Source organism: Neopelma chrysocephalum, unplaced genomic scaffold (genome assembly GCF_003984885.1).
Source record: "Neopelma chrysocephalum unplaced genomic scaffold, ASM398488v2 Primary Assembly neopelma1_119, whole genome shotgun sequence".
Lineage (NCBI taxonomy): Eukaryota > Metazoa > Chordata > Aves > Passeriformes > Pipridae > Neopelma > Neopelma chrysocephalum.
The window spans coordinates 1,814,303-1,955,476 of NW_020897781.1; the positions used below are offsets into that span (position 1 = coordinate 1,814,303).

General features: G+C 48.3%; 4 protein-coding genes across 12 annotated transcripts in view; 3 read left to right on the forward strand and 1 right to left on the reverse strand.

The window, feature by feature from the left end:
* The window catches only part of LOC113974381 (tyrosine-protein kinase Srms-like), an 8,815-nt gene extending 5,753 nt beyond the window's left edge, over positions 1–3,062 (forward strand). Inside the window, exons 6-8 of the mRNA XM_027697466.1 lie at positions 767–948; positions 1,101–1,257; positions 1,530–3,062. Coding sequence (XP_027553267.1) covers positions 767–948; positions 1,101–1,257; positions 1,530–1,723 — 533 coding nt within the window. The 3' untranslated portion in view covers positions 1,724–3,062. The remainder of the gene's footprint in view (positions 1–766; positions 949–1,100; positions 1,258–1,529) is intronic.
* A 4,342-nt stretch (positions 3,063–7,404) lies between these two features.
* PPDPF (pancreatic progenitor cell differentiation and proliferation factor) lies at positions 7,405–10,097 on the reverse strand. Its single transcript, XM_027697467.1, has 5 exons — positions 9,985–10,097; positions 9,063–9,151; positions 8,204–8,278; positions 7,951–8,047; positions 7,405–7,749 (listed from the first exon to the last, which is right to left on the reverse strand). The coding sequence occupies exons 2-5, from the start codon at positions 9,115–9,117 to the stop codon at positions 7,638–7,640; spliced, it is 339 nt and encodes a 112-aa protein (XP_027553268.1). The 5' UTR covers positions 9,118–9,151; positions 9,985–10,097; the 3' UTR covers positions 7,405–7,637.
* Positions 10,098–19,177: 9,080 nt separating this feature from the next.
* Positions 19,178–34,048, forward strand: EEF1A2 (eukaryotic translation elongation factor 1 alpha 2). The gene is made up of 8 exons (XM_027697245.1): positions 19,178–19,348; positions 20,927–21,149; positions 25,229–25,408; positions 26,476–26,772; positions 31,025–31,175; positions 32,405–32,661; positions 32,749–32,983; positions 33,699–34,048. Exons 2-8 carry the CDS (start codon positions 21,006–21,008, stop codon positions 33,824–33,826), a joined length of 1,392 nt encoding a protein of 463 aa, XP_027553046.1. The 5' UTR covers positions 19,178–19,348; positions 20,927–21,005; the 3' UTR covers positions 33,827–34,048.
* An 11,650-nt stretch (positions 34,049–45,698) lies between these two features.
* KCNQ2 (potassium voltage-gated channel subfamily Q member 2) lies at positions 45,699–121,393 on the forward strand. Of its 9 annotated transcripts, none has more exons than XM_027697152.1 (18): positions 45,699–46,062; positions 69,523–69,613; positions 70,816–70,942; positions 72,090–72,265; positions 73,142–73,267; positions 75,551–75,661; positions 76,544–76,639; positions 77,354–77,448; positions 80,780–80,809; positions 85,287–85,355; positions 87,226–87,255; positions 92,730–92,783; positions 99,908–100,131; positions 100,935–101,043; positions 101,572–101,703; positions 104,574–104,681; positions 109,890–110,013; positions 110,731–121,393. In XM_027697152.1, exons 1-18 carry the CDS (start codon positions 45,767–45,769, stop codon positions 111,427–111,429), a joined length of 2,697 nt encoding a protein of 898 aa, XP_027552953.1. In that variant the 5' UTR covers positions 45,699–45,766; the 3' UTR covers positions 111,430–121,393. The 9 variants fall into 9 exon arrangements, with proteins under 9 accessions (XP_027552953.1, XP_027552954.1, XP_027552957.1 ...); XM_027697153.1 differs by having other exon boundaries at positions 99,944–100,131; XM_027697156.1 differs by lacking the exon at positions 104,574–104,681 and having other exon boundaries at positions 45,700–46,062.
* Positions 121,394–141,174: the final 19,781 nt, after the last annotated feature.

The following is a 141,174-nucleotide window of genomic DNA, read 5'->3' on the forward strand; positions in this document are numbered from 1 at the left end:
ACCGTCTTGGGTGACCCCAAGACCCAAAAACATGGTCTGGTGTGGTTTTGGGTGTCTATGTGGGCTGGGTCCATATCAGTCCCTGGGAGCCCAAGAATGCTGGTAGGGACCTTCATCTCTCCTTTACCCACCCATGGTCTGCCTGCTCCCACCAGTGCACACAAATCCTACTGCTGTGTTTGGGCAACACCACCTTCTTTAGGAATGAAATGGCCAAACCTCCCCAGGGGTTTGTTCATGTGCAGAGCTCATAAGAGGCCATGATCCACTCATCATCCTATATCAGGTTATTTTTCTTGGCCTTTCTTTTCCTGATGCAGTAATCAGTCTTGAAAGGAAACAACTGCTCCCACTGAGACCTGTTTTTCTACTGGGTACACCCCCTCCCACCCACACTGACCTCGTTTTTGGTTGGAGCTCCAGAAGCATTTGGTGCCGGAGGAGCTGGAGCTCACAGGCACAACAGGTTGAGAGGCCTGGTGGGAGATTTGCATGGCAGAAGGTCACCTTGAGCTTTGAACAAGCCATGGATATCTGCATCTTCATTGCAGCACGTGGTGCCTTTCAGAGCTCCATTCCTGAGGAGCACGTAGCTGTGCTGAATTTCCCACACAGTGCCACAGGACAGTTAGCCAGGACCTCCAATTCAAGGTTTTACATGCTCCCCTAGTTCCACATTGCCGGCACAGGGTCTCCCTCCAAACCAGAACACTCAGAACAGATGTTGATAGATTGCCCCCAACTCTTGGATCATCTGGATTAATAGGTCCTGAAGGGAAGTCCCTGGGCACCTCCCACCTGCTCAACATCGCCTGCCAAGTGGCGGATGGGATGAGGTACCTGGAGGAGAAGCACATTGTCCACCGGGATCTGGCAGCCCGAAACATCCTGGTGGGAGAGGAACTCACCTGCAAAATTGCTGATTTTGGACTTGCCCGGCTCCTCAAGGTCAGTCCCATTACCCTGGGCCACCAAGCTGCCCCGTGCTGCAGCCGTTCCCTGCCATCCTCTTTCCCAATCTGCAGCTCCAGCAAAGCCCCAAAAGCAGTCTCTGTGTTGATCATCCCATCCCTCATGGCCCATCTCCCATTGCTTTTCAGGATGACATTTATTCCACCAGCAGCAGCACTAAAATCCCGGTGAAGTGGACGGCCCCAGAGGCAGCCAACTACCGCACCTACTCCCTCAAATCCGATGTCTGGTCCTACGGGATTCTGCTCTATGAAGTCTTCACGTATGGACAGATCCCGTATGAAGGTAGGGCTGCCAGCACACTCCTGTGCCCTCCATCCACGTGCTGAGCAACTTGTCCATGGTCCCCAAGAGCCAGTGTGTCATGAATTATTGTATTGTCCCTTCCACAAGGGATGTGGAAGCAGCTCCTGGAGCATGAGCAAGTTATTGTCCATTCTAGGGATGATTTACAGGGATTTGCCGTGGTTGTAGAGTGGGTGCAGGAGCTGGGGGAAGGAAGGTGATATGGGCTGGAGGATCTCCCACATCCTTCAGAGCAATCTTCTTCTTTGCAGGGATGACAAACCAAGAAACTGTACGGCAAATCACCAGGGGCTACCGCCTTCCCCGGCCCAGCTCCTGCCCTCCTGAGATCTACAGCATCATGCTGGAATGCTGGAGTGGCAACACGGAGGAGCGTCCCACCTTCCTGGCCCTGCGCGAGAAGCTGGGCTTCATCTACAGAAGGCTGCTCAGCTCCCTCTCCTGAGGGACCCCTTCCCACCATCCTTCCTGCACAAGACCCTCCAAGGCCAGCTCTTGCCAAGAAGTTCCTTTCTGCTAGTTTGCCCTTTGACAGGGCTACAAGGAAAGCACATCCCCCAAAAAAACAGTCCATGGTCCCTCACAGTCAGGATGCAGGGAGGTGGCAAAGGGAAAAGGCAATGAGTTGTGGAGAACTCGTTGCCAGCACTTGGCTGTGTAGCAGTCTGGAGAAGCCCCATGGTAGCAGAGGCATCACCCAGAGTTTACATCTTCATTCAGCCAGTAGAGTGGGAGGTCCCTGTCACTCCCCACACCAACATGAAGGTTTGCAGTTCATGTTCAGCTGTGGCTCCGCTTGATTTTTCTTGTAGTGTGTGTCCAGAGTATTTATCAATAAATGTGTGTGCATCCATCCGTGGGAGTCCTCACAGAGCACTGCTGGATGCTCTGTCCATACCACACTGCTCTGCTCCCTCCCAGGAATCATAGATTGATTTGGGATGGAAGGGATCTTCATGGTTCATCTTATTCCAACCCCCCTGCCATGGGCAATGACACTTTCCACTAAACCAGGTTGCTCCAAGCCCCGTCCAAGCTGGATGTGAACACTCTCAGGGATGGGTTCAAGGAACCCATCAAGGATAGGTTCAAGGAAGCAATGGTTTGCAACCAGTCCCACTCTTGGAACCACAGATATAACCATTTTTTTGTCTCTTTGGACTCTGTTCATCCAGGTACACACTAAACCTCAGTGTGCCTCTGCTACCCCTTCCCCAGCCAGCAGCCCTGCTTGCCCTGAGAACCCTGCACAGGCAGCTCCTCTCTGGGCTGCTCCACTCTGGATTCTTGTCTCACTCACCATCGTGTGTTAATTCCAAGAAAAATATATGTTTGGGATAAATTACCTAATGCCTTCTTATCTCAGGTGCAGGCAAGGAAGGTAAAACTGCTTCCTTCACTCAAAAGAGAGTTTTGCTCTTTACCCCACCCTTGGTGCAAAGCCAGGAGATGATCCCACCACCCCCAGCTCCTCACTGATCCCAGGGCACAGCATTACAGGGCGACCTTGAGCCTCTGGTCCCTCCCAAGCCGGGGGAGCATTTGCTCCAGCCGAGTCCCTGTTGCCCATCCTGCCCATGCACACTCCCAGAGGCCAGGCTGTCCCTGGCAGCAGTGGAAGGACTCATGGAAAAGCAGCAGTTTGGAAAAGACTCCAAACTGGTGCAGGCAGCCTCTCTGGGGTGGCCTGAGTGAGGCTGCTCGAGCACTAACACACTCATGGCACTGGTGGCAGGAGCACAAAGTGCTGTGGGTGAAAGGCAGCTGGCACTGAATTCCTCCTGATGAGCCTATTTTGCCTGTTTGCAGGTGGCTGCTGGGACTGAGCCAACAGCTGTGTTGGAGTTTATAAAGTTAATAAAGTTTATGCAACACTCCCCACGCCTGGGCAGTGTCCGTGCTGTGTGGAACGGCAGAAACAAGTCTGGCTGTTAATTGAGCAAGTCTCAGTGCACGAGGGGCCTGGAAAGGGGAGGCAGGAATGTGGTTTAGGGGAGGGATGAATCCTGCTCTGTTCATGCTTCCGAGAGAGGGTGAGGCGGTTGCTGAGCCCACGGAATTGTAGCCATGCCCTGGGAAGATGGCAGCTCCCGGTTTGAGTGTTCCCAGATGGAAAAAGCAGCAGGTTGGGTTTGGACATGGTTGCAAGAGGAAACCCTAATTTGTACAAGGATTTTTCAGCCTGATCAAACACTTGAGCAGAGAGAACACCTATGCACAGTCAGGTCCTGCAAGAAAATAAAGACCGAAGCTGTGTCTGGCAGGTGAGGAGTTCATGGCACACCCAGTAAGGGCAGGGTAACCTGTGGCACAGGCACAGTGGGGCTGCTGCAGCACAGAATCATAGAAAGATTTGGGTTGGAAAGGACCTTCAAGACCACCTTATTCCAACCCTGTTGCCGTGGGCAGGAACACCCTCCACTAGACCAGGTTGCCGAAATAGGAAGACATTCAATCTGCAGGTCTGGTTGCCACCAGATGGAGCTCAAAAATAAGCAGGAGGAGAAGGGTGTGTGTGGGGTGACGAGGTGCTGGGGCTGGCACAGGGCGATAGGGCTGGTGTTGGACACGGTGGTCCATGGTGGGATACCTGGAGAGGCCAGTGGGGCTGGCAGGGCTGCAGCAGCCTCCTGCCTGCACTGGCCCATCAGACACATGGCTCCAAAACAGTTCACTCAGCTGTTGCAGTGACCTGATGGGGATGTGGAGCAGGGAAATGGGGGCATGATGACACGGTGCTGCCCAGAGCAGCTTTTCTTTCCTCCTCCTCCTCCTCTGCTGCATGAAAAGCTGATCCATTGCCCGGGTTTGCCCTTCAGCACGGTCTGCTGGGTTTTGGCATTTCTCCGAGTCATTACTTGCTTTCTAAAATTAGACAGAGTTGGTGGGGGTGGGGGGGAGCCCAAATTTTCCCACCTGGTCCCAGGGTCTCAGCCTGGGCTGGGCACTGCAGATCCCCCCAAAACTGCACCAGGCTTTTCCTTAAATCCATTGCACAAAGGCAGGGATGGTGTGGCCCCAGTCTTTCACGGACCCCTCCGGAGTGGGCACTGCAAATCCTGCTGTTAAAGGCATTCTGCTGCTCTGTTTGCAGCCTGGCATGTGCCCTGTTTGCACATTCAAGGATTGGAGCCTTGACCCAATGGCACTTGGAAACAGTGTCAGGCTAATGCAAGGTCTTTGAGCTGCACAGCTCATTTCTATTTTTAAGATTCCACATCAGCCTTCGAAGGGTGAGGGGGAAGCAAAGCTGTTGGAGGAAAAAGAAAACAACAAAACAACCCCAAGCAGCAAGAGGCAAGGAATGAAAGGAAATATTTCTCACCAGAGGCCGCAGGCTGGTACAAGGGACACTGCAAGGGATGAGAGGGGGCAGAAACCTGCAAGTTTTTGACCAAGTATGTGAGCTAATCAACAGTCAAAACACCTCTAGGGGAGCAGAGGGGGGGACGACAATCCCAGTGGAGTTGGTGCCCTGGGAGATGGGATTGCCCCTCTGACAGCAAGCCCTGTGGAAAGGGGGAGGATGATTAGGGAGGGGTACCGTGTATGGGAAACCCCTTTGCTTGTCTTGTTTCTACTGCTGTGTCTCTCTTGCTGTCCCACCACAGCAGGCAGCACAATGACACAAGACACAGGAAGTCAGCTGGAATCATAGAACTGCTGCTAAGATCATTGAGTCCAACTATTCCCCAGCACTGCCAATCCCACCTCTAACCACATCCCCAAGTGCCACATCTACAGGTCTTTTAAATCCCTCCAGGGATGGTGACTCCACTGCCCTGGGCAGCCTGTTCCCATGCTTGATAATTCTTTCAGTGAGGAAATTTGCCCTGATATCCAATCCAAATCTCCCCAGCACAATTTGAGGCCATTTCACAGAATTGTGGAATGAGAGTTTTCTCTCATCACTTGTTACTTGGGAAAAGAGACTGACACCCACAGCAGTGGAGATGGAAAGAGAACAAAAATAAACTTGCCTGGCTGTCAGATGCTTTTCCTAAATATGTCTGAATGCTGTGGAGGTGCAAGAAAGGCACTAAAAGCCTTTCAAGCCCAAGCAAACAAGGCGATGCCAAAGGCTTTGCTCTCAGCAATACCATGAAGCTGCCTGGAAGCACATCTGGGGGGCTGTTCCTCTTTCTTCAGTCCCACCAGAGAAGGAGCCTGAGTCTGTGACACTTTACAGACATTCAGAAAAACAACCTTTAGTTCAGCAGGGGTTTTCCAGGCAGTTTTGCTCCACTGCACAGGGAGCCACGGGCATAAGGGCAGCCACAGGCAGGTTCTGCAGTCACTGCTGTAAATCCAACCCACCTTGCAGCAATGTGAGGATGAATTTAACCTCCATCCAGGTTGGAGGGGCATCATCAGTGTGTCCAGCCGAAAAGCAAGGGCACAGGGTTATTACCTTTGGTCTTCCACTTCCTCCCCCGGGTGCCTGGGGATAATTGTTGGGCTTGACCCTCACTGATCACGAGGCCAACAAGCAAATACAGCAATATTGACTTTACCTTTGTGTGTCCACACTGTAATCTGCAGGCTTGGAAAAAAAATATTTGCCTCTCCAAAATGTGGGGCTTCTGCTGGGAACCAGCAGTTGAGGAGACTCTGCTGCTGCCCTGAGGCATCCCGGGGGCGAGCAGCACCCAAAAGGGTTTGCTGAGGCAAGGAAGGCCCTGGAGCAGTGCCACAGCCATGCTTTCCAGCTTGCCAGCCAGACAAAAAGCCTTGTCTTGTCTTACTCAGAAAGGATTTATTTTTGCTTGATTTTCCTGTGTTCTGGGAAGTTTAAAGGCTGCCATGTGCCTCCTGTGATACACAGCCCCCTGCACACAGGTGGAGCCACCCCACAAACAGCAGTTTGCTTCCTGGCTGGAAGTTGCATCAGATCTGTTGTGGGGTGATGTGCTGCTGTGGACATGGGGGTCACCCATAGGGTGCTGGCAGCCTCTGGAGTCCAAACTGTGTGCCCAGGGCTGTTGAGACACCCCCCAGCCATTCCCTTTGGATGCACATGCTTACACAGGGAGCACAGAGGTCCCACTGCTGTCCTGGCCCCTTACAGGGACAAGGGACACAGACCCTCTGCCCCGAGGACAAGTAGAAGCAGAGCTCAAGGAAAAGCTTACTCAACACTTTTCCCAACCAGAAACAAGGAACAAAGCAAGAAGTGACCTCAGATGCCCCTGCAGCACAGACAGAAAGCACAGCAGCCCTGCCCCCCCTAATCCCCCCTCCCCAGCTGCTCCCTGCCCTTCCTCCTGTCTGCCTTGGGGCACCAGAGGGGGAAAGTCATGGCTCAGGGGTCCCATGACCTCAGCTGCCATCAGGGCTGCAGCACCTGGTGCACACAGGGACAGCCCCACACCTCATGCTGTGGCTGGAAGCAGAGCAGGAAGATTTGGCATCTTTAAATCAAGCTCTGCCAGGGTTTTTCTGCCTCCAGCAGGAACAAAGGTGCTCCCTTCACCCTGGCACAAGCAGGCTCCTTTATTCCCAACTACCAGGCTAATCACAGAAGGACCAAGCAGCCAAGCTGACTAATTAAAGGCAAAAATCAGCCAAAACAGACTTTAAAGCAGCACAGCATATGGGCCAGCTGGGACCCAGGGCTGCCAAATCCAGTGCACCCTGAGCTGCCACCCACACCACGAGCTCCAGCCTGACATCAAGACCCACAAAATGCACGCCCTGAGCAAGCCTCATCTCTCCCCTCACTATGGAAGGCTCATTTTTCACTCAGTTCCTTCCCCCAGCCCCAGCCAGACTGGCTCGGGTCCTGGCACTCACTCCTACCCCTCGAGGCACGAGGGTAGGGCAGCGATGTGCTGAGGGAGCAAAACAAGTTCAAGCGCCAGCAGCGACAGGCTGTGCAGCCAAGTAAGGAGAAAAGGGTGGGGGGAGGCGTTCGCAGCATCACCACAGCCCAGCCAGATCCTGCTCACGTACAAAACACACAGGACCGGTGAGTCACACTGGCATGTGATATCCGGCATCACCAGTTCCTGCCGTCGGAAGCTGTGCTGTGCTTTGCCCTGGTCCAGCCCCACCGACACCCCCAGCACCCCTCTGCCCTCTCCCCTCCACGCACGAAGAACAACCCAAGGAAAATAACCCACAGAGTTTTAAAAGGCTGCTCAAGTTTATTAGTTGCCATTGTACGGAGCTCAAGGTAATAAAACGTGTTACCAAGTCTGCTTAGTTACACTGGGAAAAGAGTAAAAAGGCTGGTGGTGTGGAATCGTCGGGGTTTGCTGCACTTTTCCATCACGAGGCAGCAGCTTTGCCCTGGAGCAGCCAGCTACTCTACGGGGAGGGGGCTGTGCCCGCCGGACGCGGAGCAGCCGCCGACCCGCTCACGCCGAGGGCCCAGAGCTGGGCTCGCTGACGTGGCGCCTCCGTCCCGCGCCCGGGGCTGGCACCGGGCCACAAGCCATCGGTCCTGTTGTCACCCGCAGAGCTCCCAAGCTGCAGGACAGAGCAGAGAGAGGGTCAGGCCGGTGTTGAAGTGTGGCATTACGGCTCTGCGCTGACTTCTGCAGCAAAGGGATGGGTGCCCTGGGCACGGCCCATCGGGTCAGGATGCACCGTGGGGGATGCAGCAGGGATGTCCCCAACTGCCCTGGGTGCTGCATTGGTGCTCCCCCTGTGTCATCTCAAAACACTCACCCCTGTGGGGACTCCGACACGGTTGTCATGGTCGGGTGAGTCGTCTTCCCAAAGAAGAAGCTGGCCCACCACTGGCCGGGGTCAGACTTGGGCAGGTCTGGGGGACAGTGCATGCCAGGGAAAGTCCAGGTCAGTGCAACCCACGGCCACCCCACTCTCATCCCATGGGAGAGGCTGGGTCACCTGCAGTCAGATTTGCAGAGGAGGGGCTGGGAGCAGAGTCCCCACCTGAGCCAGGACAGGTGGCACTTACCCAGGGAGTGGGGGATGACTTCCCCAGAGTACTCCGAGCTGCAGGAGCTGCTGCTGGATGTGGAGCTCAGGCGCCCTATGGAGAAATCATGGCCATCAGAACCACTGCTGCTCCTTGGTCTTGCCATCAGAAGCAAACCATGGCCTTGGTGTGACTGTCCCTAGGTGACACGGCCCAGTCTTATCACTAGCTCACTCCAGTACTTGCCCGGGTTTAGTGCCAGGTCAATAAAAAACACTAGGAAGGGAATACTGATGAGATTCTAAGAGCAGGGAGCGGAAAAACACCTGAACACCTCTGTAGGAGAACACCTACAACCCCAAGGACATCATTTAGTGGCTTTGGGAGGCCTATGCAGATGACTTGAGGCCAAGAGGATGCAGATTCCTGTGTTCTAGTCCAACTGCTACAAGCCTGTTGCTTGTTTCAGCTCAAGGGGAATCCTTTAACTCTCTCTGGTTTAAGCAATCCATTAAACCAAAAAGTCTCTGCCAGGAGAGGTACCAGTAGCAACCATTGCCCAGACTGGTTTTCCAGCTCATTTCTATAGCAACAGTGCAAGGTGAAGCCATCACCTCCCCTTCCCTATAACCTTAGCAACAAGTGAAGGTTTGAGATCCCTCACCAGCTGGTACAGCTGGGCAGGGGCTGCAGGGCCCAAAGGAGGCTCTGGGCAGCAGGAGGGACACTGATGGCTGTCCCCTTTTCTCAGCAAAGGCTCACACGGGGCTCTAGCTGAAAGCACAGACCTGAGCTCAGCTCCATCTCTGCTGGAGCCACATCCCCCTAGCCCCTGGCAGAGCCCCCAGCCTGCTCCTCCAGCATCCTGAGACCACCCCAGCCCCCAGCCCGCCCTTACTTCTGCGGTAGTTGTGCGTGGCCATGAGCGAGCCGCTGGATGGGATGGATGCCATGGCTCTTGATCCTGGTTGTCGTGCAGATCTAAACCTGCGAGCACAGAGGCAGCTGTCAGCACCCCCCTGACCCACACCTGCACCTCAGAAACCTGCAAGGGTGTAAATGGAAACATCGTGGCTTCTGGAGAGATGGGACGTGCAGCCCCGCGCTGGGAACGGCGGCTGGTGCTCGCAGAGCTGCACAGGGATTAAATCCACAGAGCTCTAAGAGCTACGTGCAGCATAATTCCCTCGTACACAAGCGCCTGCCCAGAGCACAGCCCGGCACATCCGCACAGCCCGGCACATCCGCACAGCCCCTTCCCGACCCCCCGCGGGTGTTTTTCTTGCAGGAATCCAACTCCCCTCCTTGTATCAACAGCTGGAGTTATGAAATCCCTGACGGATGTTGCATAAGGAGCAAAGAAATGTTCAGCTGGGGCACATACCGAGGGTGTTCCAGCACGAGTTTCCAGCCCCAGCCTGCCCTCAGCAGCCTCCCCATCACCCACAGCCGGGACAAGCCTGCCCGCCCTTCACCTTTGTTGTGGTTCATTCCAGTTCTGAACTAGAGAGAACTGAACTTTCTCCTCCTTGCACAAAGCACCTTCCTGCCCAGAGCTGACTCTTCCCACAGTCTGATCCCCCTTTTTCTTCAAGAAAGCTCAAAAAAAGGCTTAGGGGGGCCAAGGGTGCCAGATCCCAACAGCTGGAACTGCGTAGGGGACACCGAGCCCCGCCACCACCCGCGAGAAGCAACCTGGCCACCCTTAGCGGGGGACACTGAGGGACGGAGAAGTTTCACCCCAAAGCGTCTGAGCGCCGATCCCTGTCGAAGAAAAACCCCCAGAGATCGCCACGAGCCGCCCCGTTTCCCCCCCGCACCTGGGTTGGGCTGCGGGCGGCGGGGTCCGCTGGGGTCCGGCGGGGAGGGCGCTGGGGCCGCGGGGCCCGCGGTGCGGGGTGTGCGCTCCGCTCGGTGCGCCCCGCACGGCCTGAGCCGCGGCGCTGCCGCTCCGCCCTCGGACCGAGCTTAAATCCCCTCCGGCCGCGCCCTCCCGCGGGATCCGCCAATCGCCGTGGGGGCGTGGCCGGCCACACCCCTTCCCCGCGGGGGGGAGTGTGGCGAGTGTCCACGGAGCGGTGGCTGAAATCTGGTGTGGCATTAAAAAGCCTTCAAAAATGGAGTAAAAATGAATAAATAAATATGGGTTTGAGGGGTTCTGAGCAGGCTGGGCTGTGTCAGTTTTGGGGGAGAATGTTTTATTTCAGAGGAAAGAGCTTGAAGCAAGGCCAAAGCACAGCCCACACCACAGCCCAGCTCCTCCGTATTTGGGTACCAGTGCAGCATCATGCGCAGATGCTGTTCCATAAATCACTGGTGGTGCAGGGTGAGAGTCCAAGACAGCCAAGGCAATGGATATGTGTATGAGGAAATGTGTCCATGTAAAAGGAACACAGAGACTTCATAGAAAATTGCTTTCTGTATGGAATGGAACTGGGGCTGAGAACAAAACACTCAGAGAGATGCCAGAGCCTTGCAGTGTCTCCACAAAGGCAGTTTGGTACTTGCTGTGTCTGAAGTATTACTCATTTATTTTCTCCCAAAAAGCCACTCCAGACCAGACTGCTGTGGCCCAGCACACTGGGGGTTTGCAATAAAATCTTGCACTTTCAGGTGCAGCCGTGGGAAAAACATTTTTGGAAGGGGATGTTTTAGCTATTTTAAGGACTGGGGACAGGAGAGAGCCTATATCCCAGCCTGGGGTGGTTCTGGCACAAACTCTCCATACAACAAGGTTCATTCCTCTCCCAGCCCCCAATTTTTCTTATTAATCCCGAGTTATTCGTTAAGCACTGGGGCAAGGAGCCAGAACCAGGGGAGGCAGCGCTGCATTGCTCCAGGACATCGATCTCTCTGCCCAGCTCATGGGGCAGCAAAAGGTCCAAGCTGCCCTTGGGACCGTGTTTCTCTGCGGGGTAGGAGCACCCTGGCATGGGGACATTCCAGGTGACCCATGTCCCCAGATGTCCCCGCCTGGCCCAAGAAGAAGGTACCACTGCTGCCACAGCCACTGGGGTGGATGCCATCCCTGTGCACAGCCCATGTGCACACTCCCAGGAAATCAGCTGGGATGGTTTCAGGGAAAGCCTTGGCATCACAAGTCTGTAAAAAAATTGTTTATTTTCAAATTCTGCCTCAGAGGTTTAAGAGCCAACACAGGTGCACACACGGCCCAGCTCGGGACCAAGTTCCTCCAGCTGTGCCTCAGTTTCCCCTGTAAGGATACTGACTCAGCGCTTTCTAGGGAAGGATTTGGCTGAAAGCTGTGGTGGACTTTGAATATACAAACACCAACAGGCACGTGGCTGTTTTCATTCCCAGCATTAGGATTTGCTTTTGTGCCGCATGATCGGGTTTGATTGGCGGTTTGTTTTTGAGGTCCTGGCACTCCCAGGCCATTCGCTCCCAGCCCTGCTGGCAGCACACCATGGAAAGCTCTAGGGCACAGGCTTGGGAGATTTTTCTGGCCCAGAAGGGAAAGACAGGAAGGCTAAAAATTTGATGCTTCAAACCTGAAAAGTCACTTTTGTTTTAGTGAAGCCAGTGTCATTTCCCAGGTTCCTCCTCAATTCCCAAGAGATGTATTCCTGCCATCCTCAGTTCCTCGAATAATGTACAGAGTAATAAGTGTGTATTGATATAAAGATTATATTCTCTAATGGAGTACATTCTCCCCAGTGGGTACAGGATGGCTGTGTACCCCACTAAGCCTAACCGAGCTAATTGCTTTAATTAATGATAGAGCAGAGATGAGCAACCCTGTCCCAGTCCCTTTGTGCAATGACACCACCTAAACCCATGTCTGGGGCTGCTTTTAAAGGATCAGTTCATTAAGCAGGTAGCACTGGGGGTGTGATGTTGCACAATAGCCATGGCAGGTGAATCAGGGCTTTCCTGGTTCAGGGGGACCAGTCTCCAGCAAAACATGCCTTGCTCTGCTTTTCATCCCAAAATCAATTCCATTCTGCCTTAATGAAGCAGTGGGAGAAGCATGACTGGGACAAAGCAGCCAGGGGGATTGATGGAGCAGCCAGTCTGGTTTCCCAGCACAAAGCCTATTCTGGGTGTGTTGAGAAGACAAAGATATATTTTATTTGTATTGATCAGGAATCAGTGGTTTTAAAGCAAGCAGATGACAAGATTTGGATAGATTTTCTCTTTGTTTTTCCTCTAATTAGAGCCTCTGAGCGGACTGCAACTCTCCCCTCAGTTCTCTTTTCAGCAAGTTTTCAGTGTTTTCTTTTTTTTTTTTTTAATCTCGCTTTTGGCTTCTGGCAATTGGCTTTTGTTATCTGCCATTTGTGTGGGCTGTTGGGAAACAACCTTTTGTGTCATTTTGTACTTGGCAGAAATTTCTGGAAGCCAGCAAAGGCTGCGGAACTGAAGGAGCTGCTGCCTCTGGACTCTCTCAGCACTCCTGGGCCATCACCAATGGATGTTTGCTAATGCTGGGGATGATGGGGCACCCCAATTCCCAGCCAAAGAGGCTTCATGCTGCTACCAGATTCCCTCTAGGGATGTGACATCTCAATGGCTTCAGGAATTTGGTCCATAGTTGCTCAGCAGCCCCTTCCCCACTGTCCTGCACTGGACTGTGCAGGATTTCCTTCCTGGGTAAGGAGGCAGCACTCGCTCCCGGCACATCAGTACAATCACAGAATGGTTTGGGTTGGAAGGAACATTAAATCTCGTCTCATTCCCTCCCTCTGCCATGGGCAGGGACATCTTCCATTAGTCCAGGTTGCTTCAAGCCCCATCGAACCTGGCCTTGAACACTTCCAGGTATGGGGCATTCACAGCTTCTCTGGGCAGCCTCTTCAGTAACACAGACTTGAGCTCTCTACAGTCCTACGGAGCCTGATCCTGCACCACCGAGGGTTTTCCCTGGTTCTCCCTCTGTTGTGGACCCCTTGCTGCAGAGGAGGGAGCAGGCAGGAGCTGCGCTCAGACTTTGCCCTCCTTTTCTCCCTCCTCCCCTCTTTCTCCGCCTCCTCCTTCTCCTCCTCCTCCTCCTCCTTCTCCACCGCATTTTCCCGGCTGAGTAACTCAGTGCCAGGTTTGGGATTAGGGCGGCATCCGCCCAGCGCAGGCAGCTGCTGCCACCTATGGATAATAAATACCCAAATTGTTCACCCCAGATGCCACATTAGGGCCACCTCCTCTCACCTCCTCTGACAAGGCTGGAGCCAGAGCATCTGTGAAACCAAGCCCGTGGTCATGTTGTGACCTGACACAAATGCCTGGGCACCTTTCCCTGCCTGTACGGGTTTAAATCAGAAAAGGGAATGTCCTGGAAATGCTTTCCTTAAGCACAATGCTTGAGCAGCATATTTTACCTGTCACTTGAAAATCATGCTCTGCCTTTCTGGGATATGTGCAGCAGTGACCCAAGTGCCACCTTGGCAGGAGAATAAACCAAAGCCAGATCTGGGGATGGCACATCCTGTGCCCGCAGTGATGGGAGCAGCTCTGCTATCTTCACCTGCAGTTCATGCCAAGGGCTCATTTCCCAGAAGGCACAGGGAATTGGCATCAGGACCCCCCAAAATTCTGACTCTGATCTGAAAATGCACACATTGGGGAAAGAATTAGGTAGAGAGTCACAAACTGTCTGATTTGCCTATGCAAAAGGGATGTCTGGAAAGCCAGTGAAGAGAGATGACAGCTGTTCACTGTAATCCAGAGGCTTTTGGTGAACTTGGTCCCTCAAGTTCCTGGCTTTTGGTCCCTCTGTTCCTCTGTAAAATTTGGAAAACCATCTTTCAGAAACCAGCAGCAACACTGAGCAGGATCCATCTCTGCAGAAAACTCTTAGACCAGCATCTCCTTTATGGGATTGGGGGAGATGTCAACTACCAGTCACTACCATCATATGAAAACAAATTATTCCCTAAAATAAATCCTTGGGCTTTGATGGGAGTTGATTCAGCAACAAGTTTTCTCATTAAGTTCCCTGATCCCCATTTCACTCTCTGGATGCATCCAAAGCTTATGCTGCTATCCAGGTATTTCCTTTAACACCTCTACTAAAGCCATCCAAAGATATGGGCAGCCAGGGCTCTTTTCACTCAGTGGCTGTGGCTTTACAGGAAAAGCCATCCCCGGGATTAATCAGGCTTTTCTTAAATGGGAGATGTGCACAGCTGCCAAAACAAACACGTCAATCTGTTGTAGCTTGATACAGCACCAGACAAGCTTTTTATAAACCCAGAGTGGTCCAGGAGCAGCCAGGCATCCTGCAAACAGCCCTAAACCACAGGGCAGAGGTGCCTTATCTCACTTGGGATTGACCTAGATTGGGGTCTGCCCCCTCCTCGGCACACAGGGAGATTTAAGGGATCAGCTTCTCACAGCCCCCACAGATGCTGCATTCAGGCACCAGAAATGTCAGTGTCCATGATGAGATTCATCAAAATGGTGTTTTTCTCATTCTCTGGTGCTAAAAGATATTTCAGAGCGTGGAAATGTTCATCCTGGCTGCTTCCCAGAAGGACAGCAGCTCAGGCTGAGCAGTTTTATCCTCCCCAGCCTCAACCCCGCAACTCAGCCATTTGGTAGAAAAGGGGGTCCTGGAGGAGCATTCCCATGGCACACCTGGAGCCACGTGTTCCCACCCACCCTCAGGACAAATGGGGGCAGTTTTCAAGGCCTTTAGGCATTGCCCCTTCAGCATTGCTGCCTCAGATCACTTTGGACACCTGATGGCTGTGGCTACACCAAAACCTCACTGGGCAGGTCCCAGCAGTGTGAGCACGATGGTGGGTCCTTGGGTGCAGCCTGCCCTGCACGAGATGCGCTGCTGATCCATCAGGGATGACACCAGATTCCGTTCCCAGCTGGCCGAGTGGCTGAAGGACTTGAACATCTTGTTATCACTTCCAGAGTTTATTTTTAAACCTGTGGCTCCAATTTAAAGGTATCAGAAGCATGCACTGAGTGCAGGACCTCAAAATACTCCCCTGTTCCTCCTTCCCCTGTCTTTCTATCCCATCACTCCTGTCTTCATTTCCCCTCTCCAGACCTACAACATGAACATGAGCTGAAAAACCTGCTCACATTAAAAGTTCCATTAAATCTACTCGATTCCTGGAAGTGTTCAAGGCCAGGTTGGATGAGACTTTGAGCAACCTGGCCTAGTGGAAGGTGTCCCTGCCCACGGCATGAGGATTGGAATGAGATGAGCTTTAAGGTCTCTTCCAACCCAAACCATTCTTGGATTCTCTGATTCTATCATCTTTTCCTATTTGTGCCTCGGGCCAGGAGTGCTGCCAGGCAAACACACAGGGAGAGTCATGACACATCAATATGGGGACCTGGAAAGGTTGACCTCAAAGCCAACCCCAGGTAAACATGCCCTAGAAACCCCTGGGACGCTCAGAGGGAAATCCCATCCTGTCTTAACACCAGCTAATCTGGGGTTTAACTGAAATGGGAATGCCTGTTTTATGTGCACCGGCAGTCGGGATTCCCATGGGATGCATGTTGTACACACGGGGAGAGGATGGCCAGTGTCTTGGTGTTTTGAGCTTCCACTTCCAGCAGATGGTAAATGCTGAAAGAACTGAGTGCAAAGCATCTGCAAAGCCTCCAAAGCTGGTGTGGAAGGAGCTGGAAGCCTTACCATCAGAAGAAGAAAACTTAACAGCGTCCACTGTATCCACAAATTGCCCTTTAGAGGACAACCTCTGCCCTACCCACCTTTGATCCGCTTTTCCGATGGCTGTTTCATGAGCCCAGAATGAGACCCTGCATTTCTTCCTTTCAAGGACTGCATCTCTATTGCTTTGCACAGGAAGAAGGAAGAAAATAGCAATTTACAGCTATTCCTGTGTCCAGCCTGAACTTTTCCCCAGTGAGAGCAGAGCTTCTGGAGTGACATCAGGGCTGGCATTCCTCATGGCTGCCATCTGCCCTGCCCAAAGCCTCACCTTCAGAGGAGACCTGATGCATTTTATAGCAACAAACCCACAAGTACTTAGGGAGCTGAACACGTTATTCCTGGGCAGAAACACCCCCAGTGCAAGGCAAATCCAGGCAGGCAGCCTGGGGTGTTCTCATCCCAGATCCATACAAATTAATGGCACTGCGGATTATTCACTCTCCCAGTCACACCGTGGGGGGCCTCTTTGGGAAAAAAAATAAATCCCAATTATTTTTTCTGGGCAAATGGAAATTTTAGCCTAGTTTAAAGCACCAAATCCCAGCCTGGGGGCTGTAGGCTGGGTGGGGTCGAGGTGATGATGAAAGGGATAAGAGGTACCTGCCATGTATGTGTGCAGCCTGCCCATCCCTTCTGGGGGATGGGGCGCATTTCTATTTTCCTGAGTCACCCTAAATCATTTGGTCGTGGTTTTTGGGGTGGGGGAATCAAGCCTAAATATGATGCACAGGAATTGTTTCAGCTGGGACCTGAATCTGGAGCCAGATGGATGGAGACAAGGCGCTAAACTTCAGCCGCCCTCAGATTCTGCTGGCTCAGGTCTCTGTTATTTTACACGGCTGAACAATTAAGGACAAATTGCCACTGTTTTTCAGGAGGGAAAATGATCACACTCGGGCGTGACAGTGGAGCTTGGTGGTCCCCAGGGACCACATGTGTTTGGTGGAACCCTTTTCCCCAGGCGCCGGCCAGACCTGGGCTCACAGCTGTGGCTTTAAGCTTCTCGGAGGCTGGGGGCAAAGTGGCTTAATAGAGCTGGGATTAGCCAGGTCTGACAGCCCTCTCTCCTACTCAGGTCCTGGACTATTTATAGCCTGATGGGCTGTCAGGCTCTATTTCAGTGCAGAAGGACAGTGCACTGCCCGGTTCTCTTTTTCCTGCCCGGGAAAAGGGGTGAAAATTACAATTCTCTTTACTGGAGAAGGAAAGGAGACTGGAGAGTTCCATCCCATGCTCACCTGGCCCAGCATCAAAGGGACTGGGATTTCTGTCATCCCCATCTTCACTGACAAATGCAGCTGTGGCCCTGCTGAGGGCAGTTCCCAGGTTGTCTGCAGCCCTTGTGTAAAAAAGGAGGAGATTATTTATTGGAAAAGTAATAACATATGGGTAGAAAGAATAAGGGTTTTATATAACTCTCCCTCCCACACATTATCACACTTGCTGTCCATCTCCAGCACATCCAGACCTGTGATAACACTACTACCCCTGTCCCAAATCAAGGCTGGGGCAATCCCTTTAAACACTTTTAGACCCTTCTCCTTGGAAGTTTCTTTTTATTTTTTCTGGCATTCAGTGCATATTATGTTGTGCAAGGAATGCTAAATAGAAGTAAAAGATAGCTTTACTATCATATTTCTAAGATAATACCAATAAGCTATATTACTTTTTAAAGCCTCCCTTTAAGCACTAATGAGAGGTTAGGAACATTTTAATTTACATGATGTGTAAGTTTTTAACCCTCAGTCTAGGAAGGTAAGAGTACCTTCCTAAGGGTACCTGATTTAGCTGTTAAATTCACTGGAAGGGTGGTTTGGGCCATAAAATTGGTCTGGATCATTGCATAGCTTTATTCTAAATTAGTTTCCTTTTGAATATTTGGCTATATTTGGCTTTGGGACACAGAAAATTTTGCATTAGCCTTGGAATTGCACAGATGACACAGGTATAAATATTCTGAGTCCACATATTATTTTTTTAATGCAAAGAAAAAGTCATCATACTGCTGAAGGAGATTACTTATGGTTTCCTTGTCCTCCTAGGACTTGAACCCCATCTCCCATTAAATGAGATGATACTCATAAATAACAAATTCTTGAGCAGCCAACATATGTGTTGCAGGCGCAGAAATCTCTATTTGCTCTATTTTGCTCTCTGTTTTGCTCTATTTGTCCCTTGCTTTACTGTTTGCTCCTGGGCTAATGCCCAGAGATGTGGGGCAGTGCCTGCAGGGCTTGCCCAGGGACATGTTTTCCCTGTGTGCTGTGCAGGGACCCCTCTCCTCCCAGCACCTGTGGGAGCACAGCCTTTCTGCACCACTGGGACCACCAGGGGCAGAGCAAGGGATGTGGTGTTTGGTGGTCTTGGGCCCCACTCCAATCCTGGCCCTTCATCCCAAGCTGCCATAAGGGGGCCAAACCTCACTAGACCAGCACTTCCATCATTTCCCCTGTTTTCCAAAAAGCTCTTCTTTTTATCTCCCTCCACCCCCTGTCTTCCTCCCATCCCTCTATCTCTCCATCTCTCCATCTCTTCATCTCCCTCTCATTTCTCTATCTTCTTTCTCTCCTATCTCTCCATCTTTTATCGTCCCACCTTACTCCCATCCCTCTATATTCCATCCTGCTGTTTCCCTCAGATTTCAGTCTTCCATCCCTCCATCTTCCTCTATCTTCCACCCCTCCATCTCTCTCCCACCTCTCCATTTCTCCCATTCCTCCATTTTCCCATCCTTCCACCTTCCTCTCATCCCTCTGTCTTCTATTCTGCTGTTTCCCTCCACATACCCTCCAGCTGCTATTTTCCATCCTTGTCCTTTCATCTTCCATCCTTCCATTTCTCCCCACCTCTCCATTTCTCCCATCCCTCAATCTTCCTCCCATCCCTCTATCTCAAATCTCTCCATCTCCCTTTCATGCCCTCATCTTTCATCTTTCCTATTTCTCTATCTTTATCCTTCCACCTTCCTCCCATCCCTCTATCTTCCATCTTGCTGTCTCCCTGACTTCAGTTTTCCATCCCTGCATCTTCCCACCCCTTCATCCTCCTCTCACCCCTCTGTCTTCCATCCTGCTGTCTCTCTTCAACCTTTGCTTCCATCCTGCTGTCTCTCTCTGACTCCAGTCTTCCGTCCTTACATCTTCCCATCCCTCCACCTTCCACCCCTCCATCTCTCCCCCACCTCTCCCATCCCTCCATTTTTTCCCATCCCTGCATCTTCCTCTCATCCCTTTATCTCCCATCCTTCCACCTCCTCCCCATCCTTTCACCTTCCCTCCCCAGCCAAGTCCCCCGTCTCTCCCGCCTCTCCCGCCTCTCCCTCCTCCTCCTCCTCGTCCATCTCCTCCTCCCCGCGTCCCCCCCGCGCCTCCTCCTCCTCCTCCTCCCCCGCCCGGTACCGCATTGCCGTAGTGCGGGGGGGCCGCTGCATTGCGCTGCCGCCGTCGATAGGTGGGCCCCTCCCGCGGAGATAAAGCCGGCGGAGCCCAAGCCGGCAGCCTCTGGCCGCCCCGACCGCCGCCCCGGTAAGAGCTGCGGGACCGCGGCGGGATGGGGGGGACAACCGGGCTATGGGGAGGGACGGGGGGATGTCCTGCCTCAGGGGCTGCGGGGGATCAATGCCCCCCCCCCCTCGGGTGTGTAGGTGCTGCCGGCCCCTGGAGTGGGGGGTACACTCGGGGAGGGAGAGGATGGGGCTGGACCGCTCCTTCATCCCGCAGGTGCTTCTTCCCGCAGGTGGGAAATAACCCGCAGCCCACGGTGCTCCAGGGCATGAAATTCCTTCTAAATGTTGTGCATGAGGAGGAAAACCTGATAATCCCCTCTTCCCCCTCCCTGCCCCCCCCCCAATCCTCATTCCCCTCCTGCCCCCCCCCCTCCCCTTCGCCTTCAAGATCATAAAACCCTGGAATTATCTGGGTTGGAAGCGACCTTAAAGATCATGTCGTTCCAACCCCCTGCCATGGGCAGGGATGCCTTTAGCAACGTGGGGGGGGGGGGGAAGGGGAAGACATAAAATCCCCAATTCCCAAAGCGACCCCGCATCTCCCCCCCTCCTCCTGGGTGCCGGGGATGTGCAGCGGGGAGAGGGTCCCGCACCCAGGGCTGGGCGCTCCGGGACTGGGCATCGCAGAGGACACGCAAAATGGCCAGATCCGGGCTGGCTGGGTTCAAGGGCAGGAGGGACGGGGCAGCCGGGGCTCCTGCTGCCCAGGGAGGCTTCTCGCCGGGAACATCATCACCCGCATGACTGAATCGCTATTAGAGCAGCAAACTCCTCCTGACCTCCTTTACTTCTATGGGCAGATTCGTGAAATTGGATTTTATTAGACGTCAGATTAAAGCTCCTAATTGTGCCGGGTTTGTGTGCAGCTGCAGAGCCATGGCAACGCCGGGAGATGCCAAGACAGCTCCCCGGATATATCCATTTGAGTTTTTAGCCTCCTCCCTCCGTTTCATCCAGTTTCATGGCAGCAAAATATATTAAACCCCCCCACTGCAGGCTCAGATGAGCCCTTGGCAGCCCGGCTATTCGCAGCCCTGCTTGGGGGAGCAGCCGAGGGCTATTTTTGTCCACCCCCATTTTGCAGCCACCATGTTGTCACCCGAACTGTGCCCAGCTCGGGAGAGGCGAGGGCAGCCCGGGAGGATGGGCACCCTCGGCTCCTCCCAGGGCACCCACAACATGGAGGAGATGCCCTCGGGTTTGGAAAGAGCGAGAAAGGCAGCAAGGAGAGCAGCCCTGAGCCGGGGGAAGGTTTTCCAGGGAGGAAGGGCACCTTCGAAGCGCCGATGACGTAGCCCTGGGAACTGGGGGTCTCCACGAGGAGGGCAAGATGCCGAAGAACACGGCATCTTGCTGAGACTTGGAGGCTGTGCATGGCAGCCAGAAATAGCCCGGCTGGCCTCCTCCGGGGGCGGGCTGGCTCCCACCCAGCATGGGCAGAGCTGCCAGACGAGGCCGGGCACCCCCGGCCAGGCTGGGGCGCGTGGTCCAGCGGGAAGGTGGGGCGAGGGGAGGAGAGCCATCCCCGATGGGCTGGGAGAGGGGGCTGTCACGGGGGCTCCTTTGACGCGCCTGCCTGTCCCCCCCTCCCCTGCAGCCTCCCCAAAAAGGCAGCTGCGTTCCCACATCCCTCCCCAGCGCCGCCCGCCCCGGCCAGCCCCGCGTAACCCACCAGCATGGGGAAGGAGAAGACGCATATCAACATCGTCGTCATCGGGCATGTGGACTCTGGGAAATCCACCACCACCGGGCACCTCATCTACAAATGCGGGGGCATCGACAAACGGACCATTGAGAAATTCGAGAAGGAGGCTGCCGAGGTGAGGAGCCCGTCCCCCAGCGTGCCCCCACCCCTCAGTGCCACCCCTGGGGTTGCTCCACGCTGATCCCCACAAGCATCCCACAGGCAATATTCCCCTTTTGCTGGCGCTGCCCTTCTCTTACCTTCTATTTCTCCCTTTGTTCCCGTCTATTTTTTACCCTCCGCACCCCTGGGTCTTCCCGACTTCTCTGGCCTTGGGAAAATAGGCCATTTGGGCGCTCGCCACCCTCTTTTCCGGAGCTGGGGGACTCCCTGCTGCTGGTTGTTAATGAGGGCAGGGGCATGGCGAGGTCTGCAGGATGGGTTAGGGAACCAGTGGTGAGAGCCAGGATTCTGGAAAAGCCACAAATGACGGTGTTTCAGGGCATGAAATTCCTGCTAAATATTGTGCATGAGGGTGACAACCTGATAAATCCTCACCACCCAGTTCAGGGTTCCCCGAATTTCCCTCTGAAACACCAGCTTCCAGTGCCTGCTGGAGAGATGGTGCAGCATCAGCTGGACCACTCATTTGGTCCAGTTAAAAAAGCCATTTTCCTCAAGCTGGTGGTCTGATGTGTAGTGTGATTGGTAGCCTTTAATACAGAAAAACTGGCTGGAAATCTGAGCCTTTAAGTTAAATTCTGTTGTTTCTCTCTTATAATGGTGGCACTGATAACAATTTAATAGTATGTGCATTTAGCAGGCTGTGACACAGCAAAGCACCACCCAGTACCTGTAATGTGGCAAAGCTCGAGATTAAAGAGGAAGAAATAGTCTTGAGAAGAAAAGTGTGAATTGGAAGCTCTGAGAAATTAATGATGGTAAATTCTAGAGAGGTGGGTGAGCCGGGAACAGCCTGGCTGTGTTAAGGATAGGGCAGCTCCTGTCACTCAGAAGATGGCTTGTCGTCATCGCTCCGGGAATCTTTAATGCAGATATCCCTCCTTTTTCTCCTCCCCCCCCCCTTTTTTTTTCTGGTCAAGATCATTTTTCAGTTAAAAAAAAAGACATTTACAGAGCTGCCACTCTTGATTTGATATTTTGCTGTCTGTCTTAACCCTTTTAATTTGCCGATGGCATCCGAGCTAAACCCCCCATTTTCCTGCCTCGCTTTCAGCCCTTTTTTTCCATCCTTTAATTTAACACCTTCTTCTTCATAGAAAATAATCCCTTCCCCCTGCTTTAAAACAATTGCTGATATCCCTCCATATTTCCCCCCCCCCTTTACCTACGGATCAGATAAGGCATGATAAGGTTATCATAGGTGTGATTGCAGCAATTTTAATTGAACAGACACTTTCACTGACTTGCCAGAATACGCGGGGACCGGAGGCTGCTATTAATAGCCTATTGACTGAGCTTACAGACTCCATTTTCTGATGCAGGGCTGGGGAAGGGTTTTCTTCCATTAGGTGGCATTCACAGGAAATGGAGGCCTGCATGTACCCAAAAAGCCAACAAAAAAATCCCAGGGTCTGCTATTTTTTTTTTTTTTAAGAAGAGAGCAAGGATTTTTCCTTTTTTTTTTTTTTTTTTTTGACTCAAGGGCAGAGGTAACAGTATCTCTGAAAGAAGAGTTGTTCTATTTAAAAAAAAATAATAAATAATCGGCATTTGTAGTCTCCGAATAGAAAGTTGTCCCTTCGTTGGGGTTTGTTCGGGGAAAATCAGCCTGTTTTTGGCACTAAACAGGGAAGGTATTGTGCAAAGCTAGATAATACCCTGGGTTTTTCAACACCGGCTCTGGGTAACTGAATATACCCTGTGAAAGGCGGGAAACTGTTTGCTAATTAAAGGATCTCATTTGTCTTCACCTTACGTGTGATGCTGAGCTCTGGGGGGGTTTCACGCGTGATGCCCAGCTGTTTGTGTGTGTGGACATGGCTGATGGCAATAAGGGCTGACTCCCACTCAGCTCCCACAGAAGAGCCAGGGGGTCTACTCTGTGCTTCAGTTTGCCCATCCAGAAGTGAGGGAATAGCCTGCTGATGGGGGAAAGGCTGTGGGATGTGCTGATTGAGCTCCTGCCTGAGAACAGCCCATTGTCAATGCATTGCACAAATGCACCATTCCTTGCTGTGTCTCCGTTTCCAGCATGTTGTAATGACTCCTCCCTGTTCCCCTGGCAAGAGGGGAGTTTGATGTGCATGCTGGAAAGGGTTAACCTTGCCCCATCCCTGCAAGTGTTCAAGGCAAGGTTGGATGGGGCTTGGAGCAATCTGGTCCGGTGGAAGGTATCCCTGTCCATTGCAGGGGGGTTGGAATGAGATGATCTTTGAGGTCTTTTCCAACCCAAACCATTTTGTGATTCTATAAACCTCAAAGCTCCTGCTCTACCCCCTTGCTAAAATCCATGTCAGTGGGATGCTCAGGAGCAGAGATTTGATTCTGGATTTTTCCATCCCAGTGAGAGCTTGCAGCTTCCCCGTGGCGATGGGGCAGCACACTCTTGACCTGGTGTCCCCTCTGAGGAGGGGAAGGCTTGCCCCTGGCTTTAGGATTTTGCCTGTAATCCTCCAGAGCAAGCTGCAAAGTCATCGTGGCACTCAGCTGTTATGAAACAGGCTGTCATCGTTAATTCCTTGTGCTGGCTGGGAGTGGGGCTGGAGTGTGGGAGCTGGGGCAGACCATCCCCTGGGCATGGTGTGGGCAGGGCAGGTTTGGATGTGATGCTGCATTAGCTTTCTTGGCCAGGCTCATCACTGAAGTGTTTGGTACCTGCCATCAGGAAGTGCTTCCCTCTGACTCATGATTTATAACTGGCCCGAAGAAACCCCAGTTGCAGGGAACAGTGGGATGGATGGATGGATGGATGGATGGATGGATGGATGGGAGCAGGGTATCACAGCTCTGACCTTGCATAGCGGGGGAGCCCATTAAATCATACACAAATGGCCTAAATTCCATTCTCTGTCTTAAAAAAACCCTCATATCTGAGGCCAAGAGCTGCTGATTGATGCTCATTAACCCTTTGCTTTGGCCAGGCTCCCCAGACTGCACCAGCACACAGCGTGGTCAGCAAGGGGTGGGCTCATCCTGCCCATCTCCACCTTGGCAGGATCTCAGCTCAGACTGGGAGCACCACGTCCATGCTGGAGGGAGATCTGGCTCTCCCTGATGTCATGACGTCAAAGGACACAACCCAAAGGGGAAGGCAGTTCAGAAGTGCCACTGAGGTTTACCAGGGAATGTGCTTTATCACAGGGCAGAGAGATTTACTGTAGCTGATCTCCCCCAGCGTGATTTTATGCATTACAATGTTGGCTGAGATTTTGGCCATTTGGCAACAACAGTTGGTCTGGCTGCAGCTCACAGTAGCTTTTCCTGTGAATTTGCACACTCTGTGGCAAAAATCAACCATGTTTCTATTCTGCTCGTAGCAACCATCTCTCATTTCATTTTCTTTTAACCCATTCCACTCCTACACCTCTGTCACTCACACAGCAATGCCCTTTCCACCAACCAGCTGCCTCACAGGTTTGATTCATAGACTAAAATCATAGAATCAGAGAATCATTTAGGTGGGAAAAGCCCTCTAAGATCATCTAGTCCAACCATTCACCCAGCACTGCCAAGCCCACCATGAGACCATGCCTCTAAGTGTGCACCACTGTGAAACCACAGGAAATAGAACAAGATCTCATAAACAGCCCTTTTTCAATAACTGCATTAAGATTAGGAAATGGGATAAGTATATAAACATCCTCTCAGTGATATTTAGCGTGACAAGAAGCAGCTTTCCACACTGCTGTACAGTTCACCATGATTTCCCAGCAGCAGTGCAGGACTGTGGTGTTGCGTGGAGAAAACCTCATGAGATGCTGGCTCCAGGTCCTGCCCATCCAGCCCCACTCACAAATTCACTTCATGGCTCTTCTTCCAGCCTCTTCTACACATTGAGAACAATATCTCATTTTTCCTGTATTTATTACTGACTAGATCATGGCTGTCACTGAATTTAGGGAATTTTGCCTTCAATGTTTGCAATGTGACCCTCTGCCTCTGTGAGCTTGGGAGGTGTCCTGGAGGGTGGGTGGCCATCACCAGTGCTGTGGGCTTGGGTTTCTCACTGGTTCTTGTCTCTGTGTTGGCCAGATGGGGAAGGGGTCCTTCAAATACGCCTGGGTGCTGGACAAGCTGAAGGCTGAGCGTGAGCGTGGCATCACCATTGACATCTCCCTGTGGAAGTTCGAGACCACCAAGTACTACATCACCATCATTGACGCACCTGGGCACAGGGACTTCATCAAGAACATGATCACCGGGACCTCCCAGGTGAGAAATGGGAGCCAGGGAGTGGAGGGCTGCTGAAGGTGGGAGGCTGAGACTTACTGATAAGCCCAGGGTCACATAGCTGCTGTTTTAGTCCTTTAGGAGGTGGGTACTCGAGAGAGAAGACTTAGAGGAGCATTGAGCAGGGTCCACCCATGAAGCTGGGTGGCATCAGGGCACCCAGCATGCCATAGTTTGGAACTTCCCTGGCCACCTGGGAGGAAGGGTGCTTTGGGGCACAAAGAGGTGGTTTCTCCACCCCGTTTCCACTTACATGAGAAGGTGGGGATGAATATGGGCCTCTCTGGGAGCTGGGATGCTGTGAGCTACATGCCTTTGTGTGAGGATATCTCCACATCCTCAGCCAAATGAGGTATACAAGAAACTTTCAACAATCCATTGTGTTTTGTTGGATAAAGGAGACTCCACAGATTTTTTCTCCTTTTTTTTCCTTGAAACAGCTGTCTTTGTCCCGTAAGCCACGTCATATTGCCAAACTCAGTGGTCTGCCCTTCCAGGGTAGGGTGGTTTCCCCTCATTACACTGCTGGACATTCCTGCATCTCCCTGTGATTGACGGGTGCTGGATGAACCCCACTACATGCCCAGTGAGATTCCCATGGTGATGCCAGGTGGGCTGGGCATGGATTTCTGTCAAACCCAGGCAGCTTCTGCTGTGGGCTCTGGGTACAGAAGTAATCTGGGGAACATGGTTTCCATGTCTGGAGTCTCACCCGTCACCCAGGGAGGTTATTTGCAAGACTTCAGTAGGTTTTTAAATGAGACCTTGTCTGTGGATAATCAAGATGAGGTCCTGGTCGGAGTCATGCAACCTCAAGGGATCCATCCTGGTTTCCCACCCATGTTGCAGAAACATGTGGATTTGGCAAGTCTGAAACAACACGGTTGGGTCAGTTCTGAGGTGGATCAGCAGGGTTATGGGTAGCAGCTGGCAGAGAGCCTGTCCCAGCCACGAGTAGTGCTCATCTGGGACTCACTCAAAGCCCTCAGGGGTGTCACCAGGGCCGTGCTCCCAGGGACAGCAGCACTTCATCAGCTCTCTCCTCCCAGGCTGACTGTGCCGTCCTGATCGTCGCTGCCGGCGTGGGTGAGTTCGAAGCCGGCATCTCCAAGAACGGGCAGACCCGTGAGCACGCCCTGCTGGCTTACACCCTGGGGGTGAAGCAGCTCATCGTGGGCATCAACAAGATGGATTCCACGGAGCCCCCGTACAGCGAGAAACGCTACGATGAGATCGTCAAGGAGGTCAGCGCCTACATCAAGAAGATCGGCTACAACCCAGCCACAGTTCCCTTCGTGCCCATCTCGGGCTGGCATGGGGACAACATGCTGGAGCCCTCTCCCAATGTAAGTGTGTGTTGTGTTAGACTTCTCCCCCCACCCTGATGATCCTGACCCAGGCTGGACATGACCTCCGTGCTCTGAAAACATTTCAGGCACCCGTTGTGCATAATGGCCCGTGCTGGCAGCAGAGCTGATGTGCCACGTGGCTCTGATTGGCCCCAGGCAGGATGAATGGGTGCACTATTTGTGGGCACTCTGGGTGCTGTACCCTGGCCAGACAGCCCAGGAGCCAGACATGAGCATCTTCAGGAAATGATCTGTCTTGCTTTACTTGTGGGCTGGGATTTGAAGTTTTCACATCGTCAGTCTCATGGTGACGTTGGAGCCTTCCCCTGCAATTGTCACTCTCAGCAGGAGCATCGTGTGTTTTTAGAGCATTGTTTTCTGAGGGAAATAACACGATCTGGTCTCAGGCTTGGAACGGTTCCCACTGTGCAGCCTGGCTCCCTCTTGCTGGGTATCAGGTCCCCTTTCCCATCGATCCTGTGTGCCACTGGGGTGGCCTCATCTCCTGTTCCAGTGCTGGGATCTCACTTCTTAAGGTGATATTTTCTTGAGGAGTACCAGATTTCCCATGCCAAAACCATGATTCCCTAGAGCATCCATCTGGAGCTGGTCCTTGTCCAGCTGATTTTTACAATACCTCTCTCTCTGTAATGGGGATGGTTGGGAGACAAAGGCAGGGTGCTCTGGTGGGCCTGTGCCATCATTTCATGTGATGGAAAGAAGAGCTTAAGAGGGACAGAGGCTTCTTGGCAGACAGGCTGCTGATAACAGTTGTTACTCTGACACTGTTTTATTGGAGAAAAAGCTACCTCAGCTTTAGTCTACTAAAGAAAAGATGGGCTGGAAAGTTCTGGCCAGAGGAAAGTCCCTGCTCTTCTGATGACGTGTCTGTGACCTTGAACAAGTTGCTCAGATGAGAAACCCGAGTGATCTCTTGTGAAACCAATGGGAAATTTGATGCCTAAGGGGGCTTAAAGACATCACCTGTGGATTACTGGGCAGGGCTTTGTGACGAGGGAGGCAATGCAAGAGTACAGCAGCAACTGAGGGAGTCAGGGATCGCAAGCCTGAGCTAGAGGAGTGTTGCAATGCAAACTCACACCATGGTGAAATGCAGCTCCTGCCTTGCACAGGAAAGGCAGCTCTCTTGGGCTGGCTTGGAAGGAAGGAATTGTTGGGGTGCTTGGGAGATTCCTGTTCCCTGAAGAGCAGAGCTGGGATAAAGGTCAGCCAAGGCTGTGCCAAACCCAGCCCCGTGGTTCCTGGGTGTCTCAAATTAGGCAAATCCCAAATGTCATCAGCTGCTGGGCTGGGAAGATGATCCCGAACAAATATCCTATTAATAGGCTGTAGAGGGGAGGCACAGAGCAGGAGGGGCTCAGTGGCCCCTTTCCTCTGGAGGGGTCTCAGGGCAGGTTCTCAGCGTGATGTGCTGCCCAAGAAAAAGCAGGGGCTTAAATAACTCTCCCTGTTGTCATAAGGAGGCAGCTGGCTCCTGGGTGGGTTCCCAGGAGCTGCCTGAGCTAGGGAATTGGGAAGAAAGCCTGGCCTGGTCTGGAACAGCATGAGATTTGCTGGAGAGGGTGCAGGGACAGACTCATCTTCCCCATATTGCAACACCTCTAGGCAAGCTTGAGCAGGAAACCGGTGTAGATATCTCTCCTCTCCTTCCTCACCCAAAAAAGCTCTGATCATTTTCACTCACAATTTCTGGACAGGTTTCACTGAAGCACAAGGCAGTCAAGTGACTTGTCTGTCAGGGGACTTATCAGAAAGTGGGGATTGGAGCCATGACGTCCCTGCAGCTCCTGTCACCTCTGAGCAAGGGGGGGGTGTGGTGGTACATCAGGCTGGTACCAGCTCTGCGTGGGAGACTCCAGCCCACATCCCTGTTGCACAGAATCCCAAGGCCAACTGGAAAAAAATGACAGCTGGGCTGTGCTTCCATCAAAGTTTGACATTTAGGAGCTTTTTGGCAAAGGAGGGTTTCTGTGAAGCAGCTTTCTCTTGCTGCAGCTGGCAGAATGGGGCCATTCTGTGTGGTTTGGGAGACTCAGCCCATGGAATGCTGCAACACTAACGCACCCATCTGTGGTGCAAGGGAGTGAGATGGCCTGGCTCTGCATCCTCAGCACTGGGGTGTGTGGGTGGGGGTGTTGGGATGCTCATGGGCTGGGGAAAATCAGAGAAAGGGGACTGCTCTGTAAAATAGACTTGGGGTGCAAAAGAGCTGAAGCTCAGCAGTTATTAAGGGGGGCTGGGACCTGAAGCTTGCCTGCCTTGCAGGGTTTGGCCATATCCTGCTTTTGCCATAGCAGTGGTGGAGTAGGAATTACTGCTTGGGAAGCAGATTTGGGGAATACATAAGAGAGGTTTTATAATAAGAGAGGTTTTATTTGGTGGGCCATAGAAGGCAGCACAAACCAGGATTTGTAGTTTCTCCTCACCTTGGAGCCACGCTGAGGTTTCACAGAAGAGCTTTGCTCCCAGCAGGTGTCTAAGCGCGCCTTTATCTGATTTTTGGGATGTCAGAACTTCCCTGGATAGAGGGATGGCTCTGACAGCCAGGTGTCACAGGCAGAAGTTGCCATTTTCCCATGTCCCCGAGCTGCCAGGGGCAGAGGGACGGGAGCTGCAGCATATGGTGACTGTCACCCTCGAGAGCAGAGCCCGCGGGCAGGCGGCCGCCGGGGCAGCTGCTGGCACAGGTCCCTGCCCCGCATTTGGGCCATGCAGCAGCAGGCTGGGGGAAGGTCTGAGTCATGCTGTGCATCACATGAGCCTCCCTCACTGGCTGGATGGAGTTATCATTTTGCCAAGCTGTTGCCTGGCGCTGGGACTGGCTGCATGGCAAGAGCTGCAGTGCCCTGGGGAGAACCCACTGCAGAAGTGTCCTCAGGCTCCTCCTGCCACTGTCACCAAGGAGGACAAGTGGTGTCAGGCATGACCCCCTGAAAGGGGCTGATCTGAACACCTTGGGTACAGGCTGAATTCCCTGGCTGCACCCAGCTCTTTTCCTCGCTTCTTCCAAAAAGTAGTACAGATTGCAGGATAGGTAACCAGCCTTGGCACAGCCTTGTCCTCCAGGGATGGTGTGAAACTAGAGGCACTTTAGGGGTCCCGTTTCACCCCAGCCTTATTCCTGTTGCACAGTGCCACTGGTGTTGGTGCCTAAGGGAAAAGCCATGTCTGCAAGCTGTGTGATGGATTTGGGGCACATGGGAAGCATTTGACCTCAGAATGGGAAAATATTGTCTAACCCTCTCTGTCTGCAGGGAACGGCCTTGCAGACTCTGATCTCTGCTTGGTGTATTAGGGTTGCATCAGAATCAGGACCGAATTTTTCTGGCTGGAAAGCTCCAGGTGTTGCTACAGTTTCCAGATGCTCAGCGTCACACCAAGAAAGCACTGCAGTTTCCTGCATCAAACCACAGCTCCTGCCAAGCACTTTTCCATTCATCCCTGCTTCTTTTCTGGCCAGTTTTAGTTTCAAGGGTTCAATTTAGGACTGGAGCAGGGAGCACCTGTGAAAAACAATTCTGTCCCTCAGCAGCCCCAGTGTAAGGCCGAGTTTCCAGCATCCTCCCAAGCCAGGGTTTAAAATCCAGCCCCCAGAGGGGTGACAGCAGGAACAAGTGGGGAGAGGCATCTGTGGAGCTTGCCTTGAGGAAAGGCAAGCTTGGATCCCAGAACTGAAGGTTGGGTGCTTTGTAGGTGGGACTTGGCTGCAGAGCCTGTGGTCCCTGTGCTGAAGGCAGCATTGCTGGAGGTCAGGACCCAGGTAGCTGGTGCAGTGCCTGTGGGTTGGTACTGGAAGTGGGAGCTGGGAGTTTGCTGGTTTTAACCACTTCCCTTCTTTTTCTTCTGTTAATGGATGCCTTACTCATTTCTAGAAGAGAGAGGGGCAGATTGAGCAAAGGGGGGCAGATAAGCCTGCAGGGATGGTGGAGTAGAAGGTGTTCCCAAGCTCCCAGGTGAAGGCAGGACAGGGCTGGACTGACTCCGTGGAGGTTGCCCTGGTGGGACATCTCTCTGGGTTCACCTCTGGATGCTGAGGACAGGCACACTCAGTGCATGTTGGAAGTGTTCAAGAACAGGTTGAACAAGGCTTGGAGCAACCTGGTCCAGTGGAAGGTGTCCCTGCCCATGGCAGAGGGGTGGAACGAGATGGTCTTCAAGGTCCCTTCCAAGCCAAACCATTCTGTGATTCTGTAATTCTGTAACTCTGTTGTTGCTGCTCTCTTTCCAGATGCCTTGGTTCAAAGGCTGGAAGGTGGAGCGCAAAGAAGGCAACGCCAGTGGAGTGTCCCTCTTGGAGGCCCTGGACACCATCCTGCCCCCAACCCGCCCCACAGACAAACCCCTGCGCCTGCCCCTCCAGGATGTCTACAAGATTGGAGGTGAGAAGAAGCCTTGCCAATGTCCCTCTTGCCTCTATTTTAACCAAAGTCTTCATTCCATGGAAATTTGGGAATGACATTTCTGAGTGTTGGGAAACTGGAGGGACTAGACTCTTCAAACTAGAGATGATATTGGGGAGAAAGGTGATAGCTCCAGGGCAAAGACCCCATTTGAGCCTGGGCTGTCTAGGGTGGAGGTGGACATGCCCAAAGGTTCCCAGAAGCAGCAGGTTTGTGAGCTCTCCCCAGGGAACACGTGATGCCAAAAGGGCTGCAAGTTTTTGTGCCCCAGAGGTCATGGCTGGCCTGGCGAGTTGGAGGCAGCAAAAAACATTCTGTGACCCAGATGAGGGACAAGACCAGCAGGGAGGGCCACTGAAGCTGATGCCTTGACCTGCCTGTGCTTCCCAAATGCTGGTGTCCATCATCAGCACCTCCGCCTGCCGAGCTGGACCACGGCACAGCCATGTAGGGAGCGCGTGTCCCCTTCCCTCTGGAGAGGTGATGGGGACACTTTTCTGAGCTATAAATACCCCGTGAGCTCTCTGACCTGCTGGCAGCAGTGGGCATTCCTGCTGACTCCCCAGCTGCTGGATTCGGCAGGCACAGCCTTTTCCAGCCCTTTTCCACATTTTTCCAAGGGCACATGCACTGCAGAAGACTGTCATGGATTGAACAGGGAATTTAGCAGGGTTTTTAACGTAGTCTTTTGTTTGTGATGGAGATGAAAAGTGGTGAGCAGGTCTCTGTCCTCCCCTAGCTCAGCTGTGTCAAAGAGATCTGGTTTTACCATGAGGCAGATCCTTGGGAAGCAGAGATACTGTGGGAAGAGGGGCGGTGGAGGCAGCAGGGCGGATGTGGAAGAGCAGATGTCTCCAGTTAACCTTCCCAACCTCTTTTCAAGATTGTTCCTCTAAACAATCCTTCACCTCCCTCCAAAGGTGAATTTTACCACAGTCCCCTGATAACACAGGGTATAAAAGATCCCCTTCATTTAGCAAGCCACCTGACAGCTGGTGGTGTGGCCACCAGGGATGGGGACAGTGTTGTTGCACACATTCTGTGATGACCCAGCCCTCGATGCAAGAGATGCCACAGCCACTCCAACAGAAGAGCTTTCAGGGCACATGGATTGCTCAGAGATATCTTGCTTTTGCTGAATCCAGGCTACGGCCCAGGGATCTACCATGCAGATTACATTTCGTTGTGCTCTGTCCTTGTCTCCGCAGGGATTGGCACAGTCCCCGTGGGCCGAGTGGAGACTGGAATCCTGCGGCCTGGCATGGTGGTCACCTTTGCGCCTGTGAACATCACCACTGAGGTGAAGTCCGTGGAGATGCACCACGAGGCCCTGAGCGAGGCTCTGCCCGGGGACAACGTTGGCTTCAACGTGAAGAACGTCTCGGTCAAGGACATCCGCCGCGGGAATGTCTGCGGGGACAGCAAGTCGGACCCGCCGCAGGAGGCAGCGCAGTTCACATCTCAGGTGAGCGGAGATGGTGCTGCCACCATGCACGGTTTGTCACCGTCCCCCAGCCCCCAGCCTTGCCCTGACACTGCTCTGTCCCCCCAGGTGATCATCCTGAACCACCCTGGCCAGATCAGTGCTGGCTACTCGCCCGTCATCGACTGCCACACCGCACACATCGCCTGCAAGTTCGCCGAGCTGAAGGAGAAGATCGACCGGCGCTCTGGCAAGAAGCTGGAGGACAACCCCAAGTCCCTGAAATCGGGTGACGCAGCCATCGTGGAGATGATCCCTGGCAAGCCGATGTGTGTGGAGAGCTTCTCCCAGTACCCACCCCTTGGTAAGGGAATGGCTCTTTGGAGGTCTCTTGTGGAGGAGCATGAAGGCCCTGTGGGTGTGGAGCTCACACCAGATGTGCTGAGCCTCTCCCACTACCCCCCAGTGGTCAGACTGGGGAGGGAGCTGAGGATGTTTTATTGCTCCTCCATGGGCTGGTGGCATGGGACAGACTCTCTGCTAAGCTGTTTCCAAAAGCAGGTCTGGGCTTTCCCTCTGGGAGCAAAAAGACCTTTCCTTCATGGTTACTAAATCTGATAGTTTGTGAACACAGAGGCATTTTTCAGTTTCCTCATCTCTGCCCTAAAAGAAGTGGTCAGGAGAAGAAAGAGGGAAGTTTGCACAGCAGAGGCCACCTTTTAATTCAGGGAACTGCTGTGCTTAGATTCTAAAATGGTCTGGGTAAAAAGGGACCTTAAAGAGCATCTCATTCCGACTCCCTGCCATGGACAGGGACACCTCCCACTAGAGCAGGCTGATGCTGCACATCTGGAAGCTCGGGAGCTTGCGGAGAACAGGTGTGACCTAAATTTAATAAATACTCATTTAAACAGAGGGGAGCCTCGGGACTAGCTTGGTGGTCAGAGTGAGGGTTGATAGCTCAGGGCTGGTTCCCACGGGAACCTGCTCCAAGGAGATGGGTGTAGATCTCCCATCACCCTCCCAGAAGAGCTCAGCCCCAGCGCTCCCCTCACGCCTCCCCGCTCTCCATCCCGCAGGCCGCTTCGCTGTCCGTGACATGCGGCAGACCGTGGCCGTGGGCGTCATCAAGAACGTGGAGAAGAAGAGCGGTGGGGCCGGCAAAGTCACCAAGTCTGCCCAGAAGGCCCAGAAGGCTGGCAAATGAATCGTGGGCTCCCAGTGCATCGCGCAGAAACCATCCCTGACACCAGGACGCTGCCACCGTCTCCCCCGGGCGCACGTGTGCACATCAGCTTGTAAGAGTTTATATGTCAACGACTGGATGCTCACCATTAAGGTCCAGTGGAAATTCTTTAAAAGGAAAAGCATGTTCCAGCGTTTGTGAGGCTTCATGTTAATTTTACCAATAAAACTGGTACAACATCCACAGTGGAAAAAAAACCCAAACAAAACCCAAACAAAAAAAAAAAACAAACCACCCAAAAATACCAAAACAAACCAACCAACCCAAAAGGTGTGGAGCTGTGTGTGTGTGTGTCTGTCACTGGGAGGGGCTGGGTTGGGTGGGGGTTGGGTGGTCCCACTTAGAGCAGATGGTGGGGATGGACATAGGAGAGGATGGGATGGAAATTTGCAGGAAGCAGGAGAGTTGGGCACTCATTCAGGATGTCACTCAGCACCCAGCCCTTCCCCAGCTCACACCCCTTAACCGATGCAGGTACCTGGGCTGATTCCCCCAGCCTAAAGCAGCAGATGCTCTTACAGCAGTTTTAATACTCTCCTTAACCTGCTCAACCCTCTGGTATCATCCGTCAGGGCCTTTATTATCATTATTTTCATGCAAAATAAGCTTAAGCTAACTTCCTAGAGTTATGCCATTGAAAGAAAGGAAAATGGCATCCCCCATCCCTCCTGGAAGGGCGAGCAGCATCACTTTGATTTATTGTAATACCCCACCATTCTGAAAGGAGTGACAGAGGCTGCCTTGTCTCTTCACATGCTTCTTCATCTCTCACATGGTGGATCCCCCAGCCCTTTCCAAGCAACACAACAGGAACATTTCTCCCTGATTGAAGCCCAGACATGACTCAAGACTCCCAAGAACCCCCAAAACTCATGGTCTTCACCCAGGATGGTGTCTTGTCTCCCATTACATACTTGCAGCCTGGGGCAAGGTGTGCACCTTTCCCAACTCCACCCAGTGCAGCTGTCCCAATCCAAAGGATTGTGGTTGCTGAGTGGTTAGGATTGACCAAAAAGGAACAGCCAGGAGTTCTGAGGAGGGACAGAGTGGGAGCACCAAGTGTAAGGAGGAGCGGGAGGTGGCACAGCGGGGCAGGGAGATGGAGGGAGGTGCTGTGAGAGATGCTGCCTCCACCACAGCACCCTGGGGACATTTCCAAGGAACATTTCCTCCCTAAAGGCTCCATCAGCCATGTGCTGGGGCATCCTGAGGTTGTTTGTGCCCATGACACAGCTTTTAGGAGAAGCCACAGCGCCCGGAGCAGGCAGCTGTACGTGGGCTCTGTGAAGGGCATCGTGCAAGCTCCTTCCCAGGAGCTCTCTCTCTCACCTCACACTCTCTCTCTCACCACCCCCATCCACCAGCTTCATCTGTAGAAATCAATGTGATGCCCAAGGTCTTTGCAGTATTTGGGCTCTGTGAAGCGCCATGTCCCTGGCAGGCCACAAATTGGAAGGGGATCTGGGGATCCCTGCAGGCACAGCACGACCATGGGAGAAGGCTGTTTTCTCACCGATAGTTTAATCTCATCTTCCAGCTCCTCCTGCATTTCCCAGCTCCTGAGGCACTTTGTCCCCAGGCCAGCATGGCAGACTTGTGCCCCTTCTTTCCAAGGAGGAGAACATCTTCATGTGTATGTTTTTCCTCCATCCTTAAAAGCACTGGGAACAGGAACTCCTGTGGGAATATCACTCCCACGCTGTTCAGGAACCTCCAGCTCTCAGGTTCCCAGTGGAAGCCAGTCCCTGGCACAGCAGCAGGAGTGGGGACAACCTTGGGGTCAGGTGAGGGACAGAGAACAGGCACAAAGTCTGCATCTCTATTGCTATTTTAAAAGCAAAACCAAGTCTGACAAAACCACAGCTACGTTTCCATAGAAATATGCCAGGGGAGCTGTGAAAGATGCTCTGGGAGCGGTGCACAAGTGGTGTGATAATTAACAGTGGGACTGCAGAACAGGAAAAATATAAAATCCCGAGGATTTAACTCAGACTTGCTCATGGCTCACAGCAGGGCTGAATTTTCAGCCTGATGTCACTGTGAGTTGGCACCCCAGGTGATCTGCAGGAGCAGAAAGAAGAGACAGAGCCTGAAGTGAGATGGCAGCAGCAGCAGCATCCCCCATTTTGGGGGATTTGGGTCAGGATCTGTAGAGAGGCAGAATTACCAGAAATATTGTAATTTAAACCCACTTCAAAGCATGAGGCTCAAAAAAGAAAATTAAGTATGCTGAATTTCTGGGGATCTCAAATCAATATCAGATGAAGCCATGACCCGCCTCCAGCCAAACCTTGGGTTGAATTCATTGTGGATTTGTGTTTTGGGCTTGGATCAATGGCCCAACACATGCAAATTATTGCTTGACCCCACAGGGCTTGCAGGTGCACTGGGGATGATGCTTAGTTTGGCATGACCCATTTTGGGGTTCTACTAAACTTATAAGCAACCTGAAATCCCCTTGAACTGGGCCACAAATGGCATTTCGCAAACCTCGCAGCGAGCTCAAGTTGATTTGGGAACCATCAGCACTGTGCCAGAGCAGGTGGGTGTGTGTGGCCCATGGCAGGTGCTGTGCAGGACTGTGCTGGTGAGATGGATTATAAAACTCTGACGACTCCTCCAATTCCTCCCTGCCATGGCAGGTGCGCTGGGACCCCACAACGGAGAACTCGGCGGCGTTTTTTCATAGCAACTTTTTTTTTTTTTCTGGAGTAATTTCCCATCCCAGTCCTCCCTGCAGGCGTCGCGGTGGATCCTTCCCCTCCGTAGCAGCCTCAGCAACGCCATCGCGTGGAAGCAGGGACGAAATCCTTCTGGAACAGCTGCCGAGGAGGGGAAGTGCAGACCCACATCCCTGATCCTGGCAGGCAGCGCGTCTGTGGCGGAGCAAAGTGCTTATTGTCATTTCTTTGGGGACCAGTGCTTGCAAATGTGATTGTATTACCTGAAATTTAAAGCTGGTGGGGGGGAAATTACTAGAGGTTGTAGGAAAGTCAAAAAACATCAGACCCGATTTGAGTATTCAGCTGGGGATCAGCTCTTCAAGAGGTTGTTCAAGAAACCAATGGACTTGGAAGAAGAGGGAGGGAGAGGGAGGTGTGGAGGGGCTGGATGTGAACCAGCATCCAGTTTCCCAAAAGGACATCCTGTGTGCATCCTTGCACTGATGCCTTATTCAGGTTTCCTGATGGAGAAGGCGAGATTCCATAAATGGGAACATCCTCCAAGGAGCGAACAGACATTTCTGCACTACCCCAGCCTGGTGCTGGCTGCTCTTGTGACATCCACTAGAGAAGGAAGAATGAGTCCCTTCTCCTTTCCCACCTCTACCCTCGTGTCTGGCTGTGTGCTGTTAATAATTTAAAGTAAGTTTTCTTAATCCACGGGAGCTGATTGGCCAACTCAGCAGGCGTTTTGGGCTGCTTTAAAAATTTTATAAGGTTTTTGCAAGACTGCAAGTGGAATCCAAGCTGCAGATGCTGAGCTGGGTGAATTTGAACCGCCTGCTGCCCTTCTGCACTTAGGAGGCGAATTAAAGCATCAGCCACAACCCCTTGTCAGCTTGGGCACATCCCTGCAGAGACCCAGAAACGCTGGTGTGGAGCCTTTCGTGGCAGCTTGGACACTCAGAAAGGAGTTACAGAACTGCCTCTCCAGTTAAGGCAGTTCCTTTCCCACTGCTCCCTTCATCTGTCACTGGATTTTTCTGAACCTTAACCCCACAAGGGCAGTGAGGTCCTGCCTGTCTCATGTTGACTCAAAACTCTAGCTGACATCTGGAGCATTTCAATAGCATTTGGAAACACATCTCAGTATGGGACAAGACCAAATAGAGATTTCCTGACCTTCCATCACATTCCTGCTCCCTTGGAAACCAATGTCACTGACTGCCGGGGAAGCCAAGGTATCCTTCAGCCTCCTCAACATCAGCATTCCCAGAGGACATCATCCAAGTGGGTCCTGCCATTGCCTGCTGGTGATGGAGGTGCTGAATCATCTATGGTAGAGGTGGGAATGATGCACATTCAGCACCAAGTGACTACACAACCTCAGAAAGTGATTTGAGATCCACATTTTCAGGTGCATCTGCAGCTGGAAAAGCACAAAGCAGCAGCTCTGGCCAGGGCAATGCACCATTCCCCATCCTTCTCTTGGCCTGTGCCTTCACTCTCACACAGAGATATTGCTGATTTGAAGGAGAAACTGGAGCTGTAGCACAGCCTGGGGTCCAGCTCTGGACCAGACCCCCTGCCTCCTGCCTTGGGCATCATTTGGCCACAGCTCCAACATTTTATGTAGAGGTGCTGCAGCATCTTCAAATAATTTATTTCAGCTCTGTTCGCAAACACTCCTTTGCTGTCTACAAATTTCGGGTGGCCTGGTTTTGCCTGGTTTAGATGATTTGTGATCACCCCGTGTCTGGCACTGTTCTCATGCCTTATATCTGCTCAATGCTTTCTGCAATCCCAGCCAGCCCCAGCGAGCACTTAGAGTGATGAGTTTGGAAGCAGCTAGCCTTTGGGATGGGGATACAAGAAGGGGAAAGAAGGGAGGAAGCTCCCCAGATATCAGCTCTGAGTGCAGGTGGTGGGTGTGACAGCAGTTACTTGGCATTACCAACTCCTCAGCCTGGGTTTTGGTGTGGATTGGAGTGCAGGGGGTTGTTGTCTGTGCCAGCCCCTGCCACAGCTCAGATATCAGCGTGAGGGGAAGATCCTCTCCTATGTGTGCCTGCTCTAAGGACACAGCATGGCATCCTCCCACGGCACTGACCTGGAGGACTGCGGTGACAAGCGAGGGCGGCTCGTGCCAGGCTTTGATTAATGGAGCTGCACCGGCCTCCTGGATGCTCTGAGCGGTTCCCATTAGAGCGATTGCCGGGAGGGAAGCGTGCTGCTGCAGGTCAATATGCTGTGGTGCTGTCACCAGCCATAGATCTCCACCGGGACCACTGGAAATGTGCAGAGAGCGGGGGCAGGGAGGGGTGGCTGAGGCTGGTCACACCTTCAGGTGGAGGTGAAGTCCCTCTCCCAGGGTGGCCTGAGCCATGGCCAGCTGACAGCTCATTTTTAAAGCTGCCCTCCCCTGCTCTGCCGGCTGCCTGCACACGCAGGCGAGCACACTGAGATGCTGAATGAGAGGTTTTGAGGGCACAGCCAGAGTGTCCAGATGCCCAGAGGACAGGAACATCCTTTGGACCAGTGTGAGCGAGACAAAGTTGCAAGAACAAAACAGGGCCTGCATGAAAATCAGGCAGGAAGGGAGGGAAAGTCGTCCTGCAGGCACAGCATCCGCGCTGCCGGAGGGGACCTGCCCCTCGGCTCCCTCCTGCCTTATCCAGCACAGAGATGTTTCACAGAGGCTCCCAGCCTCCCACTGCTCCCCATGGGCTCACAGGATCCAAAGTGAGCCCATAAAGAAGCAGTTTCATGAGCAGTACAAAAGGGTGTGTGGGTATGCATTTTCCCATGGATTTATGTTTTGAGAAGTCATGGGTGAGTTCTCTGATGTCCATCACAGTTTTGTGTGTGCATCACCATCTCCTGCAGTGAGGAGATTTCAGGGTTTCTGTCCTCTCCCCGATCACATATTTTCACTCGTAGCCATCTAAAAAGTCCCCACAAATCTTTAATAAAGAAGATAACAATTGCCCATAAGCTCTGCAGTTATTAAAGGAGGGAAGAGAGATGCAGATGCACACACACCAGCTTTCCTTAAGACCTCAGGTTAAAGATAAATAAATCATAAACCCCTGCCCCTTTATGTTCTTTTGATTTCCCAGGTGTCCAGGCTGAGAGACTAAAGCAAGCCTGCAGCAAAAGCTCATGGTGCAGAGAAACTATGAATTTAGTTACTTCAAGAGTTTTTCTTTGCAGATGACACATGGTATGCTGTGACAGAGGCAGGAGCATGGAGACAGCCATGTCTGCCTGGCAGCTTCCCAACAGAATATTTCCATTTTTTAACCTGAAACATGGATCAAAAACAACACTCCTAATTAAACCCAAAATCTAATAATCATTCTTTAACATTTTGGAATGAAAAAAAATGAGAGAGCAGATTTTATTTTACATTTGGAAGGGCTTTTTTTAATCTCTCTTAATAATGAAGAGGTAAAATAATTAGCCTTAAAGCTTTTTAGTATTTTAGTGATTGGGTTTGGTTGTCTAACTTGCCAAATCTGGATATTTTGACATTTCAGCAAGAAAGAAAAAGAATTAAAAAAAAAAAAAGAAAAAGAAAAAAAGGCTTTTGCAACAGAAAAAAGAAAATAATTTTTCTTCATGCATCTCCCAGGCTGCCACCCTCCTTCTGGCAGGGAATGTCCCAGCCAGAGCTTTTTACCCCCTTTCACTGCTCCTCCCTAAGGAATACCAAATCCCTGGGGCACGATGGGCTCATCTCCACAGACCCCTGTGACCCAGCACAGCTCCCCAGGTGCTGTAATCCCAACAGAGCAGGAATCCCCCCCACATCCTGCCCTACACCCCAAACCCCATTTTATGCCCTCAGCACCTACCAAGGTGGGGCTCTGGAAGGTGCCTCCCAACCCAGGACACCTGGGGCCATTTGGATCCTGTTTAATTGAGTTGGTTTCTGCTCCACAGCAGGATAAAGTACAGAGGAATCTGCTGTGCTCCTCCTCTCAGAGATGATGTGTCAGAATCAGCTATTTCAGTATGGGCTTATTTCTTTCTGATGACAACCTCCAGTCCCTAAATATTCATGCAGGTTTCAATTCAGCTTTGAAGTTGGTGGGAGGCAGGTGCTTGAATGGGAACAAAGCACCTAATGGGCTTTGTGGGACTGGGTCCCAGCCAGGATGCACTTATGATCCTGGGAGGTGTTTTACTGGGAGCAGAGCCAGTCCTGAGCTGGACTCCAAGCTCTGAAACCTGGCAAGTCTGGAAGAGCTCCTAGGTGAGACCAAGTTAGTTTTGTTGCTATAAGCTGTATTTTGTGAAGAGCACAGCGCTGGTTTGGAGGCACTGGCAAGGGGCTGCTGGTGGGAAGTCTTCCACATCTCTGAGGGGTCACCCCTAAGGAGATTGTGGCCCTCAGGGTATGGGAGGAGGTCCTGGAGCAGCCTTATCTCAGGGAATGAGGTCTAAGAGCACAGAGGTGATGGAAATTTGATGGTGTGGCTTTGGTCTTTGTGGGTGCAGGAGGAGGCAGAAAACCAAGGAGGTCAGGAGGAGCTGGGAGACATGAGGAATGACTAAGAGAGCTAAATTTACAGTGTCTGGGAAAAGGAAGGCTCAGGGGCAACGTGGTCATGGGCTAAAAATACCTTCAAGGTAACAAGCATAAATGAAGAAAGGGAATTACACGTGGTCTCAGAGGAGGTGAGGGCAGGAGACGGAGCTGGAGGCTGATGATGGAAGCGTGGAGAGTAGGGATGGGGAAGGAGACCTGGTCAGTGAGGAATTTGCCAGGGGAATAATCTATGGGAGGTTGAGTGGGGCAGAAGAAAAGTGGTAAAAAGGTGACAGGGGAAATGGGGTAGGCACCAGTCCCTGTGTGATCAAGGGGCTTATTTTTAGCTTTGTGGGTGCTCTGAGTGTAACCCAGTTTAACTCAAGAGAATTCACCTCAACTTTGCTTTTTTCCACTTGCTTCTCCTTCCACATGCCCAGTCGAGTAGCTCTTTTTTCCAGAAACTGGTTTTCCTTACAGTGAGGCCTCCACAGCACAAATTAATATTTAGACCTCAGCAACTTTTATCGCTCTTGGAAAGGAGGAATATAAACTTCCTAGTTAAGAATGGAGCCCACGTGTCTCCCTTCCAGGTTAATTCAGTGTAACTTAGGGAGATTTCTGTTCATACAGTCAGACACTTCCAGCTGCACCTCAAGCTGATCTCATACAGCAGGATTTGTCCTGGGTTTTTCTGGAGCAGCCTCCAAGGAGGTCAGTGCTGTCTAAGAACAGGACAGGAAGATGGATGGTGGTACAGAAATTTTGCATCCAATAAATATGTAATATGAAATAAGCAGCTCTGTCAGCAGCAGGATGAAGGAAGCCTGGCTTCTTATCAGCGTGTTTCTTGCAAATTCTGATTGAAGATTTTTAGTGGCAGGGAGGGGTGGCCTCTCATGGGCATCTTTTCCTGTGCCTAGTAAAGATGAGAATACAGCTTAAAATCTCCTTTGGAGGGAGAGGGAGGAGTCATTGGGGAGCCTCTGCCTGTTTAGGCTTCTAACTTGAAAGAAAATTAAGCTGTGCCCAAATCTCCCCCTCCCAAATGCTGAAGCCTTTGCTGAGCATTGTCTTCTGTTCTAGCCAGAAGTGTGTATCCCCTTGGCATATGCACCTTTCTCCTTTGGAAATCTGTAGATTTCTCCATTTGTGCACATGAATTATCTTTCTTACAGTTTTTTCCCTCCCCACTGTGGGCTCCACTTTATTCTGAAGAAGCACCACCTTCCAGGTTGAGTTCCTTGTATGAACCAACCTCTCTTGGGTCAGGGCTGCTGGTTTCAAACCCAGAAATGGTTTGGCATGTGTTGGAAGGAGTCCCTTTTAGCCAAGCAAGTAAGGCACATGAATAATCAACAGTCATGGGCTCTCAGAGGCTGTTTTCTGCTCAGAGAAGAGGATGAGGTGGTGGGAGGCGAGGGGTAGCTGAAGCAGAAGGAGATGGGGGGACACTGGGTGCAGAAAGACCGAGCTGTTCGTGTCTTTTCCCTTGGCAGGTTAGTGTTGCTGGGATGTTGCAGCATCCTGTACAAGGGGAGGTAAAACCATCTGTTTAAGGGTTTGAAAATAGCTCTGGAAGAAAGCTGTGAGTGACAAAACCCAGGCTACGGGTAGCACAGTTCACACAAACCACCAGCTGGGTGGGGACGGAGAAAGGGCTCTCGTTCAGTGTTTCAAGCAGAAATTTATCCCTGGAGTCATTCTACATGTTTCACACCAGTCACTTCTTACTATGTCTGAAAAATTGCCAGGGGACAGAGCATGGACTTTCTGTATCTTAATATGGATTGATGGATTTCATCCTACCTTCAGGGTCTAAGCTATCTGCCATGGTGTTTGTGTTCTGAAGCCATCACTAGTGTTGAAAGCAAAGGACTGACTCAGTAATTCTGTTTGTTTGTGGAGACAAAATGTCCTTGGATCAGATAAAAGCACCTTCTCAGTACTGCTTTTATATACCTCATTAATTCCCAGTGTTAATGGCTGTGTCCTGTCTTCTGCCACCCAGCAGAAGTGACAACACAACTGACTTCATCTCCAAAATTACCTGCTGCATGCTCTGTGCTGGACATCACAGCTCGATTTGTGTTTGTGTTCCAGTTGTTCCCAAGAGACTGCTGCTCCTCTCAGGGCCACAACTCACCAGGGGCTGTGCAGATTGGAGCAAGGGAGAGCTCCTGTGAGCTGCTGGAGTGGCGTGTGGGGGCGGAAAGTGGAAAGCCACGTGCTTGGGGTCCCAGTCATGTGCTTCTGAACACTCAACTACAACTTACAGTGCCAACTCAGGGAATTATATCCATAGAGAAGGAGCTAGAGACGCCCTAAGAGTCCAAGGTGAAGAGAAAGAAGGGGCGAGGCTAGAGCAGGTCTTCATCCCCAATTTCAGGCCTTTTCCACCTCCCAGAGACTGCTCTGTTTACATAAGGAGGCAATCCTTGATGCCACTTGCTCACAAGACCTTGCTTGTCTTTGAGGTTTTGCCTCCCTCCCAAGTGATGCAACAATCCCTGACAGTGCCTACAACCACACCATGTCTTTCCTCATCCCATCCATGCCTTGGGAAGGGTGAAATCCCACCCTTTACCTTTCCCAGTCCTGATTTTTGGTGGTCTCAGAGATAAAGCTGTGCTGCAGTGAGACATTGCAAATGACCAACTAATTAGGCAAAGAGGAGTGCGTTGAATTTAGATTCTTCTTTAGGGCTCACAGACTATTAGTAATCTTGAATTTGTTAATTGAAAATTGCTTCCTCTGTTTGTTGTTGGCCTTTTTATGGAGGGGGATATTTCCTGCTTTGGGACTGCGTCACTGGATCTATAATAATGCACTTTGTACATTAGTGCCAGGCACATTTGTAATTGGCCACCCTATTAAAGAACACTAATGATCTTACAAGTGTTCACAAATAATGAATAGAATGGCCCCTCATTGAATTGAGTAATTTATTCGCTGACATACTTGCAGATCTGTTTTCCCAGTATTTAACCCAGCTTTAGTTTTCTGCCTGCCTTGCAGAGATGGCTTCTCTTTCAGCCATGTGTTGGAGAGAATATGGGTCACAGGAAACATACAGTTCATAAAAAATGTAGGGCTTCTCCTCACTGGCCCTTCTCTTAACGTTCATGGTAGGGTTTGGGGAGTGAGCGGCAGCAGCTTTAATCTCAACTCTCCTCTTGTCCATTAGTTGTCACTGGGATTCTCCTCATGAATTAGGAGAGGATCAAAAAGCCAGGACTTGAGAAGTGCACTCTGGAAGGTCATGTTGATTTTCTCATTTAAATATGAATTTCAGGAAAAGCTGGCAACAATACAGAGTGGCAGAATTGGTTTCCCAACTGCTGACTCTGCTAGAGAGGGAATGAAACACAGCCCTGGGTGGTTCCTGCAGCCAGGAAACTGAGGGCAACCATTTTGCTGCTTCTCCATGAATATTGTGTTGAGGTATTTGTGATGAAAGGAGCAGCTCATCTGAGCTTGGAATTCATGTACAAAAAAAATCTTGTCCTAAAGCCTTGTTTACTTACAAAGAACATGCAGAGGTGTGCAGTTCAGAAATTATCTGTGACTTGTTGGGTTGTAAGGGATAGAAAATCACTGCATAGGAATTGATGATCCTGGGCTTGATCTTATTTGATTGCAGGTCTTCCCATTGCACTGCATTGAACCCTTTCCATGGAGGATAACTGTGTGGGACAGGTACCTCTGCCCTACCTCAGGCTTCTGCAGCCTATTTCTCTTCTCCTGAGTCCTGTGAAGGTGGGAAGGTCAGGAGGAAGAATTGCTTGGGGCAGAACCAGCCATGGGGAGGAAATGGTGCAGCTGGAGCATAAGCAGTGGGGTGTTAAAGAGCTGATTTGGGTCAGCACATCTGCAGATGGGCATTCTATGCTGAGAGCTTGGTCCCTGGGTAACTCAGTGAGCCCATCCCATCATGGTGTGGCTTCAGGGCATAAAGGAAGCTGAAAATTCAGGTTTCCAAGTCCTAAGGTGGTAGGCTGAACCTTCAGGAAGTGTGGAGAAAGGGAATGACTTTGCACATAGGGATTTGTGGTGAGGGTGAGCAGGTCTGGTGGCCGAGTGGCCACCTAGAGATGGGACATGGATTGAGTCCTTCCTGGGAAGCTGCAGCAATGTCTGCACCCGCTGCCAGGGGGACCATGTCGAATCCACGGGGGTGGACATCCTATGGGAAGGGTGCTGCCCAGCCCTTCCCATGGGGCTCTTGCAGAAGGAGCTCACTCCTTGGTGATTTTGGGGGGATGCCAGACCCTGATTTGGGAAAGGGACACTGGACACTGTGCTGGGGGCAGGGGGAAGATGTCGGACCTTGAATTGAGAGGGGGATGCTGGAGGGGGGAACAACCCATTTGGGGGAACAATGCCAGATCCTGATTTTCTTGGCGGGGAACGGCCGGAGCCGCTTTTTCTTCGTTTGGCCGGCGAGGGGAAAACCCGGGTGGCAAACCTGGGTTTTTGGGGAGTTGGGGGGGCGGGTAGGTAGCGCGAGAGGCTTCCGCCGGCTGGGGATGCCAAGGGTTAAGGGGGCGGGCGGCGGCGGGGCGGCGCTGGCGGAGCCGATTGCAGCGGCTCCTGCGGCTTCGGCTGCGCCGGGCGCGGAGCAGCGGCGGGGAGCGCGGGCGGAGCCCCCCGCCGGAGCCCCCCGCCGCCCCCGGCCCCGCCGCCCTCCCCCCCGCCGCCACCATGGTGCAGAAATCCCGCAACGGAGGCGTCTACCCGGGCCCCGCCGCGGAGAAGAAGCTCAAGGTGGGCTTCGTGGGGCTGGACCCGGGCGCCCCGGACTCCAGCCGGGACGGAGCGCTGCTCATCGCCGGCTCCGAGAGCTCCAAGCGGGGCAGCATCCTCAGCAAGCCCCGCTCCGGGGTCTCGGGCAGCGGGAAGCCCCCCAAAAGGAATGCTTTTTATCGCAAGCTGCAGAATTTCCTCTACAATGTGCTGGAGAGACCGCGGGGATGGGCTTTCATTTACCACGCATACGTGTGAGTAAAAAAGGGTGGGGGGGCAAACCTGATGGCAGAGACTCCCCCCGGTTCGGTCTGCCCTCCTCCACCCCTCCCAGCCCCCCAAATGCGCCGAGGAGGGAGGATGCTCCAGCTGCAGAGCGGGTGCGGGGAGGGGATGCCGGGTGCCAGGGCTGGCTGGGGAGCCCCGGGGGATGCTGCGGGGGGCGGAGGCTGAGCCTCTCCCCCCCTCCAGAGCAATCGGGCTGCCGGACCGGGCCGCCGCAGCATCCCGCATCCCTCATCCCGCATCCCGCATCCCTCGCCCCAGCCCAGGCGGTGCCCGGGGACGGGGCGGGAGGCGGCGATCTCCATGCGGGGAGGGGGGTGGGGGGGAGAAGCTGCCCCTGCAGAGCTGGCGGGTGGCTCCTCGGAAAGGTGCGATGCACCCCCTGCCCGCTCCTGCTTGCGGGGGAAGGGGCTGCTCATGCGGTCGGTGCAGGGGGCTGGAGCAGCGGGAGTGACGGGTAGCGACTGTTCCTCCGTCTTGCTTGAAATCACCATAGCAATGCTGAGAGCAGAGGAACAAAAAGCTCCGCTCAGGCACTGTCTCTCCTCCCCTCCCACCCCCCCAGCATCCATTCCCCTCCCCGTCCCCATCTTTGCATGTTGGGTGGCTGAGGAGGGTTTGGGGATGGGGTTGGTTCTGGGGCTCTGCTCGGGGTTCTGGAGGTATTTCTTGTCCCCCCGTGGGAAGCGGCTGAATTGGAGATGTGTCTAGAAAGAAATGCTAATCAGTGTCTGGGGCTCCCTGCCTGCACAGAGCCGAGCGGTAAACAAAGGAGCATCCCTGGGTGCACATCTCCCCCCTGGCACCGGCTTTTAGGCAGAAATGGCCCAGTTGACCCGCGTTTGGCAGAAGGATGCCCATCTCTGAGGCATTGCTGCATAGGAGAGCAGATGACTTCCCGTTGTTCCCAGGACTGCAAAGGGTCAAGATAAATCGCTGTGTTACTGCAACTCCCTTCCCTCTGGGACTTTCCACAGTCCCACCAGGCTCTTCTGCAGGCCTGGGCTCAGGTTGGGGTGCTCATGCCCTTGGTGTCAATGTTTGGTTTGGTTTTTTTTGTTTCTGTGTTTTTCATCATGGCCAGGGCCTCTGTCAGCCCCTGCAGGAAGGTTTTTGGGGCCTTTTCTGTTTTTCTTCCCCCCCGCCATCCTTTTGGTGTTACACTATTGTAAGATAAGGAGTTGGGATGTGCTTTCTGGTCCTCAGCCATTTTGTACATTGAGGCCTTCCCGGGAGGTGTTGGTGGGACTGGTCAGAAGGTGAGATCCTGGCTGGGTGGAAAGGAAAGCTTTTCCTTGCACTGCTGCAAGTTTGGGTCCCTGGAGGATCTTGTGCCCCAAGGGAAATGGGAGAGGAGAAGAGAGAGCATCTGTGGAGCTCAGTTGCAGCTACGATGAGTCCAGTGCTGGGCACCCTGAGCATCCTTCATGCTCTGGCCATCCTCTGGAGTTGTAGGTGGTTTGTGTCACAAAACCTTCCAGAATTGTGTGGAGGGGCCGAGCATCCACATTGTGAGCTGGGAGCTTCCCTGTGCGTGTGCCAGGGACGGGGATGTCGTGCAACGTGCACTGTACACTGTGAAACACAGGTGAGAGCCCAGCTTGGGACACTGGGGTGGCAGTGATAGAGAGGGAAGGGGCTGAAAGCCAAATGACAAGCAGCAGGGGTAGCCCTGACTGTAAGAGCTTTATAAACAACTTTGGCTTCTTCAGCTACTGTATCTTAACTTCTGACCTGTTCGGCTCTCTGCGGTGGCATTTGCTTGGGCAGCCAGGAGTGCTCCCAGGGCAGGAGCAGGGTTACCCCAAGCAGATCTGTTCCCAGTGCCAAACTGGGGTGCCCATTGGTTCTCCCAGCCCAAGCAGCTGTGTTTCTTCTGGGCTCGTGACTCTACTTGAGTCTGCTGTGACACCACATGGAGCCACTGAAAACCATCCCCACCCATGCACCTGCTGGGAAAGGGAGGCTGAATTCAGGGCTGAAGTGGGAATTGCCCCAACATCTGTGAAGCATTGGTGATATAATTTTTTTTTATGGTGTATTGAGAACTTATATGAATTCCAGTCTTCTGAACTGTACATACGATAGGTTTAGCCTTGGCAGTTTCTGTTTTGTTATTTAAAGAGCTGAAGGATTTGGTAAACTTCATACAAAGTCCCCAGGATAAGCTCATGCACCAGTTATCAGCCTTTGCTGCCTGGGTCAGTCCGGCATGGCCTGTGTCAGGTCTGTGAGTGTTGGAATGGGGCAGGGAGGGGCTTTCCTGGGTTTCTGTAACTGGAAGTCTGTAAGCCAGACAGATAGGACAGATAAAAAGCTTAGTCGCTGCATATTTGAAGATATGGGAGGATGATGAGAGTGGCTCAAGGTCATAAAGTTTGTATGGAAGAGCTGGAACCATCCAGATGTCCCGATGGCCGGTGCAGTGCCCTACCTGTGCTATTGGGGTCACTCTGTCTCCTCCTGCCCCAAACCCCATTTTGTGCCAAAGCCTTGGGCACAAAAGCACCTTTAGCTCCCATGCTGCAGGAATGGGAGTCCTGAAAAGGACTGTGGATGAGGATGCCTTGCTCTGCTACTGTCTTGGGCTCAGTCAGACCCCCACCCCGACCCCATCTGCCAGCACCCCTATTTCTCTGCTCCTGCTGCTCACAGGGACTTTCTTGCAGGAAGCTTTAGGAGCTATTTCCAGTGTGAATGAGTTTGTGACCCTGCAAGGCTGGGATTTTAGCTTGTAGAGATGCTTATAGACCCAGCCGAGTTTCTCGGTGTGGAGCTGCTCCGGGGCCACTGTGCTGCCCTGGCAGCTCCCTGCACCCAATGCCAGGACACAAACTGTAGGGACTCTCTCAGCATGGAGATGCTTTAACAAATATGAGAGGTGCCTCTGGGTCAGTACCTCTGACAAATGCCTGTCTGCAGAGGCCCATCTCCCAGGTAGGTTCTCCACCAAGTGATCGATGCTCTGCCTTGAGATACTCGTGCAGGTTGCATTTATTTCCAGTGCTGCATCCTAGATCCAATCCATCTGATTTCATTCCCCCACCTCTTCCTGCTGTTGCTCATTCCCTTCCACACCATTTCATGCATAAGGAACCAGGGAAGTTCAAACCAGGGAAACTCCCCCATTTCCTTCCTCACCCCCAACCCCAACTCATAAATGTGGTCTCATCTCAAATGTTACCTCTCTAAAAGTGCTGTTACCTCTGTGAGCAAAAGCACAGTTATATATTTTTGTGTTAGGATGCATTTTTGTACTTAATAGCTCTTCCTACACTGATGCAACTGGGTGACCTGCTCATGGGAGCTGTGTATATACAGATCATATGTAACATATATTTTGCATTGCCCCATGGACAGCTGAGCCTGGTGGGCCCCATTTTTGAGTGTGGCTGGAGGTGGACTCTGGTTCCTCTGTCTCATCATCCCCCGGTATTCCGATATTTCTTTCATTATCTTTCCTTTTATTCCTCCCTCCCCCCTTTTTTTTTGGCAGATCCTTAACGATGCAGCACATGGCCTCATTCTGTTCAAGGCTGAGCTGAAACTTGAAAAGTTGAGCTGTGTCTAAATGGCAGATCAGGATTTTTGAGGGATGCAGCAGCACTCGGATCTTGAGGCAGTTTTGTGCACAAGGAAGCAGTTGGCTTCCAAAATGATTTCATTTTATTTCTTTGAATAATCAAAGTATTTTTTTCCTCCTTCTAACCCTTTTACCTTGGTTACTGCAACCTGTCCTGTGCTCAGAGGTGCTGAGTTGGAAGGGCTGTAATACTTGAAAGTGATTTTATTTCAGGAGGGACCACTGTGTTCTGTGCTAGTCTAAGCAAGGTGCTTGCAGTGGGCACCTCCAGAGCCTGATGTGTCTGGAAGCCCATTTGCTGATCTGTGGGTGAGCTGCTCATGTTTGGTCTCTGAAGAGGAGGGGCCTGGATTTGGGCCAGTAGCAAGAAAACAGCCTGGATTTAGGCACTTTTAAATCTGTGTCCTCAGGAACCAACATAATTCTTGCATTTCCTATTTAGAATTTAGAACCCTAATGCGCCTTTTTAACTGTGTTAAAAATAGTTTGGGTGCATTTTTTATCTGCATACTGTGCACCATACATTCAGTTAATTAAGCAAGCGCACGGACTCAAATTATAATAAGGAAGAACATTTCCTCTCTGTCTAATTCTCTTAAAATTTCCTTGTACCATCGCCATCCCATTTGTTCTTCCCTTTTAACCCAGCCACAAGCCACCTCTCTCTTCAGAGCGTCTCCTGCCCGTGCTGCATCCTGGCATGGCCACAGCTGGCACGGTGGGAGCATGGGGAGTGGATGCAGTTGCTTCCCTGGAGGTCCAGGGTTTCTCAGTGCAGGAGTGGCCTCTTTTGTTACTCCTTCCTCTCCTCGGGGTCTGATGAGAACATGGTTATTTCACACAGATAATCTCTCACATCAGAACTTTGGGGTAAATGTAGTTTGACAGTCTCAAATATCCATCCCCAAACTCTGAGGAGCGGTGGTTCATGGCAAGCCCTCACCCGCAGACAGTGTTATTGCGGGCAGGTACAATGCCACCAAACTCAACCCATCCACCAGTGACATACAGGGACCTCCTGGATTCTCCTTCCCACCTCTTAGTTGAGTACTTGGGATGAAGGAGCCAGCACAGACCTCCCACCGGTGCTGAGCTTAATGGATGTGCTGGGCTTTGACTCGCAGCGCTGGTGCCCTCAGCCGAGTGGTTGTGTCCTCCTGAGGGGCCAGGGGGACCTTCACGGTGTGAAGCCTCACGAGCTCCTCCCCAGCTTAGTCAGAGCTTGGTGGGAGCAACCTGATTTCAGTCACTTTAATGTGTCACGTTCCAGGCGTCACACTCACCCCACACTGACATTAAGGAAGCGAAAAACAAGTTGATCCCCTGGGTGACCTCCTTTTGGTGCTGCACAAACCTCACTCAACCAGATGAGTCTTGCTACGGCTCAATTTATTATTTATTATAAGAGGAAATAACCCGAAAAGCAAGCCCTAAATCATATACTAAAGGGAAGATGGGCATTGCTGAGAGATGCAGTTAGCAAAAATCAGGTTTCTTGATTTTTTTTGTGTTGCAGCAGAAGGAAGGGACATCAGTAGGGTAACAAATTGTGGTTCCTTTGGCAGGGCAGAGGGTTTGCCTGTCAGTTAGGCACCAATGATGCTTACAACAATAAAAAACACCTAAGTTTAGTGTTTGACTTACGGGATTTAAGTAGCAAACACTTAGCCCTTCATAATCCCAGTTAAGGCAGCCCAAATGCTTAGCTGGTTTCTTAGTTCTTGAGGAACAGATTCCTCTTTAGGTTGTGGGGATGGGGAGATGTGCCAGTCCTTTTTCCTGCTATGTGATGTCCTGTGGAACAGATAGAGGAGAGCTGAGAAAGGTGGGGAGTGATTCCTACAGAGGATTAAACTTTGTCTGTGGCCTGTCCCTGTTGATGTGAGGTCTCTGTTCCTAGTGCATCAGAGCAGTCTCCAGCACTACACATTACTTCAGAATAATGCAATATTTGTCCAATATTTAATGCAATAATGGTTCAAAAGGAACCACATTGCAAAACCAGATTGTTGTGGTGGTCTAAACTGAGTGTCCTGAATGTTTTTAGATGGGACCTGTGATGAAAGCTGATCTGACCAGTGAGCACATGACAGCAAAACCAGGTAGTGCAGAAGGACAGTGAGCACAGTGGTTTGGCTGGTGCAGCTGGGTCCTTCACCACTGTATGTTTAAATGGCTCCTAACCAGGTTGCAAGGAAAAAAAAAACCCAAACGCTTGGGCTATTCTGACAGTCACCTCTGGCAAAAGATGGCCCCGCTTGGACTGCAGGAGTAGGTATTTAAGTGTGGCCCCTTGGTGGATGTGCCCATCTACCCATATTGAAAGAAAAATGTAAATTTTCTCCAGTAAAAACAAGTTGTGTGACAGTTGATCTGACTTGTTCAGCTCGTCTGCTGTGACCTCAGCTCCCCACTTGGTTCTCCTGGCCTTCTCCTGGATAAACTGCAAATGCAGCCTCCTGTGACACTTACAGTGGAGGTGTTTTGGGGGCGTCATGTGCAATTATTCTAAAGCACTGAAATAATTACTTACAGTGTTTGATGGGGAGCATCTCTCCCAAGGCACCGGCTGGGATGGCGAGAGCTGCTTTATTACAGCCCCAGGGCTTCCTGACAGTCTACCTGCCAATAACTGAGGGAGTGCAGAGCATTCCTCCAGAACTCTGGTCTCTCTTGGGCATCACTCCAGCCTCTTAATGTACTTTTTAGATGTGTGGAAAGCTTTGGTGTTGGTAAACATCCATCCAGTGACTTTTTTTAGTGGATTGGATGTCAAAGGACAGCCTTTTCCAAGGCATGAGAAGCAAGAAAACCTCTTGGTGAAATCTTCTCACCTCTTGCTCTTGCTGCTCTAGGGAGGTGATTTAAAGCTACATCAGAGTCACTGGGGCTGCCGGGTGCAGCAGCAGCCTTGGCTTTGCAAGTGCTGTGACTGAGCAGTGACTTGGTTTGTTTGGGGAGTTAAAATGTCCAGTCATTTCAGGTGGAGTGGGCTTTCAGCTTGAATTTGGTAATGCTCAGATGCAAGCTGGATTCCTTGGAAAATCCTATGGAAATCCCATAGGAGACTCAGTGCAGGATAACGTGGGCAGGTTTGCCTTCTGGAGGTGCCCAATGGTCTCTGCTGATGGCAGAGGGAGCCTAAGTTCCCTTGCACACCTTAGGGGAGAGTTGGGTGGGATGAGTCCAGACAAGGAGGAGAGAAGACAGAGCCTGGCATGATTTCCAACTGAAAACTGGAGTGAGTTGAGGCATCTCCCACCTCCTTCCTCCAGCCCCAGTAGGAACTGGGGTGTTCAGAGGCAGAACTACGCTGTGGACACCTCGCCAGGTAAGGTCAAGGTGAGAGATGAGGCTGATCCGCACTGAAATGGGATGACCAGGATCTGACATCCACGTTTACTCAGCCACATTTGAGAAGTGGTTTTGAGAAAGGAACCATTGTAGCAAACCCTGATCAGCTCTTGTAGACCTGCAACCCAATACTCAGGGGAAATCAGAAGGTAATCAAGCCTTGCTAATGCTGACTGTAGTTCCTAAGCAGCTCCAGTTGTGTTTTGGCTCTTGGAGGGGAGCACCCGGTGGTCAGTCCCCATTCAGAGATCTTCCTTTTTAAATGCCTCCCATGGGAGATAAGGACAGGGAAAAGAAACAAGAGGACAGACAGAGGGACTGACTGAGTTAGGAGGCAACCTCTTTCTTCTGAGGATCCCGGCAATCCATCGTGGCTGGTGCTTGGTCTCTTCAGGACGGAATTGAAAGAGGCAGAGATTTTGCCTTCCGGAGGGTCTTTCCCAGAGATTCACAAATTCCTCATTTGTAAACAAACACTGATATGCCTGGAAGTCCTGCTTTCTCATTTAGAGCTCTGCCAGCCCGGGGAGGTGACAGTGTCACAGCAAAATATGGCTGGGGTGGCAGAGGAGCTGCTGTCACGCACTGCAGTGGATGAGCACAGCAGGGCAGGCAATCCTAACACAGCTTCCACAGCTGGGCTGTCACTCTCTATGAAGTTATTGTGATGCCCAGGAAAAAAAAATTAGCTAGCAGAAATCCTGACTCAAAGATGACTGGTGTACACACCCCTCTTCTGTCTCCTGTGTGAGTGTCTGGGTACCTGCTGTGTGTGTTTCTTGCAGCTTTGGTTTGATGTGGTGGGAAAAATTAATATGGGGTACAAAAGAAAAAATTCAGTCAAAGAATAGTTAAAATAAATAGAAAGAAGAAAATAATACTCTGTTAATATTACATTAGTGTGCAAGCACCCCTAATGGAAGTAGAAGTCTACAAGCCTTTGTTTTGTGCATCAAGTCAGAGAGAGCCAGTCCACGCTATAAGACTTGGTGTATTGAACAGTCAAGACAGATGAAAGGCATAAAGTAGTTGGGGCACTGCTGGTAAATTTTATCTTTGCTCCACTTTTCTTTTTAATAGTATTTCCTGTCATCTTATTTGCTTTTGAACTGGTGGGTTGGTTTCTATTCGTGCTCCTCGGGTTTGCAGAGGAAGTTGGGGTTGGCTTTGGCTACAGCAGACTGTCAGAGACGTGAGCCAGCCCATCTCAGTGGGAAATCTCATGGTCTGAAAAGTTAATGTTGGGCTGGGAGGATGAGGGTGGCACATCTTCCCAGGGACATGGATCACCCACAGTGGGGCAGTTTGCTGTGATCTCAATGTTCATTACAGATGCAGCACATAGAGGGCCGTGAATGGGTCTTATTGACTTTCTCCCGTTCGAGTGTGACATGTGGCAGCAAAATGACAGCACTGGGAGACTTTCTCCTGCATGTTTATGGGCTTTTGCACAACTCGGAGTCTCAAAGTGGCCATTAATTGAGTTTATGCTTGCTGGGAGGTTCGTTACCTGATCTGAAGAATGTAATAAGGGATGTAAGAGCACTCCATCTTTCACTCAAGAGGGGAGCAAAAGAGGTAAATATAAATATCTGTATATTATAGCTGGACAAACAGGGAGTGAGGCTGTGTTGCCTCCTGCCACTTCAAGCCATATGGTGGTTAAGCCTGAGTGCTTCCACGAGGGGCAGTGAAAAACAAAAGCTCTCCCCAATAACGAGGACAACTCATTGGTCTTGAGGCAGGTAGACTGCAGGAAGGGCTTAGGCTGGTGTGCCCATTGCATCAATGTTGGACATTGGTTTATTTCTGTAGTTACTCATCCTTCCTCTTCCTCCATGTCTGGCAAGGCTGGAAATGCCATGTCATGTCCAGTTAACCTCTTGCTGGGCCTTCCTCCAACTTTTCTGGGGTTTATTAGCAATGATTCGTGTTTTGAGGACTAGTGAGATTCCTGAGTCATCTCCTTAGGCAGGGAGCTATTTATTTCAGTGTGTGTGTTACACTCCCCGGGAGTGGGTGTCTCTCTTCCGCTTTTGGATCCTGCCCTGACTCTATATAAAGACTCCTGGCTTGAATGAGCAGCAAAACCCACCCTCAAACTGGATCCATCACTTGGAAGGTTCGTGCTGCTGATCCCGTCTCTCCTGGCTGAAGGAGCATGGCCATTTGGAGCATGGGTAGGAGCTTGCATGGGACATTTGTCCATCTTGGGGTGTTACAGCTGCTGGGACAGCTCGTAGGGATGCAGAGGGCTGGGTGTCCGTGTCCAGGAGCATCTCTTGCTCTGCAGTGGCTCAGGATGGAGGGGTAGGTGTGATTTGTAACCTCTTTCCTCCCCAGAGGTTGATTTGCTGATGCTGTTGGGTTTTTGATCATTGTGGTTTTTCTTACTTAGCAGAGGTGAGATATTGAGTGGCTGTAATTCCCTGTTGGTTTTAGAGCAGGGACTGGAGGTGCCATGGGCAAATGTGGACGGGCTCCTCGGAGGCACTGCCAGTGCTGGAGCTGCCAGGTTTGCAGGAATTTCGTTGTGTCATTTTTCCCAGGATGGGCCTTTCCACAGGCATGTTTGTGTGCTGGCCTTGCAGAAAGCTGCCTTGCTGCATATGGATTTGGGGGTGAAGGAGAGCCCATCACATAGCACCTCTCCGGGGAGCTGCAGAGAAGCCAGTGTGCTGATGGCAACGTGCATCCAAAAGCTGACTTCACACCCAATTAAGCATCACCCTGAGCCAGAGGGACAAGTCCTCATGTCATTATGTCTTGAACTCAATTGCTGGCACTTCATGAGGGCTCTGTTTCCACAGCCTGAGGGAATGAAGCATTTAATCTGTATCAGCATTAGAGAAACTTGGTTAATGTGACCTCGTGGTTTGGTTCTTGTGGGTAGTGGATGCACATCACTGTGGCTGTCTTTTTCTTAGTTATGGCTATTCCTGTAAGGAAGGAAATAGACCTAAAGACAAAGGGAATATCCTGAGCTCTTTGTCTGTAATTTATGAGAATTTTGCACTGAACTTTTCTTCTCCACGTTTTTGTCTTAAAACATCTAAATGCTTTTAATGCTATCCCTAATTAGCAGCTTCTCGCTAATCATATCAGCTAATGAGGGGTAGGAAGAATTTCTGCACTGACCTTTTGTTGCTGCTGATGTTTTTCTTTTCTGCAGCAGAAATCAGATACAATTTGAAACCTTCTCTGAGCTGCCCCTCCTGCACTCCCTGATGCATGTTTGCGGGTGGTGGGAGCATCTTGAGTCGTGCTAAATGGCACAGAGTGAGCTGCTGAGGGTTAGTCTGGGAATCAGTAGATCTCCCATCTAAGTCTGTGATAAACAGAATCGTAGAATTGGGTTGGAAGGGACCTTAAACCTCATCTCATTCCACCCTCCCTTCCATGGAGAGGGACACCTTCCACTAGATCAGGTTGCTCCAAGCTCTGTCCAACCTGGCCTTGAACATTTCCCGGGATGGGGCAGCCACAGCTTCTCTGGGCAACCTGTGCCAGGGCCTCACCACCCTCACAGGGAAGGATTTCTTTGAAATACCTAATCTAAACCTGCCCTCTGTCAGGTTTAACACCATGTAGATCTGAAACTTAAATTAGTGAAGGTTGAACCAGCCTTAGTATGGAGGGAATGATTTGAGGTTTTGAGTGTAGGGAAAGGTAATGAGAGTCTCTGAAAAAGGCAAATGAATGGGACTGTTTTACTGTAGACATCTAGAAGTGAGTGAGACATATCCCAACCTCAGATCTTCACCCTGTGCTTTGGAAAAGCCAGATCTAGGAGACCTGCTAGTCCTTCAGGGCTTGACATTGCCTGGACTTGACCCATCCATGTGCAAGAACTTGGGGAGCACCTCCATCGAACTTGCCTTTTTTGCTGCCCCTCTTTGGAAATGCTCTGCAGAGCAAACACCCTGCTGTGGATGTGTGCTTGGCAGAGAGTACCTGCCCAAATCCCAGCCCACTGTAGAGAAACAAGCTGAACCTCCAAAGAGAGTTCAGTTCTCCCTAGCCCTCCTCTTCTGGCTCTTCCCCACATGGGAGCCGATGGCTGTTAAAAACCCCAGAGGAACTAATGAAGCTCATGAATTGCCTCCCCATCTGTGACTCTTTAGTTTGCAGCCACACCCCTGTGGGATGTATTGGGAAAAGTGGCCAGAGCCAAACCTGACCTGTGACAGCATTCCCTTTCTGGCTGCAGTGGGCCAGTGGGGTGTGAACCCCACCTGGGTAACACAGGGGGCTGGTAGAACCCAGGGAGGCAAGCACAGACCTGATGGGGTTGCTCACTTGCATTCCATTTGCTAACAGGCAGCAGGAATTAAATGGAGATTAATTAAACTTTTTATTTTTTTTTCTCCTCCTTCCTGCTTCCTCTTGCTCTTTGCTGTTTCTAGGGAAGACTGAAAAAATGTGCTAGAGAGGAAGCTCAACTCTGAGCATCCCTTCATGAATTCAGAATACGGCCCCCGTGGGACTGCAGGGAAAGGCCCTCTAATTATGGGGAATGTCCTGTGAGGCCGGGTTACACAACCAGGATGGAGAGCTGCTCCTGCTCTGGTTAGCAGCAGGCTGATGATGCTGTAACTCCAAATACTACCTGGCTATTATCCATTCATTGCTTTTTGTCACTGTCGGTGTCCTCAGCGCACGGCACAGACCACTCGCGAGGCTCCGAGCCAAGGAGGAGGTGGGAGGGAGCGTGCGGGATCATAAAAGGGCCATTTGGTACTTAGAGTGCCCGGTGACATAATTCCCAGACAGCCCGAGCGTATCTCGGAGCCGGCTGACGAGTCGCCGGGGAGATTTGGCTCCGATGCCGCCGAGTGAAGGTGACTCCTTCCCGGCTCTGGCAGGAGCGGGATGCCCTGATGGGGAATTCGTGCTGCGGCGGCTGCTCGCGGGCTCTGCACCGGCTGCTGCCGCTGGGTCAGGAGCCAAGCCACCGTCCGGGAAAGGGGTTTGGGACTGTTGCAACTGCCCCGAGCTGTTACACGGGGGAGGACGAACACCTTGGCTCTGGTGCTGGGCATGCCCTGGTGTCACGTGCGGGAGGACGCTGCTCCTGCCTGCTCCCGGGTGGCTTTGTGCTGTCATTTAAGATGCTGTATTGGCTCTGGTCCATCTGAGCCTTGATTGCTGGTGTGCTTTGCAGTGGTTTTGTGCCAGGCTTTATTCTGCTCCAGAAGGATTTGTTGGTTGCTGAGGGCCATGGGGACGCCTTGAGCTACGCCTGGGCTTAACCTCAGCTGTGCCCCCCTGTGCAGGGGGGAATCACTACCTTCTTTTCCAGTTTGGGAGCTGAGGTAGGGAGGAATTCAGTGACACAGGATGCCTGCAGCACGAAATCCAGCATCCCTGCTCCCCAGACTGTAACCCTAGCCTCTCCCTCCTCCAGCTGCAATAACCATTTCCCATACAGACAGCATGTATCCTTGTCCCATCAGGCCTTCCTAGGCTTTGAATTATTAAATATTGTCTCTGATCTCCATTATAAAGGTTGTTAAAGCACAGTTACTTATCAGAATAGAAAATGCTGATTTTGGCTTTATCTGCTTGTGGGATTTACAATAAATAAGAAGAGTTTAAAAAAAAAAAAAAGGAGAGAGGGTTGGAATTGTCCAAGGCCAGGTTGGAAGGAGCTTGGAGCAACCTGGTCTAGTGAGTGGCATTCCTACCGATGGCAGGAGGGTTGGAATGAGATGATCTTTAAGATCCCTTCTGATCCAAACCATTCTGTGATTCATGAAAAAAAAAATCACGAGAAGCTGAGGTTTCAGGTAAACAAAGAGAAGTAACATCTTCACAAGAGGATGTCCAGTTTTGTCCTAGTACCCATGTGATCACTGGTTTGTGTCTTCTGTTCAAAACAAAATCCCATGCGAATTCATTAGTGTTAATAGGCTGAAGAGTGGTTGCAGCTGTGATTTCCGTGATGCCCAATTACAGACTGTGCTCTGGGAGTGCCCCTTCCCACACCCCCTCTTCCTCCTCCTCCATCAGCTGGCAGAGACCTTGGCAAAGCAGCCTTCAAGAGCAAGGGCTGTACCTTTGGCTCAGAGGGAGCAAGGAGGAGGTGCAGATGCAGAGCAGGAGACTCAGGGCCAGCTGCAGACTCCAACCAGCTGCTTTATCCTGCTGGTTTATCGTGGTTTCTGGGAGCCTGCAGTCCTGGCTGAGGATTGCTGTAATTCCCAAGGTCAGATCCATGCTCACTGCTTGTAAGAAGTCGGGTGGTACCTGCTGCTTTGCAGGAGGCTGTGTTTGAGCAGCAGGAACCTGGGCCATGGTCCTGTTGTTGGTTATTCCCTCGCTGTAGCAGTGTCTTGCCCCACAGCTGGGCACACCTCTGTATGTCTGAGTGGAACTGCTTGATGTGACCCAGGCAGGTGATCAATCCCTTGTATTTTCCCGGGGTTGAGAGTGAGCTGGGAATTGCAGGCAGGGTCTCACTTTTGTCAGGCTGGATCTGATTTCCTCTGGACCTCATGGAGAGGCACCACCTCCTTCTTCTGTTCCCAGGCTGAGCTGCAGCAGCTCTCCCAGGCAGCAGTGCAGCACGATTCCGCAGGGCTGGGGGAGCTGCTGGGGAACTTGGATTGTGCCTGAGAAAAGGGGGTTAAAAACAGGTTTTCACAAGCCTTTGCCTGCCATTTTAAATGGGAAGGATGTTTCCCTGGCAACGAGATGGATGCTTCCCAGCAGAGCATATGGCTTCCATCGACTTTGATTTACCAGTGTGTTGAAATGGCAGCTAGATAATCTCTTTTCAGCTTTAATGTGTCCATGCCCTGTGTCCCTGTTCCTTATGAGTTTTTAAAGGGTCCAGACCTGCAGTGCTGCCCGTGCTCCCATCCCAGGGCTGCAGCTGGTGGGGTCCCATGTCAGGGCTGGGACCTGCAAAGAGGGACCTGCACAGAGGTCCTGAGCACAACCTGGAGCAAAGAGCTGCAGGGCGGGCAGGAAAACCTTCCCTGCCTCTGCTGCCTTTCACCAGCCGAACAGCTCCTCCTCCTCCTCAGAAAATATAATCCACGTCCCTCTCTTCCTATTCTCCTCCCTGCTTTAAATCATTTTTAGATGTTTTCCACCTTTCACCACACAATCATCTGCCTCCTGCAGCTTGCTATTTATTGTTGTGTTTACTGGCACAGGGAAATAAGAAGAGGGAACAAACCTGTCATTTGCTGTGCGGGGGAACTTGGGGGAGCTGGTTTCTGTGAGCTCGTGGCTTTCCCAGCCTGGCTGCCGTGTGCCAACCCCGCCGAGCTCACATGGCAGCCTCCTCCAAGGGGCAAAAGCAGAGGAAAAGAGGTTCTTCTCCTCTTTGCTGCCCTTCACTGGCACTCCATCCTTTGGCAAATTTGATGAAAATTGGACAAGGGGTCCAAATATTAGGTAGAGACAGGGAGGCAACCAGACAGGACAATCATGTGGGTCTCATCCATTGCCTTAGAGGTTTATTCACCACCTAATTGGTGCTGATCTGAGCCTGATTCCCATCTGCCAGTGTCTTGGTGGTTCATAGCCATGAGCAGCAGCGAGGGACAGGCATGGGGTTTGGGAATTGTCTGGGTAATGTAGCCTTAAATGAAATTAAAAGGTTGTGCTTACCTGTGAACTGCTGCACTGCAGGGACTTGGAGAGTACATCCATCATTCCTCCCCTCTTCCACTGATGGAGGTTTTGGGGGAGCTATGGATGAGGCAATGTCACCTTCTTTGCAAGTATCCAGGTGAGCAAAAAAGCCCTGATCTCCACATGCTGGCTCTGATTCCTGAGCCCTGCTTGCAACGAGCCCCCTAAAGTTTCCCAGTTCAAATGAGCCTCCTTCATTAATTGAGGTTGCCTTTATTTCATCCAGCAGCATCATGGCTTTCCTCCTCTTTCTGGGGCGTGCAGGTCTCTGAGAATCCTCTCCCTCTGCAAAGGGTTCTTGGTGATGGGGAGCTGCCCCCCAGAGCCACCCCAGCACTTGGGCTGAGCTGTGCCTACCTGCTCTCCCATCCACACTGGCATCCCAGTGTCACATGCTCCCATCCACCCACTCCCAGTGTTTGGGGCATTTGGGTTAAGCTGGGGAAGAACTGAGAGGTGATAGAAGTGATTAATTGCCCTTTGATGCCGGGGGTTAATTTATCAGGTGCAAAGAGAGGCTGTGCCCTGGCAGATCTGGCACTGTCCATGCAGATGTCACGAACTGACCGTTCTCTGCCTCGAGCCAACAAGATGCCAGCGTGGGTGGTGGCAGGAGGATGTCCCCATCACTCACAGGGAGCAGAGGGCTGGGGCAAATCTGGCTACTGCTCAGGGAAACTTTGCTGATGGAGGGGGAGATTGGTGCAAAAGGACTTTGAACTCAGAGTTGCAGCTCCTGGGATCCCCAAAATAGTTCTGTTAGTGATGAAGTTGACTGGCAGCTGGTGTGATGCTCTCCCCTTCTTGTGGTATAACTGACTGGTTCAGCAATTTTTTAGGGCTAAAGAGCACTGCCTTTTTAATGCTGAACTCTCGGGAGATCCAAGTTTGTTCTGCATCCCTTCACCCTGGGCAGCTCCTCTGGGCTGCCTGTCTGCATGGCCCACGTGCTGCTCCTGGTACAAATGTTCCCATCCCAAGAGGAGCAGCTTCACAGACATGGAAAGCACCAGGGCCATATTCTGCCTCCTCTGCTATGGAGGATCATGCCCTCCTACCAATGTGGGGAAGGGATGCAGAGCTCCAAAACTGGCCACTGGCCTTTTATTTCTTGTTGTTGGATTTAATCCTGCATTTTCCCTTGTGCCAAACTCAGGTGTGTCTCAGGTGAGTCTCAGGCATCACAGGGTTTGGACACAGCTGAGCCGGACCCTCTCTTGTGGCATTGCAGCCCCTTTGGATTTCAGGGGGTTTTTACTATTTTGCACTGGTGTAAGTAGGAGGGAACATGGTCCTGCTGATTGCAGCATTCCCATTATTCCTCTGGGTATGTTTTTCTACCCAGCTTGGGCATCATCGTTTTCCGGGGACTAAAATCAAAAGGCTGGGAACAAACTCTCCTGGGTCTTGGCTGTGAGCTCCTTCCTGATCACTAGTGGAATAAGAGAGGTAAAATTAAACAGATGTTGAAATTGCCAACTCTTAGACATATTATACAGGCAGTTTGCAAACACTTCTTTCTTTCCCCCAAGTCTCTGTTAATTAAACAAACCGGTGAGCAAATGAAATTAGCAGGGCTTTGGTAATACTTGTGTTTTTTTGCTTCTGTGTTATCCATTAGCCTCTGATTCTGAGAAACCACTTTTTTGTCCTCTAATTATTGAGGGATGAATCTGGGGGTGGACCCTGGGAAATGTTTGGGACATCCAAGTGCCTTCAACATTGCCAATATCTCTTGCCATTCTCCTTCGCTGTTGCTGGGAGAGAGCCCAAGAACACAGCTCTGGGGTCCTGCCTTTACAGAAGCACAAACCGTGGGCTGAGGCACGGGGAAACTGAGGTTTTAAAGGGCAACATGAGGATTTTGAGCCATTTAGTTGCCTGCTGTGGGTCTGGGACAGTTAATGCAGCTGCTGAGAGCTGCCAAGCCTCTGTGCTGGCAGCTGCCTGCAGAGGCTCTTGGTGACGATGCTTGTTTCTGAGGTGCTGTAGTTCTGGGAGCTGCAGAACTAGTGCAAAGTCAGAGATGGGGGAGCGAAGCTGGAGGAGCTCAGGGAGATGGAGCTTGTCCTTGGTGGGTGGGAAACCTCAGGCTCCAGCTGAATTGCTGCTTCTGGGACAGACCTTTGAAAAACCAGCTACTATTCCTGTCTGCCACGGGAACCAGCCCTGCACGATTTAAGACAATCTTCCTATCTGCAATTAGACCAGAGCCTATTTCTGTGTAACCCATTCCCTCGAGGAATGTTTAGATGAGATGCAGCATTACATTTTACTGGGACTTCTTGCTTTCAACCCAGTTTCAGAGCTCAGTTAAGTCAGGTCAAGTGACTTGCCCAGGTCAGTCAGAGCAGCTTGACCTCAGCCAGAGAAATTTTGATTCCTGCATGCTCCAACCATGTGGTGTTTCCTTGACTTCTGAGATTTATTGTTCTTGGGGTGTTGCAGAAAGGCAGGGCTTAAGAAACAGAAATAGTTTGATCTTCAGACAGAGAAAAAGGTTAGATTAGGAAGGTTTGTATTCCTGTACTCACTAGCAGTGACTCTTCAGAGGTGGGGAGAAAGTGGAGGCTCTTTTGGGGGAATACCTTGTGGGATGAAACAGAGGCAGAGCTCAGATTTCAATCTGAATAATACGGGTATTGCATGAGACAGCAACTTTCCCTCGCATTAAAATCGATGAACATGCTCTGAATAAATGGCTGCACAGATGTTTAAAGAATTACTCAAATGTCCAATATTTTATACTCTTAATTTACCTCCCAATGCACTGTAATTGCACCGTGGGCTTTAGGATCCTCTCCCGTGGGCCGTTCCTGCAGCTGCACAAACATGTTTCTCCCCACCAAATTTTTTGAAAGAAAACCTCAGCCCAGCAGCACTGAATCCCAGCAGGAACAGACTCTTCTGGCAGGTGCACAGGCTTGATTAATACGTTGGGTTTTCCTCCAGACATCTGGCTCCTCTGAGGCTGCGTGTGCAGGGTGACGAGAATACGCAGACAAGCATTTCCAAGTGATTCATTCTGGGTGAGGACAAAGAGGAACACTGGAGCTAGAACTTTGTATGCAGTCATTATTATTAATAAGGCTTAAAGTAAGAGTAAGTTAAATTATTAGAGCCAGTCTGTAAAAAAGCCCAAGCAATTCCTTGCAGTTAACTCTTTTCCCACTGTAAGTGTTCGGATCTTGATCTCCATTCCCTGGTATTTCTAGATGGCTTTTGTTCTTTGAGGCTTCAGTCCAGAAAAGCTCTTAAGCTCACTCTTGCTTTTAAGTGTGAAGATACACAATCCTTTGCTGGACTAGGGACAAGTTATGTCATACAAAACCTATTTCTGCTCAAATTCCTGCAGTTCATGGGTTTGGATCAAGACTCTGGCTCTGGGCACTGGGTACAGATGCTGCTGCTTCTGCTCTCTGAATGTTATGAGCAAGAGCAAAAGGCTGGAGGAGCTCTTGGAATCGGAAGTGATTTTAGAAATGGTGGATGTTGAAGAAGGAAATATATGTGAACCTATATCCTGCTCTTATTTCTTAGAAATGTGCTGCCTAAATAGAGGGAAGGCAGGAGAAGAGGTTTTCTTGTGAACACAGGCATCACCTCTGTTCACTGAGAAGGCACAGGATCTGGTAATGCTGTCCCAGACAGGCCTTTGATAATGATTTATTAAAAAATTTATAAACCATGACATTCCCTGCCTTGGAGCCAGCCGGTGACTTAAAACAATGTTTTCTACCTGCACGGATGCTCAGAGATCCTCCAGGCTCATCCAAGGAGCATAACTGTGGGAGAGGGAATGGAGCTGGGCATGGCCAAAACCACAGGGAGACACCATCAGGAGGAATTTTTGGAAAGGACACCATTTATTAAGGCACAGGACCAAAAGGCAGGACTCCCCATTTCTATTTTCAGCTCTTGTAGTGACAGAATTTGCCTTGGGAGATGATTTTGGCTCAGACCAAGGGATGTGGAAACCTGAGGGATGTGGAAACCCGGAGTGAGGCATTTAGGCTTGTTTTTAGCCTTGTAAATGAACAGCCAGGTTGTAAGTCACTGCAGGATTGCTTACATGAATAAAGATGATAGATGCTCCTGGCTAAGAGTAGGTGCCATATGACAGTTTTTATCCCTGGAAAAGCCATGGCTTTCTCACAGTTCTGCTTTTGATTCAGTGGAGGTTTAAACTGAGCTGTGAATACTCCCATTCCAATTTTGAGGCTCTCTGAGCACTAAAAGGCATTTGCCAGTCTCTGTTTCTCTTTGATACGGATGTTCTTTCACCTTCACTCATTGTCACTGCTGCATTTTCCTGGCCTTTGATTTCCATTGAAGTTTTAGGTACTTGAACTGCAGCATTTTACAGAGACCGCAGCAAATGGATTGCTGGGGTTGCAGATGGATTGCTTGTAAGGATGTTGGTTTTATTTTAGCACAATCATCAATGCCTTTTTTATATACCCAGAGTAATAGTCATTGTGCATCTCTTGAATGCCTGTAGTAAACTGCTCTTTCCAGCTTTGCTTCTTCTAATTTAACAAATAATTAACGTCCCAGTTCCAGGGAAAGGCAGCAAAGTGGGCAACAGTTAAAAAGTTACAAGTTTTGTCACCTCCTTGTGTTGTATCCATCTCCATCACATCCGAGAATCCGGTTGCTAATTAGTGGTGCTTCACCAGAGCAACCCCAACGTTTCTGAATGTCAGTGAATGTTATTTGAATATGAGTATTTCAGGAATAAATTCAGAGGTCTTTTTAAATTCTTATGTAAATGGGTGTGTAGATTCCAAGGGGGTTTCTTTTGGAAGGCAAATTAGATGATTAACCTGAGAAGCTTTATGATGATTCCATCATGTGCTTTCACTGAGAAAAAAAGAGAGAAGGACAATCTTTCCTGTTTCATGCCATTTTAAGTATTCTTTTTCCAAGAGGGAGTTCAGTCATTTCTTTTTCTGTTGCTAACCTGAAGCAGAGTGGATATGAAATATGGATATGCAGATTTTGTGCTGGGATTTATAAATTGCAATAAGAAGCTTGCACGGGTGTTTTAAATCAACATAACCTTTGGATGTAAAGTCAGACTTTGCAGGTCTTTGGATTTATTGGTATTAGCAGCAGTCAGATTTGCACAGCTGAGTCTTGGCTGAGCTTAAAGGTCTCGGCAACAGGCGTGGGGCATGTCAGAGCAGGAGGTGATACTGGATGCCCGTAGGAATGGATGGTGGGTGAGAAGATGCAATTATATGAGATGTCCTTCTCCAGGAGGCTGGAGACAGCTTTCTCCTTGCTGTCACTCTGCAGAGGAGGCATTACTCCCAAACTACCAGCTGCTGTTTGCATCCTGGCTGGGATCTGGGAGAGGCTGGTGCCGACTCCAGCCGTGCATCATGTAGGACCCAGCTCCTGTCTACTCAGGATGAGGATATTGTCTTCTCCAAAGCTCTAAGCAGAATTGGCATCTTTAATGTAAAAATCATTAGGTGGGACCTAATTAATGTTCCTTATTACACATTAACATTTCCCAGAGTCAGGCTGCAGACATAATTTGCTTTCATTAGATATGTAGCTTTAAAAATTAGATTCATCCCAGTATCTACACTATTTATTGGCTTGTTTCCCCTTCCTTAGCTATCCATTATTATCTGAAGCCCTTTCCTGATCTGTCTGGGTAGATTAGGTGGAATTAAGGCAGAGTCCAGCTTCCTGTTCCCCACTGCCCTCACTCTGTGGGAGCTCAGAGGATACACACAGTCTCCAATGTAGACACACCTCTTAGCTTGCTTCTTCCACTCCTCTATCCACAGGGGTTCTGTAGATCCCTCAAAGCCTCCTAGGAGCCATACAGACCCCAACCCCCTGAGTTCAGTTTCCTTGCAGAAAGGTTTCATTCTCTGAGTCTCCTTTTTTAGCCTCCCAAAGATTTGTGGACCACAGGGTCAAGCCGAGCAGCTGTGCATCACCATGGATGCTTGTGCAGCTCACCCTGTGGTGAGCCAGAGCCTTCATCCCTTGCTGGCAGGACCATTCCTTACCTGGGGGCTGGGACAGGGGGTTCCTTACTCATTAGGACTGAGACAGGGAAGGTTTTTGTCCACTAGGGATTTGGCCATGAAGCTCCCATGCTTCACTGAATGAGCTGGTGCATTCCCTGTTGCCTCCCATGCTTGGCAGTGCAGTAATTAATGCTGGCCCTGAAAGAGTGATCTGCATCAGGTCTCCCTGGCAATGGGAGCCCTGGGGAGCTCAGAGCCGAAATTACAGCAGTGCTGAGCTGGCCCTGGGGAAATGAGGAGAGCAGAGAGGCCGGGGATGAGGCTGCAGTGATGTGCTGGGGAAGGGAAGAAGCAGCACCAACACGTCCGGCTGCCCCAGCAGCGCCCAGAGCTGCCCCAGCTCTCCCCATAACCATGGTTTGCACAATCCATCCTTGGGATGTGGAGTGATAAAGCAATTTCTTTTCCTTTTTTTTTTTCTGTCCCATCAATATCTGTCTAGTGACAATTGAATATACAGGAATCTTCTTTTTTTCATGACCTGTGTCCCTGCCAGGACTCATCATTTAAGAGTGGCTTCCTTCTGGATCCATCCAAGTGGTCACCTGAGCAAACACAGTGTGCAAGCCTGTGCTGATATTGGCACTTTACTTTCAGCATCTCCTCAGGCATTTTACAGTGATGTTTGGTCACAAAAAATAAATGCAACTCACATTCTGCTTCTTTAATCAGAAAATCTAGGATTTCTTTTCCCTTGATACCTTTCTATTATCTTTTTTTTTGTTTGCTTTTTTTCTCTTCTCTTTCTTCTCTCATTGATTATTCATTTGTTTCTCACTTCAACACAGAAGTTTGCAGCAAAATCTGGGCCACCCCAGCAACAGGGCTGCCTGACCCAGTTGCAGCTCCTTCCCTCCTGGGGTGCAGGGCTCTGCTCCCCCTGCAACAGTGCAGGCAGCAGCAGGGGTCTGTCTCCAGCTCCCAGGGCCTGGCCCAGGCAACTCAGAGGATGTTGGGATGGATGGAGTCCATTTGACTGCAGGGCAGGTTGTGGTAGGATTGTTTATGGCAAGGGTTTCAAATAAACAGCCTGGGGAGAAAAGATGTTTAAGTGAGACCTAGAGAAGACATTAAGGGACATCATGAGTGAGTTTGAAAGGAAAGTTTTCTTACTCTTTTGAGGTTTTTTTCCAGTGTCTGGGTACCAAACCTGGTGTTAGAAGAGAAAATTTGTAGTGAGGAATCAAGTAATTATCCTTATCTGCTCTGTGCTGAATTTATCTTGTGGCTGACAAAGCTCAGCCTTGGCTGAGATGGCTCTGAAGGTCCCTTTACCTCCAGCAGTCCCTTACCTCACCACCACATTTCAGCCTGTGGTTCAAATAAATACTGCAAATCTCCCTATTTTTACTTTTTGCTGTGACATTAATGGTCACTGCAAAGCCACAAGCACGACCTGGCAGCGTGAAACTCCTTTTCTTTATTCACCGAACAGGAGCAGCCCCCACCAGCAGAACCAAACCTTATAAATATTCAAAATTCAGTTTGTAGGAATGTGAGACAAAGTCAGACAGATGAATTATTTAATGCTCTTAAAGAATGCAGCTTTTAGTTTCTCCTTGCGCTGGCCTACTTTATTCTATTAGTAAATCGATCTCCCGTAAATTAATTTCCCTCCCTTTCTTGCAGCAAGCAGTGGGCATGGGTGGAAGCCTCCATCCTTGAGCAGATGCCAGGACACCTCTGTAGCTGCAGACTGAGGCGCTGAGTGTTGGAGGAGAGTTGAGCTCCTGTCATTCATTCGGTGCCCTTTGATTTGCATTAGAACACCCAGCACTCAGGAGAAGCACAGAGCATTGATGGGGACAGGCTGTGAGTGACAGGCTGGCGTGGCACTGCTGAGGCTGCTTTTGGGAGGCTGCCCGTGGGTGTAGATGTCAATGAGGCCTGGATGCACGCTGGGTTTTTGAGAATTTCTCCTATTTCGTGGCAAATAAGAGACTGAGAGCGCTGATATCAAAGTTGGGTCTTCCCCAGCTCATGGCAGGATGAGGCTCCTTTTGTCCCTGCAGGGCTGGGACAGAGGCCAGCTCAGGTCCCTCCCCAGTGGCAAGGGTGTTTCTGGCTTCGTGGTACCAACAACTCCAAGATCACATTCCCTAGGACTGGATCAAGCCCTTACTGTGGCATGTCACTGGCCACAGAAAAGCAGAGTAACAACTACCAACCTCCCACTGATGCTACAACAAACCCAAAAAGTCACCAGCTTTTCCAGGCAATGAGGAGTTAATGTGGAGTACCTGCCTAAGGATGGAACATTAAATCCACCCAAAAATGTCCTACCCTGACAAGAAATGTAGTCCCACTCCTGTGTGAGCTTTTGTGGATGTAAATGCATAAGTAGAGCATCAGTGGAGTTCTTTATGGGTTTGTGCTCAGCCTGTGCTCCTGCTTCTCAGCCAGTCTGCTCCCTCTTATCCCAGTTAGAAATGTTCCTGTTCATTTGGATGCTTGTTGAAAGCGTGTTGCAGAAAGACCTGACAATTCCTTAGGGAAATAATGTCAGAGGTGATCAGAGCTGCCAGCTGGGAGGGGAATGGGATTGGCATTGACCAAACTGGGAGCAGTCCAGTGGGTCTATCCACACATAACCCTTTCAATTAGTAAAACTGGTCACTTTACTCACTCTTTTTATGTGGTGTGGTAGCAGCAGCGCAGTAAATACTCACAGAGAAATATGTCCAAAATTGCTCTCTGGACTACTTGGATAAGTATGAAAAATTCCTGCCCTGAAGACTGACCTTCTCTCTCTCTCCCCTTTTTATTTTTTTTTTAATATTTGTGTTATGTAGTTTTCTACTAGTTTTCTCCTGCCTGGTGCTGTCTGTCTTTTCGACCATTGATGAGTACCAGAACAGCTCAGAAGGGGCCCTTTACATCCTGGTAAGTGGGGGCCAACAGTAAGGTATTAACATAAAGGCAAAACCACAAATAACCTGAGATTGGGGGTGTTAGAGGCAAGGATTTAAACTGTCACTTGTGAGAGGGGGACCACTACAACCTATGGGTAAGAAATGTGAAAAGGAGAAATCTGTATCAGGAATAAAATAAAAATATTTTGAAGGATCCTTTAAAACCTTTCTTCCTAGACTTTTTCTCTTTCTTTTCTTTTTCTTTCCTGAATTTATCTTCAATTTCAGAACACAGTAGCAAGACTGATCCCAACTGAAAGCTCCCAGTATTTAAAGCTGCAGATGCTCTGCGTCGGGAGCAGCCGGCGGAGCTGCCTCCTCTCCCACACTATCACATCCCTGCAACTATTTGATCCACCATGAAGCTGCAGAGTTTTGTTCCTGAAATAGCCCGGCATCCCTCACACTGACAGTGTGGCTTCTGCCACCAATAGCCAGCAGAGATCCTGCCACCACGGCAGTGGTGCGGGGCTGCCAGATTCACACATCTCCTTTCCTTTTGTCTGTCTTCCTCTTCCCCAGTCCCTGCCCTACATCAACATCAAATGGTGCTGCAGACTAATTAGGGCTTCATCAGGTTTGACACATGAGAGAGCTGAGAAAAGTGCTGCTAGTAAAGAACTCAGAGGGAAGGGAGCATGCACGGGATGTTCGGATGGTGATGGAAAGAGCTCACGTGGCATTAAAGGGATGGAGAATCTACACCCCCCTGCACCAGATAGCCCAGCACACACAGGCAACAACACCACTTTTCTAGGGAAAAAGCTGAAATCCCCTTTGAAGAGTCTTAGGATGATTCCTGACCAGTGATTCCCATTTCTGCTCTTCCCTGAGCTGCTCAGCATTAACCGAGTCAAGTCCTGGAGACTAATGGCAGGGAGACAAGGAGGTGCTTGCCAGTCCTCTGATGGGGGACATAAACACAACAGGGATGGTGTAAAACTAGTTCATGGCTACAACATGCAGTACCTCTCCCCACCCTGAGTGAGGTGAGGGAAGACACAAAAGCAGAGATCTGATGATCCTTCAAGTCTGGGCTCTCTGAAGGGTGCAGACAGCTTGGTGACGTATTGTCCAAGGTGTATTTTCCTGAGGTCACACGTTTGTCCTTGATTCTGGAGCAGGCTCTCCGCCATCCTTCTTTCCCGACTAACAGCATTGTCTCCCTCGCAGGAAATTGTCACCATCGTGGTGTTTGGGGTGGAATACTTTGTGAGGATCTGGGCGGCCGGCTGCTGCTGCCGATACCGGGGCTGGAGGGGAAGGTTAAAATTTGCCCGCAAGCCTTTCTGCGTCATCGGTAAGACCTCCCTCCCTGCATGAGAATCCCCAAACCACGATGGCCATTGCAAGCACTTGCTTGCACGGCGCGCCGGTGTCTTGCATGCATTTTGGGGGTTGATCTTCGGCTGCTTCGTGATCAGGAAAAAGCACAAAGGCAGAAGTCCTAATCTATGGATGTGTTTTTTGTTATTTATCACGGCGCTCCCTGTTTTCTGCCAACCTGGGAGCCATCCCAGTGCCCTGTGTACCTCAGGCATCGCTGACAGCTGCTCAGAAATGGGGGTTAGCCAGGAGAAGCTGAGCAGAGGAACTGGGATCCTGCAATCCTGTGTCCAACCTCCGCACCGAATCGTTCACGAGTCACTGAAGCTCGGTGTGTCACTTTGCCTTCCCTGGTGCTGATGAGCTGCCTCACAAGGGAGTTATGAGACTTAATTAATTCTTGTTTGTCAAGTACTCGGTGAGCCTCCTGTGAGAGGGGCCATCTGGGCACAGCAGTGATTTTTTTCTGGGATAAGAAATGGGCAGAGAGGCCATGCCCTTCGCTATGGAAGCTGCCTTCAACTGTCCAGGAGCTGGCAATGGTCATATGCAGGATTTTACCTTATTCCACAGAAAAAGACTCCTATAAAATTTGCATAGAAAATTAGGGAAGAGGGAGGTTTACAGAATCTTCATGTGTAAATAGAGAAAGGCTTTTTTTCTTGGCCTATTTCTTGGTCTTTGTGAGCTCTTCTTCCTCTTTGTGAGGACTGCTATGGAGGACCTGGAGATTTTCATTCCCAGTTTAGATGGCGTAATTCCCAGCTTTGTGTAACAGGCAGCTATGGCTGATAAAAAAAAAAGGCCAAGCATTTTGCAAGGATTTAACCCAGTTTAGCAGTGTTAACACTGAATCATATCAAAATTCAGACTTTGCAGTATTTGACACATTTTTTATGGATGATGAGCGTGGAGAAGGAAACCAGGATATTCCACAAGGTGTGTAGTAGCTCCTTTCATCCCATTTAAGATTAATGCTATGTCCTTCCAGCACAGAATACAAGTGACCAGGAGATCATTCTCATGCACAGCCTTCTGCTGCCGAGGCAGTGGGAATTCCATCCCCTTTGGTAGTGGTCCGGCAGCACTCCTTCAGCTTTCCCTGCCCTCTGTTCCTGCAGACATCATGGTGCTGATTGCATCCATCGCCGTGCTGGCAGCGGGGTCCCAGGGGAATGTCTTTGCCACCTCAGCACTCAGGAGTTTGAGGTTCCTGCAGATCCTGCGCATGATCCGCATGGACCGGCGGGGCGGCACCTGGAAGCTCCTGGGCTCCGTGGTCTACGCACACAGCAAGGTGAGCAAGTCCCAAGCAGGGACATCGAGTTGCTCTTTGTGTTCCCTCCCCCACAGAGACACTGCTTTGGTTCAGTTCTCCTTCCCAAAGCTCTCCCAGGCCTGAGGAGATTGGAAAGACACCATAGGTAACTCGGGAAGGGATGCAGAGTCAGAGACAAGGTCTGATGGAGCGCTTCAACCAGTTAAGGAGAGAAGGGAGAGAGAGATTCCAGTCACAGAACTGATCCCTGGTATAAGGTGATCAGTTTGGGAAGATTTTGTTGATAATTTTTTGTTTACTGCTTCTGAACTTATGAATTTAACATTTCTCCTGTTTCTTGCACTTTTTTTCCCCTGAAAAGCTTAGTTGCCTTAGCCAGAACTATCACAGGGAATTTGTGGGTCTCTTTTGTCCACCCTTGCATTAACCTAATCCAAAAAGAATCACATCTGGGAATTCTGAATTAAAAATTGTCTGCAATTGGGGTATATTGCATCCAGACCCCAACTTTGCACCTCCTCCTCTGTAAGTAGAAGCCCCAAGGATTTGGGGATTCCTATTTCAGTTCTAACCATGTGAAATGGGGAAATGCTAGAGTTTTTTAAGTCTCAGGTCCATATGTTGCAATAATGGAGCTGTTAACACGCCCTTCTCCATTTGCTGTATGTGTTTAGATGTTGGGGTCTTCAGCACAGGGATTGCCCCATGTGCTTGGCAGAGCCACCACCTCACGGTCCCATCTCAAAAAAGTGGCATTACCGGCCTCCAACCAAAGCCCCCAAACCTAAACAAATGCAGGGAAAGCTCAGACCCAGCCGCAATCAAGTAACTCAGCGTTTGGAGATGCGCACCAGGATTGCAATTATTCTCTTCTTTCCTTTAATGATCTCGCAGGAGCTGATTACTGCGTGGTATATTGGCTTCCTGTGCCTCATTCTGGCCTCTTTCCTGGTATACTTGGCCGAGAAAGGAGAAAATGAGCACTTTGATACATACGCAGATGCACTTTGGTGGGGTCTGGTAAGTAATTTTCATAGAGCAGCTGCTGGTTATTAAAATAAAATGTCCATTAACCCTCCATCTTCTATCACTTACGTGAGGTATCGACTTATAGAGTGCTTAGTTAACATTTTTATTAAATGGCTTTGGGCTGCTCCATTTAGCTCTTTTTCTTATACAAACCTCATAGAAAACGCTAAAAGATCACATTTCTGCATTAGCTGGAGCTGCAGGGAAACGGGGCACTCATGTGCTCCCAGCTGTGGGATTTAGCTCTGTCGTGACAGTAGAGGCAGGTCAGACAGAGACCCCACACTGCTTTGATCATTGTTTTGACAAGTATTGCTGTCCTTTAATTATTTAAATTGCACTTGGGCGAGGCGCTGTTAAACACACAGGAATAAAGTTTATAAAATTAATAGGGTCTAAGTACCAGAAAGACTCCAGCGGGGCGAGCGCTCCCCTTCACATCTCTGCTGACAGAGGAGGAAAGGGCAGTACTTTTGGTTTGCTCTGTGTGTGCGTGTGCATGTGAATTATTGGATTACTCGATTAACAAAGAGAGAATTAATGACGTTCTAATCTTCTTGCGTTATTGTTCTTCTGCTCCATCACTAGTTTGGCCTTGATTACAAAGCATGTAATGAAAATCCCCGATCTGATCAAATCCCAATAACAGGCTTGGGGAGGAATCGGCTGATCAAGCAGCTCCTCTGTTCCAACAAAGGGAAAAAAAGCAGTAAATTGCTTTTAAAGTCCCTTAGTTATGACAAAAAAATAAAAACAAAGCCCAATTTGACATAACCAGAAATTAAACAATGGGGGAAAAGTGACAGCCCAGATTAGAGCTCAGTCTGGGGAGAACCATCGGCAGATTTATCCCTCCTGCTTCCCAGGCTCTGCAGGCCTTCAACAGAGGATCACTGCTCTGCTTTTTGGGATGTAGAGATGCACCAGACTGTTTTGCCACTGAGAAACACAGAACAAAAATTGAGCCTCATTAAAATAAATAGTTTCTGTCATTGTCCAGCTCATGGTTCCAGTACAGACAGATGTTAAGAGATGGGATAAATCAAATTTCAGGTTCATAAACTCATCCCTTTGTTGTTCTTACTGCATCCAATCCTTCTAGTTGTCTATAGAAATTATAAAAAAATTGTAAACCAACTTTGCAGTGTTTATGGAGAGAGCATTGCTCCGACTTTGTGTTTCAGTAAGAATGAGGCATGTAGATGCATTTTTTAACCACTTTGTCAAAATAGCATCTAATTGATAAGGCTTTTAGTGGGTCCAATTAAAAGGCACTTTGGGATCATACTTCCATTTGTGTAAAAGTGATTTTATTCTGAATGAAATGCATATTTCCAATGCCACATCAGCGTGGTGTCAGCTGCCATCCCTGGGGCCAGCTCTGTCCATGGAGGCTGTGGGACAGGGACAACCTTCCATGTGTCACAGGGACCTTTGGGATCAGAAGTCTCAAAGATGTTTCTAATCAGACCACTCCTCTCTGGCTTGCCCTGCCAGACCCAGGCTCTCCCAAATCCTCTTGGAAGCCCTTGGGGGAATACACAGCATTTCCCACTGCTGATGTCTATGGACTGAAGTGGGAAAAGATGCCTTCTCCTGCAGTTTGACACTCAGGGGATTCTGTTTCCAACAAATCCCTCGGATCTTTCCCCAAAATACAGACAGCAACTTACCAGCTCTCTGTTGCTGCATTGCAAAAATGCTGAGGAGGGGAAAAAACATTCCTAAATGAGGTGGTATGAAGGAGCTATAATTCATCCTCTTGGCCTAATAGGCTGTTTTTAAATAGGAAGGGAGACCAGCTAATAGGCACTGCTGGGAGGATTGGGAATAGGCAGAATCAGGTCTTTACGCATGCAAATAGCCCTGCCTGTTTTCCTGAGATGCCGAAAGGGAGTTTGGGGGAACGGTGCCGGTTCGCTTCCCCTGCCGAAGGCACAACCCCGTCTCCCGGGGGAGGTTCCGAGCTGCCGCCAGCCTCTGCACCAGATGGCAGCTCTCTCCGTGACAGCAAAAGGCACAGAAAATGCTCCCAACCGGTGTGAAAACCCAGCACGTGAGCAGGGCGGATGTCGGGGCATCTGCATCCTGCAGGGTCGCCCATCCCTGCTCGGTCCTCCGGGTCCCCGAGCTGCGCCTTCCCTTGGTCAGCTCAGGGCACGCAGCGATCCCGGCTCCTCCACGTCCCCCTCGGGTGTTGCGGGAGTTTTGGCCGTGTCGTTTCAGTTTTAAGGCTGTCTGACCAAGGGCTGGGCACTGATCTCCTCCCTGCAGATCACTCTCACTACCATCGGCTACGGGGACAAGTACCCGCAGACCTGGAACGGGCGGCTGCTGGCGGCGACCTTCACACTCATCGGCGTCTCTTTCTTCGCCCTTCCTGCCGTAAGTGGGAGGGTGCTGGGAGTGAGGTCTCACTGGGCTCACTCTGAGCTCACCTGTCCCTTATCCCCAGCCCCTGGAGCTGGTGCCATTGCACCCTCCTGGCTGCAATGGTCTGTGGCTTTTGAATCACAGAATTAGGGAGAAAAGGGCAAACCCCGTCTGGATATCCACAGCTGGGGCACTTTGAGCAAACGGGGTGGAAATTCTAGATTTGGCTCTGCACAAATATTTATTGAAGCAATATAAAGCATTTTTTTCCCTCAGAGGGCTGTTCTTGGGGGTAATTAATAGCTTTAAACTGAAAGAAGGTAAATTTAGATTGGATATTAGGCAGCGATTCTTCCCTGTGAGGGTGGTGAGGCCCTGGCACAAGTTGCCCAGAGAAGCTGTGGCTGCCCCATCCCTGGAAATGTTCAAGGCCAGGTTGGGCAGGGCTTGGAGCAACCTGGTCTAGTGGAAGGTGTCCCTTTCCATGGCAGGGGGGTAAATGAGATGAGCTTTAAGGTCCCTTCCAACCCAAACCAGTCTGTGTTTCTATGATTACACCGTTTCAGCAAATCACTCACAGATGCATTTCAGAGTGTTGCACTGATCTGGATCCCTGTGGGGATAATTTGATGAATGCCAACACTCTGGGGTTATTTTGTATTTTATCAGCTGGCTGGAGGTGGTTTGGGAAAAGCTGCAATTCCAGTGGGTGCCAGCAAAGTCTGCTGCCCCTTGGAGAATGTCTGCCAAGGCTGCTGGGGTGGAGACTCCTTCCTTCCTCTATGTTTGAAACAAAAACTGAGCCAGAAAAAAAACTTTGGAGGGAAAGCTGGCCACAACTTTCAAGTGAAAGCTGAGCTAAACCCCTGCTACCTGCAAATTGTTCTCTTCCAGGGCATCTTGGGTTCGGGGTTTGCTCTGAAGGTTCAAGAGCAGCATCGACAAAAGCACTTTGAGAAGAGGCGAAACCCAGCAGCGGGCCTGATCCAGGTGAGGATCACATCCAAAGAGCCTTGGGGTTACATTGTCCTGGTTGTGGGGGGCTTAACAGACTTTTAGAAGTTGGGGAGGACATGGGCTGGTGAAAAGTGGGGCCATGTGTTTAAGGTGTGAGACAGCAGCTGGTGACTGGTTTTGTCTGGGAATAAATGCCAGGAAATCAGCCATGGGAAAATAGCATATGTGGCAGGGAATCTAGGGGAGAAAAGGAATGAAATTCAGCCCAGCGCAGCAAGACAAATGCATTAGGACAGTCTGTTTTCACTCATTCTTTTTCCCCAAAGAGAATATTTATACTGATATAAAATTACAATTGGGAGCATTTTCTTCATGATAACAGATGTCCGTGCAGAAGGTTGGCCTTGGTGTACATCTTGGAGATTTGAAAGTAGTCATTTTACATTCCCCTGCTCCTCTCTTTCCAAATTTTTAACTCCTTAATAGGCAACACACCCACTTCATCCTTACCCTCAGCCTGCCAGTGTGTGTGCCTGAGACCCACAAAATTTTTAACCAGGCTCACATGGTGAGGAGTGTCATGGTACCACCCCAAATTTGTCATGTATCAAATCAAGGAAGAGGCAAAATGCTGGATCCATCCCACAGAAAACAGAGGGAAGAGTCAGAGTTGGCTGAGGTTTATAAACCTGAGGGTGGTGCTGGCCATGCCTGGGTCCACAACCCCACTGTGTCTTGTCCCCACAGGCGGCTTGGAGATTTTATGCCACCAACCTGTCCCGGACGGACCTGCACTCCACCTGGCAGTACTACGAGCGCACCGTCACCGTCCCCATGTACAGGTACCTCCTCCTCCAGCTTCCTCTTCCTCGTGATGCCACTGCCTCCATAGTTATTTCTGTTATCTGGATATATAGTTTCATTTATTTGTTTCTGGTTTTTCTCATTGAAAAAGTTGATTTCAAGAGGCTCTTAAGGGCCGGTGTATGCTTTGTCTTATGGAGTTTTTTTGCTTTGTATTTTTTGTTGTATTTCTTTTTGACTTGATTTTAATTTTCATGCTGCCTTTTTTTTGTTTTTTTTTTTCTTTCCATGTCTCTGTGTGTTGTACATGCTCTTCTTTTCCCCTTTATTTCTCCATGTCTGCTGGTAGTTGCATTGTGTTGTGACAGTTGCCGTGCCCAGGTGTGAAGACCTCCCTCCGAGCTGCTCTGGATCGTAGGTAAAAGCTGCCCTCACCCTACCTGCAGCTCCTCATGCCCTTCCAGGCTCTCCTTGCTGATCCAACTGGTCTCTAATGGTCCTTCTACCTTTCAGCAAACTTCTCTCCCTCCTTTGACCAGCCTGGCACTCTCCCGGGTGCATTTGCCCTGTGTCTTCCTTTCCTTTCCTTTTTTTTCTCTGAGATGAGGAAAAAACCAACTCAGGATTCAGTGAGCGTTTTCCCATTTCTTATATTTCATTTATCCATCCCAGTCTGTTGACAGGAGTAGGGAAGGATGGTGGAGCCTTGATGGATGAGGCAGATAAACACCACTGAGTTTTGGCAGCATCCGTCTGCCTTGCTTTACCTGCTCTACTTATTGTACCCAGGCATTTTGTTAAGGTTAGAGCAGTGCTGTGGGAATTCACGGCCTCTTGGGATCTGGAGTTTCATGGAGGTGGGAACAGAGTTCCCTGCCATACCTCAATGCCCTCTGGGACATGGGGAAGTACTGCATCCTTTATGTCCCTCTTGGGCTTGGTGGTATCTAAGGAAGAGACTTCCTCAGAAGCTAAAATGCACAGTGCTGCTATTCATTTTCACCCCACACTGCCCTGCATCCTGCATCCCTTTCTGGTGTGTTTTTGGGGGCTACCCAGGTCCTTCTGGGTATGTAGCAGGGTTGGACATGTTTGTTAGATATTCCCGTGGGGTTTTGTTGGGTGTGGTGGGGCTCCCTGTGCCCCATCTCCCTGCTCTCACACAGGGCTGTGGTCCAGCACTGGGTTGTGCCAGTGCAGGTATCATCCCTTCCTGTTTTTTGCCATGTTACTGGTGTCTTTTAGCCCTTGGGCAGACAGTCCGGATGTATTTCCTGGGGTAAGCATTAGTGTATATTTGAAACACAGCAGCCAGCCTCTTAATCCAGCATAAAAACCTGTTGGAAGTCACATTGTTGTGGTCAGTAAGTTTTTATTGGATTCATTCCCAGTGTGTGTCCGATTGGTTGCTTTTTCCCTGGAAATTGATGAGCCAACTTCAAGATTTTCTCTAAAAAACCCAAAACAACAACGACCCAACAAACCAGAACAAAGCTGTTTTCCAATAGCATTAAACCCACCCATTGAAGCTCTCCCTCCCAGTATCTGTACCTTTGCAAAGGCTGTGCCTTTGCAACACTGGCTGGGATCAGCTACTGGAGAGGGTGAGGATGGAGCCTGGCCCAAAGTCCACTGCAAACCGCAGACACCCAGGGCTTTTTTTCAGTGGATTTTGCCAGGTTTTAATTCTCTTTGAACTACTGAACTTACCACGCAGCCAGACATGCAGTGACACCCTTTTGATTGCAGAGTACTGGGGTTACTTAATTACCTGTTACCTAATCCGCTTGTTAAAACCTGTATTTCCATGGAGCTGGTCCGCAGGAGGAGAACTAAGCTAAAGAGCTCCAGGAGGAGCTAAATAAAAACTTTAGAGAAGAGAAAGAGAAAAAAATTGTAGTTCAAAGAGCCCACTTATCTTGACTAAAAAGCCAGGACAGATTAGTAGCTGAGTTGTAGCAGTTTTGCTGGCTGATGCTGTGGGTGCTGCTCAGCCCCACTCTGCAGTGTCACCCTGGGCTTCCCTAGGGATGGGTTTCACTGCAGTCCCAGCTTCTCCCTTAAATCCCAGCTCCCGAGCGAGTGAGCTGTGGGTGCACTGATGGATTCAGGCGTTAGTCAAATGGCATTTTTTACCAGGAAAGCAGTGAACACCTTCTGAATATATTTTGGGTGCACTCAGATAAATTAATTGGATTTTTTTTTTTTTTAGAAAAGGGAGTAACTGTATGTTCTGGCTGCAGCTTCCGTCACTCACACTGACCATCTCTCCTTGCCCACCCACTTCCCTGAGCTGGCTGGCAGGCGCTGGCAGCCCTGTGCTGGTGCTGGTGCAGCCGTGGCAGCACGTCAAGCCCAGCACCACATTAAAGTGATGGCTGCTGACACGTGTCTGCAACCCACAGTGTGGTTTGGAAGTGGGTTGGAGGAACACAATATCCCCCTCCCTGGTGCCCCGGGGGTGATCTGCAGTCACCAGTACCTTGGCACCCTTTCTGCTCAACATCAGGCTGCTTATTCCTCATAGCAGGAGCCCTGTGCCTTTAGCTCATCTGTCTTCCCAAGGCATCTCTGAAAAGGCGTGGCTGCTTGATATGAGCAAATTGTTACACATGCCTTGGAGGAGCTCACGTGGCTCCAGAACATCACTCAAATCACTGCAGTAGAGCTGCTCTAACTTGTTTGGGGGAAAATATGGTGGCTTCTTAGAGAATCTCAAATTTAATCTTTAAATCCAAAATGTGGTAGAACCAAATCTGGAGTATGCACAAGGCTTCATTTTGTGCAGATGTGGCTTGGGTTGTGATGCGTGGGTAGCTTGGTGCACTCAGACATCCTAACCTGTTCTGCATCAGCCACTGGATTTACTGGGAAAAAAAGTTTGCTCTCGTTGTCACTCATGAGAGCAGAGCCTTGATCTCAACTACATTCGCATATTGGTCTTCACTGAAAAAAACCTGCAAACCCATGGGGCACATCCTGCCCAAGTCAGCAGCCCAGCCCGAGGAGCTCCTGGCTGGTGGGACCGAGGGCTGTGGATGTCCCATGGAAGGTCTCTGGGAGGCCCCCACACTTTCCCTGCTCTGTGGTGCCAATTTGCTCTTGGAGCAAGGTGCCAGCTGCCTGTCCCCGAGGGTGACACGGGTGTGTGGTGGTTTCTGAGCCAGCCACAGCGGGAGCAAGCTCAGCCCACGCTCCCGTGCTCACCTGTGAGCCTGGCCACAGCATCTGCTCCCGGGGAGACACTTCGTTCATATGCTAATTTTCTTTATTCTGTTTCTTTTTCCCCTTTCCTCCACCCCACCTCTTCCCCCCCTGTTTTTCTTTCTCTTATCCCTTTGGTTTTCTTTGGTGAAAACTTTTGAAAAGCACGCAAACGCAAACGTATGGTGCCTCCAGGTATGAAGTGCATGTGACTCTGAAAGTGTGTGTCATGTCACTCCTTGTTCTTCATTTGGGACTGTAATATGCAAAACCTTGAATTAAAAAAAAAAAAAAAAAGAAAAGAAAAAGAAACCTCTGAAGATGAGTTTTTTCAAAGGAATGAGTGAAAGCCCAAAGCAGACGCCCCCTCCTGCTGCTGACAGACTAACCCCATGCACCTCCATGGCCATTTTAGCTATTGGTACACTCAAGTGTTGGGAAACTCTGCCAAAATGGTGATGTAAGGAAGGAGAATGGTAGAGTGCTTGATAAGCTTGCTTTTTTAAGGATGATTTCTTGATGGTCTTACCCACCTCCTCCAATCCATGCAACGCTTAACAGAGAGACGTCCCCGTTCATACTTCCATTTCCCTCTGCCATCACTCCTGCGTGTTCCCTTTCTCCAGCCCTCTTTTCCCACCCTTCATTGTGTCATTTATCTGGCTCTGTGCTGCAGGAGCTGTGCTCACCCAGTAATGCTGGCTTTGCTCAGTTTGCTGGTGTGGTGGCACCATGGGACCCATCAGTGGGAGCACAGAATAAAATCTCCACAGCAGCTGTGCCTGCTTTTGAGGACAGCATGTGGAGGAGAGAAAGATCTGGGATGCTAAACTGAAATAATAATTCATTTCTTTGAGTAATCCGGTCTGATTTTTGGGAAAAAGATGTTTCATCTCAGCAGGACTTTTCCATTTCAGTTTTTCCTTCCAAGACCGACCTAGAGCCAAGCAGTTATTAGCCACAGTTATTCAATCTGGGACTTAACCTTTTGGGACCAATCCAAATGCAAAGACCTGGATGTGGCTGTGTAAGATTTATGATAAATAATGTTATCTCAGGTTCTGCAGAAAGGAGTAGATTTGCAAATCACAGGCGTATTTTAAATGAGATGGGTATCTGAAGGTGTAGTCAAGTTAATATTTTAAGATGGGGAATAAATGACTTGCATTTCAAGACTGCAGGCCAAGCTCTCTTTTTAGAGCAGTTTAAATCCTCACTAGAGGCGGTAATGCCATTAGAGCTGATGTGATTTAGTGTCTGATTTCCAAACCCAGCTCCAGTTTTCACAGATGTAAGTTTTATAGCCTTAGTAAATCACACTTACAGCTTTGTGTGCTTAATTTACACCAAATTGCATCAATGAACTGCAAGTATAATGTTAAAAATATATTTTCCTGTTCTGCTGAACAACAGTCTGTTTTGAGAATCAGGCATTTTTCTACTGCTGGGAGTGAAATAAGAATGTGCCACTTCCATCCCATTTGTTGTAATAAAGTATTTTATGAGTTTCATAAATGTTCTCAGTTGTGAAAAATAGCTTTAGCTGGAGACATAAAGTCATGGTTAGGGCAAAAATTGGCTGCTCATAGGAACTCCAGCATAGCATGGAGACTCATTTAGGCCCCCATCCCATTCCAGCATCCATCTCCTTGCCACCCTCTCCCTAACTGTTCCTACTGGGACTGTTCAAAAAAATCATCGTTGTCTCTGTGTGTGTGTCGTGGTGTGTGTGTGTCTGTGTACGCTCCCCTCTGTGTTGTGTCCTGCTGCCCTCCTTGTGTTGTGGGGTTCTGGTGGAGTCCTGGCCCGAGGCATGATATCCCCACTGTCCCCTAATGCTTGACAGTTATCTGTGCTGCCAGGAATAGCGGGTCTGCCTTCCCTCTGGATGTGGTAGCCGGCACCTGGAGTTAGTGTGGCGTTCCTCTGTGCTCCTCTGGGTGGGGTGATGGGAGCAGCTGTGGGTTCCCCTGGGTCCCCTGCAGCAGTGTTTTTGTGGTGGGTGGCATGAGCTGTGTGTGTTCCCTGGTGTGCAGAGCTCCTCACCCAGCTCCCCCTTAACCAAAACGTGCTTCCCTTGCTAACAAGTGACACACGGACCAGGAGGAGAGAGAGAAAACATGAGGCTCCCCAGCCAGGGGTGTTTTCTGCACGTCTCTGGAGGACACGATGGCACCTGCATCACCTGCCCCCCTGGGCACACACACCAGGGCAGGGGGCCATCCATCCAGCATTTCATAGCAGAGCTCAGTTAAAGAGCTGTGCAGAGTTCTGCCTTTTTTTTGTTTGTTTGTTTTTGAGGTTCTGGAGAAATGGTGCGATGCAGTAGCTGTTCCCCCGGCTGCTCTTGCAGTGACAGGTTAGGCTGAGCATTTAATTGAGATTAAATTTCAGGTCAAGTACATGGATGAGTTTACACCTATTTTAATAATTATTATTATTATTTCAGTAAAATATTGCTTATTTCCACCTCACGTGTACCAGGCCCATCAGCCAACCACAGAAATGGTGAATTTCTGTGTTTGCTGTGTGTCTGTACCTTTGCATGGAAACATCTGTGGTGGCCCAAGAGGTGACCTTCAGCACAGTGCAGACCCTGGGCTAATGCAGAAGAAGTAGCTCCTTTTGGAATCCTGAATCCTTCAATTTAGTGAGCTGATGAGCTCTTCAGCTGAGACTTGCATGAGCGAGAGCCCTGGATTTGTGATCCCAGCTGGAGAAAGCAGGGCTGTGTTCTGCTGGGTATGGACCTCCCTGAGAAGCTAACTCACCAAAGAACAGTTGTGCACCCTTCATTAGCTGCTGAGTACACTTTGTGCTTGATTTTATGCACCACCTCTCCCATCTTGGAATGAATCTCCAACCCCTACAGTGGGTTTGAAGGGAGGTGACAGCCCAGCACTCCTACACTGCTCCACTGGACCAAGGTCGGCTTCATCCTGACGACTGGAGTGAAGAGGATCATTAATTCAGCAGATCAGGATGTGCTTTTCTCTGGATGTAAACGAACAGAGCTGGACTGGGGAGCCGAGCCAGAATTTTCAGGCCTATTTTTATTCTTTTCTCCATACTTAGAATTGGAAAATTTTCTGATTGCCTCAATCTTGTGAACACCAAATCTCTGCTGAACAACTGTGGTTTTGAGGATAAGTTTCATGCATGCAGAGGAGAAGAAGCTTTTCCAGTTGGTTGTATTTTTTTTTTCTGAAGTGTGAAACTATTGGTCTCATAATGGCTGAAAAAATGTGGGCATGAATATCTCTGCCTTTATTTTACAGTAAGCAGGAGCCTCATTTCTTACAGCACCTCAGCTGAGACCAGCCTGTTAGTCTGCAAGGCCCTGCACTCCTTTCCTTCCTGTCCTGAGTTGCAGTTTTGGGACAGTTTGAGTAGATCCTTCTTGCTTCCATTAAAACCTACGTGGCTCATTTTCCAGCAAAGCCATAAGAGCAGGCTGCCTTGGGGCTGTGGCACTTTGGGTTGTCATGGATGTGGGCAGGCACAGGCAGCCTGTTCCCAGGTCCTTCCCTTCATCCCTGAGACACTTGTCACCAGTGTGACCCGAGGCAGCTGCTGTGCTGACCCTGCACCCTCTGGGCACAGCGCTGGCATGTGGCACTCCCACAGTTTGACAAGGGCACGCTGGTGGCCCGGGGAGGATTTTGCAGCCAGTCATGAGATGATCCCCATTGGCCTTGACCCTGAATGCAGAGCCCCCAAGTGAGCTCTTAAGCAGATGCTGCTCTTCCCAGCCCTGTGCAGCGTTCTCTGTCCTCCCCCCCGATGCCTCCAGCTTATGTTTCTCTTAGTTGAAAACCTGGCTGTGAATATCAGCATTAAATATTTATGGAGCAAGCCCCAGCCTCTCAGGGTCTGAGGGAAGAAACCAAAAGTGGATGTAGGAGCTAATTCAATGGCTTTTAGCACAAAAGCAGGATAGGCCATAGGGTATTTGTTCTTTGGGTTTTTTTTTCAATTATTAACCAGGATTCCCACATCAGGTTCTTTTTTTGTAACTGAGAAAGGAAGGAAGCCCATGGTTCCTAGAAGGCAACGATACAGGATTTTGCCTAATTCTAGGGCAAAACCTGACATGGACAGTAAAGAATTGGTTAAACTTGGCCCCGGAGCACACGACTGTTTCTCCTGGGATGGCCACAACCTGAGGTCCCTGTTTTCTCTGCCCCATAAGCTGCTCCTTCCCCTGCCTTCCCATATTCCCAAGAGCAGCAGGGTTGATTTTTCCCGTTTTGCCCCAAAACTGGAGTTTCTCTCCACTAAGCACACATCCAAAGTGCTGACCTCCAACCACAGCAATGCCAACCTGCCAGACTACAGGTGGTGAAACAGCTCTGCCGAAACACCACTGGGCTGCCCAGGAACCCTGGCAGCCACTTGGTTTTTGGGAGGTTCAAAATCCAATGGTGCAGACAAGTTTCTCTCTCTCTCTTGCTGTCTCTTTCTCTCTCTTACCCCACCGCTCTGCCTTAGGACACTGCTGGAAGTAGCAACCAAATCCCTCTCCATCCTTCCCGAGCTGTCCCCCAGTTGCAGTTGGTGGCACAAAGCTGGTTCTGGTTGAAAGGATGGGGCAGCGGGGGAAGTTGCCAAGACAGGAGGCTCTGGAATCAGCTCTGTCTGTATATTAATGACCTTTGTTTTCTCCCTCTAGACTAATCCCTCCTCTGAACCAGCTGGAGCTCCTGAGGAACCTGAAGAGCAAGTCGGGACTGACATTCAGGTTAGCAAGAGTTAAGAGAGTTTGGAAAGCACACACTTCACAACCTTTTTTTTTTTTTTTCTTTTTTACCTTCCTGGCTTTTGCATACAGACAGCCTTGAAGATGTGAGAGGTTTGACAGCTGGGCCCCCATGGGTCCTTCAGTGACCTCCTCCCTGTCCCTCTCCCATGCTCTACATGAATTCCTTCAGCCTCACTTGGCTCTGGAGCAATGTCACAGTGCTTGACTGACAAGGAAAAGTTGTATTCTCAAAGGGGGTGATTGAGATAGTGTTCCCAGCTTTCCTCTGACCTTTTTGCTCTTCAACACCCTCAGAGGAGATTCAGGCCCACAATGTGTTAATTCTTTCTCTGTTCCCTCCAGTGAGTGCAGACAAGGTTGCAGCAGTGAGAGATTTTTGCTAAATTTGCTGTGGTAAGGTATACAAGATTCTCCCAGAAGGCCAGGAGTCCTGCAGCTTCACCCTCTGCTCAGGAGGGGTAATTCTTGGGGTTTTAAGCAGTCAAGGCTGCCCTGTTGGTGAATGGGGAGCCTGCAGACCCTGGGAGGGATGGAGAGGTGCTGGCTGTGGTGGTGGGCATTGGGGCCCTCTGGGGATGCACGGGATGGGACCTGCCCTGGGCTGTGTGCCTCAGCAAAGGATAGAGATCTGTAGACCCCTGGGTCAGCCTGAAAGCATTAAAATATGAGTATTTGAGCTAGTGACTGAGGCTGGGCTTCCAAGCTTTTCTGAGCAAGGAGCAGAGGGTGGAGGGGGATTTTTTTAGTCTCTCCAGCTGCTGCTTTAGCCAAAGGGAGAGAGGTCAGGGTCTGTGCAGGTCTCAGCAGTCACTGCTGAGTAGTGGCAGGGCCAGGGCTGGTACAGTATCGTGCTCAGAGGGCATCTGTGTTAGGGAAGACAGACCTGTATCTGCTGAGAAACACAGTCTGTTCCCTCTCTTGGGGGGCTGCAGGGGCAAGGCTGATTGGGGTCCCACACTAAGTGCAATTCCCCATTGTGTAGAGGTTGTGAATTGGAGTAGTTGAAGGCAGAACAGGTTTTCCTCGTTGCTGGAGGGAAATGCCACCATGATGCCTGGTCAGTGAAGGTGAGATTTTTTTTTCAGTGTGGCCTTAGCGTGGCTTGCAGTGTCGTGACTGCCCTTTTGTAGGTGTTCAGCTCACTTTATCCTCAATGATTTTTCAGGGCAATCAAGTTTGGGATCTCAGTAGGAAATCACATACAAAAATTATGATGTCCCACTCCTTCCATGTACCCTTTGCCAGTTACTTTGGTAAAGTAGCTGCCAAAGGCTTTGGAGGAAGAAACCCCATCTGGGGTGTCAGGATGTCAGGGCAGGGGTCCGTGCTCCTTCCCACGCACGTGCCCCTCCCAGCACCCTGCATTGGCACTGCGGCGTGAATCCACGATCCAGAGATCTGACATTGGCTCTGTCCCAATGGCCAGGGAGGGAAAAAGAATGCAGGATCATGGGAGCCATTCAAACCCTTCCCCGTGTGCAGAAACATCAGGACAGTGCAATTCCAAAGGAAGGGGGCCGCTCTCTGAGCCCACAGAAGTCCTCCTGTGCTCACACAAATCACACGACCCTCAGGTGTCTCAGTCCTGCGTAGGCACAAGGATGGGTTGGGATAAACTCTTCAACCCTGTGCGTTGTATGTGTCTTCTCTGAGGTTGTGTGAGTCTCCAGTGATCTTCTGTCCAGGCCAGAAACTCCAGGAATTAAGCGCTCCTTTCCCTTTCTTCTGTCCACAACTTCCACTTAGTTGTATTGTTTGGTATTGTCGTTTCGTTCTGTTTTAACAGTGAAGCAGCAAACATCTTTTGCCACCTGACACCATGCTAATGTACTATTGCTTCTGTTTAAAGGAAAGAGCAGCAGCCCGAACCATCGCCAAGGTCTGTATCACTGCCAACACGCCATTCCCATGCATTCCCTGTAGATTTCTGTGTACGTGTGTGCGTGTGTGTACCATGTCGTGGCGCCATCGAGGGAAGCATTCTAGGTATTGACGTGCTTGTTCTGTGCTGTGCCAGTCCAATGTATCCACGTGTATGCTGGACCTTAAATCATATCCTCCTTCCAGTCTGCCTCGGGCTGTAGCTGCGAGGGTAGCGAGGCTATGGGAGGTAGGGAGAGTGGTGGCAGCACGGGCAGAGCTGGCAGACACTCACCCGGGGTGACAGCAGGGCTTTGGTTTATGCTTCTTTATTTTATTTTGTTGCTGGAGTCGTAGCTGGAGTAGCATAACAAGGACTCAACGTGTGCCGATGGGTGGGTGATGCTTTGCCCGTGTCTCCGTCACCCAAGGCCGTGCTGGGCAGAGGTGACGTGGGAACACGAAGCCATCACCGTGTCACCAAGTCAGCAACTTCTCCTGAGCTCCTCTCCCTGCAGGGCACTGCACGGGGCTGCGCCGACCTGCTGCTCCGTGGGACACAGGAGGGCTCTCTGACACGGCGCAGCGTTGCATGTTAGAGACACCCCTTCTCTACCCCCTTCCCTCTGGATGAGGCACAGTCCCTGCTCCATCTTCCCTCCACGCCTCGAGTCCACGACGCAGAGCGTGGTCTGAAACGTAGTGAGCACTTTCCAAGGGCGGCCGTAAATCTCACCTACGGGAGAGCTTTTCGCTACTCACGTGTCCCAGGGAAAGCAACAGGGCTGGTGTTTGGGATACTCTCAGGATACTTTTCATCCTCTTAGAAGTGTTTGATTCTGGGATTTTTTTTTTTTGTCCTATATTTTCCCAGTTCTTTTAAGAAGTAATTCTGGGACTGAATCTCTTTTTTTTTTCTTGGGTGAAGAGACGCAGAACTGATGATCTGTGGAGATCATCTGCTTGGCTTTCAGATCTTCCATCTCATACCTCAAAACATAGCTTACAGCCTAAATTTTCTGAACAATGAATATGTTTTTCAGAAGTACAGCTAGAGCCTGGCATTCTGCAGTTGTACCTCTCAGCCATGCCTTTTAGCTTATAAGAGGCCAGAAACTAATTTTTCCGTGGCATAAAAGCCAACCAAAGATATCTGGGTAGATATGGTGCTGACTAAAGAATGGAAAATTTAATCTTTCCTCCTTCCTTCCTTCCCCCTTTCCCCTCCCTCTTTTTTTCTGTCTTTCATTTGAGCTTTTCTTTGCAAGCAGAACCTTTGTGGCATTCCATCCACTTTCCTGCCAAATAACCTAAATCTCCAAGATCATGTTTCAACTATCCAGATTTTTTTTTTTCCTGTTTGGGGTCTCCAGTGTAGCTTGAGCAAAGGCAGCCTCCATCCAGCATTATTAAAGCAGGAAACATTACATGGGAAGGGCTCTCTGGGAGCAGACCAAGGCTGAAATCTTGCCTACCTGCCTGTGGGATCAGGAGGGTCAGCATTTCATCCCAGGGTCTGGCTGCTCCACTGCTCTGTCTCAGCCAGTGATATACTTTGGATGCATTAAAGGGTAAATCCACATCTCTCACAATGTGACAATGAGACAAAATCTCTGTTCAGCTCCATCAGCTCCATAGAAGAGGAGATCTGAGGTCCAGCAGTCCCTCACAGGGTCACATCAGCCAGCAGCCCTGCAATTGCAGGTTTTAGTCTTATTTCTCAGGCACTAGTTTTATTTCTTATTTTTGAATCTCAGTCCTGTCTTACAGGGTTCATATTCTCCAGTTAAAACATTAGGTTTGTATACAATATTTCTTCGTAGAGGGTGCAGGTTTCTCCCTGTTCATTTTCTACATTGCCTTCTCAATCTTATGTCACAAAAAGAGGTAAAAATAGTCCTCCCCTGTCCTTTTCCAGAGTATTTTTTACTATATATAGGTCCTTCATCAGAGTCATTTCTAAATGCTGTTTCCTGCTCCTGTGGTGCATCTGCCTCTTGTGACACCAATGGGTTTTGTTGCTAAACCCAGACCCAGGAGGGCTTAAGCTGAGGATCTGCAGCTGCTGTGTAAATAACATTAGAGTATGTTCCATATTGTTTAGTTCAGCTGCCATGGCAGCATCAAAGCTCTTTCCTTCTGTTTTGTTAGGACAATATCAATTCTACCTGTTCCCACTGTCCTCTTTCTGCCTGATAATGTCTCAGACCTCAGGAAGGAATTTTGCGTTAAGGGAGGACCAAATTACCTATTTTCCCCCAAAAAATTTTCTGGATCTTTCACATTCACATCCCAGATCTTCCACCCACTTTAATTTCTAGCAGCCTCCTGGTGATGCTCAGTGTGTCATCCTGCCCTTAGAAAAGAGAACTCATCCTGTTTCTCTGCCCACCCAATAGTTAATCACCCAGTTGCTGATGATGCTTCACTCAGGAAGCTCCTGGGGATGAATTGTCTCTCATAGCAGAACCCAACTCCAAGCTTTTTCTGCTTCAGCTGGTAAAGGATTTGCCACTCTCCATTTCCATTGCTGTAAGGAAGCAGTCTAACACCTGGAGAAAGCTGAATCTTCCTCCCAGCTGTAGTGATGTGTAGAGAGTGGCTGATTTCCTGTATCCCTCTTTCCATAATTGATATACCACAAGGTCTTACAGCAAATGAAACAGAAAGAGTTTTCTCACTATTTTGCATCTTAATGTATTTTAAGCTTAGAGATTTGGAGAAGGGATGCTGGCACAGCTTTTGGGAATGTGCTGTGCAGGAAAAACATTGCCTTGTGAGGTCAAGGAGCATCCCAAGCATTCTGCCAGCACACAGGGTGGCTGTCAGGGTCCTGCCTGTTCACAGTGGTGATGCTGCCCTCTGACCCCAGTGCTGCTGTGGCAGTGCTGATTTCTGCCCAGGCAGCACTCAGACAGCTGCTGCCGAGGGTGGGAGGATGTGAGGACGTGATGGGATTAGTGTTGCAGGGGCTCGAGGTCACCTCAGGTGGCTTTTGATTTGGTCTTGGCATAAAATGGGACAGCTGATCTGAGAGACAGGTTATGTCCTTTCTCTATTGTTTCTGTTTTGTTTTCCACCACAAGCCTGTCTGAATCCATCTGAGACCGAGTGCTGGGAATGCTCCTTGCTGACCTGCTCGGGGCCAGGAGCTCAGCTCCTCCAGACGTGGAGCCCAGGCCATGAGGAGCAGAAAAGAGGCTGACCTTTTTCTACATGCTACATACCTCTTCCCCTGCTTTTATTTTCCTCCCTTTTTAAAAAAAGTAAAGCTTTGGGTGCTGTGTCCACCCTGCCATCTGCCCCGGCCGAGCAGTGCCCCCCTGCCCCTCCCCAGGCTGGCTGTGCTGCCAGGGCACTTAGAACCCATCACACCTCCGAGACCACTGCTGTCATGCAGGGTCCAAAACGAATCCTTTCTGCCTCATACCCCCAGGGAGGTGGGGCTGCTCTGTGGTGGTGTTTTCCTCACCCCTTCTGCTGCAGAAAGGCAGCAGAACAGACTGGTGATGGGGTGTGATTACTCTTCTGTTAATTAGGGGTGAAATTAGCTGTGGCATCTCATTTCTGTTTATTTTGCTTCGATTATAATGTCAAAAAGACACATGGTTAGCCAGGGCTATGGAGGCTTCTGTACAAAATGTGGGCTTCAGATGCTCTTTAACAGATGGTTTGATAAACATCTGAAGGCATCCATGACCACATTTATTCCTGTTGTATTTTCCAAAATACAATGAGATGAAAAGCTAAAAATTAATGAGCCAAATGATCATAATAATACATTAATATCAGAGAAAAAGAAACAGAAGGATTCCAGGGAACTGGGAAGCTAAAACTCAGATTACTTTGTCCAGCATGAGTTCAGTGCTGTAGGTAATGAGAAGAACCTCTTTGGAAGGTTGTTCTCAGCTGTGGTTTGTCCTTGACTCCAATGAACTCAGCAGGACCTTGGCCATGGATTGAGTGGATGCTGGACTGGGCCGCCTTGTAACGTGTGTGTATATCTGTGTGTATATCTCTCTATCAGTGTATGTTTATGTCTGTCTGAGATACACACTTTAATATCTCTGTTCAGGGGTGTGATTAAGGCTTTTGTATGCACTGGAGGATGCCTTTGGTTGACTCAGTGGGCCCCTGCTCATCCAGCCTAGGGTGTCCGAGGTGTCCCTAACCTTTACTGCCCGTGGAAACGGGGGCCAATCACAGGAGCCCGAGGGGCCATATTAGCCTGGGCTGGCATTTGCCCTTCTAACCAATTAAACTGGTGTCAGAGACTCATGCTGGGACTGACAGTAATCTGGAAATAATCAGTTGCCTTTAGGGGAGCGGATTATTTGCACGGAAGGAACTGCATCTTTCTGGAGAGGCTAAGAGGAGAGTAACCCACACGTCTCCCTGAGGCTCTGCATGCTGAATGTCCCACTCCCACGCCAGCTCCAGAACAGCCCCAGTAGCACCACCAGTCCCTGGGGCTACCTGGGGATGTGGGGTGCCGTTGTGGGCACCTGAGGAGTCCCCAGGATGCCCAGGGTGGTGTCGGCTGAGCTTGCCTGGGATGCTGTGCCCACGAGCTCCTCCGACTGCCGACTTCGAGTGCAAAACGAGATTGGGGTTTGATGCCCTTCAGCCTTTTCAGTCTGCCCATGAATTTGGCAAGTGCTGCCTGCTGGTGGTTGGTGGCCTGGTGGGGTGATGGGGGCCACGTCATTCCCCTTCCACAGGTAGAGGGCTGCTCCATGGCGTGGAGGACCCTGGTCGTGGTGGTGATCTCCTGGCAGGGCAGTGCCTGAGCAGCGATTTGGGATGGAGCTGTGGTGGTGCCTTGTCAAAGTCAGTACCTCCCCAGAAGTGGTAGGGCCTGTCTAAAAAGCACCATGAAAACCAGATGTGTGAACACAGATGTTCAACTCCCTTCCCATAAGGGACTGCACCACACCCCGTTTTTATCTATTTTTATTTTTTTAAATGCCAGGCTTAATGTAACTCTATTTCCTGTAGGAGAAGTGCAAATAATTCCCAGATTAACTAGCTCTCTTTGTGAGTGGGGATTTTTTTGGAAAAAAAAAAAAAGAAGAAATTTGAGCTTTTTTGATATTGTTTAACAAAACAAGTTAAAGTTTTGGCTTTCCATTGCTTAGACAATTTAAAAAAACGTATGGGGTTTTTATTTGTCTAGAGGAAGAGGAGAGTATTTTTTTGTTTCCAATGCAGATGAAAAAAATATTCCTGTAGTTAATTGTAGATAAACTGACGCCACCAACTCAATGCAGAATGCATCAGTTCTAATAATGAAATTTACTGACCACAGTGAGACAAATTTGAGAAATTCTCTTGATTTTTAAAGTTTTTCTTTTCACTTAGCACTCAAAGAGAACAATCCTGTCATGAACCCGGCCCTCAAAACACCTGTCTTTTAAACCTAGAGTCAGTAATCAAAGTTTCCTGTCTGGCATTTGCTTCCAGGTCTAATTTTTACTCTCCCCTCATTTCCAGTAAGAGCAAACCGTGCAGAGAGTCACTTTGCGGATGCTGCTCAGGAAACTCTAGGTACCACGGGAAATGCGTCGCACGAAACTAATCAAAAGCTGCACGGCTCATTCTCCCTCTACCCTGCTACCACCCGTTCTGATCACTTCTCTGCTTAATAGAGGTACTAGATGAGTAAAAAAAGGTGGAAGAGCCTCCCCACTGCCCGCTCAGAAATCAGAGGCTTCCTTGTCTGCCGATCGCGCAGAGCACGTGAACCAAAGAGATGAGGATGGGGAATTTGTTCTGGGCTAGCAAGCCGGTGTCTGCTGAGCGAGGGAGGAGGCCAGGACATGAAGTTTAACAAATGATGAAAAATTAAAAATAAAAAAAAAAATTGAGAAGAAAAATTAAAAATTTAATTTTTTTTTTTAAAAAAACACCCCTTCCTCCCTATCGCTCCATCCCTCCTCAGGGTGCAGGGAATCCTTGCAAATTGAATTGCACTGTACAGCAATGTCCAGTTAGCAGCGTGAGAAATACCAGCTTCCTACCTCTGCTCAGTCACCGTTCTTTTGGCTCTCTGAACACGACAAATTGACCTTTCCTAGTCTTGTGGCCTTTGGAAGCCATGGCTTGCCTATCTAGCACCTCTACTACGCAGCTAGAGAAGGACTAATCTCAGCCTGTCCCGCCAGACGTAGGGGACATGGGTTCCCCCGAGCGTTGACATTGGCATTGTGAATGGTTCCGTTTCTAGACCCCGTGGGGAACAGACAGCTAGAGCTAGAGCAGAGGGTTTTGTACAAGCAGGGTTTGCATCTCTTTCATCAAGCTGACAATTGTTAGGTGGCTTCAGGGAACTCCCGACGAGCATCCCTTAGCACACCCGTGGCCATAAGGGTACACAGACACACAAACCTCGTGTTACCTGTGCGTAAATACGTCTACATCCACACCTGCCCTGGACGAGTCTCTTCCCCCACCTCAGGCACTGCTTCTCAGCAGCAAACATGCACCTTCTTGAGAATTCCCACTGCCCGGAGTTTGCATGCTGTGAATGCTGGCAGGGGACCCCCCCTCAGCTCCTCGCCCCGCAGCCAGGCAGGTGGACAGCCCAGGAGTGGCAGGGCACTGAGTGATGCCGCATGTTTGTGAACTCGGATCTTTGCATGCTCTTTTTTGGAGTCCGTTTTAATTCTCAAAATCACCAGTCTCTGTCTCCCTCAGAAAGCCAACAAACTACAGCTTTAAAAGTATAAAAACTACAGTTCTAACAGTATATGTATCTCTGATTTTCTTCATTAATTGTTTCAACTTGTATCTTTTCTTTTCTTGCAATTTTTTTGACCTGCTGGCTGTTTTTGTTATCTGTCAGTTTAGAGGTTAGGACTCATGCCTGAGGCGTGTGTGTACCAGGAGCTCAGAAGTAGAGTGGTAAATCCCATCTCTGAATGGGTAACAAAGAGGAATGGGGCATGATGTAGGGTTCATAATGAGCAGTTCTCCACGGTAGGAAATTCTTTACACTGGCATAAATAGCCTGAACCTTTGAGTCAGCCTCCTGCTGCATGTTTTGATGGTGCTGTGGCCTTCCTTGAAGTTTAGCCTTGAAAGGTGTGGTTTAAATAATGGGTGATCAGCAGTTGCACAGGCAGCATTTCAAGACATTTCCAAATGGCAAAGATCTGGTCAATAGTCTAGCTGAAAAAATTATCCTGACTTCTGCAGTGTTTCCTTTTGCCAGGTGAGGTTGTTTTATCTGGGGAGGCATAGTGTGAGCAGGGACTCCTCCCCAGAGAAAGCCTCCTTTCAGTTGCTTAAAGTTGAGGTTGTTTTTGGCAGAGATGAAAACGAGCAGTGCTGTTCGTAATGCTGTCCTCTCATCTGTCCGTGTCCAGTTCTGTGTTCTGGAAAATCAGCCACTCTGATCTCAGTGTCTTCCTTGCATGTCGTCCTAGGCATGTATTTTTAACTGCTAAAGCCAGTGTAATTTTTTTTTCTCTTTTCTACTGAATTCCTTCCCGCTGTGGTCTTCATTTCATCTTCCCCGTTTTGAGTTCTGCAAGGGAAAGGGAGGATGGAACAAAGTATTACCTCGAGGTCTTCTTAATCCATTGGTGACCCTGAAAAGGAGGATTACAGACTGTAGTTCTTCCAGTAAAAAAGGAATCTGGAACTTTGGAGTAGCTACAAGGGCATCTTTGTTACCTGCATCCATCCTGAATGTAGTGTTATACACCCTGTGCTTTAGTAAAACTGTAGGTGAACTGTGAAGGGACATAAAAATAATTCAGATGTCTTGCTTTCCTGGACCCTTGGGTGCCTGCCCACAATCCCCACTGCACAGGCTCTTGTGGCAGATGCCAGCACTTTGATGCATCTAAGGCTGAGTGCTAAAAGCTTTCATCTAGGATGCATAAAACGAAATAACCGTAAACGATGAAGCAATCATGGAAAACTCAATGTAGTTAAATTAATAGGAAACTCCTTAGAAGCTGTGGTTTCTTAATGTACTAAACCAATGATCTTTAGTCAATAAATGCAATAACATATTCATTTTTAGACAGTAATGTAACTACACCAAGCCAGGTTATCAGGTCTATCGTGTTCTGCTTTGTAAGAGACTTTTCATGGTGCACTCAGAGATGAAGGCACCTCAGAGACCTGCCAATGGGAAGAAGTGGCACCCAGGCCAGTGAAGGAAAGGTGTTTGCACGACCTTTGACTGGCCTGTGGCTCTGGGTGTAGCAGGTGTCTTAAAAGCTTGCTCAGGAACAATCAGCCAGCTTGGAGGTGCAATCTGGCTGTTCTGCTTTGCTCCTGAAATGCAAAACAGCTGAGCTGGCGAATAGCAAAAGGTTGGGAGGGCATGCAGGATGTGGCTGATGTGGCGTCTGACAGCACTCAACATCAGTTTGGGAAAAAAAAGGCTGTGAATTAGGAAAAGAGGGGTGATTGTAATGAAATGCTGCAGAATACCAAAGGCCAGGGTTACAGACATGAGGCTGGCTCCAGTGTCCCTGCACTCATCCAAGGCCTGTGCTTTTCCATGCTTATGTGGTGGCTGCAGGAATGGGGCAACCCCAGCCTTTGCCATTATAGTTCCAGTGACTCCACTGTGGTCGTGGAGGAGGAAAAGAAGAGGGATTACTCACCATGACATGATCACAGGCTGATGTTTTGTTTCCCTTATGCCCAGGTTATTCTGCTTCTTGAAACTCCATCCTCTAGGCTGAATTCACCTGAAATCACTGGAGGCAAACCAGGCTTGAGCTTGGTCCTCTCATGATTTCTGTTTTAGTCATGGCAAGTTTTGCACACACAGTTGTATTTTTCTTTCCTTCATATCCCCAGTAATTGGTTTCTGCCTCTTATTCACACCTGCAATCAGACTGGAGCCCAGTCAGCCACAAAGGCACTTCTGCTTGGTTTTAATGAGCAGTTCTCATATGCCACGAGCTCAGCACAAACTCTGGATTTAAAAAATGTACCTCATTTATCAACAGGAGACAACCCCTTTCTCCTGGCCACAGCTTCTCAGAAGCATGAGCACTGATAGTGGTTGAGTTTGGATGCAGAGATGGATCTGAGTCTGCACTAGTCCAACTCAGTTTGGCTAACTGAGGAGAAAAAGAAGTAATGGCTCAAGCATAGTTTAAAATCAATGACAAGACATTACAACTGATACTTTTTATTGATCCGAAATTACTGCTAATGTAATGAGTCCACATTTTTTAAAAGTGCTGATTTAATACTGTAGAGAACTGGAATGAACCCCAAACCAGAGTGTTTCAAACAGGAGCTCAAACCCCTAGTGTCCTAAGGAGGCTGATGGCAGCTCCTTTTGAAGGTCAGTTCTCAAGAATTTCTCTCCTGAGTGCTGAGCTGTTGGACTTAAATGAACCAAAATGCAAAGCCCACTAGAGCAGTGAGAATCCCTCCATCGGCCGTGGTCCTTTCATGTCTGTCCAGCACTGGGCTCTCATTTTTTGGCTGGCAGCAGAAAAAAAACCAACTCAGCTTCTATCCTTCATTAAATTCAAGTCAAAAGCTGAAAGTTTTTTAAACCATCCCCAAAGTCAGCCTGGAAATGTAATTCTTTTGTAATCGAATATGTTTTCATAGATGCCAACTGAAAGTGGTTATGAGGATGTAGAACTAAAGCACACCCTGTTAGGATGTTATGGCTTCCCATAATCTGTGTCTCTGGTTGCAAAGCCACAGTTCTCTTTTCCTTCCCTTCCCCTGGCACGAGCAGGGCACGACTGTGAGCATCAGTCCATGCTGTGTGTGTGGCTGGGGTACTGCTGTCGTCATGTTCATGTCACCAGCACATACACTCTCCACTGAACTGAGGCTCATTTACCATCTTCTCAAGTGACATCCAAACACCCCTTCTCCAAGACACTCCATGTGCCTCTGCATGACTTTCTGGTTGAATGAGAACATGATCTTGGATTAGCTGGCAACATATATCCCTATATATGTCTGTATTTCTTTGGGACTTTCTCCTACCAGCTCCTGCTGACCCCAACAGCATTCTCCTCTGCAGGGATTGTACTTGCATGTGATTCCAGGTGTCGTTTCAAAGGAGAAAATTGCATGGCAGAAGGAAAAAATTAATTGTTTGTGTTGTCTCATGTCATCTGCGTTAAAACAAAGAAGTTGTATCAGGTGTTGGGTTTTTTTCCTGAGTAGTGAGTACTTGGGAACAAAACCCACCCAGATCTTAGTTGTTCATCAGATTTCTGTGAGATTTTTCAATGTGTTGCACCTCATGCTGTCAGGCTTGAAACTCTTTGCTCATATCTCTCACTGAGTTCAACTCTTTCTTTTTTGCCTTTTGTGATTCCTGCAAACATTTTCAGCACATTTATTGTGGGGAAAAGGTCCCCAAGGAAAAGGCTCTGCTTTACTCAGTGAAAGGCAACTCGTTTTATGCTGGGATCGGTGATGGGAGCAACACAGCAGAGGATGAGGCACAAAGAGACTGCTTTGAATTCTGAATATTTCTGTGTTGCTGTTGCATTTTTATAAAATTTATTTTTAGAAAAGACCAGGTAATTCAAAGTATTAGTACTACTCAATGGATTCAAGAAATATTCTTCTGTAAAATCAACAAAAAATAAAGGAAAAAAAATCCAATTGGCCTATTTAGAATCAAATGACAAAATTTCAATCTGATTTCTCATCCAATAAACACAGAATGAGAATTGCTTTTAAACCTTTGGCTCATTATGTGCAATGATTTTGATAGCATTAGTGGCTAAGGCTTACATCCAGAAAGGTATTTAGGCATGTACTTGTTCCCAGATTCCTGTGTGGATTTGTACCTCTGACCTGAATTTCAGCTCTGCTGAAGGTCTGTTGGTCCCATGGCTTTCAGACAGCCCCTGCAGGTGGGCACCAGACTGGGAATTCAGTCTCCAGCACTTATCTGAATTAATAATTCATCATTAATTGGATTAATTCTGCCTTTCTAACTTGCTCATGAGCAATTTTATTTTCTCTCGAATGTGTCTTTCAATGTGCAGTTGCTGCTGAGCCCATGGCCACAGCTAACCCTGCCCTGCAGCACAGGGGATGCAACTCTGCAAACTGCTGCCTAAGCACCTTTCTCTCCCTGTCAATGTTTGTTGTCTCGCAATGTAAAGTGACTTTGTAAAAATAGCACCTTCTTACTCGACAAATCTGCTCCCTGAGTGTCCTCGGGTCACGTCTCCTCCCTTTACTGGGCAGAGAGTGTGTCTGCTGCTGTCAGCAGAGAACAGCCGGCGGCTGCGAAAAGGGAGCCGCATTTTGCTTTGCTTCAGAAACCAGCAGCCAAGTTCTGATTGAAGAGCCCCGTGCCAGTTTTGAAGGCAAAGGAGGGCTGTTTGGCTCTGAGTGTTCAGGTGGTGTTGCTGAAAGATGCAGGTCTTTGGTTGGTGAGCTAGAACTCTGATGTGGAAATCAAAATTTCCTCAAATGTTCTTCCTGCGAATTCAGGCAGAGCATTTGCAGCAAAATGATAAGTTGCTACTGCGATAGTACAGAGTGTTGGGAATTAAATTCCCATTTTCACTCAGTTTTGATATACCTATATATAAAATATTGGCTCTGTGTGCAAGTACATTGCACTGGTTATCCAACCTCTATCAGTGTAGTTTAATCATTAATTGCTATTGAGAAAATATCGAATGACCCAAAAGTATTTGCAGTTTGCTTTCCCCAATGCCATCTCTATAAAGTTTGCCCTTTTGTAATGATTCACAAAATCTCTTTGTTCTGCAATTTTCAAGTGAAAATTTGTTATCTTCATTTGAGTGAAAGGTTTTAATTACAAATTTCAGAATTTGGAAACTAGTTAGAGCTGGGTGGCCAGCAGACTGTTTCCCAGTGAGTTCATCTCTGTTTGTGCAGAGTGCTTCTTTTCAAACCATAAATCCAAGGATTCTAGTAGGAAAAAAAAGCAATAAAATGCCATATTCTGAAGTTGTAAAATTTTGCTTTGCATGTTTATGACACCTGTAGCAGACCTTCAGGGAGATGGCAGCTTTTAGATTGAATTTTTATAGGATACGAAGGAGTTGCACATTTAAGTGTTTGTATTTAAGTGTTTGAATATATGGGTGGATAAAGAGGAACTCTTTGGAATATATAAAAGGGGCAGATCATGTTTTAAGAGGGAGGAAATGCAGGAGTGGAAGAAAGGGAAAGGACAGGTCTGAGCACCAGAAGTGAAGTGTTTCCACGAAAGCTAAAAGTTTTAAGATAATGGGGGATTTTTTTAATTGGTATTTTCTTATTAGACGTAGTGTTTTGGAAGGCAGTTGTGAAAGAAAAGCTTCCTAACTCGTGACCGGAGCTGATCAGTGATTTAAGGAATCATAACCTCATTGTTGATGTCATTCTGTCCCGCCAGCCCTGGCATCCCACAAGGGGCTTCTGTTTAAGTCCTCATTATTTTCTCTCTCTTAAGAATCATTCCCATTTCACTCATGATGACGGAAACATCTCTACAAAGCTTTCTTTTTAAAAAAAATTAAAAAACCACATATATTGGAAAAAAGAAAAAAAAGCCAACAGCAAAACTACATGTCACTGCTGCTTGGAAGTGCTCTTGGTTTCTAATGGCTGGTGGGGAAGGACTGCGTGGTTTCCAGAATGACTCCTCCTGCTGTCTCCTTTTTGTCTTTGTTTCAACGTGTTTCTCTGAACAGTCAGAAGGTCAGTTTGAAAGATCGTGTCTTCTCCAGTCCCCGCGGTGCTGGCACCAAAGGGAAAGGCTCTCCACAGGCTCAGGGCATGAGGAGGTCCCCCAGTGCTGACCAGAGCATCGAGGACAGTCCAAGCAAAGTGCCCAAGAGCTGGAGCTTCGGAGACCGCAGCCGAGCCCGGCAAGCTTTCCGCATCAAGGGAGCGGCATCACGGCAGAACTCGGAAGGTGAGGGTTTGGGGCACCGTGAGAGACCCCAGATTCCCAGCTGGCCCTGACATCCTCTCCCTCCCCACCTAAGGAGGTGCCAGCCAAGGTGCTTACGTGGGTCTCCTTCCCCCCCCCTCCTTTAGCTTGGAGTAGCCTGAGGAACCTGATCTAGTTGAAGATGTCCCTGCTATTGCAGGTGTGTGGGACTAGATGGCCTTTGAAAGGTCCCTTCCAACTCAAAACTATTCAGTGATGATTACAAGAGGCAACAAAAGCCTTTCTGACACCCATGATAATGTATATATTTTGGTATATAGGGATGGGGAAAGGAGGAAGAGTCAGGCTTTAGGACAAAGGGAAATGGCCTCAAGTTGTGCCAGAGGAGGCTTAGGTTGGATATTAGGAAAAATTTCCTCACTGAAAGGATGGTCCAACCCTGACACAGGCTCCCCAGGGCAGTGATGGAGTCACCAACCCTGGATGGATTTAAAAGACATGCAGATGTGGCTTTTGGGGACATGGTTTAGAGGTTGGACTTGGCCCATGCTGGGGTAATGGTTGGACTCAGGGATCTTAGAGTGCTTTTCCAACCCAAATGATACTGTGATTCTTTGATGAAGAGATGGGTGAGAGCTGCAGTTGGCACTGCTGAATGTCACCTGGACACGTCTCAGGAAATGCTCTGCTTTGGATGGTCAGCAAAGGCATCTCTGGTGCCTGCCCTGGGGTTGCTGTTTGTGATCTGACTCATCTTCCCTTGTGCGGCACCGGCATAGGAAACGGTAACGTGTTGTTTTTATTCCTCCCTCTCCCAAACCCAGAAGCAAGCCTCCCTGGAGAAGACATCCCCGATGAGAACAAAAGCTGCAACTGCGAGTTTGTGACAGAAGATTTGACACCAGGGCTGAAAGTCAGCATCAGGGCAGTGTGGTAAGAGAGGGAGAGGGGGGAAGCGGTCCAGGAAAGTAAATAATAGGGAAAAATTAGTGTAAAGCCGAAGAAGTGGTAGCAAATGCTGACATGTCTGTGCTGCAGGCTGTTTTTCCCCTGGGTGGCTTGCCCTGCTTTACAGAAAATTTTGCCAGAAAGGGCGATTTTTGCTTAGGGAAGGAATAAATGGAGAAACAGGAAAATCTCCCGCAGGGATGCATCCAAATGATCGTTCTCACCAGCTTTGAGATTTAGCGCTGACATTTATAAAAGTGATGCAGAGAGCACATGCACAGATGACAGTCCAAGGGGCATCAGGGACCCCCCGTCGCAGACAGGGCTTCAGCCACCAGCCCCCGCAATCCCCTTCCCCTCTCCTCTTGCCGCATCCTCTCCCAAACCTGCAGGGTTGGGATTTATTCCATTTTCCTTCCAAAGCATCTCCCTGCAGTGTTTTTTATCTGCCATTAAGCAGGTCAGGCTGCAGCTCAGGGACCACATTTTGATTCTCCTCTCCATCTCCTGCAGCATTATGAGGTTTCTCGTCTCCAAGCGCAAGTTTAAGGAGAGCCTTCGGCCCTACGACGTGATGGATGTCATCGAGCAGTACTCAGCTGGTCATCTGGACATGCTCTCCCGGATTAAAAACCTTCAGGCCAGGCAAGAGACCCCTCTCTTTGCTTCATTTTTCACTGGGTTTTGTTCCTTGTAGAGGTATTGTCACGAGAGAGACACTTTCCTTTGCAGCTACAGCTTATTCTTTTTCCTTTCTAAGAGAAATCTTCAAGGAAAACATCGGTGCTTGTGGCTGGAACCCACAGGGATGAGCAGGACAGGGACTGCAAAAAGGGAGTGTTATGCCACTAAAACTGCCTTACTGCCCACCACAGGACATATAAAAATTGTGGCTCATCCTCCTATTTTATTTTAGGAGCTTTTGGCATTGCAGTATATCCCATAGGTAAGGTGTGTGCATATCTCCATGATCCAGGATGCAAAGGTTTGGTGCCCCAGTCTTGAGGCAAATGCAGGTCATTTGGTAACTTTCTGGAGTGGTATAAGAAAAAATTTGGTGTCCTGGTTGTGGCCCTGCTGCCACAGACAGAGAGAGCAGTGAGGAGGCAGCAGCTTCCTCCCACCATTGGGACGCTGAGCTGTTTTGGGAGGGATCCCTCCTGGGATGGCACAGCCTGCTGAAAATCTGTGCAGATGGGGGTTTCTCACCCAAGCTCACCGATGTAGGTGGGGTTTAGCCGAGCTGCATTTTAGCTTCTGTGCTCAAATTTTAGGGGGAGACGTTAATTTTAATAGGAGAAGAGATGTGAAAAGGGCACAGATGAAACTGAGAAGGTTCCATTTTTTTCAAGTTTCTCCTGGGAAAAAAAAAAAAACCCAAACAGATAAATTTGGTCCCTTGAACAGAGGATCTGAGCTAAACCTTTTTGTCTGACCACACCTCCCTCAGCCCTGGTGGCCCACATTGAAAAGGAGACCCCAAACTCCCAACACCCACGGCTGTGTCAGCTCAGCAAAAGTTCTGCTGAGCTTGAAGGACACCCAGAACAGTGGCAGGGCTTGGCCATAGGCAACCTCCTGTCAAAATAATACACCATTTACTTTTACATTTGGAGAATGAAATTATTTCTCTTGATGGTTGTGGCAGCCCAGCTTCCTCTGAAATCTGTTGAGGAAGTTTTCCTTTAATTTCAAACCTGCCTAGGTCCCTGGTAGAGTCAGAAAATGTGCAAGAAAATGTGTTTGGGTATGCAAGCAGCTAATATGAACCACAGGAATGAAGTAGGAAAAATGTCTGGGGGAAAAAGAGGAATCTCTCTTCTGCCATGAATCTCTCAGAGACCATTTTAACTCTGCTATTTTTGATATTCAAGACGCAGAGGTAACTTTCTCAGTGTTGCTGCACACTGTGCATTTCCCAGAAGGTACATTTTCCCTCGCGATGGAGACTAAAATATCCTGGAGAATTTCCTCTCTCTGAGCCTCTCACTCCTGTTCAGTACAAATTCACTGATTATAGATCCAAGATGTGTAGCTGAATATGGAGGGGGAAGAGGAGGAGGAGGGGATTGATATTTCCTGGCTTTAATAACCTGAAGTAAAAGGCCTCCAAGCTGCCTCCACAGTGGGTACTGAGCCACTGGGGTTGTCGTCTCTGCTGGCTCCAGGAGGGACACCTGAATTTTCAACCCAAGCTGATGTGGCAGATTGCCTCACTGCCCACCCAAGTCTCCCACTGCCAAGCCTTCAAGGTGATGTGCTGCAAAGCCAAAGTAGTTTGTTTGGCTGCTTTTTGCTGGAGGTTGGGGTAAGGAATTGCAGCTTTCAAAGACCAAACTGAATTCTCCTCTTAGCTGTACCCATGGAGCTGTGAGGATGAGGTTCTGAGGCTGGATGAGGCTAGGGCTGCCACCCATCCTGTCACGGGGAAGTCAGGAGGACCAGGAGCTGCTTCAAAAGTGTGAAGTACCTGGATTTGGGATCCAAGACTACCAGGCAGCTTCACTGTTCCCACTGAGCAGAAAATCAGTGATGGTGATGGGAGCAGGTCCCCTTTGGAGTCCTCATCATCATAGCCAGGTGAACCAAGAGGTCCCATGGCTGGTCACCTGCCCAGTACCACTGGAAGGGGACCCTGTAGACAAGGTGTGTGCCTGGGGTGGCCATGGCCAGTGTTGGGCCGTGGCCAATGTTGGTTCATGACCAACCAGCACCAGGGCCGTGCACCCCTGCCATGGATCCCGGGGTGGTTTGTCACAGGGCACCTTGGAGAAGAGATATTTTAATTTCCCTTTCCTTCATCAACCAATCTGGGAGCTGTGTTCTCCCTGCCAGCTCAGCTCAGCAGGGCTGGCTGTGACCTCCCGTAGCCAGGGCTTTGGTGGATTAAAGCTGCATTCAAGCGTATTTCTGGGGTGTTTACATGCACTTTCCTCTTTAATCATTAAAGCCTCTGTCACTGTGTCTGCAATGTGCTCTTTTCAGTGTTGTGTTCACATTGTCTCGTGTTTCATCCTGACACCTCGCCAGCCATGGATGTCTCCCATTCATTGAGTTACCCAATCCCGCAGCGTACCTCGCCGACTCCCAACAGCTCATGCTTCCCTGAGCTAGCTGAGGATGTGTTCCCTAGCCCTGGAACTGAAAGGAGAATGAATATATGTTGTTTCATATCCAACCACCTCAATGGGATATTGCTACACATATGCAAATATATTCCAGAGGGTAAAGCATGTTGCCTGTTGTATCTGGGGCGGGGGGAACTCCTAATGGTGTTGCCGTGGTGCCTAAATCTCCAAATCTTACCCTGAGGTGGGTAAGACACCAACAACCAGGTGGTAGGAGAGAGCCTTCTGTTTCCAGCGGAATATATTTTCAAATTCTCTCTCTTTCTCTCTCTCTCTGTCGTTCTGTTTTTCAGTTGTTTCCTTCTGCAACTTTTCTGACCAACTTTTCTCTACGTGTTGCTTCATTATGCATTTTGCTGGTGTCTTTTCTCTTATTTACTTTGCCAGGATAGATATGATTGTGGGTCCCCCACCCCCTTCAACTCCCCGGCATAAGAAGTATCCAACCAAAGGACCCATGTATTCTTCCAAAGAATCTCCCCAGTACTCGCCTAGGTTAGGATTCACCAAAATGCCGCTTTCTCTGGGTTTTTTCATTTGCTTAAGGTCAAACCCCTTTCATGCCAGTTATATGACGGCATTTATCACTTGAGCAAAGCAGCCTGTGAAATCATGACACAAAGGGCTTGCTGCTCTGGGTGTGCTCTGATTTGCTTTCAGTGATGAGCTTTCAAACCAGGCCAGCCAAAGGAGAACAAAAAAGGGACATTCATACGGTCATCAATAACCATCAGTTCCCTCAGAGAGTGTGTTTTCTATTGTCAGTCTTCTTCTAGGTGTTAGAAGGCTAAATTATACCTTTCTAAAATCTCATATTTTATCAGGCTATCTTCAGGGGTAAAAGGTGGAATATTTACCCAGAAAGTAAGAATGAAGTGTTTTGTAGCTGATGAACACAGTGATCTCTGTTTCTTGCTGATGCCACTCTACTGACCATGGAGGAAAAAAATATGTTAAAATATTACTACCACAGGACTTACATTGAAAAAATAAATAAATGCTGATTTTCCAAGGAAAAAGAGCAGGAGTCAAACCCAGCCCACAGTGAAATATTTCTCATCAAGTTCTCTCCTTAAGTAAAACCATACCTGAAGCTCAAGCCATGAGGAACATATTCTCACCAAAATACCCATTTTAGGGCATTCTGAGTTCTGGGCAGCAAGGCCATGACTGGGCTGTATTTTCACCTTGCATTGATACCACTGGAGCACAAGGGAGGTATAAATATTTGCCAGAAAGTCATTTTCCATGCAGAAACAGTAGGTGATTCTTAAATGCAGCAGGCTTTGCCTCAAATATTTTTTTTTCTAAATATATTTACTTCCCTAAGCACTAATATGTGACAAATCTCTTGATTTTTATTTAAGCTGCTCTGAGTAATCTTCACTAGAGAAATGTGAGTAAAACGAATATTGAAAGCTTACCCTTACCCACTCAGCTAGCTCAAACATTTAAAAAAGAGAATTTTCCAGAAGCCCCAAGCTTTATACTTGGAAAAAAGATATCTCAGAGAAGCATTTTTTCCCATTTCTTCTCCCTGCCAAATGATGAGGCCCCAAAATAGTATTGGAAAATGAAATAACCTTCTTATCTGCAGAAACATTTAGATTCTAAAATAAAAATACATATTCAAGTGGATTTTGTTGTATTTAACCTGTAAGATTATACATGCAACAGACCTTACTAGAGGCAAGATTTTCATGTGAAAGCTTGTGCCTTGCACAGAGAAAAGTTGATTTCTGGATATGAGGAGAGGAGGCCTCAAACTGGGATATTTATTTTATTCAATCCAAGTCTGTTGCTATATCAGCTTCATGTTAATGACTTTCTCTCCCCCTGTTTTTACAGTTTCTAATACTGATTAAAAATCTGTTCGCACATGCCCACTACGCTCCCGGGACATTTAGATTTTTATTTTAATAATTGCTCCCTTTTCCAGTGAATTTTTTTCTTTCCTCCTTTATTCAGCTGTGGCTGCAGAAAACAGCAGAGTCAGTCCAGAAGGCTGCTGAAATCTCTGCTCCCACCCATTAAAAGGTTTATGCTGTGCTTAATTTTTGGCAGCTACATCCTCCCACAGGCACCAGTGGGACTTCTGAGGTGCTTAGGGTGCCTGATGGATGGGAACCAGAGCTCTGAGGAGCCCCAAGCCCAAATCCACTTAGAATAAGTGCAATCTCAGCTGTTATTTTTTAGACAACAGTTATTGATCAAAATTTGTTTAGAGCAAACTTTGTTGCCAAATGAAAGGGTAAGTAGCCTGTCCTGTGACATGGATGAAGGGGGTTTGGCTTCAATGCCTGGATTGTTTACAAAAATTTATAAGAAATAAAGAAAAAAAGAAAAGACCTGAATAGATATTCCCAAACACTTCATTTTTATCTCATTTGAGCCGTTTGACCTTTTTGATGTCTGCTTCTGGCCCGAGGGTGACATACTACACCTCTTTGCATGCACTGTTAGCATGAAGCATAATGAAGCATGAGAAAACCTGCACTGTGGCTGATGCAAGACTTTACATTTTTTTTGTATCATTAGAAAGACGGGAAGATAACAAAGTTCACTTTAAAGAGCGATCCCCTTGTCTCTCTCCCTCCCAAACTAAGACCCAGCAGAGCCTACCAAGAACAGCAGATGGCACAGTTTGTCATGCATCCTTAGAAATCTTTGAATCCTCTTCTGCTAGGAAGGGAGAAACATGGGGCTGACTCTGGCCACAGCTTCAGCTGAATTCTTCCCTCTGCACGTGTGTGTTTGGCACAGCCAAAGGAAGTGTTGAGAGGACGCAAGGCTGCCCACGGGGTGCAGTGTAGAAGTGGGATGGCCATCTCAGAAGATTCTTGGCCCTTTGTCACACAGTGAGAGCATAAACTATCCCCCTCTGCTTGCAAAATAGAAATAGAAATAGAAAATGTTTAATCTTCTTCATCTTTCAAGCTTCGTGGCCCAATTTGGAAAAAAATCTCAAAATCTTTTAATGGGTAAAAGGACCTCTTGCTCTTGGCATCCTCAGCTAGGTACAGGTAGGTTGAGAGCTCGTAAGGAATTTCTTCTTTTCTCTTACATCAGATAAGGCACAAATGAAATCTCTGGGCTTTGCTGAGGGTTGGAGCACTCTGCTGTGGGAAGCAAAGGGGTGGGAGACCTCGAGCCTGGTTTCTCCCATCAAGAGAGAAGGACTTGGTTCACCTTCTTCTCCCCTCTCTGTGCTGAAGTCAGTGTCCCACAGCTGCCCCTCTCACCATCCTTGGTGCTGACCTGCCCCCCAGGCCAGATCTGGCCCTCTGGTTCCTCAGAGCTGTGGAAGATGACCACCTCAGGAGACAGGACTGTGTTCAAGTATAGACACAAAGGGAATGAATCAAGCAGGAATTCTGGGCTCTGGTGTCAATAGTTTATAGGAAAAGGCTTCTCAATGCTTTATGGGTGAGCTCTGTGAAGGACTTCAGTCCCACCCCTAAATCACAGCAGGTCTAGAGGCAAGTTATGTCCAGCCTGAAGGGGATGGACAAGTCAGTGCTGTTCTAGATGATGCTAGTGATCATTCCATCTGTGAAGTGCCAGCTGGCCCCTGAAATGGACTATAGGGTTCAATTAGCAGATAGCTCTTCTCTCAAGACGTGGAAGAGAGCAGAAGTTCTGCCTCATTTTCTGCAAGATTAGAATTAGGGTTGCACGAGACTATCTCTGTTATTACAATGCAACACTCATTTTCCCTCTCTGTGTTACAGTCTGTCCTGCCTCCCTGCTCTACTCAGCAACTGTTGAGGCACATCTCATTTCCATTAGTGGACATGTATCAGTGTCAGTGCTGTGCTGGATGGGACAGGAGGACAGAGCACCCTATTTGTTCTAGGCCTTCTGCAGCATTCAGTGGCATTTAGACTTTTGGGCCTCTTTAAACGCATGTTCATTGTTTTACAAGTCTACTTGCTTGTGCATACAGGAGAGGAGTTCGTACAGTGGCTGTACTACGCCTTGACTTGTGATTCCAAACCAAGGTAGCCCGAGGTATCCAATTTAACAGCTCTTTGCTTACATGGTAACGGCATTGTCCTAGGATTTCTTGTGCTGTATGTCATGTCAGTAGTTGCATCCCTTGTGGGGAGTTCCCGTACCTGTTAATAATTTCCTTCTCCCATTACAAGAGAGAAATAAGGCATGCGTATTCCTCACACTTGTAATTATAGCACTTGGTGCTCCTTGTACTCCTGTGCTTATATTGCTAAGCAAAGGATCAAACATGGCTTTTAAAGCAGAACAGTATTCTGTCGCATCCCTGCCCAAATGAAGTATCTTCTGGGATCAAAGCTAAACTCTCAAATAATTGTTGGCTTATATTTTCTGTCTTTGATGTGATGTGCTCATCCACTTCATCTCTTGGAGTCAGAGCTGGTGCTGTAAACTGCTGTTGCTCTAATATAAGCTAAGGGAGCCACGCTGGTCCATACCCACTGATACCTGTCCCTTAATGTCAAACAGCCAACATACGTATGAAGTCCCTGTCAAATGTAAAGAAAACAGATGGCTCTTGTGTTGGAAATAGCCTCACGTCTCATCCTTTCCTTGGTTTTTGTTTGTTCATTTTCCCCTGTCTGTCTGTGTTCAGCTCCTTCCTTTTCCTCCTCCTGGTGCATGGACCCATGGCCCACACGGCAGAACTGCGTAAGAAGCATTTTGAGTTTTCGCTCAAGATACCTCAACTTGGTTTCAGTCAGATTAATTAACCCTTCTTTTCCCCTGCCACCCTTACTTTTGGTGCATTATGCAAGAGTAAAGTTTGCCTGGCACAGAATTAGGCTGTAAACCAGCCTGGCATTAAGAAGCTGTTGCAAAACTGAGAGGCTCCCCTGACTTTTGAGGGATCAAAAAGCTACTCTGTTTACTTCTCAAGAAAATTTATGTTTGATGCCTCAAATAAAATTGAGTTCCAGCTTCCAGACTGGCTCTTCCCTCCCTTCTTCCTATACTTATGGAGCTGTATATCATCCCAGGTGTATCTATACTGGGAATGAGGAGGTGCAAATGTAACGTGTGTAAATAAGTTAGTACCTGTATCTGCTGATTTGGCAGGAGTATCCTCTGCTGTTCCCAGCCTGGAGCTCTGCTAATAGAAAACATCAGGTGTGAGCTGCAGTATCACTGAGATGAAAACAATCTGGTAGTGTTTGGTGAGTTATGGCCTTGATGTAATTCCACTAAAACAGCACTGCACCTGTTTGTCTGGATCTTAGGACAAGCGGCTCGTTTTCATGGATGTGAGAATTACACACGTGCATTTGCATTGAGGAGAGGAAACTGCTGCAGAGACTGAAAAAAATCCCATTGGTACATGCTAGATAGAAAACTTGATCTCCCCCCAAAAAATAATTTCTCAGCGCAAATAAGGAGTTAATTGATTTGGAAGAAAGCCAGTTAAAGAAATTCTTTGCAGTGGGTAAATTTACTGTGCATAATGTGCCAGGTTTTATCTGTATAAACAGAAATGGATAATTTCAAACTCTGCTAATACTGCTCTGAATTTTGCATCTGAATTAACACTTCAGTGCCACTGCGTGTCTGTGAGTAATTTGGAGTGTTAGTTGGGCAAGAGGCTGTTGCTTTGTCCCACGGAGGCGCGACAAGCGGAGCCCTCCTCACCTGCTGCCTCCAACTGACTCCAGGTCCTTTTCCGGGGGTGGGGGGATTTTCTGATCCCGGTAGAGTTGACCAGATCGTTGGGAGAGGATCCTCCATGACTGACAAGGATCGGACCAAAGGGCCAGCAGAGGGGGAGCTGCCTGAAGACCCCAGCATGATGGGCAGGCTTGGAAAAGTTGAAAAGCAGGTATATTGGGTCAGGAGGGGGTTCTCGTCAGAGGGTGTTGCATGCATTGTACTGGTTTTCTCTTGCCTTTTTTCCCAAGTGAGATGTTACCATTTAGGTAAAAAAAAAAAAAAGTAAGAGCCAAGAATATTTTCAAAAAGAAGGAAGGTGGATGTTATGAAAGGTCCCTAAATGTCTTAGAAGCCTAAATGCCACTTTCAAACAGGCACTTTGGATTCTGTGACATTTAGTCTTCCTTTTTTAGTGAGTTTGTCAAAAGTCTATATTATTTCTGAAAACAGCACATTGGTTTCTTTGCCACCACACTAGACACATTTCAAATGAGTCCCTGAGCCTGGCTGCTGTAGCTGATGGCCTTGCTGAAGATATAAAATCTTCTTGGAGGATAAGGCTCAGAAATCCCCATGGCCAGACAAGTGCCAATTTCAGGAAGGAGCTGGAAGGATGCAGGTGTGCTTCAACTTTTCTGGAATTTGGTGCCTGTCAAAAAGATTACAGGAGCATAAGGAAAACCCTGTAACAAGGGAAACCCTGTAACAAGGTGGAGAATTAAACCTGGAGAACAGGACAATTAAATATTTACTAAGGGTTTGAGGGGTGTGCGTAGGCAGAGGTCATCTATGAAGCCCAGCCCCACTCTTGCTCCTCAATGGAAGTTGCTTTTACTCCGGATGTGCTTTGGTCTGCATGTGGCACTGGAACTGTGGTGTTTTGCAGGTTCAGTCAATGGAGAAGAAGCTGGACTTCCTGGTGAACATTTACATGCAGCGGATGGGCATCCCACCAACGGAGACGGAGGCTTATTTTGGGTCCAAAGAACCAGACCCAGCACCTCCCTACCACAGCCCCGAAGACAGCAGGGAGCACATTGACAAGAACGGCTGCATCATCAAGATCATCAGGTCCACCAGCTCCATGGGTCAGAAGAACTTCTCCGCCCCACCAGCCCCAACCAACGCATGCCCGCCCTCCACGTCGTGCCAGCGGCAGAGCCACGGCTCCTCTCCCGTCGGAGACCCCGGCTCGCTGGTCCGAATCCCACCTCCGCCCTCCCACGAGCGCTCCCTGTACAGCGGCGGGCACAGGGCGAGCGCAGAGTACCTGAGGAACGAAGACATTACAACCAAACACCATGAGAGTGCCATGAGAGACAGCGACACGTCCATCTCCATCCCCTCGGTAGACCACGAGGAACTAGAGCGCTCTTTCAGCGGCTTTAGCATCTCCCAGTCCAAAGAGAATTTGGACATCCTTAACAACGGTTGCTATGCAGCCGTGGCCAAAATCAGACCCTACATTGCAGAAGGGGAGTCAGACACCGATTCTGACCTCTGCACGCCCTGTGGTCCCCCTCCCAGGTCGGCCACGGGCGAGGGACCCTTCAGTGACATGGGCTGGTCAGCCCCCCGGCAGTGAAGCCTTCCTGCAGCCGCCGAGCCACGTCCAAGCGCTGGCAGCTGCCTGCTCCAGCTGTCCACGTGTTGAACTTCTCAAGGAGATCGACAGCTAAGGTTTTCCTCCTTCTAGGACATCCTTAGCTGGCAGATACTTTCTTGCAGCTTACTCTGGGGGAGAACGAGCAGGTCCGAGCCTGCGGTTGTGGAAGAGGTCACGGTGGTGGGCGAACTGGAGCCGTGAAGTCCAGATTTCTTTCATACTCTCTTTCTAAGATCATTAGGTGAAATTATTTCATGGCGCAGGGTAGGCAATTTGCATTTCTTGGGAATCTTCAGAAGCGCAGGGCAGGAATAAATCACCCAGCCAGGGCTTTTGTAGATCACAGTAACTGGTGGCTGACAGGTGTTAGGTGGGAGTTGCTACGTCATGGCACCCGTGATTGCACCTTTAGGTGTTTTGGTGTTTGGAATGAACACATTGTTTCCGGCTTAGATTTCGGGTCACGTGTAATTACAGGGGGTTGTTACTCTGTGGTTCCTCATTAGCCATCAGGAAGGTGGCATAATTCCAATATAATACATGGAAATGTTGCATAGAGCCCCTGGAGGGGAGGGATGGTGGCCGGGATATTTGCATGAGCAGAAGACATGGCCTCAGAGTGGGACAGGTTAGGATACTACTCTGGACCAGAACAGTTTGGAAACTATCCCATCTTAGGAAACTGAAAAGCTCAGAACTATGATCTTGAGTGCAAGAAGAGGGACAATCCAGGGGGCAGAGAAAAGAGACAGAAGGAGGACAAGAGACTACAGGGATGGAATTTTCTATTTTAAACCATGTATTATATTTAATTATCTCTCCTCCTGCTGACAAGGGACCTGGGGGTGCTTTGAAAGCAAAGACAAACCAAAGGCAACCCGTCTGGAAGGCTGCTATATGGTGTGAAGCCATTCTCATGGCCAACAGTGCTGTTGTGGAGGCACAGCCACCAGGCCAGAGGGGGAGGGTGGATATGCAGGATTCTGTGGTCCCCGTGTTGCTGCGAGCTGCTGAGCTCCATCCTTTGGAAGCCCTGTTGGTCAGAATGGGCACTTTTCTTACAGTTTGCATCGTGCCTGAACACTTTTGCACACACTATGCCCGTGAAAATCTTCCCTTTCTTCTTCTGCCCTGCCAAAAAACTCACACCCATGTTCTCGGGACATCCTTTGGTTTGTTTGGATCCCTCAAGCTGAGTTAAGAGGTTTTTTTCATGGTCTTTCAGAAGCCTCTTACCCATGCTTGCCTGCGAGTTGTGCCAATCCAAGTCTGCCCCGTTTCATTGTTGTTCAAGTACTTCCTTTTGGAAAGATCATTGTGTCATCACCAGGAACCTCAGTGGTGCGTTCAGCTGGGGGAAGGCGAGGGGAAAAGTGATGCTCAAAGTTTCTTTTGGGACCAAAACAAAGTCACGAAGTGATCCTTTACATGGATAGATTGGTGGGTTTTTTCTGGGAGGGGGTGGATCAGGAGAGGTTGTGTTTGGGATCCATCTCCAGGGCTGGGACACCATGGCTGGCATTGTGCCTCTGAACCCTCCTGTGCTTTCACAGCCCAAATCCCACATGTGTTTCCTGCTGGGGCTGTGTCTGTGATTTCAAACCCTATCTTGCCACATTTTCCCTATGTCATATCAAGAGCCTGTTAAGGATATTTAGGTGACAATTTAATTTCTGTGTGGCCTTTCAGAGGTTGAACATCGACTTGCTCGGGTTGAAGGGAGACTCACAGCCTGTTTCTCTCCACTTGTTTGCTTGACCAGACACAGTAACCAGGAGAGACCCAGGATGATTTTGACCTTAGGGAAGATGTGGGTGCAGTCTGACTGCTTGCAGACAGGAAATAAAACCGTTCTTTTGCTAGTGCCCAGGACCAACACACAGGTCTTCACATGAACTGAGGAAGGGGAATAAAGGCTCTGCGCAATTTTTCCTGCCATTTTTCACTATTCAGGAGGGGAAGACATTTTTCTTAGGGGGACCCTGGGCTTCCAGCCATGCTGCTTCCTTTCTTTACCATTTGAGCCATATTTTGGTTAACTTGTGCAATTTTTCCCTCTCTGCTTGTGCTCCAGAACTCCTTTAGGCTCCAGATTTCTTTGTGCAGAGTGAGAGCAGGGATGCCCTTGACTTCCACACAGAGGAAACTTTAAATGCCAAATGGCTGTAAATTGTGCAGATTTGCCTGTGGCATGTTCCAAAATGAGATGCCTTCTGGTAGAGCAAGAAGTGTCAGCAGGTCCTAAATCAAACTTGGTGGCCTGTGTTTTCTACTGCCCACAAGAATAGAAATTGCATTAGGTGAGGCAAAAATCAACATTGCTCCAGCCAGCTGCTCACTGCAAATTTTGTCCAAGTCAGAGATAACAAAGATTTATTGTCTTATTTGTTTGCAATTACCTTTCAAGGCCTGCTGGAAATTTGTCACAGAAGGGTATGATATAAAGGCAAGAATGCCAGATGAGGCTGAGGATGATGTCATGCAGTCCTGTTGCAGCACAGGTACATGACTGGTCTTTTTTCATAGAGTCACAGAATCATAAATTCATGGAACCGTGGAATGGTTTGGGTTGGAAGGACTTTAAAGCTCATCTTCAGGGCCTGCATAGGAAGAATTGAGTTTACCCTCTTCAGCTTACTGGAGTCTATAAAACACATCTTTTAACATGTATCTTTAAAAGTTGTTGGATTTGTTCCATAATCACTAATTGCAGAAAACTGGTTTTATACATATGCAACACAGATCATATCTGGCTGCAACATATTTCACACAGAATTTTTTTTGAAAGGTGTAAGATTTATTCCACCTTTTTCTGTGGCTTCATATCAAAGAAATTCTGACCCACACCTCCATCCACAAGCATGCCATAAATCATCACTTCTCATTCACCCAGGCAGAAAGACCTGGATTTGGGGGTTAACTTATACCAGAATTAGCTGCAAATAATGCTCCTTATTTCCCTGAAATGATTTAAGCTTGCAGAAACAATGACTTTGCCTGCTTGTTGCTTACTGACAAAAATAATTTAATTCCTGCCCTAAATCGTAGTCCCCTACTCCCTGCAAAGTCTTCACCTTCAGCCATTCAGCTCCCCCATGCCTGTATCACTCACTCCTGGTGATAATCTCCCACAAGAAATCTTAACAACTAGATTAAAAGAAACAAAATCAGTTTTGCTAATAAAGCAATCCCAATTTTAAAGGTCCCAGCAGACTTTAAGAGGATGGACAAGCAAACTTTGCCCCACTGCTGAGCCTCTCTTGGGCTGGTCTTTGCTTCCCTCTCCCTCCCAAGTCTTGTTGCATGTTTTTTGGACGACAGAAACAAGTTTTAGGCAATGCCAAGTGTCGACAGAGGAGTCCAAAGAGAGCTGAAGAAGAAGTAAAAGCCAAATTTCCAGCAGGCCATCTTGAACTGCTCCAGGGATGCCCATGCCCGTGTGTGGTTCTGTGCCCAGAACCTGGTTTCGAGATATCTCTGTGCTGAATGTGAAGCCATGAGCTTGGATCAGAGCCTGGGATCTGGTCTCCAAGAAGGTTTTGGATGGGCTTTTTTTTTTTTCAGAACCTGGTTCTAGGTCTAGGGAGAAATAATGCAGTTGACTCCCCCCCATGGGATAGAGCAATGTCTGGGACTGGGACCTGAACCCACAGTCAGTTTTTGAGTGCCTCAGGTACAAGTGTGAGTTCAGGTGGTCTGAGGAGTTCATGTCTCTGACCAGGAGACGTGTCTGGAGGTGTTGCAAGGTGGCCTTTCATAATGTGACCCCAACCATAGGAACAGAGCACTAGCCATAAGTCAGATTTCCCAATATTTGGGAAGGGACTTTAATGTTACTCAAGTGCAGATTTTGTATGTGAATTTCCTTGTTGAATCATTTTCTTAATAATACTTTTTAAAGCTAAAAATGTCAAGGAGCTCACCGAAAACAAACCTCTTGTCCAGCTCAGAAAGCCATTATATTTCTTCAGGCAGACTATGTGATAGATCAGATTTTCTAAAAATGTGTTTTATTTCAAATGTTACTTAATAGATCCAAATAAATTCTGCAGGGTCATTACTATTTACAGATAAATAGGTATATTTTTACATTTTTAATTGATTTTTAAAATTTTAAATTATGTGAATTTTTAGAACAAGTTTATATTATCTACCTGAGAAGCCAGAGCATCACCTCAGATACAAATGCTCCCCTTCCAGCCAGTTACCCAAGAGAAAAGAAGAACACCTTCACTCATACTTTTCCCTAGAGGGAATTACTGGAAACCTCATTTCCTTGATATCCCCAGACTACTTTGGTCACAGGAACATTATTGCTAAAACTAAAATGTAAAAATTAAAAAAGAAACTGAAATTCCTAAGGACTTTACCCAAACGTTGTCCCATACGAAGACCCTTAGCAGTGAGTATTTTTTTGGGGAAATGTTAAAAGGCCCAGGAGCAGGATAAGGATTTCTGTTTCTCCATCATATGAACCCTCAGGCTGAGAGTGAAACCCTGAGCCTCCAACCTTTTCTTCCCAGCACAGCCCTCCGACCACAGCTGTGCTCCTGCATCCTCTCCCATCCTCTCTCTCCATCACAGGTTGGCATCTTCTGTTTTCATCAGCATCCTTTTCCTGAACCAGAAACAAGGAAATCAGATACAAAAGCTCCTTCACCTGCAGGTAACATTGAGGCTGCAGAGGGCCGTGGTGGAGGGCTGAGGGCAGCAGCCCCTCCGAGCCCCACGGGGTCACTGCTGCTCAGCGGTGTAAAAGCAAACTCTTGCTTTTAGCACACAAACACCCCGACTTTTCTGCCTCACAGAACAAAATCTGCTTCGAGCAGGGGTGTGGGCTCATTGGTTTTTTTTAACAATAACAATAGGGTGGGTTTTTAATAATAAGGATAATAATACTGCATAGGAATCTTCTTTAGTATATCTTAGTGTTTGATGCCCCAGTGACACAATACTGCTTGCCTTATATTAGTGTCTAGAGGGAGAGGGATTACACACCTTTTGATACACTATTAATCACGCTTCTAATTTAGGTAGCAGCGGGGTCCTTTTTAACCTATGAATGTGCTTTCTGGACTATCTCACTGACTGTACTCTCAATTTTGCCTGCTACTGCATGCAGCCTGAGATGAGTAGACAGCAATATGCTCCAGCTGTATCTGCACTCCCAGATTGCTGTAGTACCTGACAAGGTAACGTTGCCAAAAGCATCATTTTGGGGAGAGCCTGTCCCCACAGTGACCCATCTCGTACGGTGCTGCGGTGCTTCTGTAGGTAACACTGATATACCAAGTGTTTTTCATGCTGCAACCAGTCATCACCCCATCCCTCTGATACAGCATGCACAGACTCCACTTCTGCTTGTAACTACGGGGTAAAAAAACCATGTTTGTACCTGTGGTTCCTTCAAACGTGTACATGGGGAGGAAAAAATATGAATTGTGTTGGCTGTGTGTAACAACCTCCTTTCCATCCAGATGCCTCTGAAAAAGAGCATCCCAGATACCCCTTTCTGAGGGTCCAGAGGAGCAGGCAGTGCCAAGGATGGAGGACTGGTCTTAATTTTGGAGATGCCATTTGAACCCACATGTGTGGGACTTGCCATATGTCTGTTTTAATTTCCATAGGACACTCTCACCTGCACCCTGCTTTGGTGCAGCACAGCCCGAGGGGCAGGGGGGATTGTCACTCCAAAACTTTGGAAATCCCTCTTTGAAAGTTTCATTTGCCCTTGTCTACAGCCCTTGGTGGTCTCGGGGACCCTGCAGCTGTGCCATAGCCATTCCTCATGGAAGCATCTCTTACTCTCCTCATGGAGTGGCACTGAGCTACCTTTTTATGTCCATAAATGTTTTGCCACTGTTCTCCCCACTGTAATACCAGACTGTCATGAGGCCTTCAGTGTTTGCCCATCTTGCTCACGGTTTGCAGTCTCTTGTATCTCTTGGCACTGCTGCCATAATCTAGTTTGACCCTGGTCCTATATCCTCACCTTCCTTGTCCATACTATTTACCAGTGAAGCTGTAATGCCAGAACTCTGCACTGGGACTTGCTGTTGGCCTGACATCACTAGATGCACCAGAGAGCCTTCATATTTGCTTAGCATGACAGTTTTGCTTTTTATTGGCATTTTATTTGTTTCCTCATTGAGCCACCATGGCCTCAACACATCCCTGGTTTGTTCTGCTGGAGCCTTTCCACCCAGGGATGGAGTCTGTGTTGTCCCTCTGTGCAGTGCCCTGTGAGGGTTTGTCCCCACGGCTTTTGCTGATTGCAGTGAAACAAGGTTGAGGGTTCAGTTCAGGTTTTCTTGTCCAGCTGAACATCTCAGAGAGGAGCTCACAGGCTCTACCATTGTGGATGCTTTTGCTTCCTGAAGCAGGAGCTGTTTTCAAGACCCCCAGCCCCTTTAGTGACCCATACATGTGGCTGTGCATGGCAGGCTTGATAATGGGGAGAACTGGAAAGCAGCTGGTGCAAGCTGTGCTGTTTCCAAAGCTGCCAGTGAACCTGGAAGCATCTTCCCCTCTCCCAGTTCCTGTAAATACAGCTGCAGATGAATTTCTCGAGCAGCATCTATTTGCCTAGTGCTGAGAAACTTGAGCTCACTGCAAAGCTTTCCAAAACTCAGTGCCAAGCTCAGGCTAGATTTCACCTGCAGCTACACCGATAATTTTAGGGCAGGGCTAATGATTTCAGGTAGAAGCCATGCCAGAATCTCCAGTTTATGTGGTTCTGACCCCAAAACAAGGCTGAATGTCATGCTGCCAACAAAGCCTGCCTTGGAATTTCAGCTCCATTTGACACTGATGACTCTGGACCTCGGGAGATGTTCTCTTCTTCCCTCTCCACACAAAAAAAGGTCAGCACAAGCCTTGCAAGCCACAATGGGACAATGCCTCCTTACTTTGATATGCCATGGGCACTTCCCATTAAAGCAGAAGCAGCATTTCATGGTGATCCCTTAAACTTGACCAACACAGTGGCCATGACCCAGTGTTTTCCATGTGCAGTGATGCTCATGAAAAAGGGTTTATCACAGATGGAGGTCTCAGTCCTTTAGCATCTCTCTGAACACCATGTTCAGCCTTGCTGAGGACAAGTCATCGAGGCTGGTGACAGGTCTTTTCAGTCCTGGCTGGTTATTCATACTGGTCCAGCATCTTCCCTGGAGCTGAAGTTATCCCATGCTTTTGTCAGCAGGCAGAATGAAGACCTTTCTGTGTTGGCTACTCTTCCGTCCCCAACAAACCCTAAAATTTGAATTTTTTTCACTTTTTCTCAAAAAAATTCACGCACAATGTAGAGTACCTGAGACTTTCAGGAACACCGAGGCAAAACCAGATATAGCTGATAAATGACAGAGATTTTGTTATTTTAAATCAAGAGCAGATGTTAAGCATAGTGGCAGGTGCTGCGTGGTATATCAAATGCTTTAGGAGATTCAATAAATTATTCTTATAAATGTTTCATTCTTTTATCAGTAATTCGTATAGGTGGGTGCCACTGTTCTTATACAGCAATGCTCCACACACTAAAACTATACTCCTGTTTCTCCAATAGAGACATTGTATTTATGAAATTTATCTTGCTTAGTGTCACTTTGGCACATTATCCACGTGTGCTGCACACAGATTGCACATTACATGCCATATGCTGGTAGGTATCTCTACATGTAATCAGTGTATGTGCGTTGAACAGACACCAAAGTGTCACCTGCCTGGTTTGTGATGTGACTCAACATAACTGGGAATAGAGGAAAATGAACACCCTGTTAAGAAATTTACTGCATTTGAATGCTTCTTTAAACAGATTTTATCAGGAAGCTAAAATAAGAGATTGCCTTTGTAATGTTAATTAAAAAATACCGGAACAAAACAAACACACACAGCCCATAAATACTTAACAGCTGCTGTATTCCTATATATTCTTCATTGCTATACATTTGAACTGTAAATTCTGTACAGATTGAATGAAGTTCACAGTTTATCTTTGTCATAACCTGCAAGATAAAAGGACAACACAACTTTGGCTGCAAAAACACGTGCATGTGGTTTGTGTACATGCACCCACGTGTTGCTGTGTGTGCACGTGGATACAAACACGTGCACACACACACGCTTCAAAACAGATAAAGCTGCATCTGAGATGCACAAGGAGGGGAAAAAGTTCAATTTTGGAGGTGAGAGAGTGGGTAAAACAAAACCAAAAGACTATTTTAATAATGTCTTTCTGTCAAAAAGGAAGATTTGCAGTGGGAATTGATGTGTGACTCCCATCCCAAGGAGAAATGTTACTTCTGAAGGCAGCACAGGCCATGCAGCGGAGCAATGCAGTTCTTTAAATGATAATTTCTTTGGCTTCCTTTCAAACAAACAAATATAATTCAGTGGCCAGTGCCAACTTCAAGTCCAAAAAGCCCATTCCTAGGATATGTGGCCAAACAGTTGTCCCATGCCATCAGAGAGCCAAGGGCAAAGGCTTCACATGCTGTGACAGGGTGTCCCACAGCAGCAGTGCTGGCTGATGGCAGTGCCATGGTCTCCCACAAACCTGGCTACTGCCCAGGCAGAGGATCCCACTGCCTTGTGGGTCTTACCCTTGCCTACGTATTTTAAAAAAAGTCCCTAGTTAAGAGATGTTTAAGAAAAGAATCGTCAAAAGCCCATCTTTGATCTTAGAGTTATGGAAGAAATGACTATGTTATAACCACAAAATCTGATTCTCAGAGCAGATCAGACTTCAGACTCCGATTGCCCCTATTCAGAGATTTCACCAGCCTCACTAAATGAATCATCCTCTAGGATTTCATTTTGCCTATATTTTCACAGATATAAGACTTATATTGGGTACAACTTACCCTTCAGTGTTTAATCTAAATAAACAAAGGCATGAAGAGCTAAGTTTTCCAGTCAAATACTGCTGGATGCCATTGAAAAAAATAGCAATCACATTTTTGCATTGGCCTGAAATTCGTCTCTAGGTCCAAAGTTCTCAGCTTTAAGAGCTGCAAAAAAAAAAAGTCCTAAGTAGGTTTCTAAGCAAGGGGTACATCCATTGCTGGAGTATGTTGCCGTTTCCCTGAGATTACCTTGATGTTATCCTGGTTTATAACAGCATCTGGCTCATTTGGCCTTAACTGGGCTAAAAATGGTTCATGCATTTGTCCTGACAGTGAGAGCTGAGAGGTGACTTTCACACCGGGACGAGGGTGGGTGCTGCACACCTTCACCTCCCGCTCCTGAAACTCTGGGGCTCGGCTGAGCGTGGAAGTTTGGTTGTCCTTTAGAAAGCAAAGACAGCTGCTGCTTTGCTTCCTTTCATTTGCTCTGTTGCCTTGGCTTTCTTGCACTTTCGTTTCATCTCCAAAGAATCTCTCATAATGCCTTTGGTACTTATGTACAATTTTAAAACATTTTGTATGTATGGAATGGTACACACTTTCTCTTGTAAAATAGCAATCGGGCTTTTCTTTTCTCTCTTTCTTTTTATTTTTTTTTCCTTTTTTTTTTTTTTTTTTGGTGAATGTGTAATTTCCTCTGTACATTTTCAATCATGACTTCGTGCAATGTACATTTTATAGGGTCAGGTGCCAAGGGAATGACCTGTAGTCTCCTAAGGGACTAGCTGGAAGCTGACACAGTCATAGACGGTTTTACAAAAGCACCGCGGGAGAGCGACGTAGCCCAGACTTTTACACTGAAGCATTGAGCGTGATTCAGAGTGTACCTTCACATGAAAGACTGTGGCAGCTGCAAAACTCTACATGTGTGATGTGAAAAACAGCAGCGACGGTTGCAATCGGAAGGGAAACGGAGGGAAATTAAATAATCACAATCATTAATTTAAGCCTCGAAGCATCAGAATGGAAAATTTGCATTCAGTAAAAATACCAGAGATTTAACCTTCATGAGATGAAATACACATTTATTTTTCTTTGCACTTCTTCTGTTCTCTGTGTTTCTTTATTTCTGGGGATTTCTTGGTGTTTTGGGGACATATTTAATGGCTGATGAAGAGGAGTGAGATGGTGACTGAGGGCCTGGCCCTTCCTGGCATTAAATCTTCATACCTCCATTTCTTATATCTAATGTTAAACAATACTTTTCTTTCTGATTTATAAAATCAAGCTCAGAAATCTCAAGTGCCCTTAGTTACAAGGACACTGACCCTTCAGTGTCCTCTAGCAGTATTGACTTCCTTTAAGGTTCAACATCAGCCACATCCTGACAGATAAAGGATTTGAATTCTTCACCACCCATGCCAGCTCCTCATCACCCTGCTAAAAATTGAAGCTGTTGTCATTGAGGTGGGCTCAGAGCCAATATATGGCACTGGGAAGGGATTTTTATCTGTCCCACGAGTTATCTTGCTTACCAGGCATCAGCCCTAAATTAAGAAATCACGTGCTGGATTTTGGAGCTCTGTCTAGGAGTGAAGTGCATTGACTGACAGTGCTTCCCACAGCAAGGTTGGCTGATGAAACAGCAGTTCCATTTTATATGAGAAAAGGAAAAAATAAAATCCCTTCCTCCATACTGATATTTCTTCCAGAAAGATGAAATGAGAGAATTTAGAAGAACCAGGGCCTGGGTTTTAAAGAGCCTGCCAGTCATTTGGGCAAGGCAGTGAAAGAGGCTTGGCAGAAGGAACACTGTGCTCAGGCACAGCAGCCCCTGCTTGTGCCAGAGGACTTGGCTCGAAGCCTTCAACAGCTCCATCCTGCCCAGAGCTATTAGAGAAGGCCAGGTGTGAGCATTTCCCAGTGGATACAGCACACTGAGTGTGCTTAAAGAACATCATTAGATTTTATCTCATTATGTTTCACACCAGTGAGATGAGCAGGAAAATTCTCAGTTTGCTAAGGCACAGTCTCCCGTCATCTGAACAGGATTATGTGCTGCATCCAAAGGCTGTCCTGCAGCATCTCCCCCCCCCCACCTGAACAGGGATGCTGCTGGAGCCAGAGCAGAGCAAAACTGCTGGGCAGACCTGCAGCCCTTGCTCACATGTTCACCAAGGCAGGAGAGGAGACCAGGCTGGAGGAGGCATTGCTTTTCCCTGGCAATTGGCCTCCAGTACCCTGATAGTCCAGTCCAGGCCCTTTTCCCTGCAATGGTGAATGTCCCTCTTTCTGCAACAGAAGTAAATGTTGGAGCCTCAGAAGGAATTCATATGAATACAAACCAACTAAATCCCCTAGGACTGTGGTTGCCCTGGCTATCATGGGAACACATCTACCTGCTCTTCTCGAAGCTGGAGTTTCTCAAGGGAAAATGATTTATATTCAAATTCTTAAGCAGGGATATTTTGCCCTCAGTGCTTTCTAGCATGTGGTCCCTCAGGATGCCAGGAGCTGGATCCCAAGGAGGTGTGATAACACGATGCTGCAGTAACTCAGGGATGCTCCCATGGAAGTTCACAGCTCACTGATTCTAACGAGGTTTAATAAGTTAATTAAAATTTTTCCCAAACAAGCACAGTTGTTTGGGATTGTATATGCAGATACAGGGTCTGAAGTTCTGTGGGATGAACCCGTTGCCAAAATCTCTGCTGTGCTCTGTACCTAAGCATAATCCCAGTCTGGGTATTTCTGTTTGCTAACTAATTAGACCATTTACTATCCTTGAAAATTAAAGAAACATTTCTTCCTTATTCACTGGAGGGGTAAGCAGGAGTTGTTACAAGATGAAGGCTCAGGTTGTAAAATCTCAGTTCTACTTTTGGGCATCCATTTAAGACACCTGGAGCTGATGCTTCTCAGTCCAAGGTGAAAAAAAAAGGCCAACTCCAGCTTTTGATCCCAATAACACCTGATTCCAGCACTTGAGTTTCCAAATCTGGGTGGGCAGAAACCTTTTTCCTTCCTAAAACTGTGCAATAACTCAGTGGCAGAACCATGAATGAAATCTCTCTGTTCCATTTAATGCTGCTCCAGCTCTGCTCTGGGATATAATTTACCCTTATCGCCTTCTTGGCAGCTCTCTCCCGTTTCCATCAATAGTAACCTAATGGTGGTTTTGGGCATAAAGTGTCTTTCTGGAAAGAGAAACCTTTTTCAGCAAGGTGGTCACTCTCTTTATGTAAGGAAGTTAATAATACATAGTTAAAGAGACAGGCAGACTTAAATTGAAGTGGAAGGAAGAGGGCATGGGACACACTTTAAAAGCTTATGTAATTTGGCATGAATAAGGAATTTGGTGAATAATGGAACATGAGATTGTTCATACAAAACTCATGAGCAAACTTTTTATCTCCTTGCCCTTGAAGGACTGTTAACACGAGGCAGAGGTGGAGAGAGGAGACTTTTGGATACAACTAAAAAGGCCATAAGATTTCTCTTCAAACCACTAAACTTAGTTGCTAAATAAAACAAATGTCCCTGAGCTCCTCTTTCCACTTTGGCTTCAGCTGAGCCAGTCCCAGACACTCCCCCATGAGCAGACCTATAAATTACACATTTCCCAGTGATTTATTAAACAAATGTTTTAGATGCAGTAACACACTTTATCACTCCAACTTTCTAGTACCAAAAATTAGTAGAAATCCTTGCTGTTTCTTTTTCTCCCTCATGGTATCTATATGTCTTCAGGTCCTGATTTCTTCTTAAAAGATAAATGCTAAAATGTGATTTTATTCTTTGTCTTCTCCTGACTCAGCTGAAGCCTTTACTGAAATCAGAGTATGAAGGAGCCAATGAATACAAATCAATGAAGACACTTTCAATTAAGTGGTAAAACCAAACAGCAGCACTCACCAAGGCACAATGGATGAACAGGGAGAACTGGTGCATCACATAGTCCCAGCTTCCTGCTATTCACCAGTGGAGCACTGTGGGATGGATAAACACATGGAGGCATATTTTCTTTGTGTGGAAAGGCAAATAGCAAATATAAAAGTAATCTCAAACAAAACAGCTCCCGCTCAGTAGTGACATGACCAAGGGAGGTGGTGATACCTCTGGATCTCTCTCTCCTAAAGATCCAGGCGCTGGCATCGCTTCAAACCCACCTGAATTAACTCACCAACGTGTGCTGCCTGTATTAGAGAGGCTCAAAGCTGAAATCTCTACTCCAGCCCATCCTGCAGAAATGCCAGAGCTCCTCTTTGGGAGGAGGGAGGTGAGCAGCCTGCCCGGAGCTGGACCCTAGATGGCAGAATGAACATGCTGCTGAGCACCGCGCTGGAAACCCGCCCACTGCTGCACAGCATCCCCTAAACCGAGCAGACTCATTCTCCTCCTTTTCCAGCTCGACTTCTGGGTCCTTCAGAGCCCAGAAAACCCCTGGTAATTATAGGTAAACACCAGTTAGACAAACACAGTGGAATTTCTAAGGACTTTCAGGGACGCATCCCTTACAACCAGCTGCCTTGGAGCTGTTTTTCTGGGGAGAAGCAGGAGATAGTTCTCAGAACTGAGCACACACACACAATGTCCCCCCAACACAGCTCAGTAGCTCAAAGCATCTGAATTTCGTTTCTCCTAAATAAGGGAAGAGTGCAGGCAAATTTTGGGTCTTCCCCAGTTTTAGGAAGTCTCCCTTAGGATGTCTCACTCTGGCTATTTGTAGAGGAAAACAGCATTATTGGCAAAAATAAAGGGATTCAGTGCAGCTGGGTTCTTAAATGGGACAAAACATGTTTTCTTGTAAGGAATGGGATATTCTGTGAGGTGGGAAAAGCTGCTGCATGGGAAATATCCAAGACCTGAGTATTAATGTTTCCTGGCCTCTTGCCCTTCAAGATGAGGGTGGGAGGAGAAGAAACACATTTTGATTTTATTCCATGATTTATTGATAGCATCGAATATATTATTCAAAGCTTCCTTCTCATCTGAGGTCTACAGGCTTTCTAGTTCAGCATGGCAGGAAAGGCTGGGGTGGGGGAAGATCCCATCTTGTCTTCCCCATCTCAGCCACATCCCTCTGGGTATTTCCATGGCAAAATAAGGACTTTTAGATTAATGTCCTGTGAAAAGCCAGCATCTGACCAGGATGTGCCAAGCTGCGCAGGCACGAGCCTCTCCCCAGCAGAGGGTGCAGGAGCTTTATTTCCAGAGTCGATAGCTCATCCCTTGGTTAATTTGGGATATTTATTAATGCAGTGGTGGTAATCTCACACCTGCATTGTGTCCTACAGTTTACAGAGACTGTGCTCACCTCATCTAAAGGCTTATGGTGATAAAAAGGAGCTCCCACACGGATTCAGGTGTATTTCAGGCAGAGGGAAATGTGTACAATTTTCCCCCCATCTTGCACTATTGCAGGCTGTCCTGTGTTGAGCAGAGCTATTTAGCTAATGGACACACAGCTCTTTGAAGATGTATGGCACTTTGTAAAGCCCTGGTATGATTGCTCTGCATTAGTCATAAAAGGCAATGGTGCAATTCATCTCCCACCGCAGCCTGGAAGCCTTGGGGACCAGCTGGAGAGCTGATTTACTCCATCCCCTCCTAATGGGGAGAGGGTAGGGAGGCTGAAGCTGGCCTTTGATGCTCTGTGGTGGATATTGATAGGGAGAGTGTTTGATACAGAAATGACATGTCTGAGAGAGGAATAAAGGCAGGTTGTTTGCAAATCAAATTTCCACAGGTACAAAGTCGGCAAAGTGATGTTAAACAAAATGCAAGAAAAGCTGTATTGATGGGTTGGAGTTTAGCAAAGGTGGGATAAATACCACTAGTTCTGCAGAAATAGGAGCTCTTCGTCAACCCCATTTCCCCAGACTGCCTCCTCCAATGGCAGAGCAACCTGTGCACTCACATGGAGGCACTGGGACACACAGGGACAAGGCTCCTCCTCCTGTCCAGTGGCTGAGGCTTAGCTTGGAGGAGGGAGGAAAAAAGTCAAGATCACCAACACAAAGTTCAGCAGCATTTGAGAATTTTACCTGCCACTTTATGGGGTTTTATAAGAGTAAATCTTAAATTTGCTCTTCATCACATTTTCTGCACAATGGGAATTTTGATCAAACTAACCGAATCTCAAAGCTGCACCTCAATCATCCCAGGTGAAGGAGGACCAGGAAAAGCAAAAAAAGAAAGAAAGAACCTTTTCCATTCCTTTAATTTCCAAGATTTCCAGTAACCAGAAACCACCTGTACCAATTGATGGGATAAAATCTCAGTCCTGAAATTTGAAGGCGGCAATTCCTTTAAAATGTTGGTGGATAGATGTGTCAGGTGCTGAGCTTCATTCAGCACTCACCCTCTAGCTGTACTAGGGTGAAATGAGAGCCACTGAAAGATCCAGCTGAAGAATGAAAGAGAAGGCAACCTTGTCCTGCAATGATAAATCCTGGTCCCTATTATAACACTGCTGCAGTGCGTCATAGTCCTGCCCTGCTTCCAAGCAGGTTTGATTCCTAAAGTCTGTTTTCTCCTTCAGTCTTTGCAGATATTGATTTGTATGAAAATGGATTTTAGAAAAAGGAGGGGAGAAAACAGCCCCATGGCCTTTCCCATTTATTCAACAGTCAGTCACTTGAAAAATACCTTGATTATAGATTGGCAATTTTCTCCGGCTGCTCCGAAGCAGAAAGACAGGGCAGCTGATGTAGGCAGAAGAACAACACAAGCAGCAGAACTTGCCTTTGTAATCTAAAGAAATACTTATTGCAGGGGTTTTTTTATCCTATTCAGCCCTTTTGATGAAGAGTTCAGACAACTGGTTTTGTGCAAATGTGGTTGTTTGTTGCCTGCTGGTCCATGGCTGCAGCTCCACTGGAGCTGTTCATGTTTATGACAGCTGATGAGGTTCCTCATTACTGCTACCCAGCTGTGTTCCTCTGCTCCACATCATGTGAGATGCCCAGAATCCTTCACAGGAGCCGTATAGGTGGGCTCCAGTGTCACATGGGAACTGTGGGACAGCAACAAGGATGCTCCCAAACACTGTTCACATCCCACTGAGTAAACCAGGTAACTCCTTCTTAGACAGAGGGACATAGAGGGCATCACAAGACAAGTTTAGGGACTGGGACTCACTGACCATGACTGAGCATAAACAGAGTTTTGGGCTCCTACAGTGAAGGCATCTGATACAAACCAGAGTCTACTGAAGGCAACGCACAGAGTTTTGCTCACGTGGCTTTGGAAAAAGTCTTAAAACTTTTCTATTTATGGATGTTGTATTGCTGTGTAGTCAGAGAAATCTCCAGGCATCTCATAGATGTGGCGGCAGATGAGATTGGTATCTGATTTCTGGAAATCCTTTTTCTTGTGAGTCCTCACCCTGCAGTTTTCATTTTTGTACAAGGTATGGTTTGTGCTAAGCAAAAGGAAAAAAAGAAGAGCAATTTCTACAGAGGAAAAAAAGAGGTCCTGTTCTCTTGCCTTTGGCCAAATGAAAGTTAAAAACAAGCTTTGTTTTTCACAGACGAGTGGGCAGACAGCCAGAGGGCTTGTAAAGAAAGCTCCAAGCCAATCTTGACCTCTCCCTCCTGGGCAGAGATTTTCCCCCCGGCTGGGGCTTGTTATAAGAATCTACTCTCTTCACAAGGATTTTTAAGAGCCTTTAATGAGTTCCCTGTTTGGAAATCAAAAGCCAACAAAACATCACCACAGTCTGTTCTTCATATCTGAGTGATACCATCTCCAGTGTATCTCCCTCTCCAGAACAGTAAAGGTGGGCATAGAAAATAAATAAATGTCCTAAATATCTGTTAGTCCTAGAACCTCTAGCCACCAGCTAGAGCACAGGCAAACCAACTTTCCTTAGGGTCTACACAGGGACAACCACTGAAAGAAATGCTTTGCTGAAAATACTCATTAATTCCCCCTGTAGACAAGACACAGAGAAGCTCTGAAAGGTTCTTCAGATGTTAAAAGCTCCTGGGTTTTGTCCTCTGTAGAGCTCCAGATGCAGAGTCCTGGCCAATTCCTGCCATACTACCATTTGCTGAGTGAATTAAAAGTCTGTGCTTATCGTGGGCACACAAAACAAGTGTTATCTCTGTAATGAGACCGTTAAAACACAGCACAAGCTACAATTTCTCATGATAACAAAGTAGTTCATTAGCATAAGTCCATCAAGAGCAGATTTTAAAAATAATTGGTTTAGATTTTGAGCTAACATCTGCTTTGATTATTAGCTCTTGGACACTTTGGTTTTAATTGGACAATTTAAAGAAAATGTTATCCATTGCCTCGGGTCTTGCTTCAATAGAAAATTTCTTTTTAAAGAAGAGTTCTGTGAAAGTTTGCCTTTCTGTAAGGAAATGCATGTGGGCAAAAAAGTCTGTAATAATAGCAGTCAGAGCCATTCTTGACTGTAATGGTGGCCAGGGTGCAAAATTAAAAGAAAGTGAAATTGGGTAGTATTTTTGAAAGTTTAATTCCCATCCTCTGAATCAGAGCACAATGCCCTGGAGGAACCAAGAATCTTGCAAATCCATTTCTTCATATGCTGGAGATGCTGTTCCACTTGGGGTTGTATTTTTTAAAGTGGCACCCAGGGAGCTGCTGTGGGGTCCCAGCCCAGGAGCTGCCTGCACTGACAGTCCACGCTGGCAGAAGAAAACTCAATCCCTCCTGCACAGCCAAGAAACAGGGACAGAGAGACAGAGGGAGCTTCTAGAAACGGCCCATGAAGTTTTCTGTTACAGAGAACGGATCACATGGGCAGAACATCAATTTAGAGAGCTGGAAATACACAGCAGATGGAAGAGACCCATTTGTGCCAGAGCAGAACTTGGCAAGCAATGGCTGAAGCTGTTGAGGTAACATCAGCTTCTGTTTCATTGGAAAGCCGTGTGTATTTTTCTTTTTAACCTGAAATCCTGTGGGAAAAAAAAATGAACAAAAGAGATTTTACCGCATGTGAAGGAGAAGTATCAGGTTAAAAGCTGAGACAGATCGTTGAACCTTCCTCTTCTAAAGCAATGTCAGTCCTGGCCCATCCCTGGTGCTTCTCCTCCTGTTTTTCAAACTGCAGCCTTCGGCATTGCCAGACATCTCCTTTTCTGATACTGCTTTCCAACAAGTCTGTATCCTGTTCTCAAATCATGCTCTTACTGTCTCCATAAGCTTGGACCATCCCCTGCCCACTTCTGCAGCTGCAATTCTACTTTGGGACTCCCCCATCCTCCCAGGCTTCCCACAAAGGTCTCTCACAGAAAGTCACAGCTCCTCCAGGTCACTGATCCCATGGAAATGATGAGAGACCCTTCCCAGACAACTTTTCCCATTCCAGCCCAGATTTCTGGGAATAGCAGCCTGCCCACGTTTGGACACCTTGCCTGAAACGAGGCAGACGAAGCCTGTAAAACTCTTTCCCTGACATTCAGAGCTGTTAATTTTTTAATGCAAACTGTTGCCTTGGTATTTGCATTTGAAATGAGTTTGCATTTCCTTAACTGTGTTGCCACCCCCTCCCAGCAGTAGAGACTATAATTTTATGGGAGCATTTGGGAGACCAGGTTGTCCCTGAGAGCTTTGCCTGTGTCCCCAAGATGTGCAGTTCTTGAAACACCTCAGTAAAAGGACGCTGCTGCCCTACTTGGTGCTGCCAAGATTTGTCCCAACAGGCAAATCCCAGTCCTCAGAAACCGGTGGCTGTGGAAAAGGACCAGTTCTGGCATATTCTGCATTCCTAATCTCTTTTTTTCTTCCTGATTTTGTGACTTAGAAGCTGTAATCAAACCATTTTGTTTCCTCAAAGGCATTTTTGAACAGCTGGTCATTCAGCACAGATCAGCTTCTGTCAAGCATTATATCCTGCAGGAAGAATAAGACGTAGTGTAGATGATCAAACAGTTATAGTTTCCTTTGCTTGGAGACAGAACACCATGAGAATAAAGCAGAAATGAAAGATGATGCATTGGTTCTTCTTCATATCAGATTCTTCCAGAATTTTTAAAAAACTGAAATTCTAATCAATTCAGTGATTTGTAAGGGAGGGTGAGTGCTACTGCCAGCTAATATAAATGTATTTACCCTGAAAACTCTGGTAACTTTTGGAAGTTGAGGTTAATTTTAGTTAAAGTCTAGCTAAAAAATATGGAGTGACACACACTTCAGTGTGGGAATATCCTGAGACGTGACATTTTCAAAATGGGCAGTGTATCTTCAGGTTTATGTACACCAGTATTTGCTTGGATTTAGAATTCTGTTTATATATGGAAGCAAGGATTTGATTGCACATAGCCTACCAGGTTTGCTCTAGGATGATGAGAGATTTTAAAGATGGAAAGTTAAAGGGTATTTCATCACTCTCTTTTGTAGGGGTGTTTACTGCAATCACTCATGGTAGGTACCAGGTCTACAAACCTCCACAGAAACTCACGCCAAAAAAAACCCACTGGGATAAAACCCAGTTTTTGCACGTGGGTGTTCAGTGCAGATCGAAAGGGAAGTGAATGGATTTAGTGCCAAGCACGAGCACATTTCTCATGAAAATGAATCAATTCCAATATACTGAGGGTGAAGGAGAAATTTCATGCTTTGGTAACTTTTCCTGACATGGTAATTTATACGGGCCCTGCCTGTGCAACCACTGAAGTGCTGATACAAGTGTTTTTCCCAAGGAAAACACAGCTCATTTCCCCTGTGTGACACCACCCAGGGTCGCTGAAGCTGGAGGAAACCTCTGGGTGCCTCCTGCTCCATCCCCCTTCCTGAGCAGGGAAGACCTGGCTTTGAAGTCAAACCAGGCTGCTCAGGCCCTTTTGCAACCAATTTTTGAATGCCTTCAGGGCTGGAGACTTCACAGCCTCTGTGGAAAACCTGCAGGGGAAGCCTGCAGCTGAACAGCAGAAGGGTTGACACAATTTTGACTCTCTGCTGATGACCCAGTGGTGGCTGTTCTTATCAAAACAGAGTTCTTATCAAAATAGAGACAGCACTCAGCTATCTAAACTCCACAGACATATACTTGTGCAGTTTTCCTGCCAAATCATACAAGCACATAATCAAATGAAATCAAGTTATGTCATGACAAGTTTAAGCTCACCAGATGAGAGAAGAAAACCTTGTACATGCCTTTATCCCTTTGGATGGTGAGATGTATTTGCTCAGGTTTCCTCATTAAGTCAATCTAACTTGACCATGTGAGCTGGCACCCTGGACCAGTCCATGCTGATGTGCCTTATGGAAACAAATTGGGGGTCTCCCCTCAGTCCTTCCCTTCTTCTCTCTGCACAATAAAAGACAAAAGGCAAATAATGCAAAGGTGAATGCAGATTTGTGTCAGGATCATGGGAAAAGTCAGTGCTGTTGCCTTTTACAGGGTGATAAGCACTGAATAGGGAAGTAGGAAAGAGTCTGTGGGCAGCAAGCAGTGGTTTGGGAGCTTTGATTTAGTGCCGTTTGAAACAGCACAGTCTGATCCAGCGTGATATCATCCGGACACAAATAACACAATTGAGCCAGCCAGAGAGGGAAGAAGATCCTCTCTGTCCTGAGAACCACAACATGGTGTGATTTCAGGCTATGATAATGAGCATACAGCCATTTATTTCACACCAAGAATGATTGCATTCAAGTCTTTTTACAGCACTGATCGACCAGGTCTCAGTGGGAATCCCAGGGAACTGACTCAAAAGCCCAAAGTTATCCCCTGTGGGTAGAAAAGAAAATCTTTTGACAGACAAAACCCCCCACCTTGATAATATCTAGCCCTAAAATATTCAAAAGTCACCAATGCACTGAAATTTCTGCTTCCCCTGTACCGGCTGCTGGGATTGACATAGCATCCACAGCATCCCAGAGCTGACTGAAAGAGTCTGAAAAGGTCTCAGGTGTCTTGAATCCTCGTTTCTCAGCCTAAAATGCAATGTTGTGATCCCTTCTGTTAACACAGAATCCTAGACTTAATTTTTAAATTAAAAGAGGAGCCTGCTACGTCTGGCTTCATCTATGAGCTTGTCCCTTGTGAACTTTGTGGGGCATCCATCTATCCATCCATCCATCCATTTGGTCATTTCAGACCATTTAAACAGTGCCTTCAGGTGTCAGGCTGCAGAGTTGCCTCACAGCAGATTAACCACCAAGAATGTTTCTTCCAACGCAATTCAGACATGAATCTCATGTGACACAAATTTATTCACCCAACTACTCTGTTTTAAAACTAGAGAAATTGAGTGTGTGCTGACTTTCTGAGTAATCACCAAATCATAGCAGTGTTGGCTGGAAAGTGCTTTTGGAAGCCCCTAATCCAACTTCCAGCTTGAAGCAGGACTGTTGCCAGCCATGGCCGGAAATCCCTGACCTTGTGGATTTTCTCCCTGCCCTTCACATTGTCCTATTTTCCCATGTTTTTCTCCCTCAGTTAGCATTTGTATTACTCTGTGTCCAAGAACCCTAACTGACATCATGCACCACTGTGCAAAAAGATGCACAGATACATAATAGATGTGATTTGCCTGAAAACTGTCGAAATAAGCAAGAAATAGCACTGTGTTTATTTTGCAGCTGGAGACACATGGAGGTACAGATCCATACATTATATGCCTTAGGGCAGTTGAAGGGCAGAAGGGACACAAGAAGAAGGAATATTGTGACAAATGAGGGACTGAGCTTGTTTCTCAGAGTATGGACACAGACACGCTGGTGGGTGTGATGGATGGGGAGTGCAAACAACAAAGTGTCAAGACTTCTGTATCCTGATGCCTGGAACAAATTAGCTCATCAGAGTTCAAAACCATAGAATCATAGAATGGTCTGGGTTGAAAAGGACCTCAAAGATCATCTCATTCCAACCCCCTGACATGGGCAGGAACACTTTCCACTAGACCAGGTTGCTCCAAGCCCTGTCCAACCTGGCCTTGAACACTTCCAGGGATGGGACATCCAAAGACTCATCTGTTGCTATCTTTAGTCTTCTAGACCCCAGCCAAAATTTAATCCAAACCAAGAAAATCCCATTTGTCTCCTAATCATTTCCCACAGCGAGAGCATCCTCAGGAGGGACAGTCCTTGCTTATCTTCAGAGTTCGCTCCTATTGCAGCAGTTCATGATTTTCTGTGATGATTTACTCACCAAGAACACCTCACAACCAGAGGCTGCAGGACCTGGGCTTGCAATCTATTCTGGGAAGGGAATCCATCTTCATTAGCTCTGTAAGCAGTCATGTGCATCCAAAGTCCTACGTTAATAATAACCGGTCCCATACTTGATTAAAACAGAGGCACGAGTCCAACACTCATTAAATGCAAGGGCCCAAATCCCATAAACATTCCTGGTGCCTTAATTACGATATACAGAGAATGAATAGCAGTTAGTCATGTACTTTTTGACAGACAGTTGCTCTCTATTACAAGGGCATAGGGAATATAGACCTTATTGGAATGCACCAAGAAACAGCAGCCCTCAAAAGAGCCTGAAGAAAATGTCTACCATATTTTAATGATTTTTTTTTCCCATCTAATTTTCCACTTAAACAAGACAGCAGTATCAGTTTACAATCAGCTGAGACTCTGACACTGGCTCCCAGTGCTTCCTTATCACATTTACAACAGCTCTTTCCTACAGCGTGGTTGGAATTAGCATTCAGGACCAGCAGCAGTGCAGGCTCTCGAGCCAAGCACCTGTATAGGATGGAAATTAAAATCAGGAGCCAGAACCAAAAGCCAGATCATGCAAACAAGCAACCCAACTCTCCAGAGATGTAGTATAGACTGGAGCATTTCATGCTGCATTGAGCATGAATGTAGCCTGATTTCCAGGTCCAAATCTGTTCTTATTAAAGGCATTTAGAGCAAGGATAATGCACAAGGCAGCATTCAGGGTTGGGGGATCTGCTTTGCCACAGATTAATCTTGATCAATCACTTTGCCTCTCTGTCCATCAGTTCCCTGTGAAACAAAAGTGGCAGTTTTTCTCCATCCACCCTTCAAGGTTGTGGATTGCTGAGATCTTCTGGGCAGGGGAGAGGGCAGAGGAAGTAGTAAGCAGAGTTGCCTGGATAAGCTGCTCAAATACCAAATGCTTATTTGAGCGGGGGGAAAAAAATCCCACCAAGAAAAAATTAAAAAGCACAGATACCATCCTTCACCCATTAAAATGCACATTCATGGAAGAGAAAACCTGCCTGCACTGAGAGCTTGGGGACAGTCCCTGTCTGAGATGGCTGCTTTCTATGTTTCTGACTGTGCATTAAGTTACCTGAACACAAAGCCTCTGTGCTTATCCCTTCAGCCCTGTCTGCTCACGCAGAGCAATCTAGCAGAACACTTATCTGTTGCAGGCAGGCAGCTCTCCACGGCTCCCAGGTCTTTGTGCCTTTCCCCTCTCTATTTGGAGGAGCGATGCTGATTTCCCTCATCAAGCCTCTGGTCACTGATGGCTCCCATCAACAGCAGCTCCCCAAAAGATGTTCCCCTATCACTGGCTCCAGCTGGAACCGGTGCTTCTCCATCCCTCCCACCACAGTGCCCCGCCTCAGACAGCGGGGTGCTGCCACTGCCTTGTACATCTTTCCTTAAACACAGGCTGAAAAAAACCCAAAGGTAAGATTTTTCTTTCATTCACAGCCATTTTTACAGTGTCACAGACCATGGAAAAGTAAAGATCATCATTACCTTGTAAACAGGTCCAGAGACAAGGTACCTACCTTATTGGAATGTATCAAGAAACAGCAGCCCTCAAAAGAGCCTGGAGAAATACAAATCTTGTCTTGACTCAGAGCAGCTCTCTCTCCTCTTAGGAGTAGGGACTACCTGTCCCAGTGTTTTAGCTGGGCACATCCCTCAGGGAGAGGTGGATACAGCTTTTCTCCTAAATCACTGAGTTGTGATTTGGTCTGTGCCCTCAGAAAGGAGCTCAGAGAACTTTGTCTAAACAATGTCTTATTTTTTTGCATGCTGTCTTTCTAGCCTGAGGTTACACACTGTAATAGTAGAGGTGTCCTGTCGAACCCTGGGTTCTAGGCAGCAGAGCCTTGCTGTGGAGATGCTATTTTGTGGATTTGGGCTGTATATCACAGATGCCTGCTTCCACCTCGGCCACCTCCAGCAACGGGAAAGAGGATGGGATGTGCTCATTGCATTCAAGTCGTGGCACCCAGGTCCTGACCACTCAAGCTGGCCCAAGAGAAGCCTGTGCTGAGCTGGTGGAGGTCAGACTTTCAGATGTTCACGGGTTGCAAACCCTTGCTGAGGTGAGAAGTGTTTTGTAGCACAAAGACCCAAACCCTGTTTGGGAGAAGTGAGGCAGGACCCATCCCAGGGTTGAAAGACAGACTTATTAATCTTCTCCTCACATGGTCCCAAGCAGGGCTGAAATGTCTGCCAATCCCTAGTTTATATGAGGTAGATAAGAGTCTGGAAAAACAAGATTATATTCACTGAACACTTCAAAGAGAAGTGGCAACAGTTCCATGCAGCAAACCCAGCTCTGCCTTTCCTGTGTGTCCAGACAGAGCCCGTGGGGATGGGACGTGACATTTGCTTCAACTGAAAGCAACAAAGGGACTGTCCCCATCCTTGTCCCCATCCCTATCCCTGGACAGCTCTGCCTGGCCGTCCCTGCCATCACACACTTGGGCTCTGCACAAGACACACAGCAAGCACTGCAGCAGCTCTCTCCTTCAGAAATATTAAATCTGTGTTTTGCTTCTCCCTGGTGTTTTCTTTTCATTCCAGATGGCACGTGATTAGAGTCCTAATCGGCTATTAGCTTATCAGCAGCATCCCTAAGTACTGACCAACCCATAATAACAGAAAGCAAAAGGGAATTAAGGAACAGTAGATTGGCTTGCTTAGCTCATAAGGGTTTGCATGAAGCAATTAACTGGAATCCTCTCGATTGGTATTTTGTACGGAAGGATGCCCCCATTGACACCTTTGGAGGGAAAATCATTATGAGAATGAGAGTTAAAATGCGAGGGAAAAATATATTGACACAGAATTGAGTTCATTCTTTTATCTTTAAGCAAAAAAAAAACCCAAAACAACAAAAAAAGTAAAATGTTATTTGTGCCCAAGTGCTATTCCCACCTCCACAGGCTCTGAGTCAGTCTGACATGCACAGTCTAGGGTGTAACAAAACCCCATTTGGCTCCAGCAAGATCTGTCAGTCATATTGAGAAGTTATCAAAAAACAGCTGAATTCCATGATTTTCTCTGAAATGATGCTGATTTGTATCCCCTTTGATGCTCTGGCCCTACCTATGCCAGGTGTGACACAGGAGAGGGGCCGGAACAGTTGAGGTGATCAAAATAATACTACAAGGAAGTCGGAAGCCAGAAAAGACAACAAATCAAATGAGAAGCTAATGAGGCATTTAGGGAGGCAGAGGAGAGGGAGAGCATCTCATCCTGAAAGGATATGAAGGAAGGAGGCAAATTACAGAGCCAGATATAAACCTGGTTTAGATGTGACTCATTCAAAAGGGGAAAACCCATCCCACTAAAATAAAGCACAGAAACTTGCTCAGTGCTTGGAGCAAGGAGCACCACTGGATACATGGCATCTGTCACCTTTATGAAGAGCAGAGGTCCTTCCCCTAAATGTTGCATTAAGATTACATTCAGAAGTGAGCTCTAGAGTCCTTCCAGAAAGGGGAGCAACCTGCCTCAAGCTATATTCATCTTGGAAAGTGAAATAGAGAAAATATTCCTCTTTTTTCATCATAGGTTTGTCTTTTCTTCTCCACCTCACTATTAATTTGGGATAGTTCATGTTCCAGAGGTCACAGGCACATGTTCTCAGGTCCTGTGCACTTATTCCAGGCTTTACTACTCTGTTGATGTGCTCCAGCATTGCAGTGCTGTGTATTGGAACATGCAAGTCCTCCTTTCTGAAGGCAACACTGCAAGGATAAACACTTTCCCTTACCAATTATTTCCTCCTCATTACAACTTAGAAATCTATTTATTGCCAAATTGTCCATCTTCAGCCAGGCTACATTTAGAATCACTTATTGCTGCCCTTTTCTAAATATAAAATCCCTCCTGCTATAGCTGGAAATTTATTTAATTTCCCCATATTATAGGAACTAATTTAAAATTTGACACATTCTGAGGATTCTCCCTATCTCTCCTCTTGTTGGGTCTAGTTAAAATTAAAAACAAAATAGAATGTGAGTCAAATCTTGAGCTGCTTTTGAAAGCCATAATTGATCCGTGTAACCTAGGCCCTTTGAAGCACCAATGGAAGCTCGTTATTACACAGAGCTGACTGGTTTCTCAACGTGTCAGACAAGCTCTACAGGTGGGATGAATGCATTCATGTGATATTTTATTCATACGTGGCTGTACTAATGCAGTGCTGATAACACAGCATCGCTCAGGGGGAGCTGTTGGTGTGGGAGGTGTCACGGCTCAGTTTGGGGCTCTCAGATTTTGGCACAGCCCCTCCCTGGGCAGGCTCTGCCCTCAGCCCTGGCCAGGCAGGTTCACATTTCATTTGTTACCAGAACAGTCTATAAATAGGCTCCTTGGCTAACCCTTCAGGTGGTGGATTCTGGACTCTTTCCCAGCTTGAGCATCTCGAGGGCAGAAGTCGGTACCAGCCTCTCCCTGAAGGATGTTATTGGATTGGTTTTGTCAGGATGGAAAATTTAGGGCTGGACTTATAAGATCTTTCACATTTTGGATAGCCTGGGAAGCTGGTCTCCTCACTCTAATCTACTTGTTAGATGTGATTATACGTATAATGCTGTGTTACTTGTCATTTAGAAGAAGGGCAGAGAGGTGGCAAAGTGACTCCCCTTCCCCTGCCCCATTTCCCATGGCCCTTTCAAAGCACAATCTGACAAGGCTGCGGACAAACACCATTGCCACTATGGCTTAGGTTATTTACCAAAAAACAATCTTCTGGCATTTGAAAGGAGGAGACCTTTGTGTCCTGTGAGAGGAGGAAGGCAGCTGAGAGCCTGAGAAATTGTCTCACTGTTAAACTTTTTCCTTCCTGGAGACAGGGTGAAGACTTGCACACATGCTTAGAGTCTCCCTGAATCTTCCTCTATTGAAATCAAGAGGAATTGTTAGCACTGAATGGAAGCTTTTGGGTTTTGGGGTTTTTTTATTTTTTAATTATTATTTTAAATAAAGGTAGTGGGAGATCCCAGTGAGAAACTGTTTGGGCCACTCAACAAGTAGGGAGGGTGTGTTCTGTGTGGAGTGGTTGGCGATTTGCTTTAATTATTAAACCTCAGATGAAGGTCCATGTTTCACATATTAGCAAAACCTGAATTTTCCATCTTGCAGTCGACAGATATTTAGTTTTGACTAAATGAACCGAAACTTCATCAAACCTCCCCCTTCTCCAACAATAACTTCATGGTGAAATTCCACACTGAACCAACCCCCAGCTCAGTGTGTGCTTTGCAATGACCTCTCCTGTTAGCAAAAAAGAGGGGAAGAAAGGAGTAATCTGAACTGCAACACTTTGTATGAGTCTATTAATGTTTGATTTCTGGTGCCCAGAAAGAGGATGTTAATAATGTATTATTGCTGAAGGCTCTACACAGCCTGGGGAGGAGGACAGCACTGTGACAACTGAAGCAGTGAGGCACAAGTGTGAGTTCCAGAACCAGAGACATCCACCAGGACATTTCCATCATATAATTTGCTCTTAAAGCCGACGTTTTAAATTTTTTAAGGGTTTCCTTTACAGGAGGTGACATCTCCAGGGGTGCCAAGCCATGCACTGCTATCCCCTATTACTACATTAATGTGCCTAATGCAAAGATCACCTTCTTGAAAAGATAGCGAAAACCCCAACCCTCTTTAAAAAACCCTCCCAAGCCGGTTGTGGTTGTGATACTTGTTAAACAAATATTAGTGAGCAGGATGTGACAATTTAGCTCACTTTGTAAATAAAGCACTTTGTAAATAAAGCACTTTATCCCTTTGTAAATAAATCCACTCAACTCATCAATGCTACACCAGGAGGGAGGAAGGGTTAGGGTACTCTTTTTTGAGGATAAAGCCCATAAGCTTCTTAAAAATACTCAGTGTATTTAAGTGTGTTAAATAACCGCCTGTGAAACCTGAAGCAAGAGACCATGAATCTTTTTCTCTCCCTGACTAAAAAGCTAAGTAAAATATATATGATGCATCTGCATTATAGACTCTTAAATGGGAATCACCCAAGGAAGAGCATATGACCTTAAATTTAAAAATTTGTCTAATGAAAGCTATTTTCTAAGAAGGGCATTATTACATTCTATGAGAAACTGTGATATTGGGGTATTCTTCTCTTCTCCAGCAAGACTGACAGTGCCTCTGGTCAATGCCATTAGACTAAGGCTCCTGGAAGTCTTTGAAATGTTTTTCTTCGAGAATGAAAGGGAATGAGTCAGATCAAAGTTGAATAATGCAGGCTAAAAAGCCCCTCTTTTCCTTTTCCAATTCCTAATTAAGATTAATGTGTAATCTCCATGAAGACAGAGGTTCAGCAAAACCAGGGAATGGAAGTGCTGCAAATACAGAGCCAGAACCTTTCTTCACTAATTGAAGCTTTTCAAGTAGCCTCCACAAGCCATGAAGAGACAAATCACCCTCCAGGACTGGGTGAGTAGGAAGAGAGGATTGCTAAAGAAAAAAGCAGGAGGAGGAGAAAGGGAAAAATAAATATTCTGAATCATATTTTTGATGGAATTTCCGATTCCCTTTATCAGCCTGTGCATGCTGTCCAGCTCTATGTGGCCTGAGATTGGTGACATTCTCCCTAATTATCATCTTGAAGACCAAACCCAGCCATTCCCAGCGTGTGGCTTTAGAGCAGCATTTGAAGGAAATAACACTGACTGGCATTTGGTGAGTTTAGAAAGTTTGGGGATTTTGAATATTTGAATATTTGAATATTCTTCCAGAATAAACTCAGTGCTATTAACACTGAGCAGCTGAAGAGGCAGAAGGTTTCAGCTGGTGCCTTTTTTTTGCTGGCAAAACATAGGAATGGAGGCAATTTTGAGTGTTGTGGACCCGCCTGGCTCTGCCTGAAGGATTTGCCTCTTTGCCCTCTCCTTTCTTGGCAGAACAACTTGTCACAGCAAACCAGAGCATCCCAGGGACTGCTCAAACCTGTGCCAGGTTCAGCCTGGCCTCTGCCTGGCTCAGGGCACACAGACAAGCAACAAAACTATGTTTTCTGATAGTTTACTTAAGTATGGATTTAGCCCTTTTGTCCTGCTGACTCAAACCACTGATACCTTGTCACATCCCATCCCTTGCACAAAGACCAACCCCAGCTCCTCTGCTCCCAGCATCTGGCCAGTATTAAACAGTGGCCACTGGAAGTGAGGTGAGCCAAGAGGATAAATAATTATCCCTTGGTGGGGCGAGATGGGCTGGGGGAAGGGAGGAAGAGATTAAAATAATCTTTTTGGAAAATGGATCAAAAAGCTCTAAGCAGAGATTATCCACAGCCCAAGCCGGGCCCGACGCTGCACCTTCCATAAATAAAAAAAACACACCAATAAAGTGAAAAGTCAGAAGATTGACATAAACCCCACAGAAATGTGTGGCTATCTCACTGCCTGGCTGTTTAGACCTAACAGCAGCAGTAGAACGACAACAGACAGATTAGACTCAGCAGGGTGCCTTTTGAACCTGTTCCACTAATCGCCTCCTCCCACGGGCTTATTATTATCGTGTGTGGGTAAAATCAGCTTGTTCCCACTATATCCCCATACAGGGCTACCAGGAAGCTCTAGTAGGGCCTTTCCCCTTTTCCCACAGGTGACAGATGAGGGCAATCCATCTTTAAAGGGTGCCAAGAGCACGGAAATTGCACAAAGACAATCAGTAGATTGATTTGTGATTTTTAAATTCACGG

Coding starts and splice junctions, on each gene's coding strand:
- KCNQ2 (XM_027697152.1), top strand. CDS start 45,767: ATGGTGCAGAAATCCCGCAACGGAGGCGTCTACCCGGGCCCCGCCGCG. Junction 75,662..76,543: donor CTTTCTTCGCCCTTCCTGCC/GTAAGTGGGAGG, acceptor GTTCTCTTCCAG/GGCATCTTGGGTTCGGGGTT. Junction 100,132..100,934: donor ATCACGGCAGAACTCGGAAG/GTGAGGGTTTGG, acceptor TCCCAAACCCAG/AAGCAAGCCTCCCTGGAGAA.
- PPDPF (XM_027697467.1), bottom strand. CDS start 9,117: ATGGCATCCATCCCATCCAGCGGCTCGCTCATGGCCACGCACAACTAC. Junction 8,279..9,062: donor CACGCACAACTACCGCAGAA/GTAAGGGCGGGC, acceptor ATTTCTCCATAG/GGCGCCTGAGCTCCACATCC. Junction 8,048..8,203: donor AGTCATCCCCCACTCCCTGG/GTAAGTGCCACC, acceptor ACTGTCCCCCAG/ACCTGCCCAAGTCTGACCCC.
- EEF1A2 (XM_027697245.1), top strand. CDS start 21,006: ATGGGGAAGGAGAAGACGCATATCAACATCGTCGTCATCGGGCATGTG. Junction 21,150..25,228: donor TCGAGAAGGAGGCTGCCGAG/GTGAGGAGCCCG, acceptor TGTGTTGGCCAG/ATGGGGAAGGGGTCCTTCAA. Junction 26,773..31,024: donor TGCTGGAGCCCTCTCCCAAT/GTAAGTGTGTGT, acceptor CTCTCTTTCCAG/ATGCCTTGGTTCAAAGGCTG.